Below are 129,898 nucleotides of genomic sequence, written 5' to 3'. Positions count from 1 at the left end.
GAATTATTTGAAAACAGTGATTTCCCGTCTAGTGAGACACCGAAAATCATTAAAAGAGTGTGTTTTCATTCAAATGAGACCCTTCAAATCGTAGGTGAAAGGGGGGTCCTCCCCAGTTCAAACCCAATTACGGGAAAGAAGATTTTCTCCTTCATTTTAAATCCCACTTAAGTCCAACATGATACATTAAGAAAAGGTTCAAATCAGGGAAGCCACAGTATGACAATCTGCACGAATGAGTTCATAGTAATCAAAAATTATTTTTATGGTATTATCAAAATACGGAGAAGCCAGGCCATTCTCCTTTATAGCTTGTCTGAGTTCTCTGATGTCATGATGAGAGAGCACCCCCTTTATTAGATTACGATCATTTCTACCATATCTCACAGACATAGCAAGAAATTGCCCCTTTGAGGAATCAAAACCTTGATCTGGCTCAAGATTCCATCTGATTCTGACCAATTACGCAAACTTAATGGAGTCACTTTGGCTTTTAGAATCAGTTTCAGGCAAGGCAGCATTTCCATTTGCTCTCTCTCCCGGCTCTACTGTTTGAACAACGATCCCAGGCTGTGTCCCAGGTTTGGCACTGGCTGGCACATGTGGTACTGCTGTTCCTTCCCCCTCTCTCCGAGAAGAAGCAGCAGAAGCAGCAGCAGGAGCAGCAGGAGCAGGGCAGGAAGCGGAGGGTCCCCGGGAGGCGGGGGAACGCAAGCTGTGCTGGATGCCGAGGCGCTGGCAGCAGACGGGAGCTGGAGCCTGCCAAGGACAGGAGCACGGCGGGGCAGAGGCTGCACGGGCGCGGCCTCGGGAGCAGCTGCGGAGGGCAGGGGCTGTGGGAGCAGCCAGGGCTGGGGATCGCTGCGGGGCTGGCACGATGGCAGCGGGCAGCACGGAAGCAGCAGCGTGTGCCACGAGCGGCAGCGGCAGCGGAGCCGCGGGCGGGGGCAGCGGAGCCGCCGGGGCGAGCGGGGCCGAGCCGATGGCCGGGGACGGGAGCTGCGCTGGGGTTGGGGCGGGCGGGGCTGGGGCAGCCACGGCCAGGAGCGAGCCCGCCGGGAAAGGCTCTGCTGGAGCCGGGCCGGGCACCGAGCGCTGCGAGAACGAGCGGAGCTCTCGGGGCACGGCGCAGGCTGCAGCGGGCACACTGTGCCAAGGGCGAGAGACGGGGCACCGGCAATGACGCTCGCCGCGGGCAGCCGAGGCATGGATGGGCTGGGAAAGGGGCTGGAGCTGCGCTGGGATGCGAGGGGACAAGGCAGGAAGAGTGCAGCGGCAGCGGGGCTCGCATCGGGGCCGCGGGGGCAGCGATGGAAACTCTCGCTCGCAGCCGCTCGGATGCTGCAGGGAAAAGAGGCCACAAAGGGCGCGGAGGGATGTGTGCCCATGGAGTTCCTCGGGGAAGCACCGAGGGTTCCAGGGGACCGGCCGGGGCCGAGGAGCGGGGGCAGAGCCGGCGAAAGCATTCTGAGCCGGGGGAACAAAGGAGTTTGGAACGGGCTGAGGAAGGGTTTGAGAGGCGGGGGAGGCCAGAGCTGACACGGGGAGAGCAGAGGGGTCCCAGAGGGTCCCGAAGTGCCCACCTGGGGTACAGACAGAGGGTTGAGGGGAGGGAGACCCGGCATGGAGCGTGGGGGAGGCGAAATATAGGTTGAAATATTGTGAGGATGTAAGGCAGAGGGAGAGACGCTGTGCTGAGGGAGAAAAGGAGCGGGGTGCTCGATTTGAATTAGGCAATCATTCTGGGATGGGGAGAGTTTTGGGGATTCGTTTTGGGCTCCAGGGGAAAGAACGGGTGGGTTCGGCTGTTGAAAAATGTTCATGATCATTGGACAAGCAGCAATAATTTTAACCACGCTCTGATCCCGTTCAAAAGTGAATGGATCATAAAGTTTCCTGTGGACGACATCCCAAAAAGAGAATGTGAAGACAGAGTTAAGGTCTGCCCTCCAACAGTTTCTATTTGACCCACGTGAAAAGGTCTTTCAGTTCATCATCCTGAATATTAATATGAGGTTCAGCAGTAATAATTGTCTTTAGCCAGTGATAAACATCCGATTTCTCAACAGACGAATCTTGTCCCGTGATTTCTTTTCCCCAGAGCTCTCCCTGATTCTCCACAAGGTTTCTTCCTCGGCTTCATCCCGGGGTGTCCAGCAGGCAGGAGGAGACGAGAATAGGATCCATTTCTAATCCAAAAGGATTATTCCACAGATGTCCCTTTTAACTGTCTGGGGATTCCAACAGTTGTTCCATAAAACCAAACAGGGCACCACATGGGGCACCATCACTGTGGGGTTTTTTTGGGATATTTTTTCTCTTACCTTATATTTACCTATATCTGTGTACACAAACAACAGGAAGGGAATGCTGGAGCAGCTGTCTCGGAGCTTTATTCCATCACAATCATCAGCCTCATTTTACAGAACCAAGCAAGGGAGATGGAACAGCTCCAGCTGCCTGCACAGCAGACCAAGTTCTCTTTGCGACAAAGTCTTTTAACAACTTTCTAGCCCATACCATAATATTAAAAGCTGACAAGTGTTTGCTCAGACCAATTAATAAAGCCATATGTACATCTTGCTTTGAACAATGCTTGCCTGTAATAGCTTCAAACAGTGGAAAAACCTTCATTACTAAGGTTAAATATTTCTACTCTCTTGTTTAACATATTTTTCTCAGACCGATCTCTACGCAGCTCACAGCCCTGTTGTTTCTTGTCCTTGCACCTTCAGCATTCTTGCATTTCTCCGTCTTGAAATTTGCTTTCACACAGCTTTCTGAGAGTTCTGTACCTTTTCTATTTCCCACAGTGTCCTGCAGGGCTTTGGCATCGTTGGGAGCGCTGGAAGAGATGCTGGGAACACTGGGAGGGAACTGGGAGCACAGGGAATGCTAGGAGGGAACTGGGAGGGCGAGTGGAAGCAGCGGCAGTGGAGAAGAAGGAGCACTGGGAGGGGGATGAGGAGCACTGGGAAGGTGCAGTGCTCCCAGTTCCTTGGCAGTGCTCTCCCCATCCGTGCCGGTGCTTGGCAGGCAGAGGGATACTGGGAGGGAACTGGGAGGGAACTGCCCAGCACTGGGCAGCGTGCAGCAGGAACTGGGGTGAGGAGGGGGGAGGGAGAAGTGACCCCAGTCACTGCCGCGTTGAGGGGAACGGGGCGGTTCTGGCGGGTTCCTTGGGCCTGTTTGCTTCATTTTAGTGCAGAGCGGGGATAGATGGAATGTAAGACTTTGGGAAATAAATAGAGGCAAGGAACCTTGCACGGGGCTGCCACGTCTCTAGGGAATCACCCCCGAGCATCCCGCCGGTGTTTTAATAAACACAGCACTGTGTAACTTTAACTAGTTCGAGAGAGTTTGTCCGTGAACATTTCGGGTTTAACGATTCCATTTGGCGACCACGGCAGGTCGAGGTTCTGCTGGGCTGTGAGAGCAGCTCGGGTGGGTGATCCCCTGGGCACCCCCGGGATGTTCCTGGCAGAGAGGGCTCCGCCGCCCGGGCTGCTCATCCCGCAGCAGACAAGGACTCCTGACTGCTAAATCTGGGGACAAAGCCGAGTGTTTAAAAACCGGAACAGTTTTAAACAGGGACCTGTGAGGCGTACGCGCGGTCAGGAAAGGCCATTGGGAAGCCGTGGGAGAGGTCCCAGCACAAGCTGTGCCTGTGCAGAGAGCTTGAGAGCTGCCAGCTGTGTTTGGTGTCCTGCACAGAGCTGTGGGGCTGCTGGGCCGGGCCGGGCTCGGGCTTTGGTTGCCGGCACAGGGGGATTTTGCCATTTGTTGTGCCGTACAGGGCTCAGTTTGCTGGCAATTTGGGGCTAGCAGTGTTAAGGGCAAGCCCTTGTCTGTGGTTATTGTGCTGCTGTGAATGTGTCCTGACTGTGAGAGTGGTTGTGAGAAATAACCAAAAGCCCCTCCCCGCTGTGACTGTGGTGTGTGTGTACTTCAGTCGATCTGGAGTGCTGAGGGTGAGCGCTTTAGTAGAGCGTGTTTGTGAGTGTTTCATTAATAAGGCTGTGATGGTATTTTCGTGCAAGAGAAGTTAGTTTGTGTGTCTGAGTGACGGAGAGCCGTGTGTTTGGGAGCTGTCGTGTATTTTTAAAGTAACTCTGCCATCTCCTGTCAAAAGTTGGTAGATTTTTTTGGGGGGAGCTGAGACATTTTTGAAGAAAGTTAGTAAGGCAGTACAGACAAAGGACAGGACCGGTTTAGCAGAGAAGAGTAAAAGCGTTTCATAAGGGCTTAGTTGTGATTCTCGACACGGAGGTTGTGTTTGTAAATCATAAGGGTAACTTCTGTCTGAGAATCCAACCAGAGAGAAAGAGGGAGTTCCCAAACCTCTGCCTTCGTTTATTGCAAACAAGTTTGCTATTCTTTTCGGTTTTTGCAAGCATGGTAAATGTCAGGCATTTTTCATTGTTTTGGTTAGCTAATTTTGATGAACTGTACTTTAATTTTTTGGTTTTTTTCCCCCCCCTTTTCTTGAAAATTTAAAGCAAATTCTTTTGCTTACTGCAAGGATTCTTTACTTAGCTAATTGTTGCAAAAGTTGTTTTTCAGGGCTTTTCTAGGGCTTTTCAGGGCTTTTCCCGCAGGCTGCACTTTTGACAATGAGGTTAAATTGTTATGAGTTTAAACATTTTTTTACTTTCAAACACATATTATAATAGATATTACAAAGCTTATACTAACTAGTATTAATATTACAATTATAGGGTGTAGGAGCATGTTTAAAATTCAAGTTGCGGTTGGTGGCTCTTTAAAGAGTGTATCTCACTAGTGATGACTTGGGGTTTGTTTTAGTTTTTGTATAACTTTTTGTGTTCTTTTTGTGTCCTTTTTGTGTCAGGATAGACAGTAACTAGAGTTTTTTGTATCTTTTTTTTGATTTTTAAAAATGTGTTAGTCAGGTTTTGATGTTCGGTTAATTGCCTTACTATTGTAAGGCCTATTTTAATAGGTGTAGGTAATAATTTCTGATACATTGTGTAATTAAACCTTACCAGTTGGTGGGATATGAGGGGTGTAAAATATGTGAAGTCACATCTAACAATTTCAGCAAACTGATAAATACAAAAATTGGAGTGATTCTTCTTAGACAAAGTTACATAATTACTATTCTCTATTTTTATGAAAGCACAGCAGTTTTTAGGCATACACAGCCTTGGCTGATATATTCAAGGATGGGATTTTGACTGGCATTTGGATGAATTTTAAAGTGACAGACGTATTTAGTGTCTAGACATGTATTTTGGGCATTGATTGTATTATTTTTGCAAATATATTTTTACTGGTTTTGGGTCATATTAGATTTTAGGTTTATATTTTGACATGAATTGTGGCATTACAGACAGCAAGCACAAAGGCAGTGGTCACATTATTAATGGGATCATAGGTGAAATTCACTGTGGTCTACCATGACTGGAACTTTTTAAAAAAAATTTGTGGCATTATTTTTAACTTCTTGTGGAATTTAATTTTAATTGAGAAAGTTCCTTTCTTTTTTTCTCTCCTGATTAAAGTAATTATTGATGTTACCTATAACTGTGCCTGCATACAGCTGAGAGCTAAGGATACATTATCTTGAGTTACATGGAGTGCATTTATTATAGATGTGTGGTCCTGGTCTTTTGCTTTTTCCTATTTTGGTGACATCTGAAATTTGCTATTGCTTTGTTCTTGACACGAATAGGGATGACTGTGGGGGTCATTTTAGTTTTATCAAATTATTAGTTGCTATGGCTAGTTTGTTCATTAATATTTTTGAATTTGTTCTATTTAAAACTCTTGGTCTTGTTTTTAATTTTTTAGTAAGATTTTTTTCTACTTTTGAAGTGTGCTTGCTGTTGTAGCTCTGTTGTTTGTCCTCTAAAGGATGTGTTGAGGAAAGAAGTGCAGACTGGCTGAACTTCTGAGATCTTAATTTGCATTAGCAATTGAACACGTTTGAGAGATCACTTTGGGTTAAACAGCAATTGTTGTTGGCTCGTATTTCTAATTGCATCTGGATCGATTTCATAGATGTCAGGTTTTAGCTTGGGTGGTGTGGTGTGGGTTTGAGAGCTCAGAGTCAATTTAGTTGTTGTAGGGATGGCATTTATTTTAAATGTAAGTGAGAGTCCTACAGTATTTTGGCCCTAAAGACACAATATTATAACACTTTGTGTTAGAGTAAAATTTTGCTAACGGTCTAATTTATTTGGAAGACTACTTTTCTTTTTTTTTTTACAGTAGCAGTTGAAAAATAGATTTTGGGTACTTTTTTAAGGGTAGTTTTGTTAATTATTTGGCACCTTACTTTGATGACTTTTCCTGTAGATTTTGGAAGTATCCATCCTTCCTACAGCCTCGTCTCTATATATTGCTATTCATGCTTTTCATATAATTGGTTCTTATGTATGACCTCAGTTGATAAGTTCAGATTTTTAACTATTTGCAGCTTTCTATGTAACTGGTGGTTTGGTTAAAGGCTTTGGACTGAGGTTATCAAATATTGCTTTGGTTGGGAGTACTTTCTAATTTTTGAGCTGTAATTATAAGTAGAACAGTTTCCTTAATTAAATTTTTAGAAGTTTTTGATTGAAATGTACTTATTTTGCTGGAGTCAATTTTAGCTTTAGTTTATTATTGTCTGGTGTTACTTTCCAGGGAGCTTTGGGAGCTTTCTTTATTCGAGTGTGGTGTATCTAAGCACTTTGTTCTTTGATATTAATGGTGTAAAGGTGGTGAGAAGCACTTGGAATGGTTCTTCTCACTCTGGTTTTAATGTGTTTTTGCAAGAGACTTAACATACACATAATTATTAGGTTGCATGTTAGGCACGGGCTTATTAAGCCTTGCACTTTGAGATTTAGCCACGTGTTGGGTTTTTTTAAAGTTGTTTACTTAAAGTTACTATATATGTAGTTAGTGGGTTTTTTCTAACTTGTGCAGACATTTTCTTTTGGACTTTATATGGTCTCTTATAGCATTTTAACAGGGCTCAGCTTTTCTTTGGTTTTAGGTTTGGTTCAAATTTGTAGCAGTGCTCATGGGAGAGCTTGGGGCCAGAGCAACTTAGCTTTTTGCTCTAGCCTTAAAACTTGTTGTTTGATTAAATTATTTATATTTTTTACTTGGCTGCTTGAGGGTGATATGGAGAGTGCATCTTTCAATTTATGACCAAGTGATGGTTGGTTTGTTGTAATAGTTTTGAGATAAAATGTGGTTCTTTATTTGAGGACATGGTGGCTGGAACTTGGAAGCCTGGTATGACCTTTTGTGATTGCACAATTGTTACTTCTTGAACTTTTGCACTTTTGCTGGGGAAATCTTTTGGCCATCTCGGAAAGATTTTTGTTAGCTCTAGCAAATACCAATACTCCCCTTTCCTGGAAGTTTTGAAAAGTTAATTTGCTATTGTTGTCCAGGCCCTTGGCCTGTTCTGATTTTGTCAGGTTTTGGTTTGGGGATGGTTTTGGGTTTAGTGTGGATGCAAAGATCTCACTGTGGAGTCACTTGAGTGACAGCGGCATACAATTATTTAGCATCAATTCTATTGATTAAGTAGTTATATAAGGCTTTTACTTCCCAATGTGTTTTTTGGTGTTTTTCTTTTACTAGTGACTATAATAATCTAGAGGGGATGACTGTCTTGTTTTTCTTTTTTTTTGGTAACGACCTATGGTTTTGCTTATATTTATTTTTTTTTTTTTTAGTTTTAATTAGTTGCCTATATTTTTCTTATATATTGCCTTATATTTAAGGGAAATTTGTCTATTCAGAATTAAGACTTTTTTAGTGGTTACTTTTACTTTTTGTTGCTTCTTTAGCTTCTCTGTCCACTAGCTTGTTTCTTTCCTCTAATTTTGAGCTTACTTTTTTAAGGTGGGCCTTAATGTGTATGATTGCTGATCTTTGGGATAGCTGAACTGCTTCTAGTAGTTGAAGCTACCTGAACTGCTTCTAGTATGATTTCCTGTGTGAGTTTTTGCAAACTCAGTGATTCCCTTTTTTCCTAAATGGTTTTGTGTGTATGTACCTTTAAATGCACATCTTGATTTAGTATAAATGTGGGGGTTTTGGGGGTTTTTTGGGTTTTTTTTTTTTTTTTTTTTTTTTTTTTTTTGCTATTTCTAAGGCACAGGTTAGAGCAATTATTTTGGCCTTTTGTGTACACTGGTAAGGGCCTCTGTTCTATTGCCTTTTTGTAGGTGGTCACTGCACACTTAGCCTGTCGCTCTCCACTGATGGCGTAGCTGCCTCTGTTACTGAACCAGGTTTTTACATTATTGTGGAGGGTGTCTGTTAGGTTTGTGTGGCTGGAGTAGGTGGTTTCTGGGTAGTTATGGTGTACTGGTTTCATTTGGTTTCCACTGAGGAAAGGAGCTGGGCTGACAATGTTAGTTACTACTATTTCCACATTGTCTTGTTTTGCTATAATGCCTCGGTAGTTTAGTACTTTTTGTGAGGAAAACCAGTGCTCACTTTGTACTTTTAGCACTGCAGACACTGTGTGAGACACTAACACAGTCATTGTCTGGCCCCAGGTGAATTTGTGTGCTTTTTGGATGTTTAACACAACTGTTGTTACGGCTCAGACGGATCCTGGCCAGCCCTTGGCCATCACGGTGAGCTGCTCAGGAAAGTGAGCCCTGCCCTTTGTTATGGGCCCAGATCTTGGGCTGGTGTTCTTAGGGCAATTTTGGGGTTTTTATGGGAAAACAGGAGGAATGGTTTATTTATATTTGGTAGTCCCAGAGCTGGGGCCGATACAGCAGCCTTCTTAAATTGGTCAACAAGGTTCGGTCTGGGCAGCTGAGCCAGGGCAGGGCAGGGCAAGACACAGCGCAGCGCTGGCGGGGGCGGCGTCCGGCGGGGCTCGGACTCTGCCGGCCTTGGCACTTCAGGCACAGAAATGAATCCCAATTGTCGCCGATATCCAGCACCTGCTATTTCTCCCCTCTTCTCCTGCATGCATTTCACAGTTTTCCCTTTCCTCCCACAGAGCCGGAAAGCAAAATGCCCGCCTGCCCCATGCCCATCCCCGCCCCTTTCCACCGCTCCAGCCTTGTCCCTCTTTCTCTCCCGTCACTTTGCACCACTTTCTCCTCCTCCTCTCCCTGCCAGCTCGCAGCAAAGACATTTCACCCCCTGGCACCAGCTGCCTCCTCTCACTCGAGGCACCTGCCCGTGAAGCCGGACCCGCCGTGGGACCGGGTAATGGTGGAATAGGAGTGAATTATGGCAGGGATGGTTGGGCTGGGCTGGGCCTGGCCAGGTGCCCGGTGCCAGCAAAACCGCTCTGTCCCTCTGCTCCTCACCCTGGGCAGGCAACAGAACACATCAGGAAAGGCTTGAGGGTCTCAATAAATGCAGCGAGAGATCTCTCACCCATCACGTGCATAACAGGCTGGATAGGGGAAATAAATTTAATTTATTATCAAGAAAATCACAGCAAGAGAATGAGAAGTTTGCCAGATCCTACAAGTGCATATTCCTCACGTTGTTCTCACCTTCCACGGCTTCACTTTATGCCTGATTCTATCCCTCCCAAACCGTGGCACGCAGGGATGGGGGGTACACTGGCATCACATCACTGCTTCTCCCTCAGGGGGACAAATCCTTGTCCTGCCCCAGCCTGGCTTTCTTCCCACAGCAGAACAATCAGATACTTTGTAACAGAGGGACAAAGAGACACAGACAGGTGCCTGATGCCAAAAGTGGCATTCCTCCTCAGCATGCGTCAGCCGTTCATCTTCCTCTTCCTCTTCAAAGGACAGTCCAAAAGTCTCACCTTGAGCCTCTTGGTGATGATTTCCAAGAGCCCAGGGCCATTTGGATTTCCCATTCCAGCTTGATGTGCAATGAGGGCAATCCCCTCACACCAGCTAGCATGGCTGGCAGGATGGATTGCAGAGACTTTTCCTTTGAATAGCCAGCCCAGCACTGGCACTGGGGATGAACAGGCACTGAGGTGACCCTGAGAGCAAGTGCAAGGCACAGGGTGCAGCTGAGAAAGGACAGCCCTGTGCTGGGCTCACAGGTGAAGCTGGGACTGCCCAGTGTGGAGAAGCTCCTTTCTCCAGCCCCTGTTACAGGGGAGCTCGGGCCTTGCTGCACAGATACGGCTGCGGATTCGAGCAGGGCACACTCCTGAATTTATGGTCAGCCAGGGACACACACTCGGCATTGCCAAGGACAGGAACCCTGCAAGGAGGAGCAGAGACAGCGCTGGTTCCCAGGAGAACACGTTGTGCCCCTGTCCCCCCATGCCCTGCCCGGCTCCCCGGCACTCACGAGGAGCTGAAGCTGCTGCCGTCCCCCCACTGCAGGTGCTCGCCCCGTCTGCGCAGCCCGACCCAGTAATCGACGTTCCCGCGGAGGCGGAAGAACAAATCCTGCCAAGGAGAGAGCAGTGGGAGCTGCCCCAGCCCCTCGGGGGGACACGGCCCCGGGGCTCCTTCCCTGCAAGGCCCCGGCACAGGGCTGCAGCCCCAGCCCCAGCAGCACCGAGCCCGGCCCAGGAGCACCCCCAGGCTCCCCTCAGCCACCCCACAGCGCCCGCAGCCCCTCACTCACCATTTCCTCATCCTTCAGAATGGCCAGGGAGGCCCCGAGCTCGGAGCACCGCTCCTGACCCTGCTCCCAGGTGCCCTGATCCCTTGAGAAGTAGTAGCAGACTCCATTGTATCCAACCCAGCCATGGGGACAGCCCAGAACCAAGAGCGGAGTCGCAGGTGGAGCTGGAACCTGTGGTGCTGCAGGGGAAGAGGAGAAGGTCTGAGGATTGCCCTGTGCAGGGAGCAGGGACCCCGCTGTGCCCCGAGGGGCTGGGCCCAGGCTGCTGCCCCTCCCTTACCTGACTGCACAGCCAAGGCCACCGCCAACGCCAGCAGCAGCGACAGGAGCAGGATCAGCACCAAGGTGAGCACGGGATGGCAGCTGAACCCCTTGCCTGGAGCAGGAAAGAGCTGCTGGCTGCCAGAAGCACAGGCGGCCCTCGAAGCTGCTCCCCCAGTGCCCGGGGAGCACAGGAGGGAGCTCTCAGCCTGTTTGCTCCTCCCTCAGCTGGCAGCCAGAGAGCCAAGAGCCTGGACACAGGCAGGGACACAGCTGTGGGGACAGCCAGGGACACCGCGCTGGGGACAGGCTGCAGCAGGAGAGCTGCACAGCCTTGGGGGCAGCTGCGGCTGCCGCTTCCAGCCACGGATGGGGCCGAGCGGAGCACGAGGCCTCTTGCACACATCGGGAAACAGCCACACACCTGCCAGCCCTGTCCTTGCCAGCTGACACTGTCCCCTCCACAGAGGCCACAGCCGTGGCCCTGCACTCACCCGGCAATCTTCTGAGGATGCTTCTGTGTCCATGGCCGCTTGCTGATGTACACCAGGGACACAGGGGCTCCCTCAGCCTTCCATAACAGGTGCAGATTCCATTCTCCACACCTTCACTCACTGCACGCTCACAAGTGGCTTCTTGTGCCCCTGGCAAGTGTGTCAGCCCGGCTGCTCGTCCTTCCAGGATATGCAGGAGCTCCTTCAGACGCCGATGAATGGAGCAGAATTCACTCTTCTCCAGCTCACAGCCAGAATCTCTGTGCTTGGAACAATCAACGCCATGCTCCCGACAAACCAGAAGTGGAGGAAAACCCTTTCGGAGATCGGCCATGGAAAGAGCTTTACGCCCATGGAGATGGCCCATTGGAAGGGACATGATGACAGGTCCCGGCTGGTCCCGGCCCTGCGGGACACCGAGGCTCAGGAAGGCGCTGCCAGCTCAGTCCCGCGCTGTCCCCGCTGCCCGGACGCTGCGGCAGCACCTGCGGACACAAGCGCAGCCTGCGGGAGCTCTCCGGTGCCCGCAGCCCCGGCCCCTCGGGCTCTGCAGCCGCTGCAGCCCAGCTCCGTGCCGGGACAGGCGCTGACACCGCCTGGGAGCTGCCGCATGCGGGGACAGGACAGCTGCGCCTCGGAGTCCGCCTGCCCAGGAGAAATAAGCAGCAGCCCCGGGCTGCTCAGCATTGTCCCCCGCATTCCCTGCCCCGCCGCCTCGGAGCCCGGCGACACCGAGCGCTGCCGCAGCCGCTTTGGGTCCCTGCCTGGCAACGGGAAGCGGCTCCTCGCCCAGAAGGCAGCGCCGAGAAGGCTCCAGAGCCCGGAGCAGGCAGGATGCGGCGCTTTGTGCCTCCACTCGGTGCCTGCAGTGCTTTGGGCTCTGAGGCGCGTTCGAGTTCATCCCGTGGCAGCCCTGAGCCGGGCAGGGACACCTCCCGCCTGAGCAGCGGCGCCGAGCTCGGAAACTGTGGCGGGCACGGAGCAGCCACCTCCGGGCTACCGAGAGCAGCCGGGATGAGCCAGCGCTGCTGCGGCACCGGCTCGTCCCCAGGGATCCGCGGCAAGGAGGAGACCGCGGGCAGCCGCTCCCTGCGTCATATAAAAAACACGTTTCACTTTCTTGCTAAAATTTTAAAGGTTCTGTAAAAAGAAAAGAGGACACACACATAAAGCAAATAGTTAAAACGGCAGGGTGCTTGGCCAGCTGCCGAGAGCACACTGCTGCTTCACGAACGCCCCTTTAATTACGTTTTACAATTAATCATCCTGTTGGCTATTCATACTCTTTCATGTATAGTCAAACTTTTTCTAGGAACTGTTTAACATGGCTAATTTTTGGGTACGCTTTTGTAGAGCATGCGTGTTTCTTGGCTTGTGATTTTAATTCTTTTCTCATTACTTTTTAATTTGGGTGGTGGTCCAGGCCTTTTGCAGCCGGTGAGAGTTGATAATTGTCGTGTCAGCTGCAGGGTTCCCATCACACGTTCACGGGCTGTTATTTTAACTAAGCGGGTACTTTAAGCATACTATTTCTAAATAACTTATGTCTAACTTTTGGCATTAGAAGAAAAGGAAAAAAGCCTATGTTCATACAGAAAAGCTATTTTAAGATTATACACACAGCATTTATTCCAATATTTGCAAAATGCCAACAATGTGTCATGCACTAATAACAGCCAGCTCAGGCCAGGGTGACACGGGGGACCCCGGCCCGAGGAACTCGCCAGAACCGCCCCGTTCCCCTCAGCGCGGCCCCTCCGGCCGCAGCGAGCCCCGGGCTGGGGCACAGCCGAGCGCGGCTCGTACCTGGGCTGGAGCCGCTCCGAGCTCCGGGGGCCGCCCCTGCCCGAAGGCACCGGGACAGAGAAGCTCCGGCCAAGGGCGTGGCAGAAATTGGTTGCAGTGTCAGACAAAGCAGCCCTGGAGAAGAGGAGGGTGTTCCGGTTGTTTGGAGAATCTGGAGGCGGAGTTTGGCACGGAGCGATGACGATTCCGGTCCTTTCCCGAAAGAACCAATAAGGAAAAGCTGCAATCCCTGATGGACCGAACTCCAGAGGAAGCGGCTTCTGGGAGTTCTGGCCCGGCGGGCTGAGCCATGGGAGGGGCAGAGCGAGCAGAGCGGAACGCTGGGGATGCTCGGAGTGTGCCCCTCTTTGACCCTGAAGATAATTTTAAATCCTTTTTCTCCTCCTAAACCTCCTGCGGGTTTTTTTGGGTTTGTTGTTGTTGGTTGTTTTTCTGAGTTTTCTGGGGGTTTTTTTTGTTGTTGTTGTTGTTTTTGATGTTTTTTTTGTGGTGGGAGTGGAGTCGCACTGTGACTGGGGTCACTTCTCCCTCCTCCCTCCTCACCCCAGTTCCTGCTGCACGCTGCCCAGTGCTGGGCAGTTCCCTCCCAGTTCCCTCGCACTATCCCTCTGCCTGCCAAGCACCGGCACGGATGGGGAGAGCACTGCCAAGGAACTGGGAGCGCTGCACCTTCCCAGTGCTCCTCATCCCCCTCCCAGTGCTCCTTCTTCTTCACTGCCGCTGCTTCCACTCGCCCTCCCAGTTCCCTCCTAGCATTCCCTGTGCTCCCAGTTCCCTCCCAGTGTTCCCAGCATCTCTTCCAGCGCTCCCACCGACGGCAGAACCCTGCGTCAATAATGGCCCAGTAATATGGCTTGTTCTACCATATCTGGCAGCTGTGAAATGCTTCAAAGTTTTGCTTCTGCCGAAACCCCTCTGAGTGATGCATATTCTCTCTAAGAGCTACATAGCCCCATACGTTCTTCTTCTCTGGTCGACTGAATTGAAAGGGAAATCTTCTCGGTAACATCTCACACAGAGAATAGTCAGGAGAGCTTCACGCCCAGACCCATTTCTCTGCAGTGGCACTCTTTGCTGTTTGTAATTCAAGCAGATATTGAAGAACTTCAAGGCCGTTCAAGGCTTTGCTGGGCACAGCCAGAATCCCTCAAGCAGGAGTACTTGGGCACTCTCAGGAGCATACAGACACACTCCGGAACACAGAGACACATTCAGGCACACTCGACCAAACTCAGGCAATTTCTGGCAAACTCGCACACACTTGGGAGCACTCAAATACACTCGGGCACACTCGACAACACTCACAGACATTTGGGAACACTCGGGCACACTTGAACACACTGAGACACACTTGGGCAAAATCAGACACATGTGGGCACACTCTACCAAACTCTGGCATTCCAGGGCACACTCGTATTGGTACAACTCTCAGTGTTGTCGAGTGTGCCCAGTGAATTTGAGTATGCCCCAGTATGTGCGTGCGTGCCCAAGTGTATTTGAGTGTGTTTGAATGTGTCTGAGTGTGTGTGTTGTCGAGTGTGCCCGAGTGTATTAGAGTGTGTCTGAGCATGTCTGCGTGTGCCCGAGTGTGCCTGAGTGTTCCTGAATTGTTGTGAGCGTTGTGGAGTTTGTCAATGTGTGCATGCATGTGTGAGAATGTGTGTGAGTGTGCCCAAGTGTGCCTGAATGTTCCTGGATATACGTGAGTGTTGCGAGTGTTCCCGAGTGTGTGTGAGTGTGCCTGAGAGTACCCGAGTTTGGACGAGTGTTCCTGAGTGTGTCTGATTTTCCCTGAGTGTGTCCGAGTGTGTTCGAGAGTGTCCGAGTGTTCCTGAATGTTCCCACTTGTTGTGTGTGTGTTGTTGAGTGTGGAGAACACATGCTTTAAACATGTGGAAACTTGGTTTTGACTCACATTTAAGGGCCAGTCCTTTTTCTTTTGCAACCTACACCACCGCAGCACGTTGCCGCTCTCTCTGCACGATGCTTCTCGTCTCGAAGTACCACACTAGAGTCTTCGAAGTACCGACGATCTGGGGAAATGTCTCGCAGAGCTAAATGGGCAGGAACAAAGTCACGTTCCTCATGTCTCCAACCCGTGGCCCAGAATGTTGTGTTGTTTTGCGTGCCTGGGACAGAGAGCGACCAATCCAGAGAGTGCTCCTCTCTCCTGTCGCGTTTCTCTGAGCTGGAGCTGCATGAACAGTTTGCGCTCTGCTGAACAGAAAAGATACAGTATACCTGAAGTAAAGGAATAGCCGTACACGACACACAGGACGTCTGTATAGTATGCAAAGCTTTGAACGGCATTGCAGCGCTTCCGTGTTGGCCCCAATCACAAATGGCAAAGAATGAGGCCACAGAGAAAGTGGCTTGGGTGTGAAGCTGTCGTGATGCTGTTGTATGTGTGAAAGGTTACTGAGAAGATTTCCCTTTCAATTCAGACAACAAAAGAGGCAGGGACTCATTAGGAAACACTTGAAGACACTCCAGCTCGGGCAAAATGACACACACTCAGGCACACTCGACACCACTCACAAATATTAGGGAACACTTGGGCACACTCAGGCACATGCGGACACACTCAAAGATACTCAGACACACTCTGGCAAAATCAGACACACTCAGGCACACTCGATCAAACTCAGGAACTCTCGGGCACACTCGCGCACAATAGAGCACTGCCAAATACATTTCAGCCACACTCAACAGCACTCACACACATTCGGGAACACTCAGGAGCACACAGGCACACTCAGCCACACAAATATACTCAGGCACACTCGGCAACACTCACACTCACTTGGGTGCACTCAGGCACCCTCGACAACACTCACACACATTCAGGAACACTTGGGCAGACGCGGCCACATGCAGCCACACTCGCACATAATCTGGCACACACAGGTCCAATCATGCACACTTGGTACACTCAGTCACCATCTGGCACACTTGTCCACACAAAGGCACACTCAGCCATACTCAAGAACACTAAAGCAAACTGGGGCACATGTGGGCATAGGTGGGCAAATGCAGGAGCCTTGTGGACAAAACCCGGTACTGTGTCACCCCATGCCTCCTCAAGCTGTTCTGCCCCCTTGTAGACAAAACACAGTACTGTGACCCCCCCAACGCACCTATCCCCGAGCAGTGCTACCCTCTTGTTGACACCACCCTGTAAGTGCAGCCTCCTCAGTAGTACTGTCCCCATGGGGAAGTAACCCAGTACTGCACCCCCATCCCCTGCCCACTGCTGCCCCCTTGTATGCACAACCCAGTAGTGCGGCCACCCCACTTCTGGTCAGTGCTGCCCTCCGGTGGGCAAAGCGCGGTACTACAGTGCCTCACCCCTGGAGCAGTGCTGCCCCCTTGTGGATAAAACCTGGTATTGCAGCCCACTCCCAGGGCAGTTCTGCCCACATGTGGACACAGACTGGTACTGCAGTCACCCCTCCCCTCTCAGCAGTGCTGCCCCCTTGTGGACAAAACCAGGTAATGTACTCCCCCATCCCCCCGAGAAGTTCTGCCCCCTTGTAGACACAACACGGTACTGTGACCCCCAATGCCCCTAACCCCTGAGCAGTTCTACACTCTTGTTGACACCACCCTGCAGTGCAGCCCTCCTCCCAGTAGTAGTGCCCCCATGTGGAAATAACCCAGAACTGCGCCCCCATCCCCCACATAACGCTACCCCCTGGTGGACACAATCTGGTACCGTGCCTCCCCCAGGCAGTGCTGCCCCCTGGTGGACACAACCCGCTTTTGCACCCCCACCCCCCTACTCCTCAGGCAGTGTTGGAAGCTGGTAAACACAACCTGATACTGCAGCCCCCCAAGCCACTGAATGTGCTGCCCCCTGGTGGACCCAACATGGTACTCCAGCCCCCCATGGCCAAGCAGTGCTGCCCCCTAATGAGTACAACTAGGTACTGCAGCCCTACCCAGTAATGTTACTGCCTGTGGACACAAGCTGGTCCTGCAGCATCCCACCCTCTTAGCTGTGCTGCTTTCTGGTGGTCACAACCTGGAACTGCAGCTCCCCACCTCCTGGGCAGTGTTGCCTCCTTAAGACACAACCTGGTACAGCTCCTTCCACCCCCTACACAAACCAAGAAGTGCTTCACCCTTCTGGACACAACCTGGTACTGCAGCCCCGCCTCCCTGCGTGGTTCTGCCCACTGGTGGACAGAGCCCAGTACTCCAGCCCCCTGGGTAGTGCTGCCTCCTGGTGGACAGAACCCAATATTGCAGCCCCCCCATTTCTTGGGCAGTGCTTCCCCCATGGTAGACAAAACACAGTATTGTGCGCCACCACCCTACCCCGCCCCACTCCCCAGAAAATGCAGTATCCTGGAGGGCACAACGCAGTACTGCACCCCTCCCACTTCCTGGTAGTTCTGCCCCCTTGGGGACCCATCCCGGTAAGGCAACCCCCCCACTCCTTGGGTAGTGCTGTCCTTAGCGGACAAAACCCGGTACTGCGCCTGCTCCACGCCTCAGCCAGTGCTACCTCTGTTGCCCACAATCTGGTAGTATGCCCCCTCCCACCCCTCAGCCAGTGCTGCCCCCTGTTGCCCACAATCTGGTAGTATGCCCCCTCCCACCCATCAGGCAGTCCTGCCCTCTGGTGGACACAACCCAGAACTGCGACCCTCCCCACATCTCGGGGAGTGCTGCCCCCTGGTAAACACAACCTGGTGCAGCGTCTCCAGTGGACAGTTCTGCTTGCTGGTGGACACAACACAGTACTAGAGCCCTTTCCCCACCCCCCACCCCCCCCTTCTGCAGTGCTGCCCCCTGATGGACAGAACCCAATACTGCAGCCCCTCATTCTTTGGGAAGTGCTGCACCCTGGTGGACACAACCGCTACTGCCTACCAGGGGCAGTACTGCTCCGTGGTGGACACAACCCGGCACTGCGCCCCTCGCCCCCACTCCCCAGGCAGTGCTGTATCCTGGTGGACACAACCCAGTACTGCACCCCCCCACTCCCCGTACAGTGCTGCTCCCTAGTGGACACAGCACAGTACTGCCCCCTCCCACCCCTTCACCTTCTGAGCAGTGCTGCCCCCTATTGGACACAGCACGGTACTACAGACTCTGAGAAACAGAAAGAGAGCATGATTGCAAGGAGAGCTGAGGAGAAGCCGTGTACAGAAGTGCCTCAAAGCTGAACCTCATCGCTGGTCCTCCTTTCTGTCCGGGCCATAGAAGGCAAAGAATGAAGCCGCAGAGCAACAGGCTTGAGAGCGCAGTGTACCAAATAGCAAAAGACCAGCCAGAAGTCCCCTTCATCGTCACATTTACTTCTCAATGCTCTTGCTGCTTTGAAAAGTAACGCACAGCCATTGCAGTTTATCGCAAAACCCAGAGAAATGCGCTTCCTCCCACCTTCAGTGTGATGGAGTCCATGCAGCTTGAGCTAACCCAGAAGGACATGCCAAAACAAAAGATAATCCTAAAGTACTCCTTCTGTTAGTAGCCCTAAAAGTGCACATAACACACTACATTTTCAAAATGCCAAGTTCAGAAATGCCAAAACATCCCAGATTCAAAATAGCAGAACACGACGATCAGAAACCCCAGACTAACCCAGCTCCCTCACATTCTTTCTCACGGATTGTGTTGTCTGCAGCACGGACAGCAAGAGACAGCACTCCTTTGTTTTTATTTCATTTTTTCTAGCTAGCTGAGGCAGTGAAGTTACCTAGATTGCAGTTTTTCTTTTTGTAGGAACTGATCATCCCTGCTCTCGACCTAAAACCCAGAAAAACACTGGGAATTCAACCCTGTGGTCCACTGGGGCCTGGGATGCATCATTTTCCAGCACAGGATGGACAGGTGAGAGACTGAGCAAGCAGAGCTACACCCCACAAAAAGTACTCTCTCTGAATTTGCTGTGTCTTCAGAACAATGAAACATTCAATCGTGTAATATTATTCATTTTTTCCATGTTTGTGAATACTTCGCTTGCTAAATTAACAGGTTTTTCTACTTTTCTTGTAGGTGGTTTATCTCCTGAACAGGTAAGGGGGAGGACTGCTAAATTTTGTCCTTTATGGAACATCCCTTTGGAAGATCCTTTCCAAATTTGTCCCAAACCAGAACCAAAATTACCCAGTTTCAAATTACAAGAATAGAAAGTTCAGAGATACCAAAGTTATCCATTTTCAAAATACCAAGCTTCAAAATAGCAAAGTAACACAGTTGAAGCTGTCTTCTGCCCATGGGGGTGATTGTCCTGTTCTGCTCTGCACTGGTGTGGCCTCACCTTGAGTCCTGGGGACAAATTAGGGCACCACAGGACAAAAAAAGACATTCATCTATCAGACAGCATCGAAAGGAGGGCCACAAGCATGGTGAAGGATCTGCCTTAAGGAAGCCTTATGAGGAGAGGCTGAGTGTTTCACCAATTTACAGGGGTGATTAAAAGGACACAGACACCAATGGAAAGAACGGTCTTATTTTACTATGAATATTAAAGCAAAAGTAAAACGATACACTGAATAAAATAGCATTCCCAGCTTTAGCAACAAGGAAAAACAAGTTGAGTAATGTACCTAATTATTACTGTACAAGAGAAAGGAAAGAATTATGATTAAGAAAGATACATTACCAATTGCCCAATTACTTCACCATCAATCAGAGACCATGTTCTCTGGGGATCCCCAGTTCGCAGCAAAGACCTGGAGAACCCTTCCCAGCAACTGGGAAAACTCTGCACAGTGAGCCCACCTCTAGGTGAGGTCTCTGAATTCACCCTGAAAGTGGATCCAGCTTTTATAGGCCCAAATCAGTAAACTGAAGTGACTGGATTATATTTTTAGTGCAGAAGCACCTGGATCTGATGGCACACTTCTTATCCAGCAGGGGCCAGGGCTTGGCCAGAGCCTAGGCCTTAGCTGGGAGAGCTTCCCCTAAAATATCCTACAAGCAAGCCTATTCATGTCAGTTATGAAAATGTTTTAAAATGATACATTTCTTGCAGATAACTATACAAGGTTACGTGAATCTTTCTAAAGCAGCCAGTTTGGTGTTAAACAGCTAGCGTGTCTGGGCCATCTCTTTTGAGCTAAATAATATGGATGGTGTCAGTCACATAATGCCCAGGTTTCATCTTTTAAGTCAGTTCTGGTTGAGGCTGATGATCAGGCTCAGCACATCTGAGGCACTTGGTTTGTTCAACCTGGAAAACTGGAGATTGAAGGGGAGACCTCACTGAGTTCTTCGACATCATCTTGAGGGGCATTGGAGGGGCAGGTACTGATCTCTTCACTCTTGTGACCAGTAACAAGGCCCGAGGGACTGGCTATAGCTGTGTCAGGGAGGATTAGGGTAGATATCAGCAAAAGGTTCTTATCCCAAAGGATGGTTAGGCACCAAACAGGCTCCCCAGGGCAGTGGTCACAGTACCAAGCCTGTATTCAGGTACGCAAGAAGTGTTTGGACAACACTCTCAGGCACAGGGGGGATTCCTGGGCTGCCCTGTACAGGGACAGGAGTCTGACTTCATGGTCTTGATGGGCCCTTCAACTCAGGATATTCTGTGATTCCATGTGCACTGAATGATTATCTCAAGCTGGTTTGCACTGGCAATCAGAGCTTGTCTATAATTGCTCCCAATTTACTTCTGCAGTCAACCCCAGGGCACAGACAGACTGATCAAACAAAAGGGTTTGAGGAAAACATCCTTTTTTAGGTGACAGTGTCTTAACCCAGGTTGGATGGAGCCCTGAGCAACCTGCTTTAGCGAGTGGCATCCCTTCCCATGGGAGGGATGTGGGAATCATGGGATCTTGAAGGACCCTTCCAACTCAAGCCTTTCTAGAGTTCCATGACTTTTCTGTGGGTCACTCAGAACAGATGAGATCCAGCAAATACTGAAAGAGTCAGTCTGAATTCTAAAAACAGATTCCTCAAAATACCTATGAGACATAACTACGAGAGAGAAACCCCAGGAAAGAAACCAACCACTTCTTCAAAATACCTGTTATTTATTACACCAAAACTCAAAGTCCAAAGAGTTCACATTTTTTCTTTTCCTTCTAGGTCATCCCAAATGTGACAACAGCAAGACAGAAATGTTTGTATGTATCCAAACAAAGCTACGAAATAAAAGTTCAATAAAGGTACATTCATACAAAACTCATATGGTCTTTAAACACAACTTAAGTGGTATATACAGTTTAACAGGTACAAAAAGATGCTTAAAATAAAAGGTACTATTTATTGTTTCTTGTTCTACATTTCAACAACAGGCACATCTCACTCATGATAACATGGAGGGAATAACACACAGCAGTGTTAACTCAGATTTCAGCTCTTATTTACAGAATTTAGTTGGTAACATTGCAGAATATTCTTTCTTTCATAAAGAAAGAATACTTTTTATTTTTTCATTAAAAATACCTTACAAAAGCTGAATATTATCTACCATTACTGGAGAGCTCTGCTGATGTCAGTGGGTATCAGTATTCACAGCTTGATTAATCAACTGCTGCTCTACAGTTCAGGCTATACCTGCAGTGATTATTTCAGTCAGCTCTGAGAGACAGTAACTCCTCTCTTACCTGATCAGCTTTCCAAAGGGCCCTTCACGGGTTTTCTAAATTTCAGTGCGAATGCTGACTGCAGCATTAACACAGCAGGATAGAAATAAGACAACCAAAGGGGATTTTTTATTCTTCAGATTTTTTTAATTTTGCCTTGTTTCCAGCTGAGGAAGCTTTGGTTGTTTCAGCATGCTTTGCAGTTTCAGCAGGTTTCTTTTTTACCCTTTGCTTTTTAGAACGCACCAGGTCTTCACGTCCCAGTTCAATCATTTTTGCTTCCCATGATTTCATTTCATTCTCATACCGAACCTTATCATCTTCAGCAAGCTGCAAGTATGGCTGAAAAAGAAAATAAGGTATCAACAAGTTACAGAAGGAGTTTTTTCTGGAAAACTGCCATGACAGAAAAGTGATTTAGAACAACACCTGTGCAGTGAGCAGCCCAGGCATTTGCTTTCATACCCAGCTAATTGAAAAACAAAAAAAAAATAAAATCAAACTTGCAGAAAAATACAAAGCTTTAGTACTAAATTGTAGTTATGTCAACAGCTGGAGAGGAAGTTTATTCACTACTGCTACTAATAGTTAAAGTTTTTTATTTGAGCACTGGTTTGAGACAGTTAGATTACATGAGGCACAAGAACAGATATTTCCGTAGAATTATTTCAAATTATTTTTCTCCAGTAAGAACATGAACCTAGGGTGTGTCTTAAGTACACATTAAAAACCACCTGGAAGGAAGACATTTAGGAGGAAGGACAGTAGGTAGAAAATGTCAAGGTTTAGTTTAGATTTCAGTACAGCACCCCTCCACTTTTAATTTGCTCATCTACGGGTTTGTAGTTCAATACAATGAAAAAGCTGGCAGAAAACAATTCTCCAGAAAACATAAGTTAATAAATTACTCTGTGCACATCACTTGGAGATTTCTGTTACTTTCCTTTGTAAGAGTCTTTCCATGAGCAACAAATTCTTATGCTGGTGTTTAAAGATATTATGGATTATTAGAAAAAAATCAAATTACTGCATATTATTCCACCTTCTTCTCTAGATGTTGTTTAGTATCTGCTTTAAGGCACACCAAACTTCCAACCTATCCCACTGACTCACATTTCAACAACACTATGAATTAAACAGTCACTACCAGAATGAATAAAGGTAATGACAATCTTTTTCAAGATACACGAGGACCTTGGAGTATTTTCTTCAGTATTATATTTTGAGCAACCTAGTTCAAGACTTTGTACAAATATATAAATTTTGACTCAAGTTTTTAATTCTGATTAGATCAGAGCCTCATCCAAATCCTCTGACATACCTGCTTTTGTGCAGTAGACAGTTTTTGCCACGTATCAAATAGTTTCTTCAGCTTTGCCTAGGGGATACAGAACATGCAATACATGAGAGTTTATTCTAAGAGTAGACTGACTTTAAAAGGGTACAGATGAATACAGCATGAGTGAATATCAAGCATAAACCAATGCAAAAAAGTACAAAGTCATTAAAGCTTGCTTCCCCTTATTTACCCTTTTAATGTAAGTAAATAATCAACTATATAGGTCAAAACAAGCTTCTGGGAATCATCTGAGCCATATTTACAGCATGGGCCTCAGTGGACTGGAGAAACCTGCTTTGTATATGGAAAACTGAGGAACAAACTATATCCACTATCCCGACTTACTGACTAAATGTGTAGGGTAAGGAACACGAGGCACACAGGATGGGTGTCCAGCACTACAAGTGCTATAATCCAGTGTAACCTACATCACCCCAAAGCACAGTTTAGTGCAGAACTTGTGAGTTTGTTGAGAAACTCTTGTATTTGTATTTTCAGTCGTATTACCAACTGAACTGCTACTGCTGGAACAGGAGTACATCACCACAGCTCTTTGAAAAACTGTATTTCTACATCAAAACAAAGCGAAGAATACTACTCTCCTTACAAAAGGAACTGATAAAGTCTGTAACACTGAAGTGCAAAAAATATCACAAACGTTTTAAGTCTGTATACCCATACAGCACTTTATACAGGCCATGCTAGCCGTACAGCCAGACTGACACAGCTTAAAAAAAATAACCCAAGTAATGCAGCATCCAGATAGTGAAGTACTGAACAGTATCTTTGAAATTGACAGAATCTAAACTAGATTCTTCTGAACACAATTAATATATTTTAGAAAATTAATCTTTCCTGGCTTACCACAGGTGAAATTCCCTCACTTTCTTGAAAATTTTCTGACAGGAAAATGTTAAAGCCGCTACGAGCTCTTTTAGGTTTTCCAAGCAGATTCAATTCCTTTAAAAACAACAAGAGAAGTTATTTCATCTACCAAACATGCATTTGTTCCAAAACTAAACTCGGCATTTAACTTCATATTTTAAGCAAAAATCAAATACAAATCCTTTCTTTGCTGTTTTATTCTGTAAACTGGACTGTATGTCAGGATGTTCTTAGTGCTTTTCAAGACTAATGTAAAACTACAAGAAGTCAACAACTTGACTTTTCACAAGTTGTTGAAAAAGCATTTAAAACTGATTCTTACTTCAGCTAAGTCTCCCAGAAGCCAAAGAGTGATACTAAATTCAACTCCGTAAGAAAGTAACGATGACAGGTTTTCTATTATTCCTCAGTAAGGCTTCAGTTTCTGGCATGAAATACTGCCTGGGTGCAGAGAAAAGGGCAGACACTGATCTGTGGGAGGTGAGAGGGTGGAAGAGAACTGTGTTTCTGCTATCAGAATGCTTTGCCTGCAGGGATGATGGCTAGAGAATGAAAGTACAGCAAGTTATAGATGCAATTACACTTCCTGTTTTCTCCAGTCCTGACATTTCCACTGGAGCCTAGGTGCTGTAAATTAACATCTGCTTAGGTATGAGATATGCCAACTCAATTCCTCGTGGTGCCATACTCTAAAAAGGATCAGTAGAATCATTGAGATTAAAAACTTCTTCTAAGTAGCGGTCTTTTAAACCAAATTAGTTTTACTTTTGCCAATTAGGGCAATGTCACAGTTCAATTCACAGAAATAAATAAGCAATATGTTTCTCCAGACAAACCATAATATTGTACAGTTACAGATGGTTCTGTCTCTAAGGATTTATATACAGACTAGCCAAAAATAAGTAGGGAAGATGGTTCTTATGAATACGCTAGTAAAGGACACAAACAGATGTCAGCAGCAGCTACAAAGTGGCAGAGCCCAAAAAAGGAAGGAAAAAAGGCTATTTCAAACAGCTGCTACCTTGTAGGGCCTAATGAGGTAACAGATACAAGGTCTTTGTGAAAAGCCATTTCTGGAAGTCTTCCCATCCAAAGAAAGTGTTGCTGGTCCAAACATCTTTTAGTGACTATCCTTTCTCTGGTAGCTCTAGAAATAGGCAGGAAAAAAAGCATAGAGAAGCTACCTCTAAGCACGAAGATCCATGCTAGTTCTGTGCTCTTCCAGTACAGGAAAGCCATTAAAATAGCTGCTAACAGCCGTAATTACTTTAGTCCATGGCATTTTGGGGGATCTGTGTTTGTTGTGTGTTTTCTTCTATTCTGAGTTGCTTTTGTATTTCTAAAACATGTTTCAACTCTGCTTTGTATACTAGACAAACAGCCTTCAGGTTCCTTGAGAGAAAAGAAACCTGAACTCCAAAATACTTACTCTTTTTGCCCTGATGGATCTTCTCTTTGCCAGTTGTTTTCTCTCCTTTCCTCTTTCAAAGCTGCAGCCTGGGCTGGAGTCAGTTGGGCTTTATAAGCAGCCATTAGCTCTCCATATTTTTTCCAGTCTGTCTTTCTTGCTTCCTCATAAACCTAGAGCACAAACCACCAAACTTAAACTTAAGCCAGATGCTTTCAGTCAGAAGCACTTGACCATTAGACAAGGTAACACTTCTAACCTATGAGTAGAAAAATGCGACTGAAAAACTTACACCAGAACATCGAATTTTCATCTGTGTGATTCCCTGTTCTACATTTCAGAGACATGAAGGGAAAGATACACAGAGTGAGAAGTCCAGAAGGGATGTGAGAGCACCTCAGTTCTACTCAACAAAGCTATCACCTTTAGAAAGCAGAATTTAGTTCCTAACTGCCTCTAATTGCTAACTGCAGTCAAGGAAGAGCAACCATTACTTTGCTATTAATGGCTTTTAAATTCAGCAATGATCAGCAAGTCCTAGACTTGCTTTACATTATCCCTTGTAATGCCAGCCACGGGTTTATGCATAGAATCATGAACGGGATGGGACTGCTGTGGAACACGTCTTGAGTCGATTTATGTTCCAAGCATCAGTCTCATCACATGGTTGGGACAATGGGAAGATGCCAGCAGCTCACATCCTTGGCAGCAGCCACAGAACGTGATGTTACAACGCACTTTGAAAGTTTTTTGACCAATCACAAAAAGCAAAAGCATATTGACAGTAGTTCTATCCAACCACTACAAGTACATGTACCTTTGGTTAAAACAATGCTTGCTTATTTTGAATAAAATACCTACTTGTAAGCCTTAAAATACAATGCACAGAGCTCCATTATTAAGCTTAGACCTTCCAAATGTCTTGCTAGATATGCTTTTGTGCTTAGAGTTATTCTAGCCAAGCATTAATACACCGACCATTGTTCTATTTGTCCCTGCTTTCTACATCTCATAGAACTTTTCTGCTGACAAATCTTATGTCTACCATTTAGCTCTAATTGCAGTTCTGCTGTTTCTGAGGCCTGCTTTTTTGCAGCTTTCCTAAAACCCTCTGATTTTAAGGATTCCCACACCCTGCAACTGCCACTCAGAGAAACTTCACTACTTAATCTGATGATTCTTAAATTTATACGAAACAAAATAAGTTGGTCTTTTCATCAAAATTGACTGAGGTTTCACCTACCTTATACACGAGAGCACAACAACTATACAAAACTTGTATTACATTTGTAATGCCATATTGCCATTCAAAAAAAGAGAAAAAATTAGTTTGCAGCCCTACAGCCGCTTGGAGTGAGAGCTGTGTCATTTCTCTGGCAACAGATCAAAACTATCAAAGCCAAGGTCATGTAAAAGTACAAGTAGCCAAGTATCTTCCTGTACTGGGTTTGCATGGCCAGATTTTGGTGGTGAAGGGGGTACAGGGATGGTTCCTATGAGAAGCCTGATGGAGCCCAGGCCAGCCAGCTCCAAGAAGCACCCATTACTCGCCATCAGCGATGGTGGTAGCACCTCAGGGATAACAGAGTTAAGGTGGCAAAAAAGAAAACTGCACAACTTCAGCCAGAGAAAGGAGGAAGACCATGCCAGAAAAACATTTCTACTGATCCTAAGGTCAGGGGAGGCAGGAGATGCTCCAAGCACGAGAGCTGAGGTTCCCCTTCAGCCTGGGGTGCAGCCCATGGTGAGGCAGCTGTGCCCCTGCAGACCATGGGGGAGCAGAGATCTGCCTGCAGCCCATGGAGGAGACTGTGCTGGAGCAGGGAGATGGATAAAGGGGGCTATGACCCTGTGGTGGACACACAATAGAGTAACCTGTTCCTAAAGGACAGCAGCCCATGGAAAGGGACACATGCTGGAGCAGTTCCTGAAGAACTGCAGCCCATGGGAAAGAATCACACTGTGAGCAGTTCATGGAGCATCTTCCACTGGGGGAGGGAAACCAAGCTCTCCCACAGAACAGGAAGAAGCACCTGAGGTCAGTCCAGTACCTACAATGGACTGACCTCAGCCCCTGTTCCCTGTGCTCCTGCACTGCTGTCAGGAGGAGAAACTGGGAGTGATGTTGAGCCTGGAAAGAGGAGAATAGGAGAAAAGGTGTCTAGGATATCTACTCTGATTTCATTGGTAATAAACTGATTTCCCCAAGTGAAGCTGGTTCTGCCCTGCTCATGAGGGACCTCTTCCAGCTTTATTCCAACCCACAAACATTTTGCTGTATTTACTCTCCCCTGCCCAGCTGCAATGAGCAGCTGAGAGTGGCTTTGGTGGGCACCTGGCATTCAGCCAGGGTCACCCCACCACACTTCCCTTGAGTTATTCAAAGCTCCCAATTCTTCCAACTGTTCTGACGTGCTTTTTCAAGCTCTTTAAAAATCAGCCAACAAATCCACTAGACTAAATAAAGAAAAACACAAAACACCAAACCAAATAAAACCCACCACCTGTAGAGTTTCAAAGTACTCAGGGAAAGGATACAACCTTACCTGCTTCTGTGATGCTGGTAACTCCTTCCATGCACCTGCTAATTTTTTAATCAGCTCCACGCTGCTCGCTTCTGTACATCAAAATGAGAAAGCCCGGAAATAAAGATCAACACTGTATGTTTAGTAAGCTTCTTCAATTTTTCCCAACAATAGCTGTCACAGGTATCATCTTCCTGTACAAATGTGCTTTTGTTCTTTCATAAAATGAACTCACTGTAGCAGTTGAAGGGCAATGTAATATTTGGGGGATGGGAAAGAGTCACTGCTCACCTGGAACACAACATGCACTTATAAACTGAAGCACCATTTCAAGGCAGCTATTATTACTCCACAACAATTTCATGTTTTTTGCCTTTTGAGCTGGATCTTTTCTATACAATGCAAGATGTCTGATTTGGAGGGAAAAGCAGGGAAGGACACCACAAGTAAAATTTCCATTCTAAGTTTTTTTAGCAAAAAGAGTCTGCTGAATTCTTCACTCAAGTATAATGTGATTTCATCCACTTCATACACTTTGATTTTATTATCCTTTACTCAGAGTATTATTCAAAATAAGTTAAAAAAGTAATTTCCTTCTCAAACAAACAAAATTAGTGCCTTTAGTCTACTTTGGTTTTCATCTGACTGTCTTTGCCTCTGGCTCTTGCACTAGGTGATTTGATGAGGCCTCCAGCCAGACTTGAATTGCAAAGAGGAAAAATAATAATTAAAAACCAACCAACCAACCAACCAACCAACCACAAAAAAGCCCCAAGCAAACCCCAAACCCAAGTGTGGGTGCAAAGAAGATATAAGGTTTTCTTTTCTTGAAAAATCCTTTCTAGGTTTTCCCTCTATTTCATGATAAAAGAAAAAAAAGATCAGCTGTTTCTTCCCCCTCAGACATAAAGCTCAGCCCCACAGTGGTGGAAAGCATAACTAAACTCTGCTCAGTGACCTGACTTTCAGAATTCTGGAAAAGCAAGGTAACTGGAAAGCTTTAGTGCAAGTAGATCAACCTTAAAACCTTTGAAAATATGATGCTTGGATCACTGATAAAGAGAATAAATAACTGGGTCATTTTTGACCACTACCTCTCTTGTAACAAGAAAACCCCAAACTCTCAATTTGTTTATAAGATCCAGCATGTTTATTTATAGATTATTCAAATTTTGGAAATGTGGAAAACACTAGTGTGGTATGTAACTACAATATACTCTGATAGTTCAGTTCCAACCTATGAGTGTGGAAGTGCTGAACTAAATAGAGTATCAAACGGTTTTTCCTACTTAAATCTTCCTCACTATTTGCCCAATATGACCACAATTCTTTAAACATTTTAACCTTCAATAGCCTTTCAAAACCAGCATATATTTCTACTCTGCAGCTCTCTGGCAAGAGTCACTGCATTGCCCGTAACTGAAGCATTTGATAGTAAATTAAACATATTCACAGAAAACCATTTTCCCCTAAATACACTTACTTTTTCTCTCATATACAGTGATGCAATCCAGTATCTGCATTTTTTAATTACTAAGCCTCAAAATAAAATCATACAGTTCATAATATCAGCAAAAATATACTTCAAACAATAGTAAAAAAAAAAAAAAAAAAAAGATAATCATAAATCATTGTTAACACGTATTACCCAGGTGGGATATTTCACCAAGCATTTTTAAAGTTACACACACACGTTTATTTTTTTTGACTTTTGAAGCACGGAAAGCACGTGCAGGCAATGATTATATGGCCATGCTGGTTTCACGTGGGAAAGGGCACGGATACTCAGACGGGTTGGATGTCTGAGATCACGTCTTTGGATGGATCTCTAAGTTCGGTTTTACAAAAGCACGGGTTGTTCCGGCTTCCTGGCTCACCCCACCCTGGGGGGGCGCAGGTCATGGTCCCACTCTGGGGGGCGAAGGTATCACAGCGCCAACCGCGGGCCCACCTCCCCTCAAACCTCATACCTGGGTTTTTTTCCCGAAAAGCCGGACGGTTGTCCATCACAAAACGAAGATAGGCGGTGAGGGGCCGCTTCGGGCGCTGATCCGAGCTGATTCCCCGAGACAGGCACTGCTCCGCCGCGCCACCAGCCCTGCACACGGCGGTAGCGTCGAGGAGGGTCCCCGTGCCCCGCTCGCGGAGCCCCGCTCCCGCCCCGCACCGGAGCAGCCGCCGCCCGCCCGCGGCCGTGACCAGGCCCAGGCCCGCGGCCCGGCCCAGCAAGGCCGCAGCCGCCGCCATCCCGACCCGCCGCGCCTGCGCGCGGGGAGCGCGCGGCACCCTGGGACAGCGGCGCGAGGGGCGCGCGGCACCCTGGGATAGCGGCGCGGGGCACCCTGGGACAGCCGCGGCAAGGTGACCCCGCGGGCCGACCCCGGACACACCGTGAGGGGAGACTGCAGGAACTGTAATGGAGATCGGAAACCAGCTGGGCACTGAGTAACTATCTCGTGATGAGGTGTGCTCAAAAACTAACCCCACGCCTTTACTGTTTCCTTCGCAATCTCAAGCACTTGGGCGTAACTCTCTCCGGAACAGCGGACGCGGCAGCTCCGACCAGTTCTCTAGGATAGAAGCTCTAAGGTGTTTTTTTTGTGATTTTTTTTTTGTGATTTTTTTTGTGGGGTTGTTGGTTTGTTTTGGTTTTTTTTGTTTTTTTTTTTCTCCCCGTCGTAGTACACAGCACAGAATAAAGTAAACTTTTCAGCCCTGGAAACAGGATTTGTATAAAAAGCACTAACGGAGCTCTGAAGGTGCAGTAGTGTTAGTGGAGGTGTTTCTCTCCACATACTAAACACAGCCACTTCATACCATGACTGAAGTTTTAAATAATGTATTTATCACTTCATTTCCGATAATTTCCAAAGCAGAAAGACTGAACTGCTAGGAATATCATAAGAATCAAAGACTTAGCTTCACATCTCTAAACCAGCATGATCATAAAACAAATTACTTTTTTAATATTTACATCTGCTTAATACGTCTTGCATATGGGTGTTGGTTGTTGGTTTTCAATCCTCCTGCTAGTTTCATACTGTATGGCACAAAGCAGACACATTAGCAGTTGAAGTATTAAGTGTTTTCAAACCATCCCTAACACAAAGGGATAAACCAAAAGAAACCAAGTCAAACTTCCAATTTCACACAGTTCACTACAGATATTCCAAAAATTTAAGTACAAAGAGAACAGTATTTTTACCTAGAAAAACTAAAAAAAACACATTCTGATGGTCGGTTTTCTACAATAATATGAGCAAGAAGTATAAATTATGTCTTTGCCTTCCAAGCCACATTGCCCTAGTTCAAGTATAATGAAGTACTCAGTAACAAAAAAAATCCCTTTATTCAGCTTGCAAAATGTAGTGAACAGGAATATTTTAAGATTATTACAACCACTCTCAAGCTGCTGTTTCAAATGCCACCATTACATCACAGATAAAACTAGCACAGAAATTACATTTTCCCATATGTGACCAAGTTAAGGTCAGTAAATCAGCAAACATGAAATTCTTATTTCACTAGTAGGTATAAAAGCTCCTGCTGTGCATGCTTACCACCCATACCCCACATTCCAGTTTGATGCATATTCAAATAAAAAACAACAAAGAAACAAAAAAATCAAATATATCTGCCATCTCAAAAATGTATTCTATGATAACAAATTTCCCAACCGAAAGTCATTTTACTTTCATGTGCAAGATACCAATATTTTGTCATCTTTTAAAATTTTCAAATAACCAAGAATGAATGGTAGAAAAATTAAATTTTCCTGCTTTTAATCTATGTTTTAAGAACAGATTGCCCTTCTCCAGCACTATTGGTTTTTGTACACAGTCTGAAGCAACTGAAGTGCAAGGTAATGGAAAAGTTACTTTCAGGTGTGAGTTGACTGTAACATTCTGATATTGCAAACACACCACCTTAACAGACTCCTGTGATTATCTCCTCCACAGATGAATATTGGTGTAGCATGGCATTAACATATTTGAAATCCTATATCCCAAAATGCCAAAAGTGGCATTCCCTAGTTAGGGAGACACAAGAGGCTTCTCTCACAGCACATGCCAATGTGCCCCTGCTGTGTTCCCTTGCTGGCCCAGCGCCCTGTCCCTGTCTCTCAGTCACTCCCACCTTGTTTCCCCACTGGCTCCCATGCCCTAAACCCCACCTGGACCCTCACCACGAGCTTTGCCTTTGCCTCTAACCCTGGACTATCATCGTGAGTGGCTGAAATAATAAACATCTCTGTGGAGCCCATACAAAGGCCCTTCCTGCCTCTTTACCATCGAACATATCAACAGCTCTCCAGGCTACAACAGTATAGCTAAATCCACTAGGCTAGAGCTAGTGTAAAAACCAACTGCAATCCAGTTCTAAGTAACCTGATGCATGGCTTTGCTGGACAATCTGTCTGCAAAGACACACGAGCTACTGGCGATTCTCTGGTAGAATGTCAGAACAAGTACTTTAAGGATATGCATGAGTTAAGATACAAAAACAGGCAAAGAAAGTAGAAAATTTATTTTATTTATATGGAAAAGGCTACATCTGAATTTGTAAAAGGTCTGTGAGAGTATTATGTTGCCCACACATCAAAAATCAGTTGTGAATAGCAACAAAAGTTACATATCTTTCTACATACCAGTGCAATTAGTTCACATTGCAATAAAATTAAATCAAGTATGCAACAGAATCAAAACCAAGTGTTTCTCCATAATCAGCATACAAAGATTTACAGTGCAAAGACCATTTTATGTTTTAAGAAGTCTGCCATCAGTCTTCAGAATATTATAATGGGTGAGATTCTCCAATTAGTTTCACTATTAGCAGCTGTATCTTGTCAATACTGTACACAAGCAAGTCTAAAATGAAATTACTTACATTGCAAATAAAATAGTCTATACAATAAAAAAATACAAATTATTTAAGAGAACTGACAAAAAGAAACTTGAACACACTTATGAAACAGACAACATACAATATACTTCAATGACACACATACAGTATTCATCCCATGAAAACAGCTACTTTTTCTATCAAAACCGATTTTGTCGATATACAACTGAATTACAGATCTCGTAGTCTGAAGATGCAGGTGTCCAACTCTTAAAAACTATAATAAATGTCTTTTGCAAGGCATACAAAGATGATAAATATTCTTACCAAAGTCATAAGGTTATTTTTGGAAGTTTGTTCTCTCTTGCTCCAGAAACACACTTACATGGGTGAAAAAAATTCAAAGGTGTCACAATGAAGCCGTGAACTGTGCTCCATTTCCTTCTAATTTTGAAAAAAACCTAGAATTTACAGTACTCTGTGGCATATGAAAATGTCTTCAAAAGTTTACATTGCATATTTCTGAGTCCATTCTCTTGCATGTCTGTTGTATCTGTACGTGCAGAAAGAAGGCATTACAGTGAAGAGCTGTTAGTGATGCATTGCAATGGCCACATATTTACCTAATAAAGGTGTTATTGAGCTTTTTACCTCTGAGCAGAGACAAAGAACATTAAAATAGTCTAAAAGCCAAGAAGTATATTCCCACTGCACATTGTTTGTAAGGTCACATATCAGAGCTATTCAGACTCAAACCAAACTTCACAGGTTTGCATTAAATTGCATAGCATCCTTCATCTGTGTTTCACTACTGGTTCCCTTATTTGCATCTCAACAGGAATTTGTTGCCAATTACTCCAAAAGGCATATGCTTTTAAGAGTCTAACAAAGTTTACACATTTAGTTCCTTAAAATTCAGTATAATTAACTGGGATTTTGTTCTCCATTCTGCACTGCCAGCTGCATTTCAGAACTCAAAAAGAAAATTTTCTGAGAAGCATCTTTTACTAGGTTTTTCCTTCTAGTATGAAGCTGATTATTTTATAATTCCATAATCCCAAGGGTAAATGTCCTTAGAGAGCTGATAGCTTCCCCTCTGGTCCTTACACTGGCTACATTCTACTCTGGATTCACTGTCTTGAGTCATCCAGAGAAAAATGCTGACAAGTTTTTAACTCTTTTTCTTAAGACCAGTATAGCAAGTCATATACTAACTGGTTTTCTTCCTAAGGATATGCTACCATACAAGTCTTGGACCTTAACTCATAATAAAATACTCATAGGTAAATGTTCAGGGGGAACCAGCCACCATACCTTTAATTTCCTACATCCAAGATAAAACAAAATAAAAATTAATAGGTGATCATCATAAAAAGATAAAGCTGTAGTCAAGACTATGTATTTTCTCATTTTCCTTAACAATGATTAAATTTTGAGATTTGGAGATAGAAAACCATCCCTCATTCACTTCCTTCACAAACAGGAGGCACAAAAGCTGAAATCACTAATAAATAGGTGGGTCAAAAAAAGTTGAGCCACAAATGGGGAGAAGGTGATGCTCAACACCCTCAACTTGAACACTATCTACTTTGCAAAATGAGCTACAGCATTCAAGCACTTCAGAAGTTACATGATTTGACTATACCAGACATTGACCTATGAGAAAAATGTCATTTTAATAATTCTTAGTCTAGGCAGAGAAATATTAGACCACAGATGTCCATGTAACTTCTAGATCACTGCTTCGCTGTCTACGGCTCAAGGTAAAAGCAATACTCAAATCTTCCTGAGTCTGTGACTTGTGATGAGCCACAGGCCACTGCATATACAGAAAGAAGTCTTCAACGGCTCAACACTTAAAAATAGGTACCAAACAACTCAGTCAGGTAATCAAAAGATCAAAAATTATTCTGTACAGGTTTTACAACCAGAGGATTGCAGTAGCAACAAATAACTCATATTCTGGGAAATTAATTTTTCATCCATTAAATCTAAGATGTTACACAAAAGGTTTTATGTAACTATGTACATAAATTTTTGAAGGTTTTATGTAACTAAGTACAAAAAAATTAGTTACCAACAGTTGTGTATGCCTACAATTTTCCACCTGCCATCACTATTCTCGATATTTAAAGAGCTAATCCTGTAGAAATCTAGGAAAAGAGTATTGCTAAAATTAATATTGAAGGTGCATAGCAGATAGCCACCTGCAAGTACCACACACACAATTATGTATGTTATACTCACTTTTCCTTGTCTGACTTGTAGATCTGTGCAATATCTGGTACTAAAGGATCATCTGGATTAGGATCACAAAGTAAGGAGCATATGGACAATAAAACTAAATAAAAGAGACACTAGATTAAATGAGTCAGTCTGCTTTATTTCTATAATCCTTTAATATATCCCAGTACACTGAAGGAAGGTTGTAGGAAGGTGTTGGAAAAAGAACACATATTAGTATTAAGCTGTCATTTAAGAGTTCTGTCTAGAAATGTTGATACAGCATCATTTTCCTAGGGCCTAAGTAAACACCTGATACAAGCCCGGGGAATTTGTAACCTGTACCTTTTGCAATGATTCTCTCTCCCACATCCTAGCTCAGGAACATTAGCCAAACTACAGACCACACAGTTACATACAGATATTTGCTCAAACTAAGCTTTCATCTACAGTTAAGGTAACTAATGTTATTAGTATTACATTGCCATGCAGTACTCTATTTGTGCATATCCTTTTCCTCTTCGGTGCTGACAATTATTATGTCAATCATGAGACCATTTTACCTAAGTGTGATTTCCATTTTGGGAAATACTTGCTCAGCATTAAATACATTATTTTCCTATTAATTTCCTGGTATTTAATCAAGGAGGTTTGATTTTTTTTCCCAAACATTTTCAGGAAAATTCTATTTTTATGGTCAGAACTAATATGCATAGAAGAGTACACAGTTAAACAATTCTAATTTTGCTGTGAAAGGGAACTTCATGCTACCCCAAGAACCAGCTGTAGAATATATTTTTCCCCCTGCTTTATCTTGAGTAAGAACTCAAAGAGTCCACACCTACTTCCAGCAGTAGAAAGTTCAGCCACTTCAATACTGACTTATTTTGTTAAAGTGCCAGTAATATTAGAAAATCAGGTTAGAGTACATGGTCACACACATGACCAGAGGTACTATAATATGCTGTAAACTCTTGATTCAAACAAAGACTAGAAAGGAGAAATTGCCATGAGTTACTGAGCTAATTTCTAGTTTATGAAGTACATAATATGTAAGCAGATCAAAAGCACATAATATCTAAACATGAGACCAACAGACTGCTCCACTTTATAACCAAAGAAGTGCTCAACAAGTAAACAGACAGAAAAATGCTGAAGATTTAAACATGTTATAATTTTTCAGTTGTAGATGCCAAGTGTTAAACCTAAGTGCCAATATTAATTTCCTTATAACTAGAAACAAGACAACTTTTGGATAGCTATAAAACAACTAATTGATGTGAAAAAAATGTACCAGTTACACAAAAGAGTAATTTATATCTTTAGCAATGACTTCAGGAAACTTAGATTTTATATGGCTTGTGAGATTACTGCACAGGCCTGTAAGCATGAAAAGTTGTTTTTCCAAAGAGATACAGCAACTGGACTTGCATTGAGCAATTTCCATTGGACAAAGACCCACAATTTTTTCTTTGCTTGTACACCCAATACATTGACACTTTAGCACACAGCTTAGAGAGCTCTCAAGTACATACTTAGGACATGATATGGCTTGCCCTTTTGAGTCACATGAGAAATTTCTGTAATGTGACTAAGTGTGCCTTAGCATTTTGAAGATGGGTGAGGAGAAACAACAGCACCCACATTTTAAGCAGCTTTTGAAGTGAAACAAAATGCCTGCAACAAAAGAACTGCTTAATTGTTAAGTCAATGTTAGAAAATTTTACAGTGTTCAAGTATTGAGAAAGCTTAACTGCTGGATGAGAATATTTTAATAAATCTTTTACTGATGACTGTGAAAGCAGCTACATTTTAAATGCAAACCAGAACAAATGATCTCATTTTAAAATAAAGTGCAATTAAGACCTTAGTCCACACAAGGATGTTCAGGCAACCCAAAGAGTCATCAATAGGCAATCATGTAAGCTCACACAACATCAGTATCAGGGTTTCCCATTTACTTCCATGTTGTGATTTTGAAGCCCTGCTCATCAGTTTCTCCTCCATTCAGCAGGCACAGTCAGCTATCACATTTCAGGCTAATTGTACATTATTATCTTACCCATCTCAGTTTAGAATATTTCTTTGCTGTGCACACTTTTTTTTGCAATATGACACTCCAAATAAACTTGGATTCCAGTATCTTGGATTATAACAAGAATTCCAATGGAATTTGCCTCTTCTGAAACATGCAGGATAAATTAGTTCCCACTGCTACCTTTAAGACAGTGCAACAATACAAAAAAATGTGCTATGGCAGCTTCATAAATGCATTATCAAATCAGTGAGTTTACCTTTAGAAACAGTCAGAGCTGGTGACCATTGTGATCTCAAGATATCAAGACAAATACTCCCATTACTGTTTATGTTTGGGTGATATATTTTTGTTGTAAAAGCAATCTGTAATAAACAATAAATAAAGCATAAATAACATCAGATTACAGTTATTACATTTGGAATCTTTAACATCACCCTTCCTTTCCAGTCATATCAGATCTGCCAACACAATTTTTTCACAGTCTTACCTGCATCCATGATGAACATATATACTATTGTTCACCTTTGTTTTTAACTTCCAAAATTAAGCCTCAAAAAATAAACTTTGACCAAAAAACTTAACTTTCCTTAAAAGAAAGGACTTACCTTTGGTGGTTTGAATGGATAGTCTGTTGGAAAGTGTACTGTGAGAAAAATACTCCCCTTGATATGCACTGTCGGGCTGAGAAAAAAACAAAACACATTAATATATTTCAACTGTTTAGAAGCTTCCCTTCTCCTATATAAAATCATTTTTTTCCCCAGTTCATAGGCCACTATGGGACATAAACTGGGAAAGCACTGAGGGAGTTGAACCCTCCCACTGGCATGCAGAGTTACAGCAGAGCCAACTGTGGCTATTGCTGCAGCAGCACAACACAGTTATCAAGAACTGCCCTTCTGGGGAGAAAAAGGGAGATAATAGCTTCACTGCACGAAGGGAATACAAAAACCAAAGCAGGTCCTCCAAATCCTGTCTCCATGCAAGACCACAGCTGCTCTGATCTTCCTTCACTCTTAAGATACAAACATACAGTAATTTCACGAATACAAGCCGCACCAATTTGACTAAGATTTTGCTCCTAAACCGGAAATGTGGCTAATAATCAGGAGCGGCTAATACAACCTCAGAAGTGCCTGCCAGAGTGCTGAGCCGAGCAGCTGCAAAGTCGGCATTTTGCGATTGTTACAAATCGCTACTTTGTTGCACCACGGGTGGAGCCTGGCTCCCTGCAGGCAGCACGGGGGGCGGGGAGAGAGGCGGGAGACCTCTCTTTCCTCCTCTGCCACAGCCCAGGGGAGAGACGGGGGGGGGGGGGGGGGGGGGGGGGGCACCGCCATTGCTGCAGCTCGGGGAGGAGAGGGGGGACCCGGGCCGCCCCTACCGTGGCCCGGGGAGGGGGGTGGGAAGCCGCGCCGCCATTGCTGCGGCCCGGGGAGGAGGGGGGAAGCCCGCGCCGCCATTGCTGCGGCTCGGGGAGCCGACGGGGAGCCCCGCGCAGCCATTGCTGCGGCTCGGGGAGCCGACGGGAGCCCCGCGCTGCCATTGCTGCGGCTCGGGGGGGGGGGGGAAGCGCGCGCCGCCATTGCTGCGGCCCGGGGAGCCGACAGGGTGCTTTGTCCCCGCCCGCCGCCGCCGCGGCAGGAGCGGGGAAGCTACGTCCCTGCCCGCCGCCGGCGCCACGGGCGCGGGAAAGCCCCGTCCCCGCCCGCCGCCGCTGCCGTAGGAGCAGGGGAAGCTCCGTCCCTGCCTGCCACCGCGGGGCAGCGCCGACCCGGGGTGACCGAGCCCAGTGGCAGCGGCGGCCGGCCCCGAGCGGCAGCACCGTGCTGGGCCACCTGGCCCCGTCAGCGGCCCCTAGCGGGCCGAGCCTGCACAGCCTTAGCTCAGCCAGTAAACCCCGCCCTCCCGCGGTTCTGTTTCTAATTGCACGCGGATCCTCGCTGCGAACGACAGAGCGGCTTATATTCGTGTGCGGCTTATCTATGGACAAAAACCGAAATGTTTGCCAACACCCAGAGATGCGGCTTATAGTCAGTGCGGCTTGTATTCGTGAATTTACTGTACTTACCCTAAGAAGTGGTTTCTCTTTGCAGATGCAAAGAGGAGGATTTCCCAACATAATTCAGTTCATCATGATGATACCAGGGAGTTTTAAAACACACAACATCTTTATGACCTGTACAAATCTGTGAACATGCATTGTGTTAGACAACATGTGCACAGGTTTATGTCCAGGTTGCACACAGTTAATAGACAGAAATAATTTTGTTGTGGTAATGCTAAAGTACAGTAATTTCACGAATACAAGCCGCACCAATTTGACCAAAATTTTGGTGGAAACCCGGAAGTGCGGCCAATATTCCGGGGCGGCTAATACATTAACAAAATTCTAAAAGCTGCCAACACGGAAGTGAGAGCCCGCGGCAGCCCCAAGCCAAGCTGGAGCCCGGCCGGCCCCGGCAGAGGTGGGAAAGCCTGGCAGAGGCGGGGCCAGCAGTGTGGGGGGCGGGCGGCAGAGCCTGAGCCAGCAGGGCGGGGCAGGGGGGAAGCAGAGCCCGGGCCAGCAGGGCGGGGGAGCCCAGGAGAACTGGGGCTAGCAGTGCAGGGGAGCATGGCAGAAGCAGGAAGGCCAGCGGGTGGGGCTGCCTGGCAGCGGGGGAAGCCCAGCAGAATCGGGGCCAGCAGCGTGGGGGAGCCCGGCGGTGCGGGGGCCTGCAGTGCCGGCCAGGGCGAGGAAACGCGGCGGTGGTGCAGACGGGAGGGGGCGGCCGGCGAGCCCGGCGGCGGCAGCCCGGCGGCGGGGCTAGGGAACGCGGCGCGCCGCGGCCGGCGAGCCCGGCGGCGGGGCTAGGGAACGCGGCGCGCCGCGGCCGGCGAGCCCGGCGGCGGGGCTAGGGAACGCGGCGCGCCGCGGCCGGCGAGCCCGGCGGTGGGGCTAGGGAACGCGGCGCGGCCGGCGAGCCCGGCGGCGGGGCTAGGGAACGCGGCGCGGCCGGCGAGCCCGGCGGCGGGGCTAGGGAACGCGGCGCGGCCGGCGAGCCCGGCGGCGGGGCTAGGGAACGCGGCGCGCCGCGGCCGGCGAGCCCGGCGGCGGGGCTAGGGAACGCGCCGCGGCCGGCGAGCCCGGCGGCGGGGCTAGGGAACGCGGGCCGCCGCGGCCGGCGAGCCCGGCGGCGGGGCTAGGGAACGCGGCGCGCCGCGGCCGGCGAGCCCGGCGGCCGGGCTAGGGAACACGGCGCGGCCGGCGAGCCCGGCGGCGGGGCTAGGGAACGTGGCGCGCCGCGGCCGGCGAGCCCGGCGGCGGGGCTAGGGAACGCGGCGCGGCCGGCGAGCCCGGCGGCGGAGCTAGGGAACGCGGCGCGGCCGGCGAGCCCGGCGGCGGAGCTAGGGAACGCGCCGCGGCCGGCGAGCCCGGCGGCGGGGCTAGGGAACGCGGCGCGCCGTGGCCGGCGAGCCCGGCGGCGGGGCTAGGGAACGCGGCGCGCCGCGGCCGGCGAGCCCGGCGGCGGGGCTAGGGAACGCGGCAGCGGGGCGGTGCTGACGGGAGAGGGGGGCCAGCGAGCCCGGCGGCGGCGGCAGTACCACCCGGCCAGCCCCGCCGAGCCGTGGCGCTGAGCTGGGCCACCCGGCCCCGTCGGCAACCATGAGCGGGCCGAGCCTTCCTGGCCCCGCCCCGAGCCAGTAAAGCCCGCTATGCTGCGATCCTGTTACTAATTGGCCAATTTGTGAAAGCTGCACACGGATTCTCGCGACGAACGAAAGTGCGGCTAATATTCGGGGTGCGGCTTATCTATTGACAAAGACAGCAACATTGTCGAGGCACCGGGGGTGCGGCTTATAATCCGTGCGGCTTGTATTCGTGAAACTACTGTACTTTCATTTTTTATTATCTAAAAAGGTGAGCTGGAAAGTCTTGATGCTAAGTGATGGAGAGCAGTTCTGCCATTTCTGGTTAAGAGAAAGAAGAAAACTACTCTCATTACATGGTAAGTTTACAAAAACCATGTAGGAACTCAATCACAGCAAAGCTGAAGATCAAGTTTTTGGGTTTTCTTATGAAAGGAAAGGCAGACTTTTAAAGTAAATCCTTTACCTTGAAAATAAACATTTTTATAGATAACTATATGACTGTAAGAAGGCAATGCTACAAATGGTCTACTAAGCTATGCTGCCTTACACACTCAAAGTGCAGAGAGGGCAGCAGAGTAAGGCAGGTTATATACTGTCATGCTAAGCCAGCCTTAGGTGACCTCAGAAGATTGCCACTGTACTTCCAGTCAGGTTTGAAAGGATCTCTTGTTTGCATACTAAATGGATTTTTCAAAGTTAAAGTAAGTTGAAGATGAGACAAGTTGAGTGTCAAAAAGAAGGTAAAGTGAAGTCACTTCATGTTTTATGAGCAAGAAATTGATGATAGCCATAGACAGAAGAGGTTACCCTACTTCCACACACAGAAAGTGAATTCTGAAGGTAGGTTTTAGTCCTATGCTTCCCTTGGGCCATCAGGAAACATACAGAAATTTCATCCCTGAATTCTTTTGACATCAAGATGAAGGATTAATATCTGAAGTGTTCTGTTCCTGTATATCTTCAGATATGGCTGAGAAAGATTGGCAAGAGATGCTCATTCTTATCCTTAACTAGAGACATTTGAGGAACTTGAAGCAAAGAAAAGAATATTTTCCACTATAGACTATGAAAGCTGAACTGCAAGCTGGAGAAGAAAATGGAATTTAAGTCAACATTTATGTGGCAGTATTTCCTTTACTCATGTCATCAGAGACACTCAGCACAGAGACATTATTGGTGGCAAGCAGCACACAAGCTTTTGTCAACTCTTCATCGCCACTTTGCCATTCACGCTTTGGCAGTGCAAGAGGGCAAGAGTCAGTAGGCCTTGGTATGTGGAAGAACATATCAACATGCTTGTTGTTCAAGCAAAAGGGCAAAAGCATCAGTGCACTACAGAAAACAGTTGCTGCTGGGCCATGGACAAATTGGACAGCAGACGCCAGCACATCACTTGTAAATTAGTGACTGCTGCTTCAGACCAACTGTGCTGAAAATTACCCTCAAAGCAGACACATTTCCACTCTTCTCCACAATTTAATGCTACATCTTAATGGATTAAGTATTATCTCAATTTCACCTCATACAGTGACTTAGCTCACTCTCCAAACTAGAGATCTTCTATCCAAATCATTAAATCCAAAAGGAAAACACTTGTAGAAATACAAACTTTTTACCAGGATATTAATAAGCACACCTTTCCTCAGTTCACGTTGCTCTTTATTGTTTTTCTTGCTAAAATTCTTCTCAGTTTTCCTTCAAAACCTTCTGGTTTTAAGCATTTTTGTTATTTCTTACATCATTACCTTCACAAGAGTCATAATTTCTTCAACTCAAGGAAAGCACCTTTCTTGCACAAAAACCAACAAAAGCATCCCACTGCTGGCCTGCAGTTTGCAAAAGCCACATGCTTTTGCCAGAGTCACATCACAGCTATCAAATAAGCTACATCTAAAAGCCCTCTGCAACTCCATTCTTCTTTACAGTTATCAACTTTAAAATGAGATTTCACCCACTCTTCCTCCTTTCAGATGGATGAATTTTCCAGAATTGATCTCACCATTACGAAAAGCAAGCTCTTTGCTTTGTAGCCCACATCATCAACTCAGACACCACACCTGACTAATTAAGCACCTCTAAATTAATGAAGAAGAGAGATTTTTGAGGAGTTACAGAAAGCAACTGGCACCAGCCTACTAAGAATGACAATAAAACCCTGAAGTTTTAAGCTATACACCGCACAGCTGAATGTGGCTGCTGTGTTTACAGAAACCCAAATGAGTCCTTCTGTAACAAAAACAGAAGCAAGGTCTTACATTTTAAGGGGCATGACTCTTATACTTACAGGTCCCATGATAGTTGCTTGCCAATGAAACACTGAAAGGCAAAAAGATAGAAAAATTAGAGATTTTCTAAGCCTTTTTAGAACTGAAATGTACTGAATGCACTAGCAAGAGCTTACAGTCATCTCCAACAGGTCCAGCAGAACAGTGGGCTGGTGGATCTCGCTGCAGATCACTTAGTTCCTGCAAGAAACACAGAAATATTTGAAAGACATGAAGATCCATACCACTTGGCATCATCCCTTCAAAAGTGGGAACACAAACCAATTTTATTAAACCCGTGGGCATTTTTTATGGTCTTTTAATAAAACAACACTTGAAGCTGAAATTGAAGGAGTTTTTTTGCCAGATGGCCTGCAGCTAACACTGTGCTAGAAATTACAGTAATTTCACGACTATAAGGCGCACCCTTTTGACTAAAAATTTCCCTCGAACCCGGAAGTGCGCCTTATAGTCCGGTGCGCCTTATCTGATCTACAAAGCGGCGAAATTTGCCAAACCGGAAGTGTGAGCTGAGAGCCGTGGGGGGAGCCGGAAGTGCCACAGCAGCCGGCTGGGGGCGGGCCCGGAGGCCCGCGGCACTGCCCCTGCCGAGTGGAGGCGGGCCAGGGGGCCCGAGGCACCGCCCCTCTCCGGTCCAGGCAGTCCTGGGGCCTCATGGCTGCCGGGTGAATGTGGGCTAGGGAGGCCGCGGCACCCGCCTTCCCGGGTCCAGGCAGTCCCGGGAGCCCATGGCTGCCAGGTGAATGTGGGCAAGGGGGGCCGCGGCACCACCCTTCCCGGGTCCAGGCAGTCCCGGGAGCCCATGGCTGCCGGGTGAATGTGGGCTAGGGGGGCCGCGGCACCCCCCTTCCCGGGTGGAAGCAGTCCCAGGAGCCCATGGCTGCCGGGTGAATGTGGGCAAGGGGGGCCGCGGCACCCACCTTCCCGGGTGGAAGCAGTCCCAGGAGCCCATGGCTGCCGGGTGAATGTGGGCTAGGGGGGCCGCGGCACCCCTGCTCCTGGCTCCAGGCAGTCCCGGGGAGCCATGCCTGCCGGGTGAATGTGGGCTAGGGGGGCCGCGGCACCCCCCTTCCCGGGTGGAAGCAGTCCCAGGGAGCCATGGTTGCCGCGTGAATGCGGGCTAGGGGGGCCGGCAGCAACCCCGCTCCTGGCTCCAGGCAGTCCCGGGCAGCCATGGCTGCCGGATGAATGCGGGCTAGGGGGGCCGCGGCACCCCCCTTCCCGGGTGGAAGCAGTCCCAGGAGCCCATGGCTGCCAGATGAAGGTGGGCTAGGGGCCCCGCGGCACCCCTGCTCCTGGTTCCAGGCAGTCCCAGGGAGCCATGGCTGCCGCGTGAATGCGGGCTAGGGGGGCCGGCAGCAACCCCGCTCCTGGCTCCAGGCAGTCCCGGGCAGCCATGGCTGCCGGATGAATGCGGGCTAGGGGGGCCGCGGCACCCCTGCTCCTGGCTCCAGGCAGTCCCGGGGAGCCACGGCTGCCGCGTGAATGTGGGCTAGGGGGCCGGCAGCAACCCCGCTCCTGGCTCCAGGCAGTCCCGGGGAGCCATGGCTGCCGCGTGAATGCGGGCTAGGGGGGCCGCGGCACCCCCCTTCTCAGGTGGAAGCAGTCCCGGGGGCCCATGGCTGCCGGGTCCAGGGTGGCTCGGTGGCTCACCGCACCGCCCCTACCGGGTGGAGGCGGGCCCGGGGGCCAATGGCTGCCGGGTTGAGGCGGGGCCTCGGCCAGCAACCCCACGGGGTGAGCTGGGGGCGGGGCCTCACTGCAAAAAAAAAGTGCGCCTTATAGACCGGTGCGCCTTATCTGATCTACAAAGTTGCGATTTTTGCCGAATCCGGGGGTGTGCGCCTTATAGTCCGGTGCGCCTTATAGTTGTGAAATTACTGTAATACCTAAAAGAATATAAGAGTTGCAACCAAGTTCACAGTAAGTTCAATACACTTGAAGGAGACACAACAAATAAAAAGGGTTTATTGATTAGTCTGTAAAGTCACAGTCTAATTTAGTTAGGTACTAATCTGATGTTCCCTTAGCTTTTGATTTTACAAAAGTTTCTGTGTAGTCCTAGTCTATGGACATCAGCTGAGCAAAACTGCCTCACAAAATGTTCAGAGCCTGCCTGGAGATGGTGTATGAACATAATATAAAGGGTTCTAACTAAACTGGAAACAAAAGGAAAAATATTAGCTCTACACCTTATTTATTGTACCTTAATTTAATTCCCTGCATACTACTTCTTTTTTTTTAAATGACTACTAAAAAACTCCCAAGTTGAAACTTAAGCACTCAGAGAAGCTTTTGATGGTCAACTGATTTGTCTTGAAGGACTCCACACAGTCCCAAATTATTTAAAATGATTATGTGATTTCACAAAACCAGCTCAGTTTTTCATCTGATTTATTATCACTATTTCCAACAGAAAACAAGACAGGCATTAATGGTAGTTCATTTTCCTCATTTAATTCAATATACCCCTTTTGATTTCTGAACTTTTACTGTACTAAGGACAAACAACTTTTTCCAATTGTAGGCTGACAGAAACTGTGCTGTAGGAACTTTAATGACTACATGCAAGTACTTCCTTTGAAATAAGTTAAAAGGTGTGTTAAATCACTGTTTGTAAATAACTCAATTCCTTACTCAAAACATACACATTTTGACAAGAGACATAAGCAGGTCTGTGAGTTTACTATAAGAAGCAACACTGGAAACATTTCTACTCAAAATTTCTACATTAGCCAAGGCAACTACTTAAAAAATCAAGGTTTAAATTTGAGCTAAGTTTAACTCAAGTGTAGAATTGGTGTACTTCATGTGATCAAGCCTTACATATAATTTGAAGGGTTAAAAATCTGCACTTCTCAACTCCTGTGTTATATTTTTCCATTTACAACATCCAGTAAATATTTCAACTCAATTTACCATGGACCTGACATCTAAATTTAGCCAGACTCATAGGTCCACTCTTGGCCCTGAAATCAAAGCACTGCACAGTATCTTACTACTGAAGTCACTTCTCACAGTTCTTGTGATTTAAAACAAGAGACACTTTTTCCTATACTGAAATAGCTCAGGTTGTCACCTGGCATTACTTCTCCCCACTTTAACTTTATTCTGTTGGTGGCACAGTATGCTGATCCAGAAACAACAATCTGGGCTAGACTTTAACTAATAAAGGCACTTTAGAAGTGCAGCTCCCATTTTAGTCAGAGGATTCAAATTTCATTAAGGAGTGATTCAGAGAACCAGCTATTTATGCAAAGCCAAGCCACTGCCAGTACACACAGGGATTCAACAAATCTCAGGTTTCCATCCGTCTCACCAGAGACAAACATGGCCAGCAGCAGAGCTGTTACAGGCACTGTCTTCTCTAATTTCCAACTCAAGATCTAACCTAGCAAGAGAAGATTAAGTCTTGTACATGCACTAAAACAACCCAACTAAAACCAAACAGCTACATTACAGTGCCAAAACAGAGAACTCAAACTAACAATCTAACAATCATGTACTATATAATGGTCATTATTGACTACTGAATTCAAGGCAGTAACTGGAAAAATATGTAGCTTAAACTTCTCAGAAAGTCTCTAAAGTACATGCAAATATTCCATATGCATATAGAAACTACCCAGCAACCACTCAGAGCCACAAGTCTGTAACAATGCTTTTGCTGCTAGATGTATTCATCAAGATCTTTACATATCCCAAAAACACACAGATTTGTTTTCTTTCATACGTACACATGTACTTAAGAATTAACAGAACTGGGGAATGCTCCTCAGGTATACATTTCCATTTGTTCAGGCTAAAAAGGCACTGACATTTGTTCATGATTTAAAAAACCCACAAATATTTTTAACTATACATTGATATGACCCACAACTATAAACCGCTGTTATTAATATTTCCTAACAACAATGAAGAAAAGGGTCTCTTCAATCAACTTCACCAAATGAGAGCAATGTTCACAAATACATTCTAAGAGCTTCTGTAGCTATGAAACATAAAGCCAGATCAAAGTTCAAAATCAGTAGAGCAAATTCAAGCAGCATTTTGCATCCATATGTGACACTAATGTGGTTTAAAAATACAAGTGGTAACATGATCCAACAGCATGAACAGTTTGAATCTTTACATACAAAAATTCAGATCAAGCTGTGATAAAAATGAAGAACTATTCAGATTTATATTGTTGATTATGCTGTTCAAGCTTTAGATATCTGGAGAGCTGTAAGATTTAGGCTTCCAGCTTTCTTACACCTTTTGAAATGGGGCAGGGAGATACTCATATGTCCCTGAATCAGACTGACCTGACAGTGCCCAGTATTGAATACTGCAGAACAGAAGTGAGGATCCTCTAAATACATGTAAAAAAACTTCTTCATGACTTTACCTATTCACAAAAGACTGGGACGTTGAATACAAGAATTCTTTATACAAAGCACAAATGCTCTTTAGAAGAAGGCCAAAACTTTGCTTTGTTAAGGGACAAGGCTGAAGATTCATAAAGCTTAATGTGTGAAACCCCATCAAGAAATGTAAGATAACTGCATGCGAGGCACTACACAGTCAACACCAGAGACTCCCCCATAATTTTAAGTTAATTGGTTACAGCAGCTTCGTCCAAGCTTGTGGATTATTACCATGTAGCTGCATGACACGGGGCTGGTCACTTCAAGGGTCTGCAAGAATTCTTTTAGTCACTGGTATAGAAAATGCAGTTGCAAGACATACATAAGCTGGCAAACAGGATCTATAGCTCAGAGCAGTGCAGATTCATTTTCAAAAGGGAAAGTCACCACTATAAATTACAGTGTACAGTGGTGCAACATCTTTTATGAGAACACACAAAACTAAAATTCTGTCTCCAACAGATACATCAGAATTATGTGTTATTTCAAACACTGGTGAATGTGACAGCATAAAAGCATCTCTCAAGAATTCCAACACATCCCACACTATCCCAGTACAGCCAGGATAAACATGTATGGAGAAAAATACCTAAGCTGGGGACAGTGGGAGGAATAAATCTTCTATTCCTCTCATACAAAACATGTCAGGGTAGAATAGAATACTAATGGTTAACATACTACTGGAAATGGGCAAAGCTTCCAAATTATCAGCTTCCCTTGCACCACACACACACCTGAACAGCCCTGTAGACAGCATGAAGCAAAAATTCAAGTATAACAGCTGTTAAAAAACAGGTTGTGGTAAGCTATAAACAGAGATATTTCTGAATGTGCAGACTAATACCCATGGTCAAAGAATAATACAGAATGTATTTCATAAAAGTATGAAGACTGCAAGGCCAATTTAACACTTACATGCTTGATTAGCATCCAGGCTTCTCTCCCAAAAAAGCTATTGGAACAACATTGTAAAGGACAAGGTGACAAGGAAATAAATGTTCTCAGCATAAAAGTTCTAAACATGTCTTTTTTCAGTCTAAAAAAAAATTCATTAAAAAAGACTGCAGATTATCTGAGGACCAAAATAAACTGCAGACAGCATCACTAAAAGCTATTTTCATTCTCCAAACAACACAAAACCACAACCTTTTTCCACACAATTATTTAAAATATAGGTTTATATTTGTCAGTTGTACTCTTAATTTCTTGCACAAAATGCATTGTAGACCACAGACTCATTTCCTACCAATTCCATGTGTACAGTGCTGCTTGGAGCCATTTGTCATAAAACCACCTAGAGATCATACTTTAAACTAGTTGAAGAATTCTCTGGTTCTTCACACATTTGGTAAACATAAAGCACATATTTATAATAAGATTTATTGCTATAATGGTTAGTCAGTAATAAATATTCTATTTCCGTACATTGTTTTAATGCAAAAAAAAAAATATGCTAAATATGTAGTATCCCAGCTGAGATTTTGAAAACAAATTCAGACATTTTATGTTAGAGCCAAAAAAAGTTTCCTTGTTATGTCGATTACCATCTAAAGATTGCAAAATCTAAACCACAAATATCAACAATTTTTGAATCAATTTACAATTACAAAAGTTATTTTCAGCATAACTTTTCAAGTTAGTGTGTCCTGTTAGTCTACACATATATGAAACACATGCTGAACCACACAGACATACAGTTCATTGAAACAACTAAATGTTTGAATGCTTCTATTCTTACTGAGTTGTAGGAGAAAAACAATCAAGCACTATGCATCAACAAGATTAAAAAATAGCTATTCCTAAAGCAGTGCTCAAATCTATCTCCTCCTTTCTGGTTTCAACATGTCTTCTAAAATCTCTTAAAGTCCTATTTTTTTATGGCTGTAACAAAAGTATATACAAGACAGTCTGAGCATTAACAAGTACATCCACCTCCCACTAACACTGGAGGAGCACCTAGATACAGGATTTATGATGAAAACAGTCTCAGCTGTGATACGGAACTAACAGATGGCAGACTCTGCAAATTAGATATATGAACAAAGAATTTGGTACAGGAACCCCAGAAAAACGGTTCTGCATAAGACAGATGGGTAGAACTGAGACCTACACACTATTTTGCAGAACCTGACAGCCTGAATTATTTTCCACCTTTCACAAAAGTCGTGGTATCTCACTTTCCAGAGGTGACAAGGATAAAGGCTTCTTTGTACAATACTCCTTCTCAACTAAAACCTATGCTATTTGTTTTGCTTTCATCATTTGCAACATATGGAATTTGCAATGTCCACAAAAATGTGTTGTTCTTTCACCGCCTCGAGGAACATCACACACAGCGTAAGTGAACTTTTTTGACAGTGTAGAAATTCAGTGCCTCTCTCATACAACGGCAAATCAAAGCACTCACAAGGTAAATGAACACAGGATCCTCAGCTTACGATGAGTAAGAATCCCCTGACTTAAACTCTCTGAGGAACTCTGAGATGAATTTGTCATGGAAACACTGCTGACAGCTCTGCCTGCCGAGCAGGACTTCATGTCCTCACTGTTCTTCCACCTACAGCACTAAAAATCAACATATCTCCATGTGCAGTGATCACCCTCCTCACTGGTTACTCAGTTGCCCATTTTTTAAGAAAGCTCCTAAGCACAATATGTCTTTCTGTAACTAAGGTATAGTCCTGAAAGTCCAGATGTTATCTTCCTTTAAGGAGTCCCTCAAAGGCAATCAACTAAAGGCAGGATGCAATGACACAAATCCCAATGGCAAATTTATTTAGAAACCCGAGTCTCAACCAGTATGACAAAAAATATGCTTACAAGCAGGTTGACATACTATAGCTTTGCTTCCTTCGTAGGTGTTGTCACACAACAAATTATCAAAATTACTGTGAACAAACACTGAAGCTTGCCACCAAAATCCCTTGGCTTCATTTAAGTACAATTCTAAACCCACCCAAGCTTAACTTCAGACAGTATGTCTAGACTGACAAGCTCCCAAGCAATACTACTGTGTTTGCTGACAGTGTTTTGCTCTCCAAAGAATTCTTCTAGACACTCTGAAACCACAGCATTTCCTCTACTCCAGATCTTATCCCTTCCTGTACTTGGGATACAACATAACTATCAACCTTTACAGGCTGAAACACTAGGAAAGTATATAACATAAACACACCAACACAGAAATACATTTCATCTACCATTAAACTTCCAGTTCTGTGATTTTCAGGAAAAATTTTATGTACTACAGTGACATCGAAGTAGTTTGTCTTTTCAAACTTCTCCATTTGAAAGATTTAACTTTCCATTTCAACAAACTTATTTCCTTGCCATTCCCTTTCCTCTTCTACTTCTCCTGGAAAGGCAGAAGAGAGTGATGAGGGTAGTTAATGAAAAAAAAAACAAAACAGCAGTAGTCATTTCGGCAGCAAACTAGAAGCAAGTGGTAACTAGTTCTGAATTTAATCTCAACTCTTCTTGGAGGTCCTTACCCAGTATCTCTTCATGTTTCAGGTAGAAGTTATAGTATAATGAGGAAATCTCATAGCACCTCGCAGTCAGCAGGTTGGAAAGCATAACTCTTCTTTTTTGAGAGAGTAGAAACAGAATTTAATAAGGCTAACAGAATGAAAGACACTACATAAAAGTCTTAGCATAATTCCATGTCTATCAAAGTTCCTAAACGCGAATTAAAGAAAATTGTGGCTTTCCAGTATGTATGAACATCTCTAAAGCAGAAAGAAAAGTTATGCAGGGAACATGATAAAAGTATGAAGAATAATGCTATTCTAGAAGGACCTCATTTGGAAAGCTCCAAACCACCACTCCATCTCAAAAATACTAGATACCAGACTTTCCCCTTTGTCTGTTTACCTTAGCAGAAAGAAGCTGAACAAGAACTGGAAAGAGATGATATTCAGAACAATCCTTTCCTCGAAACATGAGGGTAAGGAGATGTTCAAGAAGAGGTGGGAAGTTAAAATGGCACAAAAGGTAAACCCTTCCTACAATATGTAGAAGCAAGACAAAATTATTGATAAAGAAAATCACTGTAGTTATTTGTTGATATAATGGTCAAATGCAACATTCACAACAAATATGTGACATGAAGGAACAAAATTGTCCTGTAATTGCACTACATGTAAAGGCATATGCTTTGCAGCATGAGACAGGACTACCAGCTACTGGTAGAAGTCCACCCAAATGAGTTGGTACCTATTGTAGGGTATCCCAAATCTGTTTGGGGTTAATCAGTTACTATAGAATCCAATTTCTGCAACACCAACGGCTTCTGACAGCAAAAGGGAATCTTTCACAAGAAATAATAGCACCATCACATCATCAGGATGGCACCAATGGCACCTAAACATGACACATCAACAGCAACCAAACACCACGGATTCTGTTCCCCGGCCAAAGCACTAACCTTAGCGCCCCTCCCGTGCTGGCCGCGACACCCTGTCTGTACCGCACAGCCATCAGCTCAGCTTTGCCAAACAAAAGGAAACTAGGAATCCACAACTTGAATTCACAACAGGCCACTCACAAGTATCAGCCCAAAACGCTACAACCGGGACACACTCAAAGTTCACACCAAGAACTATGCTGACAGCACTTCCCAGCCCAGACAGCAGCCGGAGCGCAGCGGGGACCAGCTATACACAGCAGCAGCGCAATCGTCTGGGCGACTGATGCTGCCCCTGCGCCTCCGGTCTAACTCTCCATTAGCATCGCGGCTGGTCCACAAACGGCGAGTTAAATCACTGCGAGTGCGGGCCTCCAAGGAGTCCCGAAACCGTGAGGCTTTCTCCACCTCACACCCACTCTTGTTCCCCGGCTACCGGCGAGGGAAGGACGAGTCCTGGCAAAGAAAGCGCACGGCAGCGGCTGCCGCGACACCTCTCGCTGAGCCGGCTCCGGCCGCCGCTTCCAACCCCGGCAACAGGGGCGACAGCTCCGACGGCTACCCAGGGCAGGCGGCCCTTTCCACTCCCTCCCATGGCTCGGGCCCACTCACTTTCTGTATCCGCTTCAGCGCCATGGGAATGCGAGGCGGAAGGCTGGAGCGCGGAGCAGGAGCGCGGCTGGGGCGGGTACGCAGCCGCCGTGCCCTTGGAGCCCTGCTGCGTCTGCGGCGCCGCGGCCGCGGGCGGGGCGGAGCTCGCCGGGAGCGCAGGCCGCGGGCGGGGCGGGGCGGGGCGGAGCGGAGCGCGCTTCCTGCCGGGCGGCGTGCGCGGGTACGGAAGGGTCGGCCGGGCCGGGCCCGCCTCGCCCCTCGGGGTCCCAGTGAGAAACTGGGGTTATCTGTGTCTTATGAACGAGGGGATGAGGAAAAGGAAAGTAACCGTGTGGAGCTTCAAAACTGCATACAAGGAAAGGTGTGTGAGAGAAGCGGTAAACGTGGAGAGGCTCTATATCCAGTTTTCAATATTTCCCCGGGAGTGCCCCACACTTCTGGGTTCACTTTAGCATAAATTCTATTAGATAATTTACACAGTGTCACAACAGGCTAACCTCCCCATCGCCCCTCACAACAGTAACCCGGCTCAGTCATCAAATCCTTCCTAATGTCAGGAAAATTCATCCACAATGTCAGAATTTATGTCAAAGAGGAGACAGAGGAGTCCTGTAACTTTATTCGAAGAAAGGGGCGTTTCCCGACAACTCTCAAGTTATATAAAAGAAAGAAAAAGAACTTCATAATTCTATGAAGTCTTTGTTCTTTTTCTCTAGGTTCAGGAATTTAACACAGGTTTGGGTGAGCAAATCTGCGTTGATTAGTAACATTTTCTAGAACTAATAGTTTATTTGGTTACTTCCCTATTTGTAAGTTCCTAGTCCCATTTGCAAGCAGGTTTACACGGTCTGTTTGTAAAGACATGTTCATCTTATTCCTTTCACTAATAAGCCACACGTACAACTGGGAACAGAAACACGCATTTCAAACCCATCCCCCATATTCACCAATAGTGGTTGAATAAAATGCACGCACTCATCTTTCCCACTTACTCCCTGAATAATCAAAAGAACATTTGGACCACTGTCTCACCTTTGGCATAAAATTCAAAGCAGACTGAGGCACCCATGTCTTCCAGGAAAAACTTCTCAGTTCAGACTTACCCTGCAGGTTAGCAAGAGCTCCGGAGGGGTGAGCGGTGAGCCCCTCCTGGACCAGGAGACGATACCCTTAATCCATTTCTAATGCTGCCTTTACCTTTTCCTCATCCCCTCATATATATGTATATACACACATATATCGGCGAACTTTCTGCAAAATCACTCGCACATCCAGTGACCCAAACAACCTGTATTAGGTTACAGATTTTGCAGATAAGGCGGCGAACATCCCGATCCTCACTGTTTCTCTTTTCTTTCCTGATCACACAGTCTCCCATTACTAATTGCTTTAAACATACTCCTCCACACTCCCCTTTAACCAATCCTTTCCCAAACCATCACCATCCGTCCCCTATTGCCGAGGCGGCTTCTCGCCTTTCCCTTACTGCTCCCTCTGGGCGTCCATGTCCTTAACTACCTCTGGGAAAATGTGCAAACCATTTCAACAATACCTCAAGGCTCAAGAAGCCTTCGGGGGTATTTCAGGATCGTCATCTCTATAGTTGAGACCCTTTCTTGACTTTCTTTTACTGCCCCTTCTGGGCGTTCTGACATGTTCTACCCCCGAAGATCCCGCTGAACTCACCGGTGAGATGTTCAGTGTTTCTTTCCTGAGGACTCTTCATGGACTTTCTCGGTCACTCGTCTGTCTCTCGGACAGCCTCGGGAACCCAATCAATTGCCTGGTGCCGGGAGCTGATCACTGAAACTGAGTGAGGTGCACTTCTGCTCCCCTTGCAGTGTGCCGTTCCCAGACGGTGCAAAGATCGGACAAGTCCCCATCTTGTGCGGAGAAACGACGCTGTGAAAAGCCAGTGTCCGTGAAGGAGACAGAGGAGTCCTGCGACTTTATTCAAATAAAGGAAGAGTCCCCTGGGGCACACGCCCGCAGGGTTTTCTCTCTCAGGGTTTTGGAGGGCGCAGCCTGCTTTTATCCCGAACTTCCGGCTGCATGTTGCCTTCTGCCTTTCCCCATCGGCTGAGGCACTGGGAAGGTGCAGCCTTCCCGAGCCGCCTACCACGTATCTTGTAAATGTAATTTTCCCCCAAAGTTCAGAAACTCAGGCTTGTGCTGACCCATTTGTCTGTTCCAGGAGACAAACTGCCTGGGTCCTGTAACAAACCTGCGGCTTGAAGTTGGTGGAGACATTAAGACATATTTCAAAGATATTAACACCCCTACCCTCACCCATGTTTGTAAAGTCATAAGCACATATCTTTCCTATCAAGTCCAGCCGTAAACGAGGTCCCAGAGTAGCGAGGTACAGAATTTCAGTAATACTTTTTTAAGGTAATGAATAGTAATTCTCAAATCAATACTTATGAGGTTCGAGGTGGCTGTCACTCGGAGGACATCACTTTTCAGCTTCATCTTTCCACAACTACACAGGAGAGGACTGCGATCTGCCCTAAGCGTTTTGCAGAGCTATTGGGGACTGATAGCACCACAGGAAGAAGAGAACACCGGGACCGCGGCGAGCCAGTGTCTGTACAGCGGTGCCCAACAATCATTTTACACTGCAGAGACCGCCCTGAAAGCCCTGTACGGCTGTCAGGACAGTGACGCCCTCGGCCCTCCTCCTCCCCACAGCACCACCCCGCACATCCCACAGCCCGCCCAGCCCCTTGTCTTGCCGGGAGGCCTTGGAGGGGCGGCCCCGCGGCCATCTTGGGCAGAGGCGCGTGCGCGGTGCGGAGTGGGACTGGGAGCCATGGGGCCGGGACAGAACTACTCCGTGAAGGGTATGGCCGGCGGGGAGTTCGGGTTGGGAGCTGCTCGTAGGGACGGGGCAGGGCAGGGCTGGGGGCACAGGGCCGAGCGCCGGCAGGACGGGAGGCGCCCCTTGGGGGGCTGCTGCGCCTCGCGGCTCGTGCCGCGCCGGCCCCCTGGGACAAGATGGCGGGCTCCGCCCCCCCCACCATCGTGCCCGCGGCATGTGGTGGGTCTGGGAGCGGCCCGTGGGATCAGCTCATCAGTAAAATCCCTGCTGCGGTCAGCGAGGAGGGAGCGCGGTGTGGTTCTCGGCCTGAGGGGTTCCCCTTTCCCCATCCTACCCCACTGCGGTGCGAGGGCCCGGGGCCGCCGAGCTCCGCGCCGGGCCCTTGAGGGTGCTTCGGTCCCGGCGGCTTTGGCCTGTAGCGGGGACAGCCCATTCCGGACACCGCTGTTTTATTTTTGCCCTTCCACCTGTTTGAGTGAAAATTTCGTGAAAGCCTGTAAATCTCAGAGGTTTTGTCTGGCTCTCAGTGCCCGATACTGTACAGTGGAGGTAACGGTGACATTGGCGCTGTGTAATGATTGACTTGAATCGTGCCTGAGACAGCGCTGTGTGTTTTGAATGCTGTTGGTACAACTGGACAGGATGAAGGAGTTGGGCCGGGTGGAGGATAGAATAGAAAGCTGAATTACCTAATTTTCTCTAAAAAATTAGCTTCACGTGCAGGACTGGTTTCCACTTGCAAAGCTGCTCATGGTTTATGCCCTTAATTTAGCGGGCAGATGGTTTTGGGGTTTTTTTCGAGGGGTGGCGAAGGGTGGAAGCCACTGGTACAGAGAATGGTGGCAAAGATATCAGTCTAAAATGGGCTGCAGTGATGAAAGACTATGCTTATTAAAATAACCAAAGCCCTGAGGGTGACTTGGTAATGACTTGCAGATTATGTTCCCAACGGCAGTTTGCTGTAATTTGTAATCTTGCAAGAATTAAAACACTTCCTAGACACTAGGAATTAAGCAGAAAAACTTAGTGGAGATGGGGGAAGAATATGATCCTAAACAATCTGAAAATAACGTCATTATCTGAGGAAAGCATAGGAGCAACTGATGGGACCAGTCTGGAGGGTACTCTTCTTAAGAGACAGCGTTAGGTTTTTGTGATTTCTGAAGAGATTAAACTTGATCAGTGCCTTGTGATTGTTAGGTTACAGTTCTTCCTCCAGCTGGCATCTGTCTCAGGCTGATGAATTTTGAAAATATTTTATTCTCTACTAAAAACTAGACACCATAAACTCACCATATTTTTGTGAGATTTAATTCGTGGTAGCAGTGGAGTAGTTAATTGCTTCTGTGCATGTGTGCTCTTTGGAAGGCAGTGAGTAACAGCTAATGCGTTTTTTCTGAGAGATGTGGTTGTTTGCACGTGTGACCAACCACAGATCTAATCACGGTAACTTGTCTTTTACCGCTTATTGGTGAAATCCAACAATCTTTTAAACCTACCAGTCATAATCTCATTTTTTGAGGATGCTGTGGAGTGCTAGAAGTAAATTTGTCGGCTGGACTGCTTGGCTTCTACTGTTAGGCTTTTTGTGCATCCAGTTATCCTGGATGGCTGTTCTGTGAGTAGCACGTGTTTCTCCAGCATTCCTTGTGTTGTGGGCAGTGACACTACTGGAACTGTCCTGAACAACAACCTTGCACAGTCTCTTCATTGCCAACAAAATGAGGAGAAAAATGCTTGAAAATTACTAGCACTTCTGGAGACATAAAATACAGATTTTCCTGTCTGGCGTTATTACTCTGTCACTTTTGAATAACGTAGATTTCAAAATTTAAACATTTTCTGAGCAGCAGAGGTAACTTGAATATTGCCTCTTAGGATGGTGTTGGACTAATTTTGTCAGGGTGTAGCTCTTCCTCATAATGTTGATAGTTACTAGAATGTAAATTGATCTGGGTTCTTAACAAAATCTTGGTGGAGGCAAGACCACTTTCTTAGTCCACTTCTCAGTGCAGATGGTAAATATGTGTTTTGCTGTGGATAAAGTCTCTAGGAGCTCTCTAGCAGATAAAAAAAAATCCCTCTGCAGTGTAGATCTGGAAACATCCAGAACAATGTTCTAGATGTTTAGAGAAAGAAGACAGGAGAAACTTTGATCTAAATCTCTTCCATTAGGATATGTCCAAAGAGAATAAATATGTCCAGAAAAGAATAAATCCCTATCAATATCTTATTGCCATTCTCATCTCTGATTTTTTTGTTTACTTCTGTGATCTGCCTGCTCTCCTGGGACTTCATTTTCTGAATTTGTTTCCTTCTTTCCATCTCTCTTGCCACCTCTCCCTTGGGTGTTAATTTTTCTGGAGTTTTAGCCAAACTTTTTTCCATTGCTTAGTGCTTACAACAGAAAACCAGTTTTTTCTACCATGTTACACAGGCCTGTTTTGTCTTGTCTTGTAACACTGGTTTGGTATTATACCAGAATTGGGAGTTCTTTAATAGTAACTTTGAAGTTGCTTCTACTACTTTTTATTTTAAGAAGAAATAAAAACCCTTTGACATTCCACATCAGTGTCACTCTCTTAAGAGATGCCTCATGCGTGACCTTAAGAGTTTGGCAGCAAACTGTTGAATTGGCACCAGAGGTCTTTTGGAACAGTTCAGAGTATTTAAAAATAAGTGTTCTTCCAGGTGCATTTTTTTGTTAACTTAGAAAGATTAAATGGGTGTTCCAGCTTTTCCAGATCTTTTTTTGAAACAAGACAAAACCTAATGCCTGTGAAAATCTGTAAGATTATTTAACAGGGAGTCTATTGCATAAGTTCAAATATTTCTTCTAAATTTTAATTATATTTATTCAGGCAGTTCTGGAATTTAACGAATAAGACTACTTTAAATGTTTATATTTAATGCATTATTGGTTGATACAATTTTTCATCCTGAAATGGGAAAAGTGAAGTCACTCCAGGGAAATGATAAAAAAGATAATACAGAAAAGACGTTCCTCTATTACAAGAAAAAATACCTGAAGCTGTTGATATATATACTATATATATATTGCCTGTGTGTGTAAAGGATGACTCTGGAGAAGAGGTAGAGGATCACTGCAAGATGAGATGACAATTTAATTCATGATCTCTGCTTGCTGAGCTGGATCTGATGTTCACAGTTATGGGGGATGGCCCAGGGCATGTCAGAGGGATCTGAGTTGGCTGCAGATGTGCAGAACAGCTGTTCTGAATGTGCTGCTGAATTTTAGTACAGCCTTCTCTTGCTTGTAGTGAGTCACAGAAATATTGCCAGTATTTTTTCCTCTTTCTTGTTTGTTAAGTTGTCTTGGACTTTTGGATAGGTACAAGTAAAGATCATCGTCCTTGAAGTGCAGTACCTTAAAGGGTGCTTCAGTTACAGGAGCCAACTGTGATCTTCATTAAAGTCACTCTTTCTCCTTAGATTTCATAAGGGAATGGATATGGTCCCCCTGTCCCCTTATCACTTAAAATGTAGGTGAAGATTTGGACCATTGGCAGTGCATTGGTAGCAATCCTTGCAATTGCTGCTTCCCCCGAAAGCCATGCAATGAGCAGTCCCTTGGTTTTGCTTTTGCTGTTGCAGCTGCATCTTATTTCATCAGGGGTCACTTCAAAGTTGTCAGACCCAGCAGGTCTCTGAGCTTGCTGAGCACCTCCTCCCTGCCACAGGCCTGCTTGAGTGAGGTAGGGCCAAGGGTGCTGCAGTGGCTTTTCTTGGGAGAGCTGCTGTCTTGGATTTAAACTGTAGCTGTTCTTTTGATTGGTTTGGGCTGTTGTGCTAAATTAAAGCAGATTTTCATAGAACCCTTTTTAAATTTTAATTTCCTTTATTAAAATTAATGCATTACTCTGGGAAATAAAGGATGAGAACTCACTGGATGGGTATAAAACACACAAAACATGGTCTGTGAGGCTTTGATTGTTTTAAGGAGCTGGGGAGCAGGGAAACATGCCTGCCTGTATCTTAATATCACCTTACTGTTACAGAAGGGTTTGTCACCCATTAGCAGGGGAGGTCTCAGTGTGTGCTGATCTATTCTGTGTCATTTACTATGAAAATGAACTCTGAAGGATTTCTGCATCTTTTACTCCTTTAGTAAGATGCTAAAAGAGGGCTTGCCTTCCCTGATCTCACAGGGCTGCAGGCACTGTACAGATAGCTGTGTAATTCCACACATTATGGCAGCCGGACACAGTGGATCAGTGTGGTGCTTGTGAGCTAACACAGTGTTTTAGCTGAGGAAAGAGCTTGATGCAGATTTTAAGAAAGTCTGTGGAACAGGGGCAGAAAACCTTGATACTTTTAGTCTAAGCTCACAGGGGAAATACTGGAAGTCAGTTGGTCATGGAAAGTAGCAAGAACTAACAAAGGTTTTTGTTTCTTCCTAGACATCGATGTAGTGATGTCTCTTGCTCCACAGATACCATCTGGCTTGGCATCTTAACAAATCCAATTAAAACATAGGATAGGATAGAAATTCCCAACTGGAGACCGCTATAATTTTAATACTAAATTCTGTAAATGTGCTAAAACTTAAATTCCTGTTTATTTGTCTGTAAACAGAACTTGCAGTACATGCCTATGCAGAAGTGGTGGATAAAAAGCAAAGAAAGAGCAACCACTTGTTACTCTGAGAGGAAGCAACTGGAACTGGTGCTGCAACCTGAACCTTTGAGCCAAAGTCTAGCATATTTTCATGAAGCAGAGAGAAAACAGTAGAGCCACAAAAAAATAGAAAACTTCTTGCAGGAATGGACATTGTACTAAGAAAGCCTGCAAAAATTTTACTGGTAAATAAAGGGAGAAAAAGTGAGGATGAGAAGTGGTGGCAAGAGAATTTTTTAAATGAAAATTGTCTTGCAAGAGATTCAGGACTTAATCTAGTTAAAATAAATATGTGCTATTATTCTTAAACATAATCTTTTTGGATCCTTGTTCTTTCTTTTATACCATAGTAGAGATTTAATCTAAGATGGCTTTTGTTACTGGTGGTAGTATGTTTAATAATTTTCCCATTGCCAAACAACTGGCTTTAGGTTTTTTAGTTACAAGATGGATTTTATTAAAGCTACTTGGTGCCCATACCTCTGTGGGGAGAAACCTGTTTTTGGGTTGTTTGTGCTGACTGTTCTTTAGTGACAAACAACACAGTTGTTTTGCTGCTACTGGATGTACTTGCACGTAGTTTAGTACGCTGAACTTTGAAACGATGTTCCTCTGTATCAGAGTTTGCTAAATAGAAGAGTAAAAAACAAAACAAAACCATGAAAACTGCCAGGTGTAGAAAGGACTATTGATCAGAGTTCTACTTCACCTAAGAAGAGAGCATATTAACTAGGTGACTGTCAATGGAAAATACTCTTCTAAAGTAGAGTTACTACTACAGAACAAAAAGATCTGCTGGAAAGTAAGAAGGTGTTGCTGCAAACATGAAAACATTTACTGATGAGTAGTTTTAATAAAATGTTGTGGTCAAAACCTAACAGTCTTTTGTTTTTTCTTCTTTTTTTTTTTCCTAGCTGAATGGGTTGCTGCAGTCTCCTTAGCTGCTGGAGCAGCTGCTGTTGGATATCTAGCCTACAAAAAATTTATCTCTAAGGACAAATGCTTAAAAGCAATGGTGAATCCCCATATCCAAAAGGATAACCCCAAGGTAGTCCATGCCTTTGATATGGAAGATTTGGGAGACAAGGCTGTGTACTGTCGATGTTGGAGGTCTAAGAAGGTAAGAGAAGAATGAATGGATCCAGTGTTGTTCATGTGCATGCATCTTTCAGCATTAATGCTGCTTTATTTAGAGCAAACTAACCACTGTTCACCTAAACTATTCTGCATTGAGATGTAGCAATATTCTAATCTGTAGAATTACCCAGATTTGTGCTGATGCTCAGAGTAAAGTCTGCAGATCACTGCTAATAGTGGACAAAATGTTTCTGTAGCTATGAAGATCTCTTGAAAAGAGAGCAACTGTCTGGGGCATGATCATGAATGGCAGACACCATTTTGTGTGCTACTTGTGCAAATACTGAGGCTTATCCTAGACTACTGGCTTGTGGCAGTAGGAGCTCAGGAAACACAGTCTGTAGGATCTGAAACACCTCTTTTTGGAGAAAGTTGGAAGCTTAGAAAGTGCCTTGCTGGTAGTACATGGTGTATGCCAGTGCAATCACAATGGCCTACTTTTAGCTTCTATTTTTGTGCAATTAAAAGTCTGGCCTAAATATTGGTCCAGCTTGCTTGTATTTGAAATTGGGTTGCTTCAATTGTTTTAATAGCCTTTCAATAACAGTACCTCAGATTTAAATCTGATCTTGGAGATGTGTGACACCTGATGTAGCTGAGATGTGTATGTTCTGGGATCTGTAATGAGAGAAAGCAGATTGCGTGATTAATCCTGTCCATTTCCCACTGGTGCACATTTAAAAGCTTTTTTAGGAAGTGCCAGTGTGTGGAGACTGAAATAATACAGACCTTCAGAGCCAGATTAACTACCTTGAAATTCAGCTCTCTGTCCTCCAAGGAGGTCAATACCCAAGTTCTCAAGTTCAAGTCTTAGACATTGGTCTCATTAGGCCAAACTCAGCAATTTCCAGATGCTTTGAGTTCTTGCTGTTGTCAGATCTGACTTCATTACCTTGCAGGTAACACAGGAGCTTACACATTTGTACCTGCATTCAGTTTTACAGTGCAACACTGCTAAGGATTAAACAGCATTATGATTTGATGCTGAAATAGTCCTGTGGAAGTGGCCTTGTCTTCTTTATTCTGTCTGGAGTCTGAACTGAAAAATCCCTACTTGAACCCTGGTGTTTGTGCTTTCTGCTTTCCATTCAGCCTTCTAAACAGAAATGGAAGATAGTGTCTGATTCTACTCTTGCATTGCAGCTCCTGCCAATTGTTTGTTATTGTTTGAAGTTACCCTTTTTTTGGTGTGAAATAAGAACCTTAAGAAGTATGTTTTCGCACATGTTTAAGGGGTATTATCAGTTTAGGAACACATTACTGTGTTAGAAAGTAGATGAGGTTATAATGAGAGTATTCTTAGAATTCTGATCTGAAGGGTCTTGTAAAGGCATTTAGGGAGTCAGTGGAAATTTTGGAAGGTATTTGTTTCCTTTTACTGCTGCTTAATGATAAGTATTTTACTCAATATGTTCCACTTCAACGACTGCAGTTTCCAGTTTTGTTTCCTTCCTCTTGCCTTGAGGGCCTGACCTTGCAGCAAGGGTAGCATAACCTTTAATGGGGTTTGCGTGCTTCACATATTTATTATTGCCAAACAGTAATAAAATACATGATTCCTACATACTTGTCATCTTTGGAAGCTGTCAACTAGCATTATCTGGCTTACATTTCTCAAACTGTTTAAATTTATAATTATACAGTGCCAGAATGTGGAATGTGCGTGCTTTCAATGCAGGAAATTAGTTACTTCAAATGCATTAAGTATCTGCCGTGTTTTTGTTAAATAGGTGCATATAAAGGCTTGGAGAAATGTCTTTTTGTGTCACTCTGTGCACTTCTCTTGAGATTCAGGCTCACCTGAGGCATGAGGCTGTTGATTGAACTAGTACCATTAGGAACCACAGGACGTTTCTGTTGCACTAATGGTGTGCATGCACTTAGAGCTGACCCCATGTGGTGTTCCTCCTCTACATGGAATAACAGAGCAGTTGAACTATACCAGAGTATTTTAGAGTAACTCTTGAAAAAAGAGCAGTTGGTTTTGTTTGGTTGTTTGTTTTTTTTCCTGAAATAGTGTACTTTTGTGCTGGCCAAAGTCTTTGTGGAATGTATGTGTTTTAAAAACCACACGTGGTATCTTGAAATAAGTTTGTCTTGGCATGTAATTATCTGTTAATAGTGAAGGGGTGGTTCTTTAAATGATACTATTTTCTATTCAGTGTTAGGCTCTGCAGGCACTTTGTAAATGTTTGGTAGAGACAAGAGTTTTGTCTTTAAACTGTAATTAAAGTTAGAACACTTGTTTACTTGTCTTCATTTTTAGGAGTGAGTTGGGGGAGTGGGACATTAATTTGCTGTCCTTTTACAATGACCTGCAGCCTCTGTGTCTTCCAGAGAAGTATTAGTCCCAGGTTGTGGGTTGAGGAATACTACTGCAGACTATCAGCAGAAATAGTGATAGAAAATCCAAATGTGTTCAGTGGCAAGGGAACTCAGTTGAGCTGTCCAGATCTCTGTACAATTCCCCTGGCCTTTGAGCTTCGGTCACTATTGCTGCTAACCTGCTTTATTTTTAATCAGGGATGAACACATTGTGTCAGGCCCAAAGATCCTTCTATGCAGTATCTGTTCTTCAGGGTGACCAAGTGGGTGCTCTGGGAAAGAGGTGTTTGCTTTGGTGTGTTTCCCTGAGAAGCTAAAGTGCAGTGTAGCAGCCTCTGGGAGTCAGTGTTTTCAGACCAGCTGACTGGCAGGATGAATGCAGAGCAGTCACTGTTGGTTGCTGTTAAATATGTCTGGATGCTGTCTGAACCTAGGAATCCCACCATTTTTGTTGCTTGAAAACTTGAAATGATGGTGTTGCTGTAGCTGGGCTTTGGCTGCCTCCTTAGAGCTTGTGAGATGTTGATGTCTGATGGAAGCTGTGTCATTGTGTCTGTGAAGACCAGTGAACTGTGGTGTTGCATGGAAAAACAACTGGTCCAGGAACATCTGCTGTTGAAAGCTGATCAGTGTTGCAGAAACACGCATTTCTGTTCGCTCAGATTTTGTCCAAGCATCTGTAACTACTTGTTCATTGAGTCACAAGTGACTGATGGGATGAGGAAGTTTCTCCATTAATCAGCTTACATGAGTGTTCTTGGAATTCAGGGTTTCTTTATTCAGAAATATTGCATGCCATCTTTAGCTTAGGTTTTGACATTTCATTACTGTGAAAAGCCAGAAGAAAGCCCCACACCTCCTCTCCCTCCTTCCCTCCCAGTACTACCCTACGGACAAGGTGGGGTTATTTTTAAAGCTCTGTTTATTGTTTCATTGTATTGGTTTTGTGCACTGCTTTGAAATCTTTTATTCTAAGCATGGGTGGTAGGGTGTTAATGTTCTTCAAAGGCTGTGAGTGAAGAAGGAGCATTGAGTTCAGTGGAATGTTAAATACTGACTGTGACAGTACTGCAAGAGAACAGTATATTGCAAAGGCAAAAACTGAGTAATGCCCAGCTTTGAGTCCTGTTACTTCTAAGCAAACAAAATTACAACTGAATGCAAAATACCAGTGTGTGATTTCTATGATTGTCTCCAGAGTTTCCTGTGCAGAGATGGTGTAGCCCTGAAAATGCATCCTTGAGAAGTGATGGGATGCAGCCTTACTGCATCACAGAATGTCTTTTGGCCCTTCCATGTGATAAGAGCTTCCCAGGAATGATTTTTATCACTTCTCTGGGACCTGGACAGTTAGTGCTTGCTAAAGGAGTCCCTGTAATTCTTGCTTTGACCAGCCTGTTCTGGGGTGGGGTTTTTTAATGAAACAGGTATTTCTTCAAATTACTTGTAACTGATGTGGCTCTTAAGGGCACCACTGAGGAAGCGTGGAGCAAGGTTGAGAGTAAGATACTCCAGGTAGGTTACAGCTGAAGATCTGCTCAGGCTGTAGTTTTGTCCTGGTCACCTGAGGCAGGAGTACCAAAGAGAGTGGAGTTTGGTGGCTGCTCTTTTAAAACAAGCCTCTTGTCTGCTCCACACTAATAAAGATAAAGTTAGTGTTCAGTCAAAACTCAGGGAGACCTGAGATGCTGCATAAAAGTTATGGTCTGTGGTTTCAGTGAATTTAATGAGGAAATGCCTAATAAACTTTCAGCCTAGGTTCTTAGTTCTGACTCTGGATGTACTTTAGATGTGTTTATTCTTTCTTTTTTTCAGTTCCCACTGTGTGATGGCTCTCATACAAAGCACAACGAGGAAACTGGTGACAACGTTGGGCCTCTGATCATCAAGAGGAAGGAGGCGTAGAGTGGACAGTAGAAGCTACAGAATCAATGTCTGACAAATCCTCTGTTTTCTTGTAATTGGGGGGGAAAAAACCACAAATTCTTTGTCATATGCCTGAAGACTTCCCAATGTAGTATATACATCAGGCTTCAGCTTATATATTTTCTTTGGTGCTTGTTGTCTTTCAATCACTACAATGCATAATTTACTAAGTAGTCATGGTTTAAATTTTTTGTCCTGTGAAGTGTGTGTACCCTCTCACTGAGTGTGAAACTGAGGCACAGAATGTATTTCATCAGGAAATAGGTATTAAATTATTTCAAATTAGATACTAAGGTCCTGGAGAGTTCTAAAGTCACAGAGCTGGATAGATGTCCATATAAAAGGCAGTGGCAGCAAAGAAATCACAGTGCCATCTTAATCTCTGATTATGCTGCATTTTCTGCAGGTGTCACATTTGTCCTTTTAGATTACTGTGCTGTATGGCTTCTGTAAAAGAACAAATTCAAAACTGCTAGCTATGAACAGACAACAGAAAAGGCTGAAAGTAAGACAGGACTAGAGGGCAACTTTACCTTTGATTTTACAGCAGCATTTCAACTTGACCCTACTTCCATTTGGTATCAAGAAAATACTGTCCAAACTGTGGACCTGTATTTAGAGCAGGATTAAGGAAACTATATCTGAGAGATTTCTTAATAGATGAGTGGAATGACACAAAGTGCCCCAAGAGCGATGGGCAGGGGGTGGCAGGGTTGTTTTTGCTGTTGGAGAAAGCCTTAGTCTTTCAGTGAAGCCAACTTCCCACAGGATGCTTCTGTGGGGTGGCTATGCTGATCAATTCTAGAAGCTAAAACTGAAACCTCACCCATCATCACCATCTGCTTCACCATTGCACTGGCTGGTTCTGGAAAGCTTTTACTGCTGAGAAGGGAGGAGGCATGCCTTCCTTACTATGTGGCCTTAGGCTCCATGTGTCTTTTCCTGCCTCCCTGGGCTGCTAAGGTGGTTTAGCTGATTTTGCCAAAAAACCCTGGCATGGAAGAAGAAAGACTTTGAAAACAAGAAGGGAGGGAAGGATGAGACAGAGAGGGATCTTACCCTCCTTACCCATGGCACTTGTCTTCTTTTTTGGCATGGTTCTATTAATGACTGTCATGTTGGTTTCCTTAAATAGCTTGGATTTATCAGCACGCATGTAAGTACAAAGCAAAACCCAAAGAGTGGGGCAGCAGGGGGCAATTTTGTACTAAACCCAGTCCAGTAGTGTAACTGTGGCCTGCATAAGATTGAGCTCTGAATATCCTGGGACAGCAGCTACCTCAGGGCTAGATGAAAGGCCTTGTTAAGAAACTGACATTTTAGCCTGGACCCTTAAGGATTCTTTAGATGATCAGGGCTGGACAGGTTCTGTTTGTTTAATTTTTTAAAGGGTGGTTGGTACAACTGGTTAAAACAGATGTTTTTGCATAGTCTCTATGTGCAGCTTTCAGAAGCTGAGGTCTTGGCCAACTGGTCTGGGTTTGGGCAGAAGGTATAAAATGTAAAGAAGGAGGCACAGGTAGAGAAAGGTGGAGTGTTAAGAGTAAGGGCACTACTGTCCAAGAGACCTCTACTTGAAAGAAGTTGCTGTCAAATATGTCAGTTTGTGTTTTCTGTCTCTCTTGAGTGTAAAGACACTTGATATTTTTTACTTTGCTGAGTATTAATGCATATTGTTTTAACCTTAAATTATCAAATACATTTTATCCAAAGCAAAGTAATTTCTGTATTATTAAAATATGACACTGGATATTTCTGTATTTTTGTCAAATACACATTTGAGCTCATTTTCATCTCAAGGCTGTAAAATCTGTGTTTTCATGGGTATGCTCTTTCTTTCAGTAGTGCTGTACAGTGCTGCTGTAGTCATGAACCTGTATCTGGAGTGATTTTCCTTCTGAGATTCCTTTTCCTGTCAACATAAAAGCCTGGCTGCTCCTGAAGGAATGGAAATGTAGTGTTAATGGTCCAAGAAATGAAGTCCTGAGGTTTCAGATTAATCTCCTGAGTAAAACTATTTTGTGGACTTTGCCAGTAAAATATTTCTGGGAGTTTCGGTGTCAAGGAGGTGGGCCCTGAGGGAAGTTTTTATTCCTGGGAAGCAGAGTTGCAGAAGCAGAATCTGTGTTGATTTACATCCTGGTGACTTTTGTTTTGGAGAAGTGTTGCATTTCTGAATGTCGATTTGAGTGTTCAGATTTTAATTAGGAGCACATACAAATCCTGTACTATGCCTTACTTATGCATATTGTTCAAATGTGTTAAAACTTGGACTTGAGGAAACAACCACATAGTCTCAATGAGCATCACAGGGAACGCTTCCATTTTTTCTTAGTACCATAATAGGTCACAACATATCTAATGGGTGGAGTGCGTGACTGTTCTAGTATTTTCCTAAGTCTCTTTCTTTAGTGCTTTCTTCAAATAATCTTTAGTGTATGAAGTGCATTGGTTACACCAGTTTTAACCGTAAAGAAATGATGCAAATGTGCAATTTTGACCTCGGACTGAAACTCCTAATAGAAATCCTTCCAAAATTAAAGCAGAGAAAAATCCCTGCCACAGAGTAAAACTATTTCTGCTCCTCACTGCTATTTTCAGCATGCAAGTGTTTGTTGGGAAGATCAAGAAATTAAAGTACTGATTCTTGAGTAACTGAATGTGATTGATCCTAATAGTGTGAATGTCAGGTAGAGTGCTTCTACAGTCAGGATCCTTGAATGGGAGAGGCTGTAGTTACAGGTATTGCCTGCAGGTTCCATTGGAGCACTCTTAGTCTGCAGGCTGCGGAGGCAGTGGAGACCAGCAGCCAGCACTGCAGCTGTGCTACTCCCCTACTCCCCTTTAAAGGTATAAAGTAAATTTATTATTAACAGAGAGAAAGATAATGAGAAGTAAAATAAACCTTCTGGAACATCATTCTTCTCCCTGGCCCCTCCCTTCTTCCCAGTGCAGAGAGACAGGGTGTGGGAATTCTGGTCAGTTCCTCAGTCGAGGTCATCTGTTCACTCAGGAAAAAGAGTTATCTCCTCTACTATGCTGTGGGGTCCATTCCATGGCATCCAGTTCTTTGTGAATTTCTCTAGCGTGTCTAATCTCATGAGCAGCAGTCTTGCCAAAACTGCTGCAACAAGAGTCCCTCCCATGGGCAAACAGTCTTCCCAAAACTGCTGTGATGTGGGTCTCTTGTCTGTGGGGTGCAGCCCTCTAAGAATAGACTGCTCTAGTTGGAAAGCAAGGGTCCTCTCTCTTCCATTCGGATCTCCCACTAGATAACAGCTTTCTCTGGCATCCACGCGTTCCAGTGTGAGCACTTCTCCCAGAGGCTGTGAGTGGATCTCTGCATCCCCCGTAGACTTCATGGGCTGCAAGGGGACAGCCTGCTTTACCATAGTCCTCACCACAGCCTGCAGAGCAATCTCTGCTCCAGTGCCTGGAGCGCCTCGTCCCCCTTTTTCCACTGACCTTGGTGCTGCCATGTTGTTCTCCCTCACATGTCCTCACTTACTCCTCTGACTAGAAGAAAAACTGTTGCCTGTACTATTGCCAACATGTTCCACTAATTCAAAGGTTGCTGCAGAATCTCACAGGGCTGAGAGATTGATCTCGTCTAGGTTCTGTGCTGGAGAGTCACTCACCATGGTTTCACCGTTGACCCTGCTGCCACCTTGCAGGCAATGGTGGCTACTGCAGCACTGGTGCTATTTAATGCCTTTCTTCAGGCGGGGCACTGGGATGGGGAGGTCGCCAGCCCTGCCCTTCTGCCGGTGGCATGGCTGGCTAGGGGTGGCCGGGCAGGCAAGGCACACTGCAGGCCATGCCGAGATGGTGGCGGATGCTGCACATTGTTGTGTGCTGCGCTGAGATGGCCCTGGTGGTGGCGCCTCACCACCCCGGAAAAAAACTGTGTGTGCACTGTTTTGATTTTCTTCTTAAATAGGTCAACACTGAGGCGTTACAAACCCTCTCTGGGCCAGCAGCATTTCCATCTTCAGAGCCATCAGAGATTGGCTCTATTGGACATGGTGGACGCTTCTAGCAGTTTCTCAAAGAAACTTCTTTCTGTGGCCCTCCCCTGCTGCCAGAAAACCAGTCCATGTGAAATCAGCACACTGTGCAATGGGGTGTTCATGAACCCTGATCTAGGGGCTTTCTCCACAGCCATGGATTTAAGGGGTTGCAGCAGCTGGAAGTGCTGCATAAATATGTTAGTGACTCACTAGCATTTCATGCTCAGAGCCTCACGCACTTTGAGTTATACTGCCAATTCCCTGACAGTGAGCCTGCTAAAATTACCATATTGTTGCTGTTTGGGCCTTGTTTTGGTGCTGTTGGGGTCTCATGCAGTTGTGCAGCAATTTTCCTTTCCGTGTAATGCAACTAAAGACATGGAAGGATGAGTCACTATTGTATCACAGTTGCTTACTTGCAAGAAACAGAACATTTTATAATAGCAGGAAGAATAAGAATGTAGGCATGAAACTAAACATTGATCTTGCAAAGGAACCATGTCATCTTTTCCTTAGCCAGCCTGGACATGGAAGCCTCATGCTAAATTTGGCTTTTGTTTCAGCTTGTGAAGCTTCAAGGTTGATAAAACCCATGCTGAGTCCTGACTGGATTAGCTGGACAAGCACAACCTCCCCCTTGCCTGTGGGCAGAGAGAGGATGTCCAACACCACTGCCAGGAAGCTGAGTTTATTGTTCACCATTGCTATTTCAGCCCAGACAGAACATTTCATGTAGATCTGCGCTGACATATATTCAGTCCAGCAGTGTCAGATACCTGTTCCCCCAATTGTTTTCTGTATCCAGGCTTGTTCTGCCATGGCTTTCCTGCGTTGATGATTGGCTTCTTTGTTTTGCACTGTCATAATAATTTTCCTAGAGCCATGATTAATTTGGAATGGTTATCTGGGCCTGCTGCTTGAAGGTCTCACGTTTGTTTTCTATAGGTACCAGGGTGTGTAGTGCATTTCTTGGCAGGATGATTTACAAGCTGCCTAATGCTGAGGCTAATGCAGAAAGCAGCTGAATAAAAACTAAATAACATAAAAATAAGCAAGCAAATTTGTGAAGAGAAAGAAGAAGAGGAAAAGGGAGGAGAAAAAAAAGTGGTGGATGGGAGGAGACCATAAGCTAGAGAAGATTTACCATCATGTAACAGCACTACATGGTAGCAAAAAGGGATAAATCAAATGACACAATGGTACGTTGCATTTCATTATATACCCTGATACAGCCAAGCATAAAAAGTATAAAATGGTGTTTCTATTTCCCAAACCCGTGCTTCTCAGAGTAAGGGGTTATATGTTTGAGCAGACATCTCTTACAGGGGTTTTTCTTCCTCAGATGTTTATGAAATCCTGCAGTACTGGACAGAAAGCAACACACACTGATGCAGTGGGTCCCATTAGCATTCTTCTGTTCCTTCACACCCCACTTTGTAAACTGTTTAATTAGATGTGGAGTTGTAATAAATGGGAGTATTTACTGGTATGCCCCCAGAAGTCAGCAAAATCACAACAGATTTACTGAAAATCACAACAGATTTACTGGACTAGCAAAGCAGGATGCAGTCCACCTTTCCCATATGCAGTTTGGAGTGGTAAGAAAGGATTTACCTGGCTTCTCAAGCAACTTCTGTTTCTTTCAATATATAGAAGCTGCACAGGTCTCACATAAGCAGATAGATCGTGTCTCTTGTTGTGTTTTTCCCAGCTGAAGACTCAACCATCCCTCTTTCCTTTTCGACACTGCACTGCCCTTAATCCACTCTGTTCTCCATCCTTTTTGGTCATGCAGACTGCAGTTTTCTTTTGCTGTTTTTGTGTGTGTGGCAGACTTACACCAAAAAAGGTGCCTTCTCTCTAGGAGCAGCCTGTGCAAAAAAAGCTTCCTGAGCATCTCAGACATTGCATCTTTAATATGTAAAGCATTCAAAAATCAGTGTACTCCAAGGGTCTGCTCAGTAAATGCGATGTTTGTTCTGTTCAGTCAAGTTAGCTGGCAACAGGCAGTGAAATGAATGATAAGGTTACACTGCATAACTTTTCTCAAATACTTTTCTACAGCTGGAAAATATCACCATACATGGGTAAGACATGTTCAAGATGCACTGTCTCTTCACTGCCGGGGCACTTGCTCAAGATTTGGGTACCAAAACAACGGCCAGCACAGACTTCCACTGCAGTTATTGTTAAATTTGATGCTCTTTTCAAACTGTGTGTACTTTCAATCTCATTCTTGGCTTTAACAGCTCTGCAGGTTAAATTACTTTTTAAGGGTTGTGACTGTTGTTTTGCAAATAAATTCTGGCAGTAGAATACCATTTAATGGAACAGACTTTTTTAATGCCAGTGGGTTTAATCAATAAATAAGTGTTTAATTTTACTGCAGGTGAAGGCAATCTGAGTCACCTCTAGGGAAATACAAACAGCATTTTAAATAAACCTCTTGGCATGTTAATCACCTTAAATCAAGTTCTGGGCTTATCCTAAAGCATGAGGATGTGGTAAAATCCAAATGCCATCATGCATTTGTAAGCACTGAGCAACCTCCGATAGTGATACAACACTGTACTTGGAAAAAATCCCTCTTTAGAAGGACAAAGGGAGGATCTGTATCTGCCTGTAAGCCATGAGATCAGGAGATGGTACCAAAGACTTTGATCTAAAGTTTCTGTTTCAGATAGAAACTCAGCTTCTTTCTGAAGGATGTCAAAGCACACATATCTGTCATTGCTGTTTTATAGGACTGGAGGCAGCTAAAGCATGCTTCAGCTATTTAGGCTCTGTACTAATCATGGTTTAATCTTTCACACTGATAGTTAATGGTATGTTCCTATTCTCTGTGAGAGACCAGGCATGGAAGTTGAACTCAGTATATGTCATGCTCAAGGTACACAGAGCAACAAAATGACACTTTTTGTTTTTCCCTCAACACTTTTCCTGCTGCTTGCCAAAAGTTTTGTTGGCTTTTTTGGCTGTAGATGCACACTGGGCTGATGATCTCAGGCAGCTGTTAACAGTGACTTCAGTGACTTCAGGCCTCTTTCCTGGGCTGTGATGTCCAGTTCCATCATAAGCATCAAAGAGCTTTGGTTTGGATTATTTTCCTCTACGTGCATTACCGTATGTTTATTTATACTGAAACTCCTATGTCAACTGTGTGCATTTTGTTCAATTTTGTGAGATCCTGCAGAGTGTTGTCATTGGCATGGCATTTGACTGCCCTAAGGAGGTGAAGAATATCCATAGACCTGGTGATTTTGTGGGTTCTCCCTTCTCCAGGTTGTGAATGAAGATATTGAATAAAACCTGTCTCAGCAAACACCCACTGCTGCCTCCTCTCTACCATCAAAGCCCTTTCATTTGCCTCCCAGCCCTTAATCTACTCTTAGTTCAAAAATGAATTTTTCCTTCAAATACTTGGCTTAGTTTCTTTATTGATCACCAAGAAGAAAATAAAATCCAAGGATTCTGATGAAGAACTGTTGAAACGAGCTTCTCACTTTTATAGTCCTTGTATCTTTCTAATACAAAACAGACCTCCCCAGATTTACAGGGGCATTTCTGATTGTAGAAAAGGTCATCCAGAAGATACACTACTGCCGTAAGTTAACCTTGCAATAATTTTTTAAATGTACCACCTTGTCACACAGTGTAGATTGGCTTTTGATAGCATCCCTTTGTTTTCATTCTAGAAAACCCAAATGGACCAGTTGCCAGGGACAAGAGTAGTGTCAAAGAGTTTGCATTTATTTGCTAGGTAAAATATTAATCATTGTGGGACATGATACCTAAGTGACAAGGCCATACGTGGGAAAGAAAGCAGGATGGCACCTTTGAATTTTACAGCAGGTAAGGGTAAGTTTAGATTTTCCTTCACTTAACAAGAACAAAACAGGACAGAATTTCTGTGAATTAAATGCCATGTGTGATTTTAAGAGGTCACAATACAGCAACACTTCTGCTTTGAAATGGCAAGAAAAAAAAGCTGCAATGCAGCTGGACCTTCCCTGCTGCTGCGATGGTGTCTGCCCTGCGTTGTGTGAGTGAGACAGACCTCCCTGCTTGCAGAAGCCCTACTGAAGATGCTTCCACCTGTCCAGCAAATAACTGGTTTGGGTGATGGACATTTGTTCTCAGGCCCACATACATGGTCCTGGCTGGCTCTGTTGCAACCTGTTGGGCGAGCAGGAGCTATGCGCATATGGCAGCCTGATGAAGGAAGTGGTTCTGTGGGCAGCAGGATCCGCATCTCTCACACAGACCTTGTGCAGAAAGCATTGCTCTGGCAAAACAGTATTTTTGGTGAGGTATGGAAGAGGTGGCTGTGAACCATGTGAAGGTATAGTGAAGAATCCAGCAGAGTTTGCTGTTGGCATACTTCTAGATTACCAATATTTTGGCGAAGACCCAGCCCTACTACTCTGTTTACCTTATGTCCTCCTGCACTTCCTCTTAAATAGGAGCTTATTTCCTGTACTAAACTACTGTGCATCTTGTGGTTAGTTATTAAGTAGCTTTTAAGTTTGAGAAAAACCTTTGTTTTCAGCAGAAAGTGATTCTTTTGTAATCCTCGCTGTTTGGTGCTACTGTGCAATCTGCCCACAACACATCCTCTCACAGCACAAACACAGTCCTGGTATTTTCTAGGCATTGTTATTCTGTACATTGTCATCAGACTGAATGAGGTAAGATTGATTTTCAGCAACAGTGGGGAAGATAATTCAGAATTAAGTATAATTTTGCCACATGCATTTTGTCAGGGGAGGTGGAGGAGATTCTCCAACTAATGCTCCTCCTTTAGGAGCTGTTCACACCTCTGCTGCTTTCTCTCAGCTTCTGCTTTCTCTTGGAGTGCAGTTGCACAGCCTGGAGATGAGAAGTTTCCTTGGGAATCTTGTTGGTTCAATTTTCAGTGCAATCTCTTCCATTATCACACTGTGAAGAAGGGAATTACTTGCCATTTCTGCTAGTCTCTGTTTAATTTGTTTCATTTTAGAAGTTCCCAGAAAGATTAGTGGACTCCATGTGCTGAAGTGTGAGGGTGGAATGAGTGAGTGGAGGATAGTCTCACGTCACTTGATCTCTATATGTATAAATCTGATGAAAGCAAATGTCAGGGAAAAGGAAAGAGTCAGTGTTTGCTTATTCCAATTACTCATGCATTCATATTTATTTTAATACCCTCCAGGCACACTTCTGTTAGCTGCAAGAATATCTAGCAACTATCTGTTGAGGACTATGCTTGAATGATTCTTAAATTCCAGGGTTTTTGTATTTTAACTCCATTCTTTCTTTGAGATTTTGAGTTCAGGCAGATTGCAGTGTTAGATGGGCACTTAGACAAGTCTGAAATGCCATCGCTGTTTTTCTCTCTGTATTTAGACCCAGATTAGCTGAAGTGCCTCACGTCTTTGCAGAGGGAAATACCTTTCTGCAGGGCTCAGGTTGGCATCCAAATCTTGCAGCAGCTACTGCTGTCAAGACTGGGAGCCTTCTCTCTGCCAGACACGCACACTTGTGCTTTTTTATTCATTGTATGCCTCACTGATTCTTGTGCAAGAGTTGGTCAATCTGTGGTATTTCTCTCCTCTGCCAGAACCCCCCTGGGAAAATTCATCATTGGGTATTTGAAGATAGGAGCTTACTTTTACACACATCTGGCTTCTAATCTTTAGGGCTGGACAGTAATGACTGATGAGAAGGGTATATTCAGGAGAGAGAAATATTTTCTGCCCAGCCTTGTTACTTCAGGAAGGAGCTTGCTGAGTTGTAAACCCTGTCTGCACCACCTTGACCAGTTAGGTGTGTGAAACAAACTGTTCCATGAACAATGAACTAAGAAACTCAGTTTCAATAGATTTATGTTTTGCTCCTCTCACTCTTCAAGTTTTAATTTTCCCTGTGACCTTCCTGCTCCTTTGATACTCTTAATTTCCTCAGTAAATCCCCTAAATCTCCACAACTCCCAGCTATGGGATGGGGAAAAGGTGGTAAATAGCCAAGCTCATCATATTGAGGTTTCTCTGACGTCATTACCAATTCTTGAATATGCATCAGGCCATTTTATAAAACCTGGGAAAACAACCTGTATCTGCTAAATTTATTTTTCCTGTTTCTGGCCCTTTTTTTTATTTTTTTTTTTTCTGTTTGTGTGTCCTACTAATGCTAAACAAGACTTGATACTGGCAAATATCACAGCAAAAGTGCAGATTTAATACTCACAGAGATCTGCTCATTTTATAAGGGAAAGAAACAGCAGAAAGAAAAGGCAGTAATTACAGGCTGCTAAATAGAGCTGATATGAACCTTAGTGAAGTGTTAATGAAGTCTCCTAGCAAGCTTTGGGGTCCTGAGAGTGAATGCAGGGCCATGCATCTCTGTCCATGGGGAGGTAAAATTCAATTTAGAGATTAATCTTGTATCCAGTTTAATCTGGTGTTAGGCCAAGTGCACTCATCTCTAATGCAAGACCCGCATGTACAGAGTGTGGAAAGGTTCTGGTTCAGGCTGCTTTAAGGGGTCCCTGTAAAAAGTAAAGGTTCATACTGTTCGCATACCTCGTTTGGATCTCACTTGCACTCACTCCGGTCTAGTGGAGAGAAATTGAACAAACCTCGGAGTACCGGCAGATTTATTTAAAAATGAAGAGGATTCGGGGGTATTTCAGGTTACTGAGAACCAGTGGAGGGGGAGCGACTCCTGCCCGCCACCGCAGAGTTCTGCCGGCTCTCGGGGGGAGCGAGGGCTGGGTGCCCGCGGGGTTGGGCTCCCGCCCGTTCTGCGCTCGGGCCCCGCTCGGCGGCTGCGCCGGGCCCCGCTGCCTCCTCCAGCGTCCGCCGAACCGGCGCTGCCCGTCCAGGCCTTTTCCTGGGACCGCGCCCCACGCGGCGCCACCAGGGCCACCGTCGTCGTCAGCACCGCGCCGGTCCCGCTGCGAGCCGGGGCGGGCCGGGCGGCGGAGGCGGAGCCACGCCCGGGGCGGGGCGGTGGCGGTCGCTTTGCCCCAGCGCGGGGTGGCGGGCGGCGCGGTGCGGGGTGATGGAGTCGCGGGCCCTCGTTGCTCGCGTCCCGTTTCGCAGGGCCCGCTGAGGCCCGGCCACAGCCGCCGCCAGAGCGCGGCCACCCCGCCCGCCGCCTTCAGCCCTCAATCGCTGGGACATGGCCACGGAGCCCCCGCGGCCGGCGGGGCGCCCCGAGGGCAGGGGCGGATGCTGCGCGGGCGGCGGGCGCGGCGAGACGGAGGAGGCCGAGGCCGCGGCCCAGCCGGTGCTCGACGCCTCCCTTGGCCCCGCGGCGGCGGGGGGCGGCCGGCGGCGGGCGCTGAACGGATGCGTGCCGCTGTCGCACCAGGTGGCTGGGCACATGTACGGCAAGGATAAAGGCGGTGAGCGGCGACCGGCGCGGGGAGGGGGCGGCGGGCCTGGCTAGGTCACTCGTGAGGGGGTTCTTCCCGCCCCACCCTACCTTCCGTTTATCTGAATTCTCCCAGACCGGCTGTGGCGGGGTGGGTTTGGCTTCCATTTCCCTCGCGCCCCGGCGGCGGAGGGGCAGCTCCGTGGCTGGCGGGGCAAGGGTTGGTGCGGGCGGGTGCGGCGCCGTTCCCGAGCTCCGCCCGCACCTGTCCGCCGGAGCCCGCACCCCGCCGGAGGTGCCGCAGCTGCGGGGGAGGTTGGAGCTGGGCCTGGGGCAGTGCGGAGGGACCGGAGCCTCCGTGGGAAGGCCGGAGGGGGGGCCGGTCGAGCTCCACTCTGCACAGGCCGTGGATGGTGCGGTGTAAACGCTGCTCAATTTCACTCTTCTAGTGCTTTTCCTAAATGGCATTAGTCTGTCAGGGCGTGATAGTTGCACCCTTAAACCGAAGGGCATCTGCCGTTCAGCTTCATTTTATCAGGCACCTTTTTAAACGTGGGAATTCGGGTAATAGCATGCTGGTTCTCTTAGAACAGATGTCAGAAACGTGGTTTATCTAACGAGAGCCTTTGAACCTCTGGCCACCAGAAACTTCAGCAAATTGTTATTAAGCTATTGTTATTTGCTTGTTTATTTGATGACAAATCTGAACCAATGGCCAGGAAGTGATCTAATAATACAAATACTCGAGGACACAGCATTTTAAAGTATACCTCCACCAGCTCTGAATTTCTGTTTTAGTTCCATGCTGAGGAGTAAGGTGTTAGCCCTTCTGGCGAAGGGGCCTTTTAGCATAAGCAGTGGTCAGTACCAAAGCAATCGGCCAAGTTAATGTTGCCAAATGGCTTTTCTCGCCTTTCCAGAACATTGCATTTGGGACAACTCCTGCCTCTCAGCCAGGTGGAAGGTATGCCTCCATTCAACTTGCAATGTGCCCTCTGAGAGTAGTTATAGTAGTACCTGCTGGCTTATTTCCTTCAAACCCTGGTGGTAGGAACTTCCCCTCCTGAATAGGCTGATGGCTGAATTACAGAACCCTGTCAGTTGTCAGTGAATGAAATTACAGCACTAATGGCACTGTGAGTTTGTCTTATCTACATCCTGCATCCATGGTGTGCCTTGCTGCAGGTAATCTCAACAAAAAAGTCATTCTTCTCTTTGCCCCTGCCAAGGGCTGAAATTCAGAATCTTTTCGATCATCAGTGACTGGAATTACAGCACTAATGAACTAGCACTGTGAATTAGTCTTATCTACAGCCTGTTTCCATGGTGTGTCTTGCTGCTGATAATTTCCACAGAAAAGTGGTTCTTGTCCCTTGCCCCAGCTGTAGACAGTGCAATACAATGTACATGGAGGTGCATTGGATCCTGGAAGGTGTTTGTCTTCTGTGTTCATGCATTGGTATGAGGTGGGATCAGGCAAAAAAGGGCTCACTTCAGGGAGAGCTTCGCCTTTGGTCCATGTCTTACTGCACTTAGATCAAACAGCACAAGTGATCATCTGTATTTTGGGTGCCACTCCAGTGGTTTAGGTAAAGGTAGCCCCACTAGATCTCATGGGCAAGACCAAGACTTTTCTGCAGAGGTACCACTATGGTTGATGAGCTCGTCTTGGAAACTGTTTTATGTTGAAGACCAAAGCTGCTCTGGTACTCACAGCTCTCATTTTTGTAGCTTGATTTCCCCTTCTGTTCCCACATACAAACAGACAGAGGACTTGAAGGTATCCAAAGTATTTTTAACTTTTTTTTTTAACTAAAAGTACATTGTAAAATTTCTCCTGAATAACCTTCATTTTTCCCTTCTTTGTTTCCTGTGACTGTTACTGCCTTGCAAAGAAAGGCCTCTCACAGCCTCTCTGCATGAATGTGTGATATTAGGCTTCTGTGCATTGTAGCTGCCCTTTTGTTGAATACTATGTGGTGCTTCCCCCAGATAAATCTTGTATCGAAGTAAAGTAATGACTTTGGGTTGTGGCTTAATTCTGTAGGTGGGTAGAGAGAGTCAGAAGCTGGTGGGATATGTCACCTTATGCAGCCTCCTGCACCTGGCTGTGGTTTGGTGCCTGTACATGCAAAATGCTAGGGGTCCCCAAGGCAGTAGTGCGATTTGGTAGCTGAAAGGGCCATTCTCCTTCAAGAGTGACTGGCTTGCTCATTTCAGAATGGTAGCAAGCTTTGCATCCACAGCCAGAGAGAAACATTTGTGAGATATTTCAGGATTTTTTCAACATAGTTCTGTTGATTCCTCAGAAATGTTAGTTTGCTTTTCCGTATGTTAAAACAGTCCTATTCCCTATCTGCGCTGAAAAATCCTGGGAAGCCTACAACAAACCCATAACCAACATGTATGATCTGCAGTTGGTGGTATCTCTGCTTTTAGTTGTAGATCAGAGGGAAGGTTATGGAGTTTACATCTTTGTGGTGAATATTGAAACATGGCTCTGGTTTTCAGGCCTGCCCCAGTCACAGTGACAGAGTAGTGCAGTAAATGCTCTAATCTGTCAAGGATGCAGAGAATGAGGGAACTTTAGATATCAGTTTCTATTAAACTCTTCAGGTAATACTACGTATCAACACAATAGTGTATGGATTCTGCTTCCAGGAAACTTTGCCTGGTCTTTCTACCTTGTAGATTGCTTGCTTATCAAAGCCAAAGTGCAGATTTTTGCAGAGCATGTGTTATAAAACCTATTTTAATGTTTAACCTATTTTATTTTGATGTGATTGTTAACAATTCACATATAGAATACATGCCATTGAAGTAGTTGGTGCACTTTGTGGAGTGGTTCCATCACATGTGAAAAGGTACAAGGGAAGTGAACACAAGCTGCTGTGTCTGGAAGATGTTGTGGTCGTTTGCATGCGTGTGGCAATATTTTTCTAGTTTTGAAAAGTGTATAAAATCCAACTTTTAGCAAGAAATGTGACTTGAGAGCCGTTTTTACACAAATTTAAAAAGCAAATCTTTGGCATAGCAAACTATTGAAACAGCTATTCTAAATCTTGTGGTTGTTTTAAAGTAAATATCTTGGTCTCTAAAGATTTTGTTTAGTTTCCAAGACTGCACAACAGACCCTATTCATAGATAATGGTTTTTAAGAGATGAAAAACACAATTGCTATTATACCTGGGAACTCTCTTTGGGATGCGAAGCTCCTGGCTCATTTTTCTGTTTTCTCACTTGGTAGTTGAAAACAATATCTTTTTTTGGATACAGTTGACATTTTTGCTATCCTTCTAAGCAAAACAAACAAACAAAAAATTACTGTTTGAAAAGTTAGAAATTAATCCTAGCAGAAAATATCTTTTTCAGAAGTGAGTTTTTTGTTTTCCCTTGCACCTGATGATGCAACACAGTTCATATTTCAGAGGAATGCAGTTACTGTTCTCCATTCTTGCCTGCATCCATGTCTTGAGCATCCTCACATACTCAGTTGCATTTCTTCTGCAGTTATTCAGAAATACTGGTGACTGGAGAGTCATATAAGGCTGTTTGATGAGAGTATTTTGGAGGGAGTTTTTATGCAGGCTTGATGAAGGTGTTGCCTGGCTGAGATGAAATTATGTACTGTAATTATGAATGATACAAATAGTAGCATCTGATAGCTTCGAGTGCTGTATGGGTGCTACTCCTTGTAGTAAAGACACTTTCTAGCGGTGCTTTCTGTGCCACTAGCATAGATGTACATCCACAGGGCATTTATTTATCTTCTAGTAGTGAGATATGCATTAAATGTGGTGCTCCTTTAACGTCTAGGCATTGTTGGAAAGCAATTTATGAAATATTTAAAAAGGGAGTGTGTGTGTAATCTTTTTTAGTTAATGATGGGGGTTTTGGGGTGGCAGTTTTAATGTCAAATCCTAGTACTGTGTTGGCCTTGGGCAGAGCTGTACCCAGGAAGTTATTCAATGGGTAGAAATAAGAAATGCAAGCAAACCTCTGCTAAGGGTTATATGTAGGAGCTGACAATTTTGTCTCTGTGTGTGCAGTGGAAGTAGTACAGTTTTTCAATAGGCTGTCCTTGATGGTGAAGTCACTATTTCTGGAAAACAACAAAAAAAGCAAAAAGTTGTACCTCTTAAAGCTAAGCCCTGAAGGAAGTGCTTCTCTTCTAGGCATACTACAGCATCCAGATGGAACTGTCCTGAAGCAGTTGCAGCCACCACCACGTGGTCCCAGGGAGCAAGAGTTCTACAACAAGGTGAGGGTCCCACAGTGTGGAGGAGGCTGGCTTGCTCCAGGTGAAATGAGGGGTGTGCTTCCTGTAGAGGTGCCTCCTTATCATTGCAGTTGGGAAAGTGCAGCCTAAATACCCTGCCATAGTGTCTGTGTGCTCTCTAGAACTTTCTGTGCCTTGCATGTCAGTCCTCATGCCAGACCTACTTCACTCACAGGATTTAAGCTTGCTTATTTGTTGATAGGATATCAGACTTCCACAGCATCTAAGATTTTATTGAGAAGTGTTATCTCCTGTCTATGTTTAAAGGGTTGCGTGTTTGATCACAACTTTCTCACGTAGCTAAGTCTCTCAAATTGCTTACATCTAAATTTAGCATGTTTTATGCTTCTTCCTAGCCTGGTTTACTGCTGGAAGTATTGCTCTGTTCACTGTATTAAAATTCAGCTCTTTTAAAAAGTCAATAAAAATCAAAACTCTCAAGTTAACTTCAGTTGTTGTATTTTCCTATTGCTCATCTTCAGTTTGCTTTATCAGTAACTTTAAAAAGTGCAGACCAGGAAAGCTGTTGCTGTCCTGTGAGCAGTTTCTAGAGCCTGCAGTATCGTCCTTCCAGTGACAGTCTGTCTTGTGGTTTTTGTATGTCAGATTGATATGCCATACTTTTCCATGACTTAATAGGTACAAAGAACTATGAAAATTTTCACTCTTGGTATAAGGGGAGTCTTGAGACCCTCTACATGTTCTGGTATTTGGCTTGGATTTTGGTTGGTTGGCTTATTTTTCTCTAAAAGAGTATTTATTTAAGTTACCAAAAGACCTTGCAGATTTTGTGAAAATGTCTCACATAAACAAAGCAAGGTGCTTTAAGTGAACAGTGTATCTGCATGCTAGCATTATTTGATAATTCTCATGATGGGACAGAACAGCAGCTCTTGAGTTACTAGGAGCCAGTTAAATGTAAATATTTTTCTGAGTTTCTCTGTGATTCTCATTGAGATGAAGTTAAGAAATACGTGTCCAGCCTGAGTGGTAACTTGAGTAGGAGGAGAAAGCTTGAACAGATTCCTTTGAGCACCAGGCTACTTACTGTGCTGTGAAATCCTCAGGCAAAGACAGTAACATGCTGTCCCTGCCTAAAGCCAGCAGGTAAGAGAGGTAAGTTCAGGAACTCTTCACCTCAGAAGCTTTGTAATTTTGCCTGTTTAAGCTTAGGCTTGTGTGACAAACCGTGATCAAGACCCTGGGCAAAGTCTTTGAGAAGGGGATGTCTATGTTAGTGTGTTTGTTACTGTGCTGTGAAGGTCAGATCTCAATGCTAGTAACTTGCAAAGTGAGCTTCTATTCTGTCTTCTAAGACCTTGCTGGGCTACTTTCAACACTGAGTTTTTTCAGTTATGTTGTCTTGGAATGGAGTTGGGCAATTCTTGAAGAATAACAGAGAAAGGGAAAGATGCAGACATGATTTGTTACGTGTTGATTAGGCCCTTTAGTGGGTGAAGGGAAGGGGAGAGCACATACATGTGTGTTGTGTTGGTAAAAGTACAGGAGAAAGGTCTTGGGGATTTGTTGCTTTTCAATTATTAACTGCTATTGTGTTTATTACTCTCAGGCAAGAGCTGTGTGATGTGGGCTATAGACATGTAAGCACTACATATTTGTTATAGGATAATTGCTCTGGGTTGGGAGGTTCAGGGTAAGGTACAGTTTCACATGCAGCTTGAGCTGATCCATAGCTCATTCTTCCCACTCCTGCCATTTACCTTGCACTATGATGGTGCTTTTTTTTTTGGACATTTATGAACTGATTTGACCCATTTAAAAGATGGCAAAACTTCCTTGTCTTGGTAGTCTTCTGGCAGTGTAGGTGACTAAGCTGACAAGCAATGGGAACAATGCTAAGGCTGCCCTGCTTTGGTGACTGAGTTCAGCCCATCTTGTGGGCTACAATCAGAGACATTATCACCTTGGAGAAGGCTGATGAGCCTCCAGAGATTGAGTGAAGGATAATTTTACTGCTCCTTGAGACAGGGAGTTGTTTGAAAGATGGCCATGTACAGGAGATGGTGAGAAACAGTGCAGAAATGAAACAAGTGAAATAAGACTGATAAGTCCCAAGCTGTCACTTTGTCAGGGGAAAACAGTAGGTTGATTGGTAAGATTAAAGCAGGTGCTTGTCCATTAGTATATGTGGATTAATTGCACTTTTTTTTTTTTAATTTCTGCTCCTTTTTCTTCATATGTGCATAGAACTGTTTTGCCTGTAGGTAGGTGAGTTATTGCTCCCTTTGCATCTCCCCTGTAGTATATACCATGAATGAAAATTAGTGCCCCAGTACCTGGGTCAAAAACAAGGGGAGTATCTTTCCTTCTGGAGCAGCACACCTCCTCTTGAGATGTATCTGAGAAGCTCTGTAGTTTATGGTAGCAGGAAGATCAGTATGTCTCAGTTTGAGCTGCATGAGTCAGCTGGAGAGCAGCTACCACAGATCTGAAGCAGAAGTGTCTTCCAAGAACCAGGAAGTGGTATTTCAGTGCGTAGTCTAGTGCTTGTGAGCTGAAGGCTGCAGGGAATGTGTCGTGATAGATGATAATGAGGCATTAAAAGGCAAGTTTGACTAGAACTCTGATATATTTAATGTTATACCCAGTAGATATTATCTTCTGTTTGGACCAGGAAAGCCTTCTCTTCTGAAACTGCTGGGTTTGCTTGCAGCTTGATGCGTGAACATGACAAAGGTAAAAGTCTGTGTCAGCAAATCAGATATTTTTTCCCTTGTTACTGATGGCTTGTTTTCTGGTGAGCATGATCCTGAGTACAGTAATTTCACGACTATAAGGCGCACCCTTTTGACTAAAATTTTCCCTCGAACCCGGAAGTGCGCCTTATAGTCCGGTGCGCCTTATCTGATGTACAAAGCGGCGAAATTTGCCAAACCGGAAGTGTGAGCTGAGAGCCGTGGGGGGAGCCGGAAGTGCCACTGCAGCCGGCTGGGGGCGGGCCCGGAGGCCCGCGGCACTGCCCCTGCCGGGTGGAGGCGGGCCAGGGGGCCCAAGGCACCGCCCCTCTCCGGTCCAGGCAGTCCTGGGGCCTCATGGCTGCCGGGTGAATGTGGGCGAGGGAGGCCGCGGCACCCGCCTTCCCGGGTCCAGGCAGTCCCGGGAGCTAATGGCTGCCGGGTGAATGTGGGCAAGGGGGGCCGCGGCACCCGCCTTCCCGGGTGGAAGCAGTCCCAGGAGCCCATGGCTGCCGGGTGAATGAGGGCAAGGGGGGCCGCGGCACCCGCCTTCCCGGGTCCAGGCAGTCCCGGGAGCCCATGGCTGCCGGGTGAATGAGGGCAAGGGGGGCCGCGGCACCCGCCTTCCCGGGTCCAGGCAGTCCCGGGAGCCCACGGCTGCCGGGTGAATGTGGGCAAGGGGGGCCGCGGCACCCCCATTCCCGGGTGGAAGCAGTCCCAGGAGCCCATGGCTGCCGGGTGAATGAGGGCAAGGGGGGCCGCGGCACCCGCCTTCCCGGGTCCAGGCAGTCCCAGGAGCCCATGGCTGCCGGGTGAATGAGGGCAAGGGGGGCCGCGGCACCCGCCTTCCCGGGTCCAGGCAGTCCCGGGAGCCCACGGCTGCCGGGTGAATGAGGGCAAGGGGGGCCGCGGCACCCGCCTTCCCGGGTCCAGGCAGTCCCGGGAGCCCACGGCTGCCGGGTGAATGTGGGCAAGGGGGGCCGCGGCACCCCCATTCCCGGGTGGAAGCAGTCCCAGGAGCCCATGGCTGCCGGGTGAATGAGGGCAAGGGGGGCCGCGGCACCCGCCTTCCCGGGTCCAGGCAGTCCCAGGAGCCCATGGCTGCCGGGTGAATGACGGCAAGGGGGGCCGCGGCACCCGCCTTCCCGGGTCCAGGCAGTCCCGGGAGCCCACGGCTGCCGGGTGAATGTGGGCAAGGGGGGCCGCGGCACCCCCCTTCCCGGGTGGAAGCAGTCCCAGGAGCCCATGGCTGCCGGGTGAATGAGGGCAAGGGGGGCCGCGGCACCCGCCTTCCCGGGTCCAGGCAGTCCCAGGAGCCCATGGCTGCCGGGTGAATGAGGGCAAGGGGGGCCGCGGCACCCGCCTTCCCGGGTCCAGGCAGTCCCGGGAGCCCACGGCTGCCGGGTGAATGAGGGCAAGGGGGGCCGCGGCACCCGCCTTCCCGGGTCCAGGCAGTCCCAGGAGCCCACGGCTGCCGGGTGAATGTGGGCAAGGGGGGCCGCGGCACCCCCATTCCCGGGTGGAAGCAGTCCCAGGAGCCCATGGCTGCCGGGTGAATGAGGGCAAGGGGGGCCGCGGCACCCGCCTTCCCGGGTCCAGGCAGTCCCAGGAGCCCATGGCTGCCGGGTGAATGAGGGCAAGGGGGGCCGCGGCACCCGCCTTCCCGGGTCCAGGCAGTCCCAGGAGCCCATGGCTGCCGGGTGAATGACGGCAAGGGGGGCCGCGGCACCCGCCTTCCCGGGTCCAGGCAGTCCCGGGAGCCCACGGCTGCCGGGTGAATGTGGGCAAGGGGGGCCGCGGCACCCCCATTCCCGGGTGGAAGCAGTCCCAGGAGCCCATGGCTGCCGGGTGAATGAGGGCAAGGGGGGGCCGCGGCACCCGCCTTCCCGGGTCCAGGCAGTCCCAGGAGCCCATGGCTGCCGGGTGAATGAGGGCAAGGGGGGCCGCGGCACCCGCCTTCCCGGGTCCAGGCAGTCCCGGGAGCCCACGGCTGCCGGGTGAATGTGGGCAAGGGGGGCCGCGGCACCCCCCTTCCCAGGTGGAAGTAGTCCCGGGAGCCCATGGCTGCCGCGTGAATGTGGGCTAGGAGGGCCACGGCAACCCTGCTCCTGGCTCCAGGCAGCCGCGGGAGCCCATGGCTGCCGGATGAAGGCAGGCTAGGGGGCCGGCAGCAGCCCCGTTCCTGGGTCCAGGCAGTCCTTGGGAGCCATGGCTGCCGCGTGAATGTGGGCTAGGAGGGACACGGCAACCCCGCTCCTGGCTCCAGGCAGCCGCGGGAGCCCATGGCTGCCGGATGAAGGCAGGCTAGGGGGCCGGCAGCAGCCCCGTTCCTGGGTCCAGGCAGTCCTGGGGAGCCATGGCTGCCGCGTGAATGCGGGCTGGGGGGCCGCGGCACCCCCCTTCTCAGGTGGAAGCAGTCCCGGGGGCCCATGGCTGCCGGGTCCAGGGTGGCTCGGTGGCTCGCGGCACCGCCCCTACCGGGTGGAGGCGGCCCCGGGGGCCAATGGCTGCTGGGTGGAGGCGGGGCCTCAGCCAGCAACCCCACGGGGTGAGCTGGGGGCGGGGCCTCACTGCAAAAAAAAAGTGCGCCTTATAGACCGGTGCGCCTTATCTGATCTACAAAGTTGCAAATTTTGCCGAATCCGGGGGGGTGCGCCTTATAGTCCGGTGCGCCTTATAGTTGTGAAATTACTGTACTTACCAGTAGAGCCCAAACAAAAATTATTCCATTTTGGAATGGAAACTCGAGCAAGACATGTACTGCAAAATACTAGTAAGTGATCCAAAACTTGCTCAGAAGCAGGTTGCAACTGAAATTTGGAAGAATTTCACAGATCTCTGTCAAATCTGGAAAACTGCTGAGGTAATTCCTACTCAGGCTGCTGTCAGGTTACCTTTCTATTTTCTTCATACTATGTTTGACTCCCTTTAGCAGTCAAACAACAAAATAGAGGTCTTTTTTTGTGAGAGATTATTTCACCAAATAAACCAAACTTGTATCTACTGTAGCACTATGTCTCATTCTCCACTGCTAGGGAAGGGGCTTGCCATGTGTTATGAGGGAGGGGAATAAACAGACCATGACAAGATTATGATGAATACCTTCTATGATAAAACAGTAGAACAATGAACTATTTGTACTTGTTTGTTAATAGCTTACTATGCACTGCTTAACTTCTCGTTGGAGTGTGACTTTCTAGCTGTAATGTCCACTTGCTAATTGAGCTCTGTAAATCTGAGTAATTATCTAATAAAAATAATATTTTAATTTTGTTTCTGTACCTGAGGGCATGAACTCCTTACAAACATTACCTGTATAATCATGGAGTGTTTTACTTGGTATTCTGGTACCTTTATCTGTGTGAAAAAAATACGAGGTTTTTTTAACCTTGAATAGCTACAAAATACTTTGTTTTCAGTTGGTATGAGCAACAAGAGAATTAAACTAATGGAGGTGTAAGGGTAGTGTTTATTTAAGGGCTATCTACACTGCTGATCAGTTGTTTCTGTGTAATGGCAATGCTCTGTGAGAAAGTGTAGGTGGAGGTACTCCAAAGGACGACTTTTAAAGGGGTTTTGGGAGGGAGCAATATACTGTGATGTGGGAACAGGGAAATAGTGTTGTTTGAAAATGCAGTCTTTTGAATTAGACTAAATTGGTGAAAGGCAGTGTGAGCTTATGGTAGGCTGCCTACAGAAGCATGCTAAGAAACCCACAGAAGTGGTCTGCTCCTCAGTGTGCTTTGGGATTTGGCTTCAGCCTGATTCATGCCAGGGCTCATTTATCCATGCTGAAATGCTCTGATTTAGTTCAGCAGTGTTGATAGAAGGAGGAAACCTATCAGCACTCCTGTGGTGATCTGTTGCACTGAGTGAGTTGAAAAATGTGAGTATAGTGTCCTTGAAACAGTTAGTGCAGCCTCTGTATGATATGAGGTAACTTGCTGCTTAGCTGGGTGTGGAGCTCCTGTCTCAACCATGCCAGGCTGTCCTTCAGAGCACTGTGTGCTAGCATAACTCTGTCTTTTTGCATTTCAGAGCTCTTCAGCACAGGGCTTTCCTTAGTTTGTCATGTCAAGAATGTAGCATTGCAGAAACTGTTGTTCTGTTGGAGAGGGAGGATGCTGGAATGTCAAGCCTTAAATAGGGCAGCTGCTTTTGTGGGAGCTAAAAGAGAGATTGGGATGCTGCCTGTCTCATGTGTGACCCCATCTGCAGAGCTACCTCCAGCTCTGGTGTCCCCAGCACTGGAAGGACATGGACCTCTTTAAGTGAGTCCAGAGGAAGGAAGTCTCCTGATGAGAGGGCTGGAACACCTCTGCTATGAGGAAAGGCTGGCAGAATTGGGGTTGTTCAGCCTGGAGGAGAAAAGACCTGAGAGAGCTTAGAGCTCCTTCCAGTTCCTAAGAAACAGCCTCAAGAGAGACTTTGGACAAGGGCCTTGAGAGACAGTACAAGGAGGAAAGGCCAGAGGGTAGGGTTAGATGAGATATTGGGAGGAAATTCTTCCTTGTGAGAGTTGTGAGGCCCTGGCACAGATTGTCCAGAGGCCCTGGCACAGATTATCCTTGGAAGTATTCAAGGCCAGGTTGGAGAGGACTTGGAGCAACCTGGGATAGTGGAAGGTGTCTCTGCTCATGATTCGATGAGGGGAATGGAGCAAGATGTCTTTAAGGTCCCTTCTAACCCAAGCCATTCTGTGATTCTATGAAACTGAGGAAGAGAGAATTTATAGTTGTTGTTATCTTTGTGACTGTGCACAAAGATAAGTTTCCTGCAAGCTGTGTGTTAAGCATGAAGAGATGGAGTATTTCTTAATGTTCAGTAGAACAAGAGAAGGTTGCTGAAGTGTTTTGAAATGGCTACTCCTTCACTTATCTTGGCTTTCCCACAGTGTGGTTGTAAACCTGTTGGTTACTGTGTGTAACTTCTGAGTATGGCCTACTGAAGTTTAAAGTTTACTTCTGGAGCAGCTAATAAACTGGGATTTTATGCTTAACAGATCAATAAATGTTCCTGTAGACTTTTATTTGAATTGCCCTTCAGTTTTCCTGTGGTGACTGTATAACACTTGGGGGATGTCCAATACACTTTCCCTCCTCCTGCTGCCTGCTGAAGACTGTCCTGAGAAAGTTCCTGCAGCATGGGCAGCTTCCAGTGGATGCCTTTTTCTTTGTCCTGGTTGCCATGCATCAGAGTTGTCACAGCTGATTCTAGTGGTATTGCCATGTAGTGGCTCCAAATAACATAGCTGCAATGGTATAAGGTTTCCAAGGCTATAGTAATGCAAGTTGTACTCAAATCCTCAGATAGTTCTGTCCCAGGTACAAGGGTGATTTTGGGGAGCTGGATTGAAAAGGTGGACAGGGTTCTCCCAGCTCAGCTCTGGTAACTTCCTACTTCTGGCCAGTGCTTGTGAACCAAGGGAGCTGATAACCCACACACAGCAGTGTGAAAAGATAATTCAGCTAATCACTTGGCTCTTCTGGTTGACAGATGTTCCACCCATGCCCAGTTAGTGATGGCTCTGTTAACTGCTGTAGCAGTAATCCAAGTTCAGGGTTGGAGTCCTGTTGACATGGAATATGAATGCAAGGAAGTTGTTACCAGTGGAGATAGCAGAAAATGTTTTTCACTCTTGTTACATGTATCCTAAAAACAAAGCCAGGATATAAGAGACACAAATAGCTCTGACATGTAAAAGAGATTTACAATGGTTAGGTGAGAGTTAGGCACTTGAAAGCTAGGAAGGAATGGTTTTGTGGTTGCCTACACAATTGTTCTGTAGTTTCCTTGGATGCATTGAAATGCAGCTTCCATAGGGCAGTGACCTGTGTTTGTTTTGCTTTCCCTCAAGAACTCACTAGCTTGTTTTACAGCTTGATACAAGGCAGAATGGATGTTGTTTGTGCAACTTTTGCTGTCTCTTTTTTAACAGTCAGTCTTTGAGTTTATAACCAGAGGATAATGTGTTAGTGAAACACAGTTACGTTTATATTTCTGAAGCCACGGTTCCTTGTGCTTCTGGGGTACAGAGAAGAAATGTTCAGGAATTGTGCCCATTTGGACCATTAGCAGTAATCTTCTCCTTACTCTTTATTTTTTTTGTTCTCAATAACTTGCTGCAGCTCCTGGGCAATGTCTTTTCATTCCTGCTCGATGCTTGCTTTTTTTCTTACTAATTTTAATTAGTATTCCAGCAGCTTCAGGCAGTGCAGAAGACTTGTGGTGATTTCTCCCCCTTTCTGTGGCATAAAATGAAGCCAACAGTGTGAAAGATGGTTTTGGCCTGAATTTGCACAGAATTGCAAGAACTGACTCATAAGGCTCAGCTCCCTTTAAGCCCATATAGCATAAATCATGATAAGGCAGCCTGTGTTCCATAAACTGTTCTCTGCTACTGACAGGAAAGGGATTGGGGAGGCAAAGTATGTCTTGTTTCAGGATAAGTTATCCTATTTTGTAAGCTCAGTTAAGTGCTTTTGTACTCTTGATTTAGATGATATCCTTGGCTGAAAAAGGAGTGGATGATGGCTATTGTGCTGCTGTTTTGTACTAAAATATCCTTATCCTGTGATCATGTCTCTGGCTAAGGTTTTGATTTTCAGTCTTGTATGGACAAAAGTACAGGATACCTGGTTTTCTTAACATCTTATTTTGGAGATACAGTGCCTTGCTCTTGCCTTTCATTACTACTGTAGTTGGAGCTGTAGCTCAAAAGAATCTTTGGCTGTGCCTCATTCTGGTACATCTGGATCTGCTGCATTGACAGCAGAGATACTGGTACTGAAGTGTACAAATTACCTGTTGGCAAACATAGTGAGCATGTTCTGATGCTGCTCATTCCTGCCCTCGGCATCATTCCTCTGCTGAGGAATTGTCTAGAAGGGGTCCTGTTTTGCTGGTGAAATGAGCAAACCAACATGTGAAGTTGCCTCTAAACCATGAGCCTGGGCATATGTGAAGAAGTACCACAGTAATTCTTAACTAATGAGAAGAAAATGCCTTATTGACAAAGTTGTGAAATATTGGCGCAGCTGGTATTCAGATCTTTTTTCACATGAGGAGTTGTCTAAGACATGAAGGATGAAGTGTAGCTGTAAGAATCTGCTGAGTTCCTAGCACTGTTCTATAAATACCTTTTTTGTACTTCACTGTTAAATGACTGGACAGTAGGACTTGGAAAATATGGCAGATTTTTGTGGTCCTTGCACTCTGCAGCAAAAACAAGTTTGGGACAAACACATCACGCAGTAGAAAGTTAACCTAGAAGGGTCTGTTGAGTGTTTGTTCCCATGCTCTTTGAGCACTGTGTATCACAGAATAAACTACAGCCTGCTTTAATATGTCTAAGAAACCCTTTAAAAAGGGAGGCAGTAAAAGGCCATTACTGCAATTTAATGCAATTGTGGAACTATTGGCTGGAGTTGAGAACAGACTGAGTAGTCTGTAGTCTATGCAAATAAGCAGGAAAGAAAATCCAGTTCTCTTAGCAGCCTGATTTTGAGGAAGATTCCTTACCAAGAGTAGATCTGGTTGAAAATAAAGTGAAAATGCATAGTTGTCAAGTGCACAGTATGTTAAATTGAATTAAGAGCCAGCAAAGTGTTCCTGCTCTGCTGGAGGGTCATGCAGGTATTTTTTTAGCCTGGATCAAATACTGTTTAAATTTCAGTTATGAATGTTTCAGAATATGGATCAACTTAATATGTATTGGTGTTATACAGAAAATACTTTGTTCATTATAAGTTCATTTAAAAGTAAAATATGGTTGGTGAGCTGACAGAATGAGATTGAGGAAAGTGTAGGTTGCCTACTTGAAAGAAAAACAAAACAAATTCAGTCTCCAAAAAGAATTCTAGTTTCCAGATTAAGAAAACCCAAACAGGCGTGTAATATGAGAATATTGTTGCTGATGCTGTACTTGAGGGAAGGGATGCCATCCTGGGGAACCTTGACAGGCTTGAGAAGCAGGCCAGTGGAAACCTCATGGAGCTCAACAAAAAGAAGTGCAGGGTTCTGCCCTTGCATCAGGGTAATCCCAGACACTGACAACTTGGACAGAGAAGGGATTGAGAGCAGCCCTGGAAGAAGGACTTGGGAATGATGGTTGTTGTAAAACTTACCATGAGCTGGCAGTGAGTGCTCCCAGCCCAAAAGCCAGTGGAATCCTAGGCTGCATCCAAGGGAGTGTGGCCAACAGGTTGAGGGAGGGGATCCTCCCCCTCTACTCTGCTCTCTCCTCACCTGGAGTGATGCACACTGTTCTGGTGTCCCAAACATAAGAAGGAGATGGAAGTGTTGAATCAGATCCAGAGAAGGCTATGATGTTGCTGGGGGGAACTGGAACACCTTGCCTGTGAAGGCAGGTTGAGAGAGCTGGGGCTGTTCAGCCTGTAGAAGATGAGGTTGTGTGGAGACCTCACAGCACCTTCCAGTATCTCAGGAGGCCTCAAGGTAATTGGAGAGACACTCTGCATCAAGAACAGGCTACCCAGGGAGGTTGTGGCTTTCCCAAATCTGGCAGTGTTCAAGGACAGGTTGGACAGTGCCTTGAGCAACCTGATCTGGTGGAAGGTGTCCCTGCCTACAGCCGGGGGTTTGGGGTTACATCATCTGTGAGTTCTTTCCAACTCTTAACATCCTTTGAATTGGCAGTTCTATAAATGGCAGTTAAAATGGAATGCCTTGGCCTGGCACATGGACAGTGAGCCAGTTTAAGGTGCTCAGGAGGCTGTGGGACCAGCTGTATGCTGTCAGTGCTGGTGGGGAGGGCATGGAAATGTGTGTAGGACTGTGATAGTGCTGCCTCTGAGTGACTGAACCTACCATCAGTCTGCCCCAGCGTGGTAGTTGCTGCGGTACATTCCTTCTATGGGCCCCTGCAGCATGGACAGCTTCCAGTGGATACATTTTTTTTTTTCTCCCTGTTTGTTGTACATCAGAATTGTCAGCTGGTTCTAGTGGTGTTACCATGTCATGGCTCCAAATAACAGCTGCCTCTTGCAGTCCTAGGAAAAAGAAGCCAACATATGTCTGTCGGGACTTGGTTCCTGTTTCTGTCTCTTTGAAATGTAAAATTAAATTTTGCTTATTTAAGTGTGAGTTCTTCAGGATTCCTCCCAACTCTTGTTATCTCCCACTCCTCTGTGTAAATATTCTGCTGGGACCTGATTACTTTCTGGGAAAGAAAAAAGAATAAGGCTAAATGTTCTCAGAAAGTGGGACAACCATACTAGCCACTTTTCCCTTTTCTTGTGTTGTTCTACCATTCCACTTTCAGTAATTTCAGTGATAATATAAGCTTGAATAGTTGGAGCTGCTTAAAAAATTATTCTTGGAGCAGAGAGCTTGTATCAAACACTCTGGCTGCTGGCTTTGCCTAACTTGCTTTTGGGTCTGTGGGCTTGGATGTGGTGGTGGTTTCTGACCAGGTCTGTGTCTTCCCTCAAAATCCCAAGCAATATTCATGTTGCAGCACAAAGTGCATTGCAGTAACAGAGCTACCTTTTGGCGCAGTAGTTGTGAAGATAGATGAGAAAACTGGTTGTATTGTAGTTTTGCTGGGGAGTAGTAATTGACTTTGTGCCTTGAAATTCACTGGATCTCCCTGCCTGCTGATAGCTTGAGTTTTGCAATGGGCAACTTCAGCTCTGTTGAGTGTATTGTCAAAGAAGAAAGGAAAAATAAGAACTTGAGAAATGTTTAGTGTGTTAAAATTGAAAGTTCCTTTCCAGATGACCAATAGTACGTCTTAACCATTTTTTTAGGTTATGTTCTCTTTATTTTGGCCTCTAGCAAAGACTACCTAATGTGAATTCTGCTCCAGTTTGTTGTACATGCATGTTGACATAACTGAATTGAATTCTGATTAAGTTATAGGGTAGAGACCTTGATTTGCAGTTCACCGTGTATTTTTTGACCATTCGTTTAAGTCTCATAACCTATTTAAGAGGCTGCTTATCAGGTATTTGTGAGGGTAACAACCTGAGTATCTTTAAGAATTGTCTTTGACTTCAGAGTGCTCTCAAGTTTATTGAAGACTCCAACTCTTATGCAGTTGAAGCTGAACGTAATACCTGACTGTGCTAGTGAGTTGTGAACATGGGAGAGGCTGAAGGGCAAGAGAAAGTTTAATTCTAAGGAAAGAGATTGGTTATGAAATATGATCTCTGATTTCGCAACAAAGAATGCTCTTTTATGTCCACTACCCTCCTCCATGGTCAGTGGGGTGACTTGCAGAAATTGTAGGGAAGTGTGAGTAGAATAAGCAACTTAAACTTGGTTTGTTGTTAATCTTTAGTTGCCCAGGAATCTTGTGGAATGAAAGATTAGATGGGAGTTTGCTGTCTTATGAACCCTTTTTTACTTGTGATGGGGTATGGCCAAATGCCTGCTTATGTTTTTCAAAATCCTTTACTGCTTTGCCTCTGCAGTAAATTGTTATTGGAAAGAAAGAAGACCTGGAGGATCTGTCTCTACTCAACTTATTTCTAATGGTTTTGGAGTAACTTGCTGCAGATGGTGCCTGTGTATTAGTATTTCTTTAGTGTTTTAGTGCTGTAGTATTTGTTTAGTGTTGCTACTGGTGGCTGTGCCTGACCGCAGCCTTTTGGTAGTTCTCTTGACTGTTGAAGATTTGAAGATCTACTACACCTTCAAAATGGGTTAGTGTTTGCTTTGTCTCTTCTAAATATGCTTCCATGCCTGGGGCTTTAAATCTTGCTGGGGTCAAGCCTGAATTGGACTATGTAAAATGCGAAAGTGGATGAAATAAGACCTGCTGGTTTTTTGGTATTATTAGGGTTTGACTTGTTGATACACATGACCAAATGAGTGTCTCTCTGTGAGATTTTTGAGGCTTATTTTCACAACCGTCATTTTATGGAAGGTAAGATAGCCAACCCCTTACTATGTGTTTGTTTTTTATCCCCTGACTCCTGAAAGACTTTTGACTTTGTCAAAAGTGTGTGCCATTTTTACTTGAAAATCCATTTATGTGATCAGATTGTGCGAATAGATCCTCATTTGTTTTAAACACTCTTTCTTTCTGTATGTATTTTCAGTGAAAATGGTTGTAATCTCATAAATATGGCTGCATATTAGATAGTAAATTAAGCAATTTGGTATAATAGCATTTAGTGGAACAACCATTCACAAATGTTTAACTTCTGAAGTTATTGTGGTATGAGATTTTGAATATAAGCAGAGCTGGCTTAATGCCAGTCAATTTTGTGGAAACAGGTTCTGTGGACACAGAACTCAAATGATGATGGTACCACTTAAAAAAAACCAGGGCTGTGTGAATTGTAGAACCAAGCAGATATAAATTGCTAAAATCACAGCTGCTGTTTCAACCTCAATTTTTTGACCCTTGCACTTGCCTGGTATAACTGGCTGATGTAAGAGTCCGGAGGGGAATGCAGTGTGTGCTCAGGTAATTAAAGTCTGTGATATAATACATTCCCAATGGAAAAGGGAGTTAAGGTTGCCCTAGCATCTGTAAATCTTGCATTTGCTAATTTAAGTGCATTACTTAGATGTCATGCACTTAAATGGATGATAACGTGGAGGGAAACTGGACTTAGACACACAATTATGTGTCATCCTTGGTGGTCAGGCCACCTTGTCAAACCATGACGTGTGAGGAGAGATCAGTGCCCTGTGATGTGACACTGTGACTTAAAAGACACTCCCAGCAATTTATCTATACTTAAGATAGCAACAGTAGTGGCAGAGGGTGTGGTGTTGGGTGTACCCTAGAGTTTTGCAATACACTGTGCATATTTGTGTGGTTTGAACTTTCAGGATTCTGCCCCTTCTCTCAGGATCTTTTAAATGGGGCCTATACAATGAGTTAAAGGAATGAGTCAAATTCAATACCTTAGCATACAGTCAGCATGGGTGTATCATGCTCTTGATAACTGCCCACTAACAGGTGAGGATGTCAGAACTGTGGCTGGTGCAAACCCTGCATTAGCTCTGGAGGAGTCCTTCTGTTAGAAGTACGCTGGTGATTTGAGTGTACTTATTTTGAGATTTTTTGCAGTGAAGCCTAAATTTAGGACAAACTCACATAACTAATTTTAACACTGCTGCTGCATGAGGCACTGTCTTGAATTACTGGCACTGGTGAGGGTAGCCAAGGCTTGCCTCGATGTCTAAAATAGCATCTGCACTTCGGGTCTATTTTTTTTGTTCCCCCATAGCTGTATTAACATAACAACACTACAGGCGTGTGTTTTGCATTACCTCCCCTTTGTAGTTGCTATTGCCAGGTATCCCTCACTGTAGTTCAGTGTGGGCTGGCACAATGAGCAGAGCCAAGTCTGCAGAACTGTTAACACCTGACTTTTTTTTTGCCTTGCTGCCAACTTTCCAGTGGGCTTTACCTGACAGCAGAACCCTGAGCATGCCTTGGTCACTGTGCAGCATCCATGGGTATTGCTGTGTGGCCATGTATGGCTGAGGGGAAGGACACCACTCTAATGGCAGCACAACTGGGAGATCTCTATGGGGAGTGGGATGAGATGGGTCCTGAATGCATTGTAACCCATACTGGTGTGGATATAGATAGTTTGGGCTACAAAGCATGTGGAAGCGTGGTATAGGCAATCCCCTGTGTCTGGAACTACATCGTTGGTGGGATGGGGAGAATCTGGGCAAGGGAATGGTTTTGAAGCCCTCTTAGCTATGCCACAAACCGGTAGCAGTCAAGCAATTCCATAACAGATAGTAACCAAAGCTTGATTTTAACTGCAAAGAGTTGTTCCTTCAGGAAACGCCTGTTTCCAAACTGTTACTGTTTTTACTACAGAAGTTGAAAAAAAATGTTGAAAGTGTTAAAGCAAATGAAAAGAAATATATTTGAATTGGACATGGTCTTTGTGATGTAGCTACAGCATGAATTATCTTGGAGAAGATGAGAAAATGTTATCTAGTCTGAACTTCTGTACTTTACCTGATATAAATTTAAAAGGTTTAGATATATAATATGATGCAGTAACCTATACAGTATTGAATGCAAATGTGAGATCACCTTTTTCAATAGCTAGGCTTTGAAGTTAACAATTACAGTTTAGATTTTTATTCAAGTTAAGCCATAAATTGTGCTTGGGGTTGATGCATTGTTGCCACTTTAAAATTTGAAAGAAAGAATGCTACTCATTTATGTTGGACTGTGATAATTCTCATCTTCATTCTGTATGTTTTTTAAATGTAAGTTAAGTATATTAGACTTAAGAAAACAAAGCCTGTAAGAAAGTATAATTACAGGACAATTGGAAGTTGTAATGGTTTAGCCCCAGCCAACTACCAAGTACCTTGCAGTACTTGTTCACTCCCCCACCAGCAAAAGTGAATGTTTAAAATGTTGATCTCTCCAACCCTCCCTATTTTATTTCAGGTCTATGACTCCGACTGTTGCGACAGCATTCTTCTGGAGCTGAGGGAACATCTGCCAAAATACTTTGGTGTCTGGTCACCACCTACTGCACCAAATGGTACTGTTCTAATTTTATCTCTTAATCCAAACCTTCTGGAAACATTTTCTGGATACTAGTTTTTGGCAGTTGTGAGCTCTTTAGGGTTTTCTTGGACTTGTTTTGGAACCCACTGACATTTCCTCTAATAATTGGTTCCAGTTTTCAGTCTTGTGGCTGGATTAGGTTTTGAGAGTCTTCCTCCCTGGAAAGAGTGGGTGTGGCTGTTTGTGCAGCAAAGGTTTCCTGAGTAGCTGGGCCTAATGCACCTTGCCCCAGAGCTCCTGCTGTGGATGGGGTTGTGGGGGCGGAGTGAGCTGGTTGCATGGTTATGTCCAGCCAGGCAATCAAGGCAAGAAGCACTTTGTGGGTGTGGAAGAAAGGAAAGATGCATACTCTGGAGCTGAGGAAGCACTCAAACTAGAATCTGCTGCTGTTTCTCCAAAGGTTGGATCCCATCACTGTGCCTTACCACCCAAAGCACTTATTTCAACAGGTGCCATGGTGGGCAGTTCCGCTTGTCATCCTCTGTCACTTGCTTGAATGAAGATCTAGTGTCTTAAAATTTGTGTTTGTATAACATTAAGAGTCAGGAAGAAAAGGGTGTTTTGCTAGAACAATTAGAATATTGTCTCTTCAAGAGAAAATATATATTGCTGTACTAGAAACTATTTTTTCTTCTGGGGACTTTCCTAATTCACACTGGGGAAATGGAACTTCTGGAACACACAGAAACAAAGAGATGCTGTGGAGTCTATTTGAATATGTGGGCTTTAAACTAGATACCATGCTCCTTTAAAATAACTCTGTTGTCTTCTGCTTATGCTGTCACTTGATAGACTTGTTTTCCAAAGAAGTAGTAAGACTGTATCCAAGGACATGGTGTAATATCAACAGGAAAAAAATGAAGGGAAGATTTTGGTGGTACCAGCAGTTTCTTAGCTCCGATTTACCTTCATACTTTCCTGTTTGGCACTCGCTCAAATAGCTGTACAAGAGTTATCTTTTTCCTTCCCTCACAATTTAATGTGTTACAGAGTTCACTAAATGTTCCTTCTCAATTGCAAATATTTTTTTTTCTGTTTGCAGTATGATCTTAAGATGTGAAAATATGTGGTCTAACCAAGAGTAATTCAACACATTTCTCATTTGCTCTGAGGATTCAAAAGCACTGTGCACTGTGGGGCTGGATTTTTAGAAGGTTGCCATCAGTCATTCAGACATAGGCAGTAAGAATAACTGTTGAAAGGAGGAGAAACTTTTTTTGTTTGTTTTGCTTCTTGCAAAGACTGTGCACTCTCATGAGTCCTCTTCATAGAAAGCTGTGACAACAGTTCAATCAAAACACTGCACTGCCAACTCTGTTACCTGTGGTATTAATGAGCTTTGTGTAGTGTTAGATAGAAATCAGAGCTGGAGATGATGGAGCTTAGCAGAGTATATGTGTATCTTGTTCTTAAATGTAGATTGAAGATAAATTTGTAGGTTTGCTGCAGTCTTGACATTGGAAGCCTGACCTTTCCCTTGGCAATGACTGCTCTGCAGGCTCTGGGATCACAACTCCATATAACCCAGTAATAGTGAACCCAGTTATTTCCTATTGTTACTAAATTGATGGTAGGTGACTTCTATGGAAAACAAAACTTAGTCCACTCTCAACTTGATTTGTGACCATCTCTGAATTTCCATGTGACAGGTAATCAGAAACTGCAGTTTGTAAGGTGAAGAACATAATTTATTTCCTTAGAGAAATATTTAGGGAGAAGCATCAGCATTCTATACTGAAAAAATAGGTAAGTGGATGAAATTGCTAGCTGAAAGGGATGAAATGTGTGAAGTGTAAATGAGAATAGAGGAAATGTGACAGATAAGATGGACTCCCAGTATCAATACAATTTGTAAAATAACTCTTGTTTCACAGAAATCACATACCCAGTGCCACTGCTAAGGAAATGGAGTTAGAGGTGGGATGCTGTTTTCCTAAGCTCGTCTAAAATGGGTTGGATTTGAAATTTAGCTTCACTGGCATTGTGGATATTTGAAGTTTATTCACAAAGCAGTGGAAAGGTTGCTATAAAGATGTAGAAGCCATCTGCTGCTGAGTTTTCTGAGTGTGACTGCCTAGTTGTTGCCTGTGCTTTTTTTTTGTAAAGTAACTTCACTGCTGCTCATTTCATACTGTTATCTAATTTTGTTACCTAACCTAAGAACAGGATAGATACATATAACCAGCTTCAAACTTTTCTTTTTTCCCTTGTTGCTGTGAGCAGTTGAGGCACTTCCTTGCTTATTCCTATGTTTTGAGAGATGTCTCCTAAGTTATGAAAAGGAATCAGATGCCTCAAGTGATACTTTATTCTGTCTTCAGTAAAGACTGAATGCACTGGCACGCCTGTGCTGAAGTCTGCAGTGGTTCATGCCATGGATACTTCCTTAATTTAGATGGTCTTTTGGTTTCTCTCCTTTGGGACTCTAAAAAATATGTAAATAATATGTCAAACCACACCTTCCTGCCATCCTGCAAATAGAAAAGGGCAGGGCAAATCTCTGATGAATGATTTATTTAAATCCTTGAAATGTATGGTCCAGAATATCTAGCAATGCAAGTTTTAATATAAAAAATCTATATTAATTCCTCTCTCATGGGAGTTGTTAATTTAATACAGTTTTAGATGGCAAATGCATCATTTCCTGAAGCACACTGGATTAGCAGGACACTACATAATAATTTTAAAAGTCTGAATTGCTTGAAAAATCTGTAGGTTTCTGTTTTACCAAGCAAGGAGAAGGGAGGAGAGCCCCAGTTACCTGGGCTGAGGTACAGACTCACTGATGCCCTTGAGGTGGACCCTTACAGTCAGAGCTTCAGAGACTTGCAGTTACAGACTTGAAAATGGAGAGCAGTAGATACCTATCTGAGGCTTAACTTTGTTTGTCTTAGTGCTTGGAGGTATCATAGGGGTAACTGCTGGAAGTGAAGGTTATTATGTACCAATATTGTGCGTTTAGGAGCTGTGTCATTACACTATCGAATACAGTGCAAATAAGCATCAAACACTGCCAAGAAAAATTGAGTGTAAACTATTGATCCATTTGTTTGAAGCAATAATGAGAAAAAGTAACTTGGTATGGTGCTTTTTTTGAGTGGCATTGCTCTCCCAACAAGGCCAGACAGCTTTGTGAGAGCAGAGAGGTGTATTTATAACAGGCCTGATTCTGATCTAGTGGTTAGCTAACAAGAAAGATTTAACTCCAAGAAGTGTGAAAGAGGTTTGAAATTTCTATGTAATTTACAGGCTTTGCCAAATAATTAGTGTTTCCCAGGGTTGGTGTTAGCTACAAAGGTAATTTAATGCTTAATTTAAAAAAAATAGTTATTGTTGCATTTTTAGGAGGTTGGTAAGATACTCCAGTTTAAGAAATCTGAAGCAGGATGGAGAACAACAAAGTGACAGATATTTAGGGCTTTTAAGTATTTGGGAGGTGCTAAATGTTGGTGCTGTATGGTTAAAAAGCAGGAATTAGACCAGTACAGTAGAGGACAGCAGATACCCATGGGTACCTATGGAAATAGATGTTTTATGCTACTTATTTTAAGTCTGATGAAAACATGCATCTAAACAATTTGTATTACCTTTTTATTTATAACAGTTTGATTCTGGAGTGCTCACAGCATGCTCCAAAACATTTTGGAATTGGGACTGCAGCCCTTTTCTGAGGTTTTTTTTTTAATTTACTGTCTTTCCTCACCTCCCATGTAAACCTGTGGCTCTTTGCTTTTAAGAGCTATGTACTGAAAATCTTGAACTTTACTTAGTTATTTTCTGTTATGTGTTTTAGAGTGATGACACAAATGTGTTGATTGCAGTGATTTCTGTAATATACAAAAAGAGTCAGAAGGATGACACTTTGACTTTTACAATTTTTGGCTTAATAAGAGATAGCTAACAGATTTTATGGACTCTCCATGCCTCCTCAGGTGCTCAGCAGAAGCTATGTAATGATTTCACTTTGACCCACTGTTAAAAAAAGTTTTGGTTTTTTGACAGATACATACCTAAAACTGGAAGATGTGACCCGTAAGTTTAATAAGCCCTGCATAATGGATGTAAAAATAGGTCAGAAAAGTTATGATCCTTATGCTTCAGCAGAGAAGATACAGCAGCAGGTCAGCAAGTACCCGCTGATGGAAGAGATCGGCTTTTTGGTTCTTGGAATGAGGGTAAGAACTTGTTTTGTCTTCACTTTCAGTTTATGCTCAACCCTCTTGTCCCACACCAGGTACAGAAATTGGTTTTCTTGGCAAACAGCAATCCTTTTGAGTTTTACATAAATACTGTGTTACCTATGTGTCTTGGTGGTGCTGATATCGAGTGTTGTGTGAAATCTGTTCCAAAGCCCTGCTCTGGTTCAAAACAATTACTTAACTTGGCTGTGTCCATTAGGGCAAGCTATTTGCAACCTGGGGGCATTGTATATGTGTACAGGAGAGGGGCTGGGTATTTAAAACTGAATATAGTTGCAATTAATTTTTCACCACCACAACAGATATTTAAAATTATTAAGAGGATTTTTGTGTGTTTGTTTTCTTTCAGGCTTATATCAGAGATTTACATACTGAACCAGTCTTTCTAATAATTTAATAATGAGCTGTATCCTCCTCATTTTTCATCTTGATACTCTGTTTTTAAATAAAAATAATTTTACATAGTTTTTCTTACTTACTCTTAGGTACTCAGAGGTGATGCATATAGCCGTGAACAGCTGCTTATGTTTTGCATTTTAAAAAGCTTTCCATCAGAAGGAAACTTCTTTTGATATTTACACACTCAAGGAGCGACTGTCAGGGAAGGTTAGTTGGGCATGCAGACGTCCCTATTAACACTTAGTACTCTTAGAAATACTCAGTCAATATGTGAGCATTGGCTACTTTAAAACTTCAATGTAAAGAAAAGCTGTATAGAACGTTTGTGGCTCAGGCAGACAAATGTGTTCCTGAGTTCCTGGTGGAATTCAAAAGTAGTTTTTTCTGCAATAACAGGTACAGGAATAGTTTTCTTTTTGATGTGAGATTTATGTTTTTCTTCTCACACACAAAGCCAGGGCTCCTCAAGCTCTGCATCAACATGGCTGGAGGCTTTGATAAGCTTCCCCTTCACTGTTCAATAGCAACAGCAGTCAGATTGCACTCATTATTGTTGAAGATAATTCTAACATCTCTGTAATGTTTTGTGCAGAACTGCCCAGCCTCCCAGTCCTTAACTCTGTCTTGAGATAAGCTGGTATACAAATTATAGTGGTCATGAGTAGTAATTATGTAAACCTATGAGCAAGAATGTGGGAGTTAAGTCAAAAAACAGCCAAACAATTTGGATGGAAAAGTAAGGTTGGAGATTATAGCCTTGGATTTGGCTGATGTTATTATGTAACCTTTCTTATCTCATTTATAAAACAATGCTTCATGTCCTTTGTTTCATGACAGTGCAAAAGGAATGATTGATTGCTTCTGTGGTATGTTTGTGACTATTGTTTCTAATATTGTCACTTATTTGTGTCTATGGCCAGTTGCAGAATTTTTTTCAATCCCCTAATTCAGACTGGATGTATAATGATGATTCTCCTAAGTAGTGCAGTTTTCCATCCATTGTTTTTAACTAGATGAAATTTGGATTTTTGCCTTTGGCACCCAATTGCATGTTGGAACTTGTTTTCTGAAGAGAGTTGAAAAGGTTTCTCCTGCCCTCACACAGCACTTGGTAAAGTCTGAATTCACAAGGCATGTTCTTTGCCTCTTGATGATGGCTTGTCTGCCTGCTTTATTTTTGGAACATTCTGGCCATACTACATGGAATATGTACTGCCCAGAACAGCTCACATGCTAGATGAAGCTTGTTCCTGTTTACTGGACAAAACATCATGTAACAAGGAAGTGCAGGGGTTTGGTTTTAATCCCTCCATTGAGTGTTTTTTACCAGAGAGGTGGGCTTGCATGATAAATTTTTACAAGAACAAGAAGGAGAGGGCCAGGAAAAACAGAATGTAGCTGTGCATTTTTTAAGGCATATACCCGTAGTATAAGTTGTCATGAAGAGATACAAGCAAAAAAGTGTTATAGGTGGAGGTTTTACCCCAAAATCTATTTACAGTGTATTTTTACCCAAAAGGCTATTGAAACAGCTTTTCCTTATGCACTGGTAAACAAGCAGTTGTCTGTTCATATATAAAATAGGGATGGTGTGTCCTTACAAATAGGAGTCTCCAGTCTAGCTCAGCATCAATTTACGTACACAATTCTGGCATTTGACCTGTGTTTACCTTAACACACTGAATAGACAGAGTAAATGCATGGGAACACATTTAGAAAGCACAGTTATTTTAATAACATTGTTTAAAACCAATTCTGTACTTAGTGGAGAAGTTCCTTTCTCTAACAGATGCCCCTGGAAGTGTCCAAGGCCAGGTTGGACAGGACATGGAGGATCCTACTTTAATGAAACGTCACCTGCCTGTGGCATGGGATTGGAACTAGGTCCCTTTGAAACCAGATCATTCTGGAATTCTGCCAGAGTGGACATGATTTGTTATGAAAGTAGTTAGACTTAATATAGAAATTGGAAGTCTCAAGTACTCTTGCAATAGCAAAAATACAAATTGTAATATTGTTTCAGTAGTAGACATACAAACAGGTAAGAAATCTCTTCACAGTATGGACAGTGTTAAATACAGAGCATTCTGCATGCTGTTGAGTACAAGCACAGTGTGTGGGCTGTGCTCTCGTTTCAGATTCACAGTCCTTTTGGAATCCACACTTCCCAGATTCTGCAGGTTTTCTTTTGTTTCCAGGATATTGATTGCAATCTCACTTACTCCAAAATATTTCTGAAAAGCTTTTCTAAAGCAGAAACTGGTGATTACATAATTTTACCAGTATAATCCATAATTGACTTCTATTGTTTGTGCCTGTGAACTTGCAGGCAGTAATGTATAATAATCAAAGCTGGTTTTACCAAGAGCATTTTCTAATCTATAGCACATGATTCTGCAGGGTATTTCCAAATTGACTGTAACTGACTCTATTTTATGAGGTTTTTTATGAACTCTTTGTAGTATTGTGGTAATTTTCAGTTATGAAAATTAGATTTAGGAGGGAAGCTCTAACAAGATCTAGGAGGGATGTCATAAAAGTATTAAATCTTGCATCTAGTGTTCAGATTCTTCTACACTAAAAAATTACCAGAACTGGGGTTTTTACATTTATAAGTCTAATTCGAGCTTTGATGTTTAAGAAAACAAGAAGACAAAGCAAAACTTAAAAGAGGATGAACCAAAAAATCCATAAAACGATAAATAAATAAATAAATAAACCCTAACTCAAAGAAACCAACTGAAAGCCCTGAAAAAAAAATCTTCCAAGCTGGAGCGGGTGGTCTTTCATTACATAAAAGAAATTTATTCTAATGAGATACTTTTTGGAAGTTCTGGGAGTCTAAAATTACTGTATTAAGCTGTTTTTAAGATGAGTCATGATTTAATTGCAGCATTGTCATTTCTTTTGTTTAGGAGATTAATAGCTTGCTTTTTCACTTAGTAAATGTCAACATAATTTCATTCTACAACTTATTTGTGTAAGGGCTTGTCTAAAACTGTATGTTGTCTGTCAGAGCATTTGGGGGCCCACTTAGTCATATGAAGCACTCAAGGTAGAACAGAGGAAAAAAGCAAAATAGGCAGTCTTGGTAATGAGGGAGCAGGGAAGCATCCTTCCTGTGCTGAATTTTTAAGGCAGCAGCAAGCAGGGATATGTGTACTTTCATCCTTGTAGTCAAGCAACAATAATTTAAGTTAACAAAGGTAAAAATTAGAGAAGGAGATGTTTAAATAAATGGATTTGAATAACTGGGCATGCTTTCAGCAGTACTGGTAATGTGAGAGCATTACTATAAAGCAAAGTTATCAAATAAGAGAGTGTTCTTTAACAAAAATTCTCCCTTTGTTATTTTTTTTTCTTCAAATCCTTGCCTTACTTTTGTTTTGAAAAAGAAAAAATAAGGCTTGTTGAAACTCTTAAAGTCTTGCATCATGGCAGGATGAAGGACCTGCAGAGAAGCCTGGGTTATTTGAGCATGAAGGAAACATGTGTTTGTATTGGGATAGTCATGGGGTATGGGCAGAAGGTGCCCAGGCATGGGTGTGGGTCTTGGCCTGACAGCAGGAGGGTCCCTGCAGAGCTGTGGGATCGATGCTGGTGCTGGATGTGCCTAGATGAGTTGGGGTTTACCAGTTTATCCTGCTTACTTGCTTGCCCCTGCTTTCAGCTGTGGCTCCAGCTTTGGTAGTAGCTGGGTACTGATGTTCAGATGCTCTCAGGAGTGCAGAGGTGCCTTGTTGTAAAAAGAAACTTCTGTGTAATGTCTACTTGCTCACTTCTACCTGTATGCGACTGTTAGGTGCATTTACAGAAAAAAATCCCGATGGCTGGGAAGCTCTGCCCTTGGCTCTGTGGAGTTTGGGTGCCTCAGCAGCAGAGCATATATCTTGAATCTCCATGTCCTTGCTTAGGACAACAGATCCCAAACTTCACTTGCATGGGGCATGCAAGGGAGCAGGGATGTGCATTGGGAGCTGCACAGGAAGCTGCTTCCAAGGCCATGGGAATGTCAGTGCCACACAGGTCTGTACTGTGCATGTTGCCAAGTCAATCCTCGCTCTCCAGGTGCTCTGTAGTGTTCTGCAGGTCTGCTCCAAATAGGTTGGGTTTGTTTTTCCCTGTTTCAGTGATGTGGATGAGCAGAGATTTTTTGCAGATGTGAAAGAGCTCTGCAAGTTACTGAATAAGGATTTTAATTTGTGCCAGGAGTATCTCCCCCAAATAGTTGTCAACATGTATTTAAATGGTACTTTCCGGAAGTCAGGGAGTTGCCACAGTAAGTATTTGAACAGAATATGTACATTTTTCTGCCTCACCATGGACATTGGTACTGAATTACCATAATTAACATTACATAACATTTGGTACCTATTTGCCTTCAGTTTTATGTCCTAAAGCTGAAAGAGGCAAGGTTTCCAAACTCTGTATCTTTGCTGAGACCTTCTAAGGGTTGTGATTTTTTTAAAGACTGTGCTGGACCAACTTCTTATTTTAATTTAAGGTTTCCACCAGTCTAGAAACATCAGATGAAGGAACTGTAACTGAAAAAAGGATACAAAAATGAAGGAACTGTAATTTGAAAAAATGTGCAAATAGCTGTTTTGGTGTGTGAACAGCACTGACTGAACACCTCACAGGGAGACAAAAACCAAGTGCAAGTTTATAATGTCTGAAGATAATTTCCCTCAACAGTTAATGGTCTGGATTTTTTAATGTGCTGTCCATACAGAGTCACTACTACAGCTAATTGTAAACTGCACCTGTTAGCTTACTGGATTCCAGAGCCCTTTGTGCAGGAGGCTAACTGAGTGGGTCACTTAGGATGGATTTGAACACATACAAAGGATCCCAGCCAATTTGTTGGACCCTAAGTGCAGGTGTATCATTAGCCACATCATTGGAGGTGTATCGGGGTGTGTTAAGACCCCAACAAATCACATGTACATCCAGGAGATTAAAATCCTCTATGTCAAAAGGGTCCAGGAACAATAAAGGAGCTTTTGTCATATGGATCTCTGTGAATACTGTCATCTTACTAATGTAATAAGTGGGAGCTACATGTAGGCACAAGGAGAAGCCTTTGCACTTTGGCTTGCAGAGCCAGAACAGCTCTGATCTTGCATAGTAAGAATACATAAAAATGACTGACGAAGCAGGAGGTTTCTTGAAGGCAGAGTTTTGCAGCTGATAAGAGTTTTCTTTGTTTTGCAGTCTGCAGGAAACCTGCTGGTGGATACAGAGCAAACACATAACAAACTGTGGCAGGTGGACAAAAAATGAGATTTTCCTATGTAATAATTTCTTGGCTGCTCTAAGGTTACAGATCTGACTTGTTCTGACGGAAATGGGCTAGTACTGACAGCTGCAACAACAAGGATACAGAAAAAGCTTGGTTCAAAGGCAAAATGTTATTTTGGGAAGGATTAATAGCAGGTGGTTGGTGGTGACTATATGAACAGAGCATGGTAGAGCAAGAAGTTTGCAAATAGGAAGTTGTTTTTAGCCTCTTGCTCCTTCAGCAGAGCCACCCCTGTGTTTGCATGGGTGAGGGTGGAGCAAGGGCTGGTGCGAGATTGTTTGAGCTTGGCTTTCAGCTCCCTTGCTTTCACAATGGGGTGTAACATATTTGTATTTGAGTGAGATTTTCCAGGAATGTTCAACCAGTCTCTTCCTGCAGTTGTGCAGAGTCTCAAGGTGGTGGTAAGAGACTCTTTTTGTGATAATGCAGATCTGTTGTCTTTCAAAGCCACCAACTGCAGCCAAGCCTCTTGGTGACAGAGGACTTTCTGCACAAGGTTGTTAAACACATACATTGCACTCATGCTGTGGGTCTGGGGCTTGATGCTCGGTTACTAACTGTGGCTGTGTTGTATAGTTAAAAATGTGCTGTTAATGCAGCATGCACATCTACCTTGGTCTGTAAGCTGTATAGAAAGACATTTGGGGAATGGTTATGTTCAAATTATGAGAAGAGGTGGAGTGGCTTCTTGGGAAACCCAGTTCAGAAGCATGGGTTCTGATGTGCTGCTTCAGGGTTTCTTTGGAAAACAAAATGAGCTTGCAGATCTTAATCGGCATGTTTGAGCTAGTGCCCATGTCACAAAAAACTGTAGCTGTTGTGGGAAGAGATAAGGTTCTGGTAAACAAGATGATGCACTACTGCAGTGCTGATGTCTGCAGAAAGCTGCCCCTTGTCCAACTACAGGAGAGTGCTTAATATCCTTAAAATGAAGGCACAGCTAGTGAAAACTTAGATGTAGTCATCAGACTCTTGATTATCTTTCTAAGCAATTTTATTATTTATTTAACTGCCTTTGACTTGTAGCTCTTTAAAAAGTTTTGAAGCTTCTGGTATGTTTATGGAAGGTTACTTTGGTACCTGGAGTGCTTACATAAGTAATCATTGGGTTTCTGTGTTATATGCTGTGCTTCTTCCATGTGCTTTGGGAAAAACCCCAAAAACTAAGTGGAGAAAAATTATTGTTCTTGTGAAACCAAAATCACAGTTGTCAGATGCAGTTTTAGAATAACTTATCTCTGCTATGGCCTTCTTCATTTCATAGACATGGAGGCCTTAGTTTCTCCAAGTATCATAGCAGTGTGAAGTGTCTCTGCTACTGAATGAGTTTAAACATTTAGACTTACAGCTCTTTATTATTTTAGAATGATGAGACTATGCCTTCAGTTCATGACTTAAAATCAGTTTCTACATACTATGATTTAAGTTCCTCGAGGAATGAACTAATTATTTGTATCTTTTTGTCAAAATAAAAGCTATTTGAGACTGTTCTTCTCAGCTGCTTTGCAAAACTGAAGGTGGGGATCTGTGTAATCACACTGGATTTATTGTTGTTTGGATGGGGGAGAGGCATTTTGGGGTGATGGGCTGTAATGAAAACAGGGAATTCTATTTTCTTTATTTAATGCTTCTGTACCATTCCACTGCTGCTGTTTCACTTTTGTGGAATTTATTAGCTGGCTTCAGCAAAAATAAGACCTCAGGGGAGAGATGAAGATCAGGCAGTGTGCCCCAGAGGAGAGATGAAGATCAGCAGTGTGCCCTGACTCTTTCAGTGGGATTCTCTCTGTTGGGAGAGCAGGGCAGTGGATGGGGTAGATACCACAGGGATGGGTGGTCTGAACAAGTGCCAAGCACCAAGTTCCTGTCAGCAACAACTGCCTGCTTGGTAACACCATTATTTCTGCAAATAAAAATTGTCTACACTCATAAATTACACTTGGGCCTTGCTGTCTCTCACATTTCTGCTATGGAAATATTTTAGTGTGAGAGAAAATAAATCTATATGTGAAGCAGTTTTGAATTAAGTTCTTAAGCTTATACAATTCCTGATATGGAGAAAATTGTACTCATGTGAGTTGCTTTCCTTTCAGATGAGAGCTGAAGTACTGTTGTTGATGCTGGAACCAGCTTCTGCTTGGCTGCTGCTGTTTATTTAGTGCAGCCTCATTTGTGCTGACAGTTGCAGATGTGTCTCATGGAGCTGGGCCTTGGTGGTCACATACAGTAATTCTTACTGTTTTGCTGTTATGCCTAATAGTTTTACAGTTTGAAGAACTCAAAATAATTGCATTAAAATTTTTGTTTTGTTGTCTTACTTATTAACAGCCGTAGTAACAGATAGGAGTCTGATAGTTTCAGGTCTCAGTTGTGATTTGCAAGGCCTTGTAAAAGAGTCCCCTGTAATGAGTGTGTTGCTTTTTGCCACCACCAGGATGTCTCTAGCACAGGAAAGCTGTATCTTGGAGCCCAAGGGCTGAAGGGAGAGTTTTGGAGAGCACTACAGTTCACTGCTGGGCACTGCAAGAAGCTTAAAAACAGTGAGGGCTGAATGTTTTGTGGCCTGTCTGTGAGGTGTCTCTTGCTCTGCAGAAATATTGGTGGTTCAGAATACATAGGGAGCCCTCTCCTTGCCTTTTTCAGGTGTACCATGTGTCTTCAGACAGCTATGAGACACAAAACCAGCACTATGGAAGGAGCTTGACCAAGGAAACAGTGAAGGATGGTAAGTGAGGGAATTGGGGTGTCAGAACTTGGTGTGCTTGGTTTTTTTTTATTTAAATACTTATTTATAGAATTGTATGGAAAAAGGAGTCTAGGTGTTCCTGTTTTAAAACTCCTTTTTTGTCCTCATGTCAGATGGGTCTTTGGCTGTTCCCTATAGTATTTGAGCTGCCTGTCAATCTGAAATTAAGTGTGCAGTTGTCTGTAATAGCAGTGCAGACCATGGGAATTTCCTCCTCATGTCTCTTTTACTACTACTAAGGTAGAGAGAATTCTAGAATTCAACTTCTTTGCAGCTTTGAAGCTATAATGAAATAGAAATCTTCTAAAAGTATGACATGTTTTTATTATAAATTCATTTTTTTCTCTATTTTTCTTCTGTAAATTTCAATTTTCTATTAGAAAGCCACTACAAAAGCATCTTTCAATTCAAAGGACTTTATCAGTTGACGTCAATCCACATGTTACTCTACATTAAGAATTAATAAAAATGCTGCCATCATGGGGCTGTTTGGTGATAGTTGTTGCAAACTAGTTATTAGTTGATATATCTCTTCCCCAGCAAAGGACAGAAGGTGCATGCATTAACATACTCATAATAACAAGCTTCTTGAGCCTCTTTGTGCGTGGAGAATTTAATGGGTTGCTGCCCAAAACTGTCCAGAAACTTGTTCAGGTGACCTGGGAGCAGGAACCACGTTAATTTACTGTGTGCTCTCTACATTTACTTTTACATGCAGCCCAAACTGTAGTATTTCACAGCAGGTGATGTGAATGAAGGTCTCAAAGTTCTTAGGTACACTTTGGGTTTAGTTATAATTGCCTGAACAGAAACTACCTGAATGGTGTCTGTTCCTTCAAATAAGAACTATTCTCATTGCAAAAGAAAAAGAATGTTGTTTGCTTTCCATTCAGATTTGAAAATAATTCCAGTATGTGTGTATTTCTTGCAGGCATCTCAAAGTTTTTCCACAGTGGGTACTGCTTGAGAAAAGATGTGGTAGCTGCCAGCATTCAGAAGGTTGAAAAGATTCTGGAGTGGTTTGAGGGCCAGACACAACTCAACTTCTATGCAAGCTCATTGCTGTTTGTCTATGAAGGTTCGTATCAAGTGACAACCGTGCGGTTGAGTGATGTCACCTTGGCAGAGAAGAGAGGAGTATCCAAAGGCCTGTTATCAGGTGGAGATGTATTGGAGTATAATAATAATATTCATGTAATAAATTCTACAGAGAATGGAAAAATTGAAGCCTCTGTAAGTAAAGGCTTGTCTAAATTTTATGCACTTCACAAAAAGGCGTGCTCGAAGAGGCACCACAGTCAGCTCTCGCTAAAAGTTGAAAACTCAGAGCAAGACAATGTGTGGAAAACCAGCACATGCATTACACAGGAGCATCTGAATGGAAATGTTCTACCCCAACTGGAAAAAGTTTTCTATCACATGCCAGCAGAGACCAAGGAAAGTGCAAATGTCGAAGTCCGAATGATCGATTTTGCTCATGTGTTTCCTAGCAACACAAAGGATGAGGGCTATATTTATGGTCTGAAGAATCTAATCACAGTACTGCAAAATATTTTGGATAACTAAATTCTTTACTATGTTTTTTATTGGGGGCCAATGATAAAGAGCAACAACATGAAGAATTTCTGCACTTGTAATGCAGTATAACTGGGTTTGTATTGTTCTATATTTTATTTGTCTTTGTACTTTTGGTAAAAGGGTTTAACTTTTTATAATTTCACTCAGGAAAAATACTGATAGTTAATTAGGAAGTGTGAAAGGATGAAGATACTTGAGATAAAGCAGGATAGGTAAATTAATAGAATGAAATGTATGTGGTTGGCTTAAGTCCAAGGACTACCAGGAGCAAGGGTTATGTTAGTTCCCTTAATGACTTTAGCATAGATGACATTTTTTCCCTTTTAGCCTTGACACTGAGCCACATCTCCATTAAGAGGTATTTAGAAAATAGACTGAAAATTGTAAGGTGGAGGATTGATGTCCTCAGTACTGCCCTTGTGTTTACTGTATCTGAATAACTGGAGTAACTCTGCTTGGAGAGAAATCCCATTCTGTGTCAGCAGTCTCACCTGAAGCCAGTGCATCCCAAAGTGCTTTTCCATGTTGTGGGACAATATTGTTGTTCTTTCAGCCCTTCCCCCTTTGTGGATGTTTGTAGCTGATGTTCACCACAGATGAGCTACCATGTAATTTGTGTTGAGGTGCTAAGAAAATGCTGGAGTACAATACCGTAACAGGCTTAAACTGCACAACTTCTAGAGAAACTGTTTGTTCCTAAGAATGAGTGAAAGAAGGCAAAAGCAAGATGTTTCAGGAACTAATTTGGTTTAGGAGATTATGTCAGTCTGTTAATGGAGTGTCTGATGCTGTGATTAAGGAAAATGTCTCACTGTTATTCTCACGGCCCTTCTCCAACGACATTGCTTTACAAAGCAAACTAGTAGAATGGGGAAACAAGTGTTTTGGGCAAGTGTACAGAGCTCTGCTGGCTGTAAACCGCTTGCATTTTTGCAGTGAGCATTTGATGCTTCAGCTGCTGGGGAGCACTGACAGGAGCCACATGCAATGCAGGTGGAGGAGCCTCCTGCGAGATCGCTCATCCTTGGAGCCACTAGCTGTGCCACCGCTATGCCAGTGGAGCTGTGGCTCCCCATCCTGGGCTGCAGACACTGCAGGTTTCTTTAATGACACACAGGCAAGCTGTGTAATTTGAAAGCTGTCCCATTTCCTTCCTTGTCACAAGAAAATTTCAACTTTTGTGTGGAATACTTGAGATCATGTATCCAAAGCAGTTTTGGTGTGTCTCTTCTGTATGCTGTGTAGGTGGCTGTGCTGCCATGCATGTTACAGTGAGCTATGTGAAAAGTGGGAATGGAGAAGTCTTGCCATCCCTAGAGCAAGATTTTAATGTTTAAAACATTTCCAGGATGAAAATGTTTTAGAATGGATTTGGTCATTGGAAACATACATCTTTTTCATGTGGACTTAGTGACCCTGTGGCCTTGCTGCTCTCTCTGTATGATATTCTGCACTATGCACTCAGCTGTATACACATCTTGACAAGTTCTTCATTGGACATCTGTTTTCTACATGACAGAGATTCATACTTTTTCAAGCAAATATGCTGTTTTAAATAAAGCTGAATTTTTAGCTCTATTTGATAACTTGGGTTAATTGGTAGAAACAGGGTATTACTATGTGTAGAATTACATGGTTTAAACTTTAGAGCTCATGTTGGCCAATACATTCAAGATTGAAACCAACATTTTAGTAACATAATGTTTTAGAAGTGTGGAAAAAGGGACTTGCAGGAAGGGTGAGACTGGTGAAAATTTTATGTGAAATTCAGTGAAGTCTGAGGGGGAACATACCAGGAAGAGAGGGACTTTTTTTCCCTACCTAGTATTTCTCTTGCACCTTATAATTAATATATTCCCAACTCTCTGTGAATTAATTTAAGCCATATTCTTGAAAGAGTTTGTGTTCTTGTTTGCTTTGTCACTGGTTTCTCTGTTATGATTTTGTTGTTCTATCCCGTAAATAGTTAACACTAGAATAGTCCAAACTGGTAGTGGCCTTGTATGATAAAGTTACAAGAGTTTATAGAAAATATGGGCAAAACCATTTAAACACCTTCATTTTTGTCCTCTGTAGTTCATCTCTTCTGGATTTTAATCCATTTTGTACCAGAGAAATGAGGCATTTTCCTCAAGTCACTTATTGGAAAATGATTAGTATGCACTTAGTACCATGCACTCTCCTGTCTCTGCTTTAGGATGCATGTCCTTAGTGTTTGAATGCTCTTTAAGTATTGATTGTTTTGTTGGCTATGGCAATATTTGTAACATGCCCAGAATATTGTCAACCTGTCAGAATATTTTAAATAAAAAAAATTTTATCATGGTTTTTGTACCAGTAGTTATTATGAATGTATTTCTGATAATTTAAAATGTAGCTAGAGTAATAACAGTATTTTTCATTGGAAATTGTGCAAATAAGGCTTGCCGTGGAGATGTTTGGGTGTAGTATCAGCTGTGAGTCTGAGCGTGCAGAGGCCTTATATTCACACTGTTCTTGCAGATTTTAAACTCAGTGTATCTAGTGTCTTGTGTCTGAGCCAATTGTTTTCAGTTCCAGTTGGAAATGTATTCACAGAAATCATTAAACAGAATATGTAATTAATCAGAAGATGAAGAGGGAGAGAGTGGGTCACTGAACTGATGTACTCTCAATGATTGAGCTCCCTCCCTCTCAGCAGTGTCCCTTTTGTTCTCTGGACAAAGTACACAGGACAGGCAACCATTGCATGGAAGTCTCTACAGGAATGTTTACAAGGCTTGTAGGTGTTTATGTGCCATAAAACAGCGGGTCACTGCCCCAGGCTGCTGTGGTGTGGCTTGGGTGCTGGACCTGCTGAGGAAACTGATGATTTTAAGCAATAAAAGTTGGGTTTAGCGGAGCTGACTCTCAGAAAGGAAGAACTCAGCAGCATTGTCACTCATGAACTCTGAGAATATAGGCTTCTGAAGCCTTTCTGCCTAGGTGATGTGAGAACTGTGTTAGGCTTGCCTAAAAGGAGAACTTGAGTTGTATAAAGTTTTATGAAAAGCATTTGCAAATGTATTTTTGAATATGGGTGAAATTTGTTGCATAAATTGCATTGGAAGTTACTATACCACTATGAATTACTTAAAGTAATTTAATTAATTGGTTTTATGAACTGAACTGAGACTTTATGTGTAGTTGTGATTCTGATGAAACTGCTTTTTTTTTTTCTACTGTAATGCATAACCTGAGCGTTCTTTTCCAATCTCACAGTTTCATGGAGAACTTTTAAAAGTACTGGTACATTAAAAAATGTCTATTTTACATTGATTTAACAGAGTGTGTATTTTCTTAAAATACTTCAGTGCATGTAATATTGTAAGTAATGTTAACATGCTACAAATCTAGAGCTCCAGTAAAACGTCCTCACCTGCAGAGAGCTCCTGATCTGAGTCTGGATTTGCAGTTTAAAATGGGCCTTGTCAGGTGTAACAGCAGCAGTAGTGAAGGAGTGGGGTCACCTGCACTGGCCATGTCAGGTGTACAGGGATGTCTACATTATGAACCTAAAATCATTGGAGTGACTTGCTCACTTTGTGATGTGAAGCACAATGAAATGTACGAACACACTGGAAGATGGGGACTCACATCCACCCTGCCTGTTGAAAGTTAGGATTAGTTGTTTATCCTCAGAGTTTCTTTAGGTTTTTTTTTTTTTTTGCTACGTACAGTTTTCTCCCTAGTGCCCTTGCCACAGGTGCCATCATGATGGAAATTGGTATTTCCTAAAAAGCTTATGCCCCATAACTCCTCTTGAAGAGCTGCTATTGAAAAACACCATAAAATGCCTCAAATACTGTGGGAGTACACTCTCTCCTGAAAGAGCAGGCGTGTGCTGGTAGACAGCGTGATTCGATGGTAGACTGGATCATAGGCTTTGTGTGAGTTCTTTACTCAGGAGTTGAAGAGGATGTTCTGAGGGCAAGCTGAACTGTGTGGAGTTTTCCTTCCCTTACTGCAGTTCAGGTGGAGGTTTGGGTTTAAGGAGGTAGTACAGCAGAGAGCACTGAGAGTTTCTAAGGACCCCTGAGCAGGACACTGGGTGTATTCTGGGCTATGGGTGAGATCCAAAGGCTGCAGATCTTCAGGTGACCCACAGAGAGAATGTGTTGTGCTTATTCATTGGGTTAAAATAGGATGTTACCTGGGAAGTGCATTCATCATTTTAGTCATGGGCCAAATCATGTCTGTTTTTCATGTTCTTAGCAATCTGTATATGGAAGCTGTAGTAGAAAATTGTCATCCAAAGGGCAAGTATATTTAAAAGGGGAAAATAAGCAAACTAAGGGTTGTACCGCAGAAAACATGTTTCAATAAATATCTTTTTCCTCTGGTCTTGTTTAGTGGAGATGGGCCTTGTGGATTTGGAGTTTAATTTGTTACATGACATGGAGTAGCAAAGAACAAAAGTACTTTGAAACACCTTAGTTTGAATGATGTACATTGGTTCAAGTAGTTATTCTATTTCACAGGTCACTTTTTAAAAAAGAAAGTAACTTCCAAATACAATGTGTGTTGCACCTGACTAAATGAAACTGCAGTGCACAAAGGCACTTTAATCCTCTGGGAACTGTACTGGAACGTAGATGAAACCATGTGAAATTGCACCTGATGCTCTGTTGTTAATCGTTTTTGAGATTTAAAGTTCTACATGCATTATGGTTGATGAATGAATGTGCCTAGTCTAGTCTGTTTCTTTGATCCAGATGTCTAAAGCTGCCCCTCAATCTCCTTTGATCTGTATGTGTTTGTAATTTCATTTGCTGTTTTCTGACATTCTTGGACCACAGGGAATATATTTAATATTACCCGTGTTTATTTTATAGAACATTGTACTGTGCTATCTACTAACTTTTGTAACTTAATTATTAGTGATATTTAGGGTCTTTCTAATAGCTGTGTATTTGGCAAATTATTAAAATTTTCTGCAAGTGACTTGCAAGTATAATTTGTTTCTTTTAAATACAAGAAGATTGTTGAGAAGTAGTTTATTTGACTATTACCTGCACTGATGAATTCTTTCTTTCCTTCTTTATTTCTCCTTTTTTTTCCTGTGCTCTCTATAATGGGTTTCCCTTGGATTTACCAGGTTTGCTTTACCACCACATTTTTGTCACAGCATCCACTGCCATTGTTTATTGGGAATACCTTCTGGGTATACAAGAATCATCTCTATAACACACACATAAAACACATGAAAAGAAATTCCACAATCCTGGAAAACCCTTCACAGGACCACAAGAGGCTGTATATGTTGTTGATTACAAGTCCTTTTGCATCCAACATCAGGTCCCAAATTCTGAAAGGGTGCCAGAACAGCCCTACTGCTTCACTTTTAAGTTGGTTTGGTTTGGAGGGGGGATTATGTTGGGAATTTTTTTTTAAATGTGTTGTCTTGCTTGTCGCCCACAAGCTTTCTAAATGTGTTCAGTAGTCTCAAGAAGTCTTGAAGTAGCCATGGCTCAGTGCAGCCTTCCTTCCCATTCTCTAGAATTGGAAGAAATGATGGAGTGAGGCTGTAACTGGCAAAACCACAGTATTGTGAGGATCTAGGTTTTTTTGTGTTTTGAATTTAAAAAATTAATAGTGGTTATACACTGAGTCTTGTTAAGAAACCCCCATTTCTCTGTTTTAAAGTGAAGAAGGAATCACACTCATGGTCTGCTCACATCTCTTGTCAGGGGTATTGCCTGGCTGGCAGTTCCTGTCTCTCTGTTCTCTCCTTCCTTTCATAGATGCGCTTGTTTGAACAACTGTACAGTGAAATATGTTGGGAAGCTGATGTGGTTGAGAGCTGCCTCAGACTAAGAAAATGCCACGTGGGGAGGTGTGGAAAGGAGCTGGGGAACTGTGCAGAGCCCCCCCTCCAGGGACATCCCATCCAGGATGGGCACAGAGTTCAAACTATTGGGATATGGCCCTGTGTGCCAACCAAACCTACTCTTCTCTTTGTGCAAAGACCTACTCCTGAGTCTCTGCTAGCATAGCTCTTGGGTGTGTGTTCCACTGACTCTCTGCAAATGCCAAATGTTACAGTCCCACCTGTCTGACACATAAATTACTGATTTTTTTTCCTCTCTTGGCCTCCTCAATTTGGCTTGTTTTTAGGGAGAGTAGTGCTGCTTCTGTGTGGGGATAAAAGCCAAGGGGTTCCTTTTTGGGGTCCCTCCTCAAAGGAACCAGCTGGAGTTGTTATTTAGTTATTTGGTCATTGCACCAAGATTAAATTATTTTAAGAATCTGAATGTCTGAGACTACCATGGGAAACCTGGGTGAAGCCTGTAAGGGAACCCAGTGTGTGAGTGTGGGGTGCAGCTGTGGAGGGGCCTCGAGCTCAGGTCGTGCAAGAGTGACTGTATGAGTGGTTCTGGATGCTCTGACAGGGAAGCTTCCTTATGGAATGGAACAATGGAGTGTCTAGAGAGTAATTTAAAAGTCTCACCTTTAATGTCAGACATTTCCCTTATCTCCTGTTGCTGCTCTGCTGTTTTTGCTTGTACTTTTCATCCTTCTTGCCATCACCAAATGTAGACTTCCTCTAATTATAACTGTAGTTTGTAGTTTAAGCCAGCACAAGATCTGAGGACAAATGTCTAGAGTAAGACCTGAAAAATACCTGCCATATATGTGTTTTCCTCTGGCCATCTCTACACTACCTTTGACGTTGAACAGAGCAAATAAATCCACCTGTGTGTTGTACAGTCTATCTGAAGGGCAGCCAGTCACCTGTTGCCCTGGATGGCAGTGAAGGATGCGTGTCAGCACACACTTTTTGGTTGATAAAGCATAAGGAGGGACTGAGTTTGGCCCATTTTTCTGTAGCTATATAAACTGCAAAGTGGCTGGCAATAAAAACTTGATTTTTTTAGCAGTTTCAGTGGATATAAACCGAGCCAGCAGATGGGAAGCTGTCAAATAGGTACCATGCCCTAGTACTAATTTTACAAAATCTCTTCTCAAAAGAACAAAACAAACCAGAAATAGCCACAAATAAAATGCCGACAACTTGGGCTTGGGCAACACAAACCTTCTGTTTTCAAATACTCTGATACTTAAATACTGGTGTCTTATCTAAGATATGCCCTTGGGCGTCCCCAATACCTGTTCATACAAGTTTGTAGGTAGGAGGGATTAATTCCCAAAAAACAACATGTTCCATATCAGTCAAAAACTCTTGGGAATTTGTTATGGGTCTGTATTCAAGCAGAAAACTGTTATGCTACTATTTAAATATGTGAAAGCAATGGTCCTCAGTTGAACATAGTTGAATTCCAGCTTGAATACTCACTGCCTGGGTCACCAGGGCACATTTAACTTCCAGCTCAGGCTCTGTCCTTCTCTTCTAATACCATGAAACATTGAGATTAGACACTCCCTGTCCTCTTTCCAAGTTTTACTCCAAGTTCTTTACTGTTTCTTTTAGTTTGTTTGTTTTTGTTGTTTTTTTTTCTTCTTTTAAAACCCATCTGGGGAAAAAAACCCAAAGCAGCATTTTTCCCCTGTGAAGTGCCATATGATCTCTGATGGCAGGCAGTTTTGGTTATCAAAGCCCTCTTCAGCAGCACACTGCTCTCCTTAGTGTTTAACAAAAGTCCAGAATAACCCATTAGACTACAGATGTTGACATGGGTTGAAGTAATTATTATTAATACTGTATTGTACAACCTTCTTTATAAAGAAAAATAATATTTTTGTAAACAGTCAGCATGGCCTCAGGCTGGCTATTTTTATTTCTTTTAAACCTGATTTTTACTGAACTTCAGTATTAAAGCCATTGTTTAAAAATTGTCTAAGAGATGTATCATAATTGCTTCTATCAGAGTGTTTCGTGCTCTGTATGTGGAAGATGGCAGCAGTGAAGTGGAAAAAGATCGATCCAGGCATCAAAGCAATAGTTACAAATTGTCTGGATCTAGAGTTGTATTTTTATGAGTGTACTAGTTTGCAAACAAACCCGTGGGAGATTCCAAGTCAGACTTACAATTTAGTAGGAAAATTAAAATACAGGCAGAAAACCCTGGTTTAAACTGACAGAGTCAGGATACAACCTGACACCATGTTGGTCAGGGTGGTGGTAGCAGCCCCATTAAATTGTGGCTGCAATCCTGTTGAAGTGATGTAGTTCTGATGAAGGGGTGATCCTATAGAAGGAGTTGGTCTTCCTGTGAAGGTCCAGTGGTGGTTATTGAGCTTGTTGTGCTGGTCATGCATTGAGAACACCTGGGAGAAGGGCACATGTAGAAGTTTTTTTCCATCAGAACTTTTTTCTTTATGTTGTTAATAAAGTTTTTCTTTATACCCTTTGAAGTTTTAAGCCTGCCTTGTTTTTGCTCCTAATCCTGTCTCACAACAACAACAAAAATATATTAAAATTGGCAAACCTAAACTGTAACATTTATTAATACGTTAGCCGGAAAATTCAAACTAAACCAAGACACTTGTCCTCTTGGAATCAGTAGGTAAGGCTGCCCTGGTGTTCCAAACCTCAGATTATATCCAGGAAGGAATGTTTGGTTCCTCCCCTGGGCAGAGCATTTCACAATGGGATGATGTAATTTTATGAGCCATGCAGTGAGACTCTGTGGCCCATTAGCAGAAGATATCTGCACCCTGCCCCTCACTGCCCCAAGGGAGTTATCAGGCATGTGTCATGGAAGAGACAAAGGACACTGCCCCACCTGTTTTTAACACCTTATGAAGATGGTGATAGAATACATACTTTTGGTTATATCTTGCATTGTAGCCTAAGACAATTTGCTGAACTTTCCTTTGCAGTGTTTTAACAAATTAAACCAAACCAATGGCCCATACATAACCTTTGAATAAATTACAGTTATCCTTAATGTTAATCAAAACTCATGTAGCTGGATTTTTCAGTCCAATTAACTCCTAACAGCGCACACACTCTGTGAGACTCTTCTGGAGCAACCTGAAGGTTTTCAAGCAGCTCAGTTTGAGCTATCTCTGAAATCTTGGAGCTGACATACATAATGTTAATGCTAAGACAGTTTCTGAGTTTGACCCAAGCTTAGTATTCGCTTGCTCATGAAGGAGAGGTACTCTCAGGGAGTTTAAAATGCATTCCTTTCAGGGAGACAGCTCTTTCTTCAGTGGCCTTTTCAGATTAATTGTGCAGTGACAAGAAGGCAAGTCTGCAGTGCAGCACTCCCCCTGCACTCCCCCTCAGTCAGGGCTCCTACAGAATTCAGCCCACTGACTGGAACCACACAATGTGTATTGGCATTTAATCAGCTAGAACTCTTCTTACCCTGCCTGGAAGTTTTTTGGGTCTGTTTTTAATATTGGTACCCCAATATTTGGGGCAAGGAGGCTACAAGTCTCTCCCCTGGAATGGTGATGTCTTGCTGGAGGCTGATAACCAGCCAGGCTTTGCTGCAGCTCAGCTTTCATATCCGCTTGCTTGTGGCATGACCAGGAGTACCAGTGAATTAACACTATGAAAACTCTGCCTGGAGAAGTAAAATGATGAATTGTTTGATTTTCAAAGGCTGACGTGCCTCTAGGAAAATAGCAAAGGCAGAAGTCCTGGCACGCCCTTGATTTGCACTTCTTTACTGAGTCTTTTCTCAGTTTAAAGGCTTCCGCCTCACCTGGTACCAGTGCAAAAGCAACTTCGTTATGTGTTAGAGCAGTCAGCAGGACAGGCAAGGAAGCCTGAGAAGTGAACCAGGAGGTATTTATAATAAAAACCTCTTTTCCACCAGGAAAGGAAGGTCCCACTTTTAGTCCTCAATTATGTTGGCTTTGCTTAAGTGGAAATATCTACAAGAACCCAATGCAGAATAGATAATCAATTAAAGAAGGGGCAGGGAGAGAGAATGAGGCTGAAGAGGAGGAATTCATTTGCAGGGAACTGGGCATTCTACCTTAAAGAAAAGTGCTTTGAAATAAAAGATGTTTAATAAAAAGAAGAGTTTCTACACAGCAATATAGCACACCAGTATAACTGTGTAGTAACAGAAAATTGGTCCTATTTCACTCAGTGCCTCTCAGCTTGTCTGGTTCCAGAATTCCCAGTGACCCTCTTGAGATTCTTTTCTTGATTCAGGGTTTTTTTTCCTCTTTCCCTTTCTTTCTTTCAGCCTAATTCACTGCCAACAGACAGTGTTGAATTCTACCAGTGGCACATTCTTTCCAAATACTTGGACAGCTATTCAGGCTTGTGCAACCCTACACATGGGAAATGCATCATGCAGCTTTCTTACACACAGAGAATAATTGGGAGTTTTGGGCAGACAGTATCTTCTGCATTTTTTCCTGCCTGCCAGCTCCGTGGGGAGGCCTTGGAGTCTCCCAGGTTCTCTTGCACTTTGTAGCACCTCTGCAGCCCTGGCCTCATTTTTAGTGGGAGTGTTCATACCTCACTAGCACAGGACAAGAAACCGTGGAATGGTTCTAGATGAACACCTGCCAAATTCCAAATTCACAATGAGCAGATGAAGAGCAACGTGGTATAGATAAGCAAAGAACAGTCTGTAAGAAAGTACTTTTCTCTATCTCTGGCTGAGATTTGTACTCTCACTTCAAAGGAAGTTTTGGGTGATCTGTCAGTGGGAACTTGAGTGTGAAAATCGAATCAGTTTGAAGGGGAGTTCTACAACAGAACCGTTTTTTCTTACATATTTATAGGACAAGTACATCTTGTTTTTGCTAACCTCTGCTGCTAAAAGTGCTCATTTGTGTGCCTGGAACTACTCGTGTTTTTGCTGTGTTCTCTTCATTCTCTTTCATATTAGCCTTATGTAGCATGTCTGAAATCAAGCTGGGCATGTGCTGTTTGTAACTCCTCCAGTCAGGAGCTTGTAAGCCTTCCTCCACATTGCCTTAAATAATTTAAAATGTTATCTTTCTTGCAGGTCTTTAGCCCTGAGCAACTGAACCTTGATGTGTTTAGACCCACATATAAGTGACCTGTTAACTGAGCTGGGTGTTTGATAAACTGAAAAAATGACTCTTGGAGCTTGCACTGCAGAGTGCACATTCCATAGCCATGGGCTGTAACAATTCATGGCACAAGGGGGTTGGCACAGTACAGTCTGCAACATATACACGTGCTTGAGGGAGCATTATATTCAGCATCAGCTTTTTGCCCTGAGCAATGCTGTGTTTTGTCTACTTGCTGTCCAATCCTACATATGTGAATGCCCTCTGAAATACAAAAATAAATTAAGGGTTGCTGTGGTGACTCAGACTGAAAGTCTGCCTAACCTCATATCCTGCCTCTGATGGTGATCAGGAGTAACTGGGGACTTGTGGACTTTTACCATTACAGGAATTTTTGAGTTCCTACTGCCAGGTGCTCCAGTTCTTTGGTAGAAGGGGAATCTTTCTCTTTTGAGGGAACTGAGTTATTATCTGTATTTATTTTTGAGTTGAAAAGGAGTTGAGAATAAACAAAATTATGAGACCAGGAGGGTTGCTCTTCCCTACAATCTATTTCAGCTTTCTCACAAGAGTGCTTCCATTAATCCAACAATCTTGTCTTTGCATATGTGCCTTGCTCTTTATGACAATTTAGTATCTTGGACTTCAAATTGTTAAAAGAAGTAAGTTACTGGATGTACACAAGACTAAAAAATATGACAGTTTCCTATGCCTCATTGAGGGAAACAGAAGAGTAGAAACTTCCACAGATACAGAAGTGTTTGATTTGCAGCCTTGGGAGAAGCTTGGATTGATGTAAAAATAGAAGTATATAGACATTAAGCAGAAAAATTATAGGCTTGTGTTTCTATAGTTGTAAGTAGGAATATGCCTTAAGTTGTAATAGATGCATACGTGTGCATGTGTGACAATAGTTCACTGGATAAAAGTATACACATTGCAGCAAAATTAAGTAAAGGTGATAGGTCAGAAAAGCAAAATAAACTTCGTAGCAACTTTCTATTGGATCAAAATATTATGTGTGGCCTTGTAATGAAGAAACCCTGACTACTTTTTGAGGTATGGATGAATTCTTGCTTCTCTAAATCTCATGCCTTGAGGCTGATGTGGATCAGAACAATAAATCATCTTTAGAACAACTGTAGTCCCATCCCTTCATTTAAAGACATGATAGTACCCCATGAGATAAAATTAAAGAATGTTTCCCTCCTGGCACTCCCATGCCTTTCTCTGCAGGATGATCTTTCTCACAAACTCTCAGAAACATACAGAAATTTTGCAGAGCAAGATAGATTATACTGAGAGGACATGAATATTTGACAGCACTGGATTGGAGGGGGGAGGTTATCTGGCCAGCTAGCAGAGGAAGGGGCTGTGTTCTTGGTCAGGACCAGATGCCTTTCCTGGACACCCATCTGTCTGGGAGGTAACTATGGGTTGAAAAAGCACTTTAAAATATGTGCATTGTAAAACTGGGCTTGTCACCGGGGTGGCATTGCTGTCCCATTCCCAGTGGCCTAAATGGAAATTCTGAAATGTTGCATCAGAAATTGTTCAACACTGATCATGTGTGCTTCAGCAATGAGGGAAGGGAATCATTCAAACCATGGACTTATTGAGGCCCAGCACAACATTTCATCCACTGGAGGTTATTTGTGTGAGCACCAGTTATCTAAATAGTGGATTTATGATTGTTTGAAGTACCTGTGTCTCAGCGTCCTAATTCAACGTCTGATTTCTGGAGTCAGCAGACATATTGGTAGTACTCATTCCAGCAACTCTATAGCAGCTGAGAGGCTTTGAAGCTTTCAAAAAATGTCATTAACACTGAAGATATTTCTAGCAATTGGTTCTTGATAGCAAAAACTAAGTCCCAAAAATTAAGCGGCACTGGTAATTTCAGGGAGTGCCATCCCATTGTTAGTGGAAGCTTGGGCTGACAGCCCACCAGATCCCCTTTGGTGGGTGTCTTCCCTTTGAAGATGTGGTAAATGCTGATGACACCAGTTATTCTGTGCCTCACAGGCACAATTGCAATTGGATTGAAAAATGTCATTATGCAACTGGATTTCCTGTGGATCATCCAAAGAGATAAATGGTATACAAGCCACATTATTATGATGCATGCACCTTTTACCTCTTAGCTCACTCAAACACAGTTACTGCTGTTACACTTCATTTAAAAGAATTTCAACTTTTCAGCAGTGCAAACAGCTATTGTGTCTGAATTTATATTCTTCCTAAGCCAAACCTTAATGTACTGGTTTATTTTTTCCTGATTGCCACCTAAACCAAACTTAAGAGGGTTATAAAACTATTTATTTCCCATTATTTATTCTCCTTCTGCTGCCATACAAAACTACAGAAAATTTTCCAAACTCAAAGCATAGCATACACATTTCCATAATTTATATTATACATTATTTTAATAATTGTATAAATTATTGTATTGAATGCAGTGTTTTGCTGAATTAATGCTGAAGATGGGATTTAGGCTTTGGCAGACATTTGCAATTTCCAGCATAGCAAGCAGGTAGAAATTTCTAGATGCCAACACATTTGCATGGAAGTATAAGTTTAAGCACACATCACAAACTTTGTTGGGCCAGAAGAGTTTGATTAGAAATACTGGCTATGACATATTTTAGTGGCTTTAAATGGTAGCAAGTATTTAAACTGAGAATGCCTAGATGAAAGTGCAGGTCTCTGGATATGTACAAGGAGGAGCACCAGTGGCAGCCCTGGAGAATTGCCAGCTCATGTGCTGGGCTGTTGAGTGCTCTCAGCATTTGTCTTGCCTGGTTTTGCTGGAGCTGACTATATATATGTTGTTGCCTTAAACTGAAGGAAGAGGTATGCTAACAAACATCCTGTTCGTTGCTGTTGGTCAGGTTGAATAAGTAATGGTCTCTTCTGGATGATCTTTATAGGATGTCTGAAGTGCCATTGTAGTACCTTGTGTATTAAGAATCTCATGGTTTGCTCTTAAAGTCTGTGTTTTCAAACAGTTTTCACTGACAGAGTAATTAAAGGGTTATTTGTATTCCATATTGTGTGTATTGAGTGTGTATCTGTGATTGCTTATCCTGGAAGAGCTGGTCTCATTGGGAAAGCATATCCATGTTTTGGAGCCACAAGTGGTCTTTCCTGCCACTCCTTGCAATTCCAGGTTTTCCAAAAGGTTCTGCACTGGAGATGGGTTGTTTGAATAAGAATGAGCTGCCTTTTCAGTGCTGAGTGTGGATGCTGATGAGAGTCAGGGAAAAAAGCAGTTTGAGTTTTCCCAAGCTACTCAAAGGAGAACAGAAGGGAAAGAATTAATAACAACGTTTTACACTTGGTGTTGTGGGCAGGAGGAGTGCATGAGGAATGCAATGTTTTGGTAAAAGCATGTTTACAAGAGATGTTGCCTTCCTTGGACCAGTGAGCTTAACTCTATCCTTGGTTCTGTGAACCAGTGTATAAAAATGTGTCTACCTCTGCAATAAATCTCTTCTTCTGCTGTCTGGATGAAGCCTGTGTTGCTCTGAAGCCTCTTTATTTCACCTCTCCCCAGCCTTGCAGTGACATCGAGTCCAAATGACACCATAGAAATTGAAAAAGCAGCACTTTGGGACTAGCCACAGGAACTTTCCTTCAGGCTAGAGCAACATTAGCAGAGATGAGCCTCAGTTGTATCTTTCAGCATTAATGTGAAACTTAATCCTTGAGGTAACATTGGGCTGCAGATCATAATGCACTGGATTTTGAGAGCAAGTTTTCCGCTCTGAATATAAGTCATACTTGAAAATGTGTTTTGTAATCAGGGAGAGAAACAGTTTTGCTCAGAAATGTTGTTCCTTGCAAATAGCAGCCACCAGGGAGAGTTTGTTTTATGCTACAGTAATTTCTCTTCTGTATTTTGTTCTTTATTATTTACTCTCTTGAAAGACATTTTTAAGGTGACTCATCATATTAATAAGGATTATGCAAGCAGGAGCTTTTGCTTCCTTGCAACTTGGCACATTTATCATCTTTGGGAGGATTTCTCTGACAAAAATGAGGAAAAAGCTGTCCTCTAAGTGAGCAGTGATGCTGCTGAAGGAGCCAGAACAGGGCTTGGATCACCAGAGGAATTGTCTCCTGAAGCTCTTTGGTCCTAGTCTCATTGAGAGAAAAGGGTAGTGGATGGCTTTTCATCTTTTTATTTATTTTATTTTAAATAAATAAAGGGAGTAAAAGGCTGGAAGAAACTCAGTGCATGGTTTCTCTTTTGGCCGAGAGTCTTTCCCAATAAAATTGCATGTTAAAAGGCAGGATATACAGAGATGCTCTGCATTGATAGGAGGGCAGTGGAATTTCCCCAGGGACTTGGAAAGAAGTAGAGCTGGGATTAGGCTAAGTGTTTGACTTCATTTTGACACACCCAGAATCTAATTTTTATTATTTATAATTTAGAGAAAAAGCCATCCACAAACTGTTTTCTCAAAATATTTTTTCTTCACAAGATAATATTTTATGAGAAAAAAACTCTGTAAAACTCATGAAAGTTTTACAGTCTACCAAACTTGTAGCTCCATTTTTGGCTTTGTTTTACCCTTGCTGATACTTTAAGACATTGAACACAGTTACAAGTATGTATATCTTCATAGATTTGAAAATCTGGTAAATCCAGACCAAATTAACTGGAGATGTTTTCTCACAGCCCTCTCCCAGCACTTGTCCTGTCAGGTCAGTCTCCATCTGCCCTTTTCCTAGACAGATAACATGATGTAATTTATAAATACAAACAGTTGCTGCTTTAGCTGAGGAGTCTCCAAAGGACTTCACTCTAGAGTATCTTGGAATACAGCTGATACATACAGAGTGTTTGTATATATTACATGTATTTACATCAATATGAAACATATATACAGTAGTTTCACGAATACAAGCCGCACGGATTATAAGCCGCACCCCCGGTGCCTCAACAATGTTGCTGTCTTTGTCAATAGATAAGCCGCACCCCGAATATTAGCCGCACTTTCGTTCGTCGCGAGAATCCGTGCGCAGCTTTCACAAATTGGCCAATTAGTAACAGGATCACGGCATAGCGGGCTTTACTGGCTCGGGGCGGGGCCAGGAAGGCTCGGCCCGCTCATGGTTGCTGACGGGGCCGGGTAGCCCAGCTCAGCGCCACGGCTCGGTGGGGCTGGCCGGGTGGTGCTGCCGCCGCCGCCGGGCTCGCTGGCCCCCCTCTCCCGTCAGCACCGCCCCGCTGCCGCGTTCCCTAGCCCTGCCGGCGGGCTGCCGCCGCCGCCGCCCGGCTCGCCGGCCGCGCCGCGCCGCGTTCCCTAGCCCTGCCGGCGGCCTGCCGCCGCCCGGCTCGCTGGCCGCGCCGCGTTCCCTAGCCCTGCCGGCGGGCTGCCGCCGCCGCCGCCCAGCTCGCCGGCCGCGCCGCGCCGCGTTCCCTAGCCCTGCCGGCGGCCTGCCGCCGCCGCCGCCCGGCTCGCTGGCCGCGCCGCATTCCCTAGCCCTGCCGGCGGGCTGCCGCCGCCCAGCTCGCCGGCCGCGCCGCGCCGCGTTCCCTAGCCCTGCCGGCGGGCCAGCCACTGCCGCCGCTGCCAGGCACGCCGGCCGCCTCGCCGCTGCGTTTACGTACTCGCCCTGCCGGCGGGCCAGCCGCTGCCGCCGCTGCCAGGCTCGCCGGCCGCCCCCTCCCGTCTGCTCCGCCGCCGCGTTTGCTCGCCCTGGCCGGCACTGTAGGCCCCCGCACCGCCGGGCTCCCCCACGCTGCTGGCCCCGATTCTGCTGGGCTTCCCCCGCTGCCAGGCAGCCCCACCCGCCGGCCTTCCTGCTTCTGCCATGCTCCCCTGCACTGCTAGCCCCAGTTCTCCCGGGCTCCCCCGCCCCCCCTGCCCCGCCCTGCTGGCTCAGGCTCTGCCGCCCGCCCCCACACTGCTGGCCCCGCCTCTGCCAGGCTTTCCCACCTCTGCCGGGGCCGGCCGGGCTCCAGCTTGGCTTGGGGCTGCCGCGGGCTCTCACTTCCGTGTTGGCAGCTTTTAGAATTTTGTTAATGTATTAGCCGCCCCGGAATATTGGCCGCACTTCCGGGTTTCCACCAAAATTTTGGTCAAATTGGTGCGGCTTGTATTCGTGAAATTACTGTATATGTATATATGAAATATACAGTTCTTACTCAGCAAAACTAAGTAAATGCTGTCTGAGCCCTATCTCCACAGGAGGGGTACAGAGATAACTGGGAAACTCTTGCAGCAGTAGAAGATATATGAAGAGTGGTTTAGCATTTTGGGTATGGCTTTAGGAGAGGAATGAGGGCAAGAAGACTGAAAGCTGCTTTTGATTTTGATTACAGGGCTAACCCCTCTGAAGTAGAGTGAAGTTTCCTCTAAACACTACCAAGAAAGAGCTATTCCATTATAACTGGAAAGGAAATATAGGGTATAAAACAGGGAGAGCAATGGAACTAATAAAGGGGCCTGATCTCTTAGGCCTAATTGAGCAGAAACTGTGGGAGAGACAGACACAAATAAATGCTCCTTGGGCAAGAAGTGACCAAGAAACATGCTGTGAAACTTTGTGATAAGATCACATTACCAAGTGACATGATGTCATGAAGGATGTGTAACCAATGGGAAATTGTTATCAAAAATAGAAAAGGGCCATAGAGGGAAAACCCTAGAGAAATGCCTTGTATACTCAATTAAATTTGCTTCTGATCCAAACTCGGATGTCTCCCTCTCTCCATCACTGATAAGGAGAAATTGAACTTGCAGTGGTGCCACTCCCTGTGTTAGCTGTGGAGATGGTTGAGTGTGTGAGCTGGAAGGGTTAGGCTCATGTAAAGTTCTCCTGTGCTGCATGCCAGTGCTGAATACTGTTCCATGGTGCCCACAGAAACCTTGGATAGTGTCTCTGAGGCACACTGTGCTGCCAGCTGTGTGAGAGTCTGGGGCATGAGCCAGGCATGTCACACCCTAGTCCTGTCCCTCTTGCATTTATAATTTTATAAAGCAGGTTCTGTGTAACTGGAGGACTGTTCTGTACCAGTGTTCTCCTGCCTGCCTGTGGTCCTGCTCTGCTCCCTGTGCTGTGATCTGTAGTGCTGGGGTGTCTGCTCCCTGTCCCACCTGCATGGCCTTTAGGGAATGGTAGTGAAATGGTGCAAACACCTCTGCCCAAGTGACGTTTGTTTTTCATTCTGAGCTGTGAAATACTGTCTGAGCCACATTTATTTCTGTGAGCATGTTATTTTTGTGTAAAGAGTGATGACCACCCCCAAATGTCCCACTTTCCCTGTAATATCAGGCCCTCCTGTGAAACTGCAGGTAATGCCCTGGGGAGCCAGGCAAGAAAGTGCAGGAGTGTTTTATTTCCAAAGCTTGTTTTGCAAGCCCTGGTACTTGTTATTAAAGAGCTTTCAATTGTTCTGGAGCATCAATCGTCTTGGTGACTGACAGCATTTGCTCTTCCTTCCATTCTGGTTCTTTATCTTTGTAATCGTTTCCCATTTCTGTGTGTCTGAGGAAGTTTGAGAGAGCAAAATGTGGTGAACAGCAGTCACGGCCACGAGATGGCATAAGGAGCCTGCAAGAGAAGACACTGAGCTGTTCTGCAGGCCACTTACCCAGCTGAACCTAGGAATGGAAGCACAGAGTTGCAGGGGTCAAGGGTTGCATATACACCTTGTCTCTGGTTTGTCTTTACTGACTGCTTTGTGGTTTTGCTGTTTTTTCATTAAAAAGCAATCATAGTGTATAATTTGTCTGT

The 129,898-nt window shown here is 44.3% G+C and overlaps 5 protein-coding genes and 1 long non-coding RNA gene across 7 annotated transcripts; 3 read left to right on the top strand and 3 right to left on the bottom strand.

Annotated features, from left to right (window-relative positions):
- Nucleotides 1-9,377: 9,377 nt before the first annotated feature.
- On the bottom strand, nt 9,378-13,427 carry LOC116999272 (C-type lectin domain family 2 member D-like). Of its 2 annotated transcripts, none has more exons than XM_033065771.2 (6): nt 13,125-13,427; nt 11,319-11,963; nt 10,844-10,939; nt 10,564-10,742; nt 10,282-10,382; nt 9,378-10,191 (listed from the first exon to the last, which is right to left on the bottom strand). In XM_033065771.2, the coding sequence occupies exons 2-6, from the start codon at nt 11,695-11,697 to the stop codon at nt 10,077-10,079; spliced, it is 870 nt and encodes a 289-aa protein (XP_032921662.1). In that variant the 5' UTR covers nt 11,698-11,963; nt 13,125-13,427; the 3' UTR covers nt 9,378-10,076. The 2 variants fall into 2 exon arrangements, with proteins under 2 accessions (XP_032921662.1, XP_032921661.1); XM_033065770.2 differs by having other exon boundaries at nt 11,319-11,803.
- Nucleotides 13,428-21,101: 7,674 nt separating this feature from the next.
- TFAM (transcription factor A, mitochondrial) lies at nt 21,102-30,077 on the bottom strand. The gene is given in 7 exon segments (XM_033066628.1): nt 21,102-22,015; nt 22,995-23,051; nt 23,877-23,972; nt 25,327-25,368; nt 25,371-25,478; nt 27,852-27,922; nt 29,801-30,077. Coding segments are annotated over 7 exon segments (864 nt in total). The 3' UTR covers nt 21,102-21,802.
- Nucleotides 30,078-32,342: 2,265 nt separating this feature from the next.
- Nucleotides 32,343-52,403, bottom strand: UBE2D1 (ubiquitin conjugating enzyme E2 D1). The gene is given in 8 exon segments (XM_033066765.1): nt 32,343-33,225; nt 34,920-35,013; nt 37,190-37,295; nt 37,539-37,596; nt 37,598-37,614; nt 42,851-42,882; nt 42,968-43,031; nt 52,278-52,403. Coding segments are annotated over 8 exon segments (441 nt in total). The 5' UTR covers nt 52,302-52,403; the 3' UTR covers nt 32,343-33,179.
- On the top strand, nt 33,178-34,856 carry LOC116999791. Its single transcript, XR_004418605.1, has 2 exons — nt 33,178-34,682; nt 34,716-34,856. It is a non-coding gene; the product is annotated as an uncharacterized LOC116999791 (long non-coding RNA).
- Nucleotides 52,404-55,012: 2,609 nt separating the features above from the next.
- On the top strand, nt 55,013-66,923 carry CISD1 (CDGSH iron sulfur domain 1). The gene is made up of 3 exons (XM_033066764.2): nt 55,013-55,120; nt 60,651-60,856; nt 65,014-66,923. The coding sequence occupies exons 1-3, from the start codon at nt 55,090-55,092 to the stop codon at nt 65,101-65,103; spliced, it is 327 nt and encodes a 108-aa protein (XP_032922655.1). The 5' UTR covers nt 55,013-55,089; the 3' UTR covers nt 65,104-66,923.
- Nucleotides 66,924-76,295: 9,372 nt separating this feature from the next.
- On the top strand, nt 76,296-116,179 carry IPMK (inositol polyphosphate multikinase). Its single transcript, XM_033066002.1, has 6 exons — nt 76,296-76,521; nt 80,666-80,751; nt 96,871-96,967; nt 100,996-101,168; nt 109,537-109,618; nt 110,571-116,179. Exons 1-6 carry the CDS (start codon nt 76,296-76,298, stop codon nt 111,203-111,205), a joined length of 1,299 nt encoding a protein of 432 aa, XP_032921893.1. The 3' UTR covers nt 111,206-116,179.
- Nucleotides 116,180-129,898: the final 13,719 nt, after the last annotated feature.

This window comes from Catharus ustulatus, chromosome 8 (assembly GCF_009819885.2).
Source record: "Catharus ustulatus isolate bCatUst1 chromosome 8, bCatUst1.pri.v2, whole genome shotgun sequence".
Classification (NCBI taxonomy): Eukaryota; Metazoa; Chordata; class Aves; order Passeriformes; family Turdidae; genus Catharus; species Catharus ustulatus.
This window is presented reverse-complemented; position numbering and strand designations above follow the sequence as displayed.

Bases quoted from the DNA above. Each gene is read 5' to 3' on its own strand.
- LOC116999272 (XM_033065771.2), bottom strand. From the start codon at position 11,697: ATGTCCCTTCCAATGGGCCATCTCCATGGGCGTAAAGCTCTTTCCATG. The intron at 10,383-10,563 runs GTGAGTGAGGGG...TCTCCTTGGCAG, and splicing joins TTCTGAAGGATGAGGAAATG to GATTTGTTCTTCCGCCTCCG. The intron at 10,192-10,281 runs GTGAGTGCCGGG...TCCTCCTTGCAG, and splicing joins GGCAGCAGCTTCAGCTCCTC to GGTTCCTGTCCTTGGCAATG.
- CISD1 (XM_033066764.2), top strand. From the start codon at position 55,090: ATGGGGCCGGGACAGAACTACTCCGTGAAGG. The intron at 55,121-60,650 runs GTATGGCCGGCG...TTTTTTTCCTAG, and splicing joins ACAGAACTACTCCGTGAAGG to CTGAATGGGTTGCTGCAGTC. The intron at 60,857-65,013 runs GTAAGAGAAGAA...TCTTTTTTTCAG, and splicing joins GATGTTGGAGGTCTAAGAAG to TTCCCACTGTGTGATGGCTC.
- IPMK (XM_033066002.1), top strand. From the start codon at position 76,296: ATGGCCACGGAGCCCCCGCGGCCGGCGGGGCGCCCCGAGGGCAGGGGC. The intron at 96,968-100,995 runs GTACTGTTCTAA...GTTTTTTGACAG, and splicing joins ACCACCTACTGCACCAAATG to ATACATACCTAAAACTGGAA. The intron at 109,619-110,570 runs GTAAGTGAGGGA...TATTTCTTGCAG, and splicing joins CAAGGAAACAGTGAAGGATG to GCATCTCAAAGTTTTTCCAC.